The sequence below is a fragment of the Populus euphratica genome, unplaced genomic scaffold, assembly GCF_000495115.2.
Source record: "Populus euphratica unplaced genomic scaffold, PopEup_1.0 scaffold18.1, whole genome shotgun sequence".
Classification (NCBI taxonomy): domain Eukaryota; kingdom Viridiplantae; phylum Streptophyta; class Magnoliopsida; order Malpighiales; family Salicaceae; genus Populus; species Populus euphratica.
The window spans coordinates 979,073-1,116,650 of record NW_011499881.1 but is presented as its reverse complement, the minus strand read 5'-3'; the positions used below and the strand labels follow the sequence as shown (position 1 = coordinate 1,116,650).

The window sequence follows — 137,578 nt, the reverse complement described above, 5'->3', positions numbered from 1 at the left end:
GATATCAAACCTGACAACTTGCTACTTGATAGAAATGGTCACATGAAATTATCAGACTTTGGATTATGTAAACCGTTAGATTGCAGTACTCTCCAAGAAAAGGATTTTTCTGCGGCAAACAATCTTAGTGGAGCTCTTCAAAGTGATGGACGCCCTGCAGCGCCAAAACGTACACAACAGGAGCAATTACAACATTGGCAAAGGAACAGGAGGATGCTCGTAAGTTCCCTATATGTAGTGGAATGACCTTTCATTCAATAAGAGTAACATTGTCAATCAAGGCATTGTTGTTGATGCCACAGCTGCTGCTTTATAGCTGAATGCTTGTTTTCATTCTATTGCTTTTAACTTGCTGGCAATAAGTACTTATCTAGAGTGATTAAATACTCTTCCAAGCTTCTTTATGGTGCTGTTTTATGGATGTGTTTGGTGAACTTTTCTTAGTGGCTATGCAGAGAGACTGGAAAGCTCTATAATTCTAGCCTCTTTTTTTCTTGGTTTCTCTTGTTTCCTAGTAGGATGTCTTGATTTCCTTTACAATCATAGACCTTCCCTTTTCCTTTAGTAATTATTTTTCCTATAAAAAATCTTTAGACATGCTAGGACGACCTTGTGTTCATCTATCATTTCTGCTGTCATGGGTATGTGTAGTATCTGTGGGAATCCCTCTGGGATTTCTATTATTTAAACCTTCAATGTGGTAATTTTGCAGGCTTATTCTACTGTTGGAACTCCTGACTATATTGCCCCAGAGGTCTTGTTGAAGAAAGGATATGGAATGGAATGTGATTGGTTGGTACACTTTAAATGTTTCTTAGCTAGTAATTTTATTTTCTGAGACCATTCAGTTGTGACTTTGTTTTATACATCCAGGTGGTCCCTTGGTGCTATTATGTATGAAATGCTCGTGGGGTTCCCACCGTTTTACTCAGACGAGCCCATGTCAACTTGTAGGAAGGTAATCTTGCAACTGTTTACTTCTTATTTGTCAATAGAAAAGTTTGCTTTTCTTGATCGTGATTAATGCATGTTGAAATGAGCCTTGCAAACATGTTTACTTGTTATTTTTTCTAATCTCATTACCAACTCAAAACCATGCTTTGCAGTTCAATTGCTAACCTGTAGTTGGTAACTTCTCAAGCTGTTTGCCTAAATGCTAATAAACCTCTAATTGTCAGCACCGAGATCTAAGTTCTTTTCCTTTTTCAATGTTTACCTTTGGAGCAGTTCAGTCTACTCGCTGTCTTTAATATCAGCACTCCTACTCATTTCACAGTTTTTGTTTTGTGCAGATAGTTAATTGGAGAAATCATTTAAAATTTCCAGAAGAAGCAAAGTTATCTTCCGAAGCAAAAGACCTTATTAGCAAACTTCTATGTAATGTTGACCAGAGGCTTGGAACAAAAGGGGCAGATGAAATCAAGGTGTTGTGTAGTGTTTTCTAAATTCTTTAGTTACTCCAAGATAAATTTGAGATTGATAAAATTTACTTGCTGTGTTATTTTCAGGCTCACCCATGGTTTAAAGGTATTGAGTGGGACAAATTATATCAAATAAATGCTGCATTTATTCCTGAGGTCAATGATGAGTTGGATACTCCAAATTTTGAGAAGTTTGAAGAGGTAGATTGATTGGTCTAAAATTTAATCACCTTTTTAGATGCTTTATCTTGGTAACCTTTCTATCATTTATGTGATTGTTTGAGTAGGCTGAAGACCAAATTCAGACTTCAGCAAAATCTGGTCCGTGGAGAAAGGTTGGTACATACAAATTCTGTTATTCATGTTTTAAGCATATGTAGTTATTTTTAGGGTTTCTTTATTAGTATTCCTCCAGAGGATATGCGTTCTCTGTTCTATTTCATTTTTTTCAATGGACAAATCATTCATTTCCAAGACAAATTCAGTAGGAAGGCCAACACCAATCACCTCACCCTTCACTTTTACTGTACTACTATCAACCGATTTATATCAAAACAGAAAAAACATCAACTAATGATAAGATCTCATGAAACACCATTCAGGAAAGCTGGAATTTGGGAGCATGAGGAACTTTTCATTTTTCCAAACTCACATATTACAGCATTCCTTTCCCTGAGGGAGGTAGACATTCATGCATGAAAATGTTAGTTCCACCGCTTAAGATTTTTTGGTGGTAGATTGGCCTGTGAATTTAATTGGAGTATTGTAGCATCAAACACAAAAGCTATTTTGCTTTATATAGCCTGCAAGTTAAAGGTTTAATTAATTGGGAATAAATAATGTTTCTGGCATCTAGATGTTGATCAAATGATCGTTTGTCCTTTTTTTGCAGATGCTTTCATCTAAAGATATCAACTTTGTTGGTTATACATACAAGAACTTTGAAATCATAAATGATCATCAGTTGCCTGGAATTGGTATATTTTTCTTCGCTTCAATTATATTTATATAATGCATCCTCTCCATTCAAGTATCCTATTTAGTATTTTGTATCCACATTATCCAGAGTATCAAATCTTTTATTTTTTATTTTTTTCATAGTGATATTGTGGTCCTAAGGTAGGGAATGGGATTGCTAATAGTGGAAGTGTTTGGCCATGCATTGCACTGTAACTTAAGTGCTCTACAAGATTTATTTTACAGTGGCTATACCTTAACTTAATCTATTTTTGTTCATTTATGCACGGTTGGAAATGCTTGAACCTAAACTTTGTAGCGGAGGCAATATTGAGGTTTACTTATACTGGGGATATTTGTGTTTGTTTCTGGCCTGGAATATTTATTTATTCATATCTTGGCTATAAAATGTTACGCCTACTAGTTAGTAGGTGATGATTAATTTTAATTGCTAAAAGTGACAAATTATGTAGAATAACAAATGCGTGTCTTGTGCCTTGTAGATCAGGAACAAAGAGCGTTGAGATTTTTGGAGTGAACTTTAATGTTGTCATTACAGATTCATCAATTTTCCACTTGTTCTTAGTTTAAAATTTCCCAATGTTACCTCTATTTTTATTGGAAAGCTCCAATTTTGCCCTTTATTGTTAAATACTATCCGAAAATTCCCTTGTATTTTTGCTATTTTGTCTGTTTTACTCACTTTTTGGTATCTCACAAAGATTATTATAAACCTTAAAAAACTAAAGAACCAAATTCAGAAGTAGGCAATTTGATGGTTAATTGTGACATTGGAATTTTTGAGAACTAGAAGGGTAGCAATGGGAAAATTTAAGCTACAGGGGTAGAAGCAAAATATCAATCAAATCTGTAGGTGGAAGATCGAAGCTTGCACATTTTCTTATATGTATATTTGTGAAGAGCGCAATTTTTATCTTTGTCCAGTCATCCACTTTCACGTGATCCTTTATGTGACCTTTTCCTGCATCATTAATGTCACTTTTTTCTGCCTGCAATATGCAGCTGAATTAAAGAAGAAGAGCACAAAATCTAAGAGGCCTTCGATCAAGTCACTTTTTGGTAAGTTTTGTTATCAGTTTTAGTAAAATACTAGTTATTTGACTAGCACTTTGTTGTAGGCTAGATATTTTTATAAAAACAATATATATGCGATATATTTTTGTACATAAAAAAATGTAAGTGTAAATTGAAAAACTTATATACTTGTAATTAAATAAATTGAGAATCATGTGTGTTAATAATAATAAAAAAGTCATTAATGATAATTAAAAATAAATTAGATAAATCGATAGATAAATATAAATCAAGATATTTAATTTTGTAAGATAGGACATGTACTCGGTTGTGTTTACTAAATTTATTTTTTATTCAATTAAACAATAATAGAAACAGACGCATACATTAAATTGATTAAATAATATGAAAAGGAAAAAAGAAATATCATACAAGGCTGCATAAATCAAAATAAACATTTTTTATTTTCAAGAATAAATATATACAAAAGATGAAAAGAAAAATTATAGATAAATCATAATAATTTTTCAAAAATTAAATACAAAGTTAAAAAAATTCTATTTAAAAAGGATAAATAAGCAAAAAAAGAAAACAATTCCACAAAGGAGAGATATTAATTGAAACATAAATTTAAATATTATTTTAAAAAATATATTAAAAAAGATATCAATTAAAAAAATCAATATTAGATAAACAATAATAATACTGGTGTTCTGGCTTAACTCGTCAAACCTTTAATCTGAGTAATTGATTTAACAAGGTTTAATAATTTTTTCCCCTTAAATTTATGTTTAGCCTATATATATATATATATAAGGGTAAAAAAAGAGCCTAACATGCCTGGGCCACCGTAATGAAAAGCCTAGGCGTGTAGGTGGGCTTTCAAGCCTGTGGGCCTAGGCTTGGTAGGGGCGGAAGCCCTTATTTTTTTTTTTTGAAAAAAATAAGTTGGCAACATGTGGCCTGCTAAGATAGACAACGTGTAGTTTGCAAGTCTAAATTCTGGTTATCACTATGGTGGTTGAAAAATCAGGGGACTTTTCTTGTCTGGGCATCATGGAATTATGCATGCAGCTGGGCAGTGTTTCTTTTGCCCAAAAAACCTAATTTGCAAGTCATTTCAACCTAAAAGCATCTTACCAACACCTGTAAAACACCTCATCAACACCCTTAGAACACCTACAAACCAATATATCACCTCAAAATACCAAAAAAAAAGATCAAAAAACTCGAAATCAAATCGGATTAGTTTTGGCGTCCTTGGCTTTGATTTGTTTTTTCAAACAACATCGAGGCTCTAAACAACCACCATTAAGCCGTTCTTATCTCATGAAACTCATGAACACTAAGAAAAATCATTTGGTGGTCGAAAATGGCTTGAGCGGCAACTTTCTCTCCCATCTACGAAATCCAATGACCTCCTCTATTTAATCAGGAATTGAAAAATAAAACAAATAAATTTTTGTGCCAAAAATGAATATTTGAAATGTAAGGGGACCTAAATTGTATAAATTGTGTTATTTTTATATATTAAGGATCGAAGTGTATTTTTCATGAAATATCTGGCACACTATCCATGTTTGATGTCTTTTCATTTTAGTGCCTTTTCTTCCAGCTCCAACATTGCCTAAGAAATCAAAATCAATTGCCCTTCAATTAGGATCAAACCACCCGAAATATAACTTTGATGACCAAAATGAATTATTAAAAAATAAATAGAAAGTTCACTATGTTTTGTGAGTGTGAACAGTGTCCATAAAAAAACTCACATCTTTTATCGTTTTCTATAATATTTTTTACAATGGTTGGGATAAAATGATTAAAAGTAGCCAAAAACAAATTTTAAAATGTGCATTGAGATTACAAACTCGCAAAACAGTGATCTTACTCTTTTGAAACAATGTTTTTTGCACTCTTGCTACTTTGTAGTTTTTCTCAGTTTTCTAAGTTCCGATAAATCTAATTTTGAAGTTACCCTTTTTTATAATGAAAATTCTGTCTTTAACCGAGGGAAAGGGCTGAGAGGAGTGAGGAGCTACCACCTTGCTGGGCACACATTTTAAGAAAATGGGAAGTTATGGAGGGTAATATTTCATCCCCCTTTTGGGTTGAAGTACTGCCTTCCAAGCATGGAAATTAGTGTCCCTCCTCAATTGTGGTCTTGTTCCCTCTCATGTGTCGTTTCATCATTTTCTTAATCAAATCAGGTCTTATTAATATTATTTATAATCTATTAATAGTTATCAGACTTGGTCGGATTGGCTGGTTCAACTGGTGACCCAGATTTTAGACCTGTCCGGTTCGAGAGCTGGGACTGTTTGTGCAGTCAATGTGATAAGAACCACCTTGAATCGGGCTGAACTGACTAAGAACTGGCCTGAATCAGATTGAACCGGCCAAGGATTGGGTTGAACTGACTGAAGGTGTAAGTGTCTCTCGATAAAAAAATCTGAGAAAATGATCTTTCAAGGTATTAAACCAGTGAAATGCCAGTTGAATCAGTGAACCAATGAATCGGCACCTTTGTCAGTTCAAGCTCTAGTCTGATTTTGATAATAATGGGTCCCACTATTATGCTCTATTTACACCTTCAATGTATCATTCACTACCAAACACCGCAAACACTTTCATCATCAACACTTTTTATGCCCTTGGCAGTTGACTCTCAAAATCTAACCCCTTGCCATACCCATCTTCAAATTTATCATATCAGACAACGTTTTATGCTTATGGTGATATTTCTCTCTGGTTTATTAACGGACAGATCAAGCTATCATTTATTATGCAAGTGCTCAAATTTGGTTAGGGCCTAATGGCTGGTATTACTTGAAGTTATTGGCGATGTATTTAGCTTTCTTTGAAATAAGCAAGTGCAAAATCCTTGTTTGAGTTGTTTCAGAATTTCATTCACATCATCAACACATGTTTTTTTGTAGTTATTTCTTTCAAAACTGTGTGTAGTCTGTAGATGATGCAAGTTAAACACTATCATGCTCTTAGAATCATTATGTATATTTTCACTTCAAAATACAGCAAAAAAACATCATCGACACGCTTCCTTTTTTATTGTTATTTCTTTCAGAACTGTAAGTAGTCTGTAGATGAAGCGAGTTAAACGCTATCATGCTCTTAGAGCCATTATGTATATTTTCTCTTCAAAATACAGCAAAAAAAGGAGAGCCATTGTAATAGCTTGATATTGTATTGACCATCAATCAGGTTGCATTTCTTTTTTTCTTTCCTTGTTCTAATTGCGATGGTTCATTTTATTTCAGAAGATGAGTCTGCCGAGGCTCCTAATGAACCTGTTAAGGGGAGCTTCCTAAGCCTCCTGCCTCCTAAACTAGATTCTTCGGAGCAATCGGGAAATCCAAATAAGCTGTTCTAATCTCATCATCCCATCAGATGGTCACATAACATTCAATTAGAGATAAAATGAAGGATCATTTTCTTGATGGATGGCTCCTCATTTTATGTTGCCGAAATCAAAGCTTCAAGGGCGAAGGGCCCAACACATGAGTGGTTTGAGTTTACTAATTGGCTCCTCTTAGTTAGGTTGTTAATCCTTGTAAAATCGTCCCATAGTAAATATTCTTTTGAAATCGTTGTGTATTTATTTTACCCCTTTTGTCAGAAATCTGCTATACCAGATCACTATTGTGGGTTTTTCTCATTGCTGAGTTGATTAAGATGTATCATTTATTCCTGTGAAAAATGCAGAAACAAGAGATTTCCCCTCCCTCCCTCCCTCTTGGATGTAACTTCTAGGTTAGGGTTCTGAGCATTGCAATTTTGAAGCCTCTCAATCTTGTAATCCATGTGAGGATGCTATCTTCTGCCATAAACCAAATCACGAACTTTTAATTATAATTTAGTCCCTGTGGTTTCTCGAAACAAAATAATTAATTTTTATAATATCAATAATAATTTAACAGCTTTGATCAATGCAGGCCATGCTAATGTTATCTTCTAAAAATTGATATCTTTAACTCGTCAAACTTTCCAATTCATCAGCGTGCTTCTTTTACTCTTCTAGTTTTTTCTTTTTTTGGGTAATAAGCATGAACTGATGAAAAATATTAATCTATAAATGAAAGTAAAAACAGAGGGATTAAATAACACTTGTTGAAACCATGATGACTACTTAGTTATTTTTACTAAACTACAGGGACTGTTCTGATCAACTCGATACCTTTTCGTGAGCAGATTACTAGAAAAGAACTTACAGCAGCGTATGGTAAAACTGTAGGGAACGAGAGATAAAGCGGGGACATCTAGCCTACTACGCCCCCCTTTTCGTATGTGCCTGCAAAGAAAGACGAAGACAACGACTCAATCCTCCGTTGGTAGTGTGCTTTGTTAGCAATTATTAGACATCGTGGTTGCGTATCGTTGTAATCGAAGATGCAGGTAAGTCAATCATTTCTTCAATTCCCTCTCCTTGTTTTCTCAAAACCCTAATTTCTTCAATATTAACGATGATGATGATGCAGGCCAGTGATAGATTTAACATCAATTCACAGCTGGAGCATCTCCAGGCCAAATATGTTGGAACAGGCCACGCTGATTTAAACAGATTGTGAGGGTTTCCCCCCCCTTTATTAGCCCAGTTTAATATATATAATTTCTTTTTCAAAAAAAATTGATTGTGATTGGTAAATTAATTCAGCGAGTGGGCAGTGAATATTCAACGTGACAGCTATGCATCGTATATCGGTCACTACCCTATGCTTGCTTATTTTGCTTTAGCTGAAAATGAGTCTATTGGAAGGGAGCGTTATAATTTTATGCAGGTTCGTTCGTCTTTTAATCTCCTTCCTTTACTTTATATGTTTATTGCTCTTCTTTTTTTTTTTTTTTTGAGTTGCCATTTGGTTACATCACTGACTTAGTACTTAAATAATTGAGGATTGGTTAGAGTTTGATGGGTTTGTAATTTGGTGTTTGAGGATATTGGGGATGATGCTCATGTTCGTTCAAAGTTGCAGTTTCCATTTCTTGCTATCTTTTTTTGTGATAAAACCTGATCATTGCACCAGTAAGAGTGTTCCGTTTAATGGGTTTGTAAGAGGTAGTTAAGTATCATTTGTGGTTTTCATTTTCAAATTTTTGAAAACGGAAACTGGAACCTATTTTGTTTTGATTTTTTTTTTTTGAGAAAAAGCAAAATGAGCGATCCGTAACACAATTTTTGAAAACCGCTTTGTTTGATTTTGAAAAATTCTGACAATTGGTTGGTGGTTTTTTTATGTTTTTGAAAATTAAAAACAAAAACAAACAAGTTTTCTATTCATGTTTCCAAATTTGTTTTTTACAAACATGGAATGGAAATGACACCGAATGACCCCTAAGAAAAAAAGTTGTTTTTTTTTTGGTTGTCTTATGAAACCAAAGGGATGAAAAGTTTTATGAAGTAGGTGCTGTCATGTTGGTGCTATAATCACATCCCTGGCAATGCATGGGGACAATTATCCTGCAGTAGGGAAGCCATATGTTTTGTCAGAGTCAGGTGCTGTTATCAGGAATGCATACTTTATAGGTTTTACTGCTTCACCAAAGTCAACTTGTAAAGCCTTCTCCCATTTATTTGGTTAGCTGTATGAGTTTTACATGATAGCAACCATCCCTTTATGGAACACGTTTTTGGAAGATTAGTTTTTTATACACTATGACTTTACTTAAACTATGATGAGCTCAGGCTACCGTTTTAATAGTTGGACTTTACTTGGTCCAAATTACTTTTTTATATCCCAGTTATTTATGCATGATGATCTTAAGATCCACAGTCGAAAGTGTGCAACTAAAGTTGTGCAATTTGAATGAGCAATTTGAAAATGCAGGGGGTATGCTGGAAGATTGCATTACATATAAGCTATTCTAGAAGTTCTAGAAAGTATACGATGCAAGAGTTTATTGTTATTTCAATTGCTGATGGATAGGTGTCTGAACTCTGACTTGCTCCATGTGTTAAATCTTGACAATCACTGGAAAATGGCTTAATGACTGATAATGTATTTGTCCTGTACATTAAAATCTTGATTGTGTGAAGATATCTCAGAGAAGTTCTGATTTTCTCTTCCATACTTACTAAATGTCTTAAGTATGATTACCTAATGATTCTTTTTTAACTTGGTGCAGAAAATGCTTTTGCCTTGTGGTCTACCCCCGGAAAGAGAAGATGATTGAGACATGTTCTGCTTGATCCGAGTCAGCTGTGGCTAACTGATTGATATGCTTAAACTTGTGTATGGCTGAAGGAACATTGGCCTTTTGATGACAGTTATGAGTACTGAAGATATCATTTGTGATTGTAGACTTGTAAAAATCATGTTTTATGGTTTCAAGGATGGTTTAAGCTTGGAGCGTCTATGCTGCTGAATTTATAATTTCTTATAATATGATCAGCGTCCACTTTTCAATGTCTTTTTGGTTTTCATGTTTGTTGCTTATGCCAGTTTTCTTAGAAGACCCTCGTGATTGTTTTTTTTGGCAAGACCCCGATGATTGTCGGAACAAAAAATGATAAAAGTGATATTTGTTGCCATGTCCCCTCTGAAATGACCTAGGCTTTTTATAATGTGTAAATCCCATCTGACATTCCTTTGCAAGGCAGCTTTATACCAACTGCAAGATTTTGGTGCATCATGCATTTCCATTTGGGCGGTGAGGAACATCTGACGGAAATGAATTTATGTTTTCCTGTGTTTGCTGCCGAGCTTCTTGAAAGTATAACGCTATTCTTTATTAGGGGGGTTGTGCTGGCATTCTGAAGGGCCATCGTTAAGCATTCTGGTGGCTGCTGAGGATGATGCAAAACACCTGGCCATCCTTGCAAAAAAAATTGTGGAGGAGAGAAAAGGGTGCGAGGGAGCTGTGGCAGGATAAACCATCAGAGCTTTGGATGCCGTGAAAAGGAAGGTGGGAAAGCATCCTACATCATTACGTTATTTTATATTTACACATTGTCTCGAGGGGTATGAAAAGGGTCGAAGAAAACACTTGATTTTTTTCATAATTTTTTCTTATTCCTTTGCGCAATTAATAGTAACATACGGTAACGTGAAGCTAGCAACAGGTACCATCCGTTTAACTTATTTCCTTCTGTTTTGTATAACGACACTAACTACTTTGGAAATCGACACCAAGTAGTAAAATGATTTATGATATAGTTCAATTTGTTTTTTAAAATGCTTCTTGAAGTGATTTTTGTCTGGAAAAACATAGTATTTTTAAGATATTTTTCAATAATTTTAATGCATTAAAATAAAAAAATATAAAAAATATTATTTTATATTAAAATTTAAAAATCACTCTATAAAAAACATCCACACATTATAAATACACATGAAGTGTACAGAGGTGCCTTGTATGGGATGACTGGACGACTGAAATGGTGCGTGGAAAGAAGGCAAAATGGGTTCAAATCTGGACCACGTGTGTGCTCGGGTCTATTCACTTACCAGCAAGTGGTTTCTTGGTAAACCAATGAAAGCGTGCCTATCTTGACATGCATCCGTTAACATAGTTTTTTTTTTTTTTTAATTAATATTTTTTTTTAAATTATTTTGATATACTGATATTAAAAATAATTTTTTAAAATAAAAAATATTATTTTAATACATTTCTCAATAAAAATTATTTTCAAAAATAAACTCCAACCATATTTACAATTATTTTTTATACCTGCAGCAGCTAACATTTCACGAAATTTTAATTATTTTTTGTTTTAATTTTATTTTTATTTTTAAATTGGTTTAACACATTAACATAAAAAATAAAATCTTTTTTAAAAACTATTTTAATACATTAAAAATCAATTTTTATTACTATTTCAGTCTTTATTTACGAGTAGACGATATGGATATGGACAAGCTCATTATCGAAATCATTATTAATTTTATTTTATAGAGAAGAGTTTTGCATGCCTCCTGCGTATTGTTTACTTGAAAAAAATTTAGGAAGGCACCAGCATCCTGTTTTGATTTTAAAACAAAGCAATTTGCTTGCTTTTAAAGCAAATTAGAGCTAACAAAATACTTAAAAAAAGACCGGTAAAAATATATATGTTTTTAATAAAAAAAAAAAAATCGACAAGAGCACTATTTTTTCATAAGAAAAAATAATTTTTTTAAAAATAAAATAATTAGTTATTAAACACTCTTCTCACCTTATTCTTAAGATTTTACTTGGCATTTTAGTTCAGCCATAAAATTTATTTAAAATAAAATAATTAATTATTAAACAGTGTTTTCAACTTTTTTTTTTATATTTATTTTTTAATTTTAAATTAATATTTTTGAGATTAAATGAAGAAAGGGAGAAGAAAAATGGCAGAGAAAAACCTTCACTCAATTATTTTATTTTGCTGGTAAAGAAAGAAAGGAACCATTTTCTTTTCCCATGGTAGGCTTTGAACAAGAAGATGACCCTCCTTCAAAAATAATCCCATTATCCTTTTTACTACAAAACAAAATTAAAAAAAATAAATAAAGTAGGTAGAGATTGGTACTACCCCTTCTGCGAGGAAACAAGGACTATAAAAAGGGAAAAAAGCCAATAATCAAATACATGTATGCACGCACACAGAGCATCCACCTTTTCCCAGATCACTTTTTCGGTAAGTATTATTTTCTTCACAGAATCTCCAAATTTTCTCGAGAAAACACAATCCTTGTCTTGGCCAGATCTTTAAAATTCCCCAAATTCTTGCCGCACTTATCGTTGCCACCCCATACTCTTTCTCTCTCCCTCTCCCTCCTACTTTATTATTGTTGTTTTTGTTGTTGTTGTTATTCTTTCTCTCCAAAGTCTATTTTTTTTCCGGTTAATTATTTCAAAAACTTTACCTTCCTCTCTCTCTCCCTCTACTTCCTCTCTCTTCACTTTCCCAAGATAATGCAGTTTCTTGATTTGCGAATCCTAGTTTCCCTTCGCTGATTAATGGGGTTTTCTTGGATTTTTAAGTAACATCTTAGTTTGGTCGGTTGCTAAGTAGATTGGGTTACGAAAGATATCTTTTCTTTTATTTTGCTTTTCAATTTTGAGGCATTTACTGAATCATTTAGAGTGGTCTTTCAGTGATCTGGTTTTTTTTTTTTTTGACAAGGAAGAGTCTTAGGTCACTTTAGTTAGTGAATTTTGACTGCGAACTTGAAAGAAGAAAGGGGGGGCTCTTCTTTTTCTTTCCTTTATTTGTTTGGTGGATAATAATATTTGATTGAGATTGTTAGATCATGGATCATGTGATTGGTGGCAAGTTTAAGCTTGGGCGGAAGATCGGTAGTGGGTCCTTTGGTGAACTTTATTTAGGTATGCAATTTTTAGGGTTTATTTAGTGGCATTCAAAGTGTTTTGATCACTCTTTCCTTTTGTGTCTTTAGATGGGTTTTTGATTTTTTTTGTTGTTCTTTGTTTGTTTGCAGGTATTAATGTACAGAGTGGAGAGGAAGTGGCTGTTAAGTTGGTAGGTTTTACATCTTTAGCAATTATCTGCAATTCTTTCTTATAGATTGTTATTTCTTGATTCGTGCTTTCCTGGATAGTAGTTTACTGTCATGTTTTGATATACTAGATGGCTGATGATCGTGTTTGTTTCCATCTATTTGAAGTAGCAATTTATAGTTGATGATAGGGAATTTGCTTCTTCTTTTTCTTTTTTTTTCTCCAAATGCTTTTGGTTTTGAGAAATTTAGATAGTTAGTTACATAAGATGGATTGTGAATTTGGTTATCTAAGTGGAGGACTTCTTCTTGGTGTCCTAGTAGCTAGTTAATGTTTTCCTCAATCAATTCATTATATTTATGTTACCAAATGATCCTCTCAGTGGCAGTGCTAAATGCTCCCCTCTACTATGTTCTTAAAACAAAAGGATCCCTGAATAAAAAGTCGTTAAGTTTTCTGTTTTTGGCTGGTGATTCCTTGTACCCTGGTCCTACTAGCTTTTGACCGAGGTCTATTTGCATTGGTTGGAAACATCAAATATTGTACTTTAGATATTGGAAGCTTCTAACTAGCGACGCTTTTGGTCTTTTTGTGTGTATGTGGAAGAATAATTCTATTCATTTGATTATGTACTGTTACTGTGAGCAAATTGTAAAAAGTTTCCAGTTTGCAGTCGTTGTGTTCTTGAGTGTTGCACTTTCCATGTTGTACCATATTGAGGGAAAAAGCCTGCTGTTGAATTAAGCCTGCTTTAAGGTTATTTTGACTGGATGTTTTAATATGAAATTCTGACCTTTTCTGTTCATTTAAATCCGAGGATGTAATCAAGTAGATTCATGTATTATGTCCTTTTTTATATATATGTTATAATATAGTGCAATTTGCACTTTTGATTTTGTAGCTGATACATATTCTTATGATATTCCCAGGAATCTGTGAAAACCAAGCACCCCCAGCTTCATTATGAATCAAAACTATACATGCTACTTCAAGGAGGAAGTAAGTTTCTTTCTTTTTTCCTTTTTTTTTCCTTATTGTTAGCTGATATGTTTTTTTCTTCGCTTGAGTGAGAGTCAATTTATTTATTTATTTTTCCTCATCCTTGTGAAGCGGGTATTCCTCATCTCAAATGGTTTGGTGTTGAGGTTGATTACAATGTCATGGTTATTGACCTTCTTGGACCAAGTCTTGAAGACTTGTTTAATTATTGCAATCGGAAGTTATCTTTGAAAACGGTGTTGATGCTTGCAGATCAATTAGTAAGTATGCCCATTTTTAAGAAAGGCCTGCCATTTTTATTAGGATATCAATTGTTAAGAACACATGCTTTTTTAGTAGCTGCTGTACTCAGTGTTCTTTCGCATTCCTTAATGTAGATAAATAGAGTTGAGTATATGCACTCACGGGGTTTTCTTCACCGTGACATCAAGCCTGACAACTTTTTGATGGGTTTAGGGCGCAAAGCAAATCAGGTATGTTCCGTTTTCCTTTTTATGTTCAATTAAAATAGAATTGTTAGATATTGCGAAGGTTTGAGCTTACTAGTTCATAGTTGAGGGTACAATGTAAATATGTCAGTGGAAAAACTTTGCAATTTAGAGGTTTTAGATTTGAAGTTCGTTGGCAATAGGAAAAAAATGAGGCCTTTGCCATTTGAGCAGCACTTGTCAGTTTACAATCCTCAAATGGGGTTGACTTGCTAAGTCAGTATTCAATATTGCACTCTGTTACTGAATGTCTTAGTGGTGTCAAAATCTATCTTATATCTGATATGCATATGCAGTTTTGTTTTATTACTTAACATATATCTTAGGATGCCCTAATAGTTATCGCGGATTGTTTTCTTGCTACACCCTCTCTGAAACACAGGTCTACATTATTGACTATGGCCTTGCAAAAAAGTACAGAGATCTGCAAACACACAAGCATATACCATATAGGTAAAGTGTTGTTTTTCTTATGTTTCTGGATCCTGTATCAATACCATTTTTGAAACCCTGGTTTGATGATGAAATTTATTCCCCCTCCAAGCTCTTAGATCTTGCCCTTTGTTCATTGATAGCCAGTTGGAGCAAAAAATGAAGTATATTATGTTTTAATGTGCATGCTCATGGTTTTGTTATAATGCAGTACTCAGGAGTACCAAGGACATGCTTTCCTAGGATAGAGTACTAATAATTTGTGAGGATTCATTCTTTTTTGTCTGGGACCTGGCCATGTTAAAGTCTGTTTCGAAAAGTAAAAGGAAAGAAAATAGCCAGGAAAGAGTTGGCAATTTGTTGTTTTCTCCCCAGAAGAAAATGGTGGTCTTGGAACTGAGACTTTGAATTGAGAGCAGGATCAAATATGAATAGTTTACCGTGTTTCTTATCAGTTCAAGCATACTTTTGTATATCAGATGTTTTATTATATTTCAAATGAAAAAAAGGTCTGTTAGGAAGGAGCTTACAATTTATTGTTTTTCTCTGAGAAGAAAATGGAGATCTTGGAACAGAGAATCACACATGAATAGTTTACTGTGTTTCTCATGGAGTACATGTGAATCTAATCAGTTCATGTGTACTTTGTTTGATCAGTTGTTGTTGAGTTTGACAAGTACGATCATAAAATTCCAGCTACTTGTGAGTGGAAGCCTGACAAGTTTGGTAAATAAGCAATGCAATAAAAAAAAAAAACTGGTTTCGTGAGTTGAATCTAGGATTAATGTTGCTGGCAAGAGCCTAGTTGTCCATGCATATTCAGCTTGCTTCTATTATCTAGGTATAAAGCTGCAACTCAGGGAAATCTTCTGCATGGTATGTTTCCCTTCAAAAAAGGGCAGTGCTAAGAATGCTGCTGTTGGTAATGTTGCTTACTTTTGCAGAGTTGCTTGGGCAACTATCTCGTGCTATTGTTTTTATGTCTTTAAGCCTGTTTTCCTGGGAGCATTCAATGCCACCATGTATCATGTTTTTATCCGTACATGTTATTATGCATTTTTTTTGCACATCTTTCTCTGGTATACTGATGTAATTATGAATTCTCACCTCCTCCCCTTTTCAAGCCTCTTTCCATTGTCTATCATGATATATGTAATAAGTTTTTGTTACAGGGAAAACAAGAATCTCACAGGCACGGCTCGCTATGCTAGTGTTAATACTCATCTTGGAATTGGTGAGTGAACTGATTGTAACTGTAAGATGACTATTGGATGTTGCTACCACATTTTCAAATCTTTATATTTGATCTTATTATTATGCCATTCTTACTTGCAGAACAAAGCAGAAGAGATGATCTGGAATCCCTTGGTTATGTGCTTATGTATTTTTTGAGGGGAAGGTTAAGAACTTACTCGACTTGCCTTACCCTCCTATTTGTAAATCTTAATATGTGTTTGATCCTTTTTCTTTTGGTGATTTCTCTAGTTCAGCCTTCCATGGCAGGGCTTGAAAGCTGGTAATAAAAAGCAGAAATATGACAAGATCAGTGAAAAGAAGATGCTAGTTCCTATAGAGGTACAATCATTTGCTTTTGCAAGCTGCTTGCACCAAGCACATGTTTTTCATGTGTAGCATATGATGCACAACCACAATGGGGAGAATTACTGGTGTACAAGGATACCAGTTTAGTGTTTAAACAATTAGTTTGCCTTAATAAATGTTTTAAATGATTATCATGCTGGCGGAATATGAAGTATAATGGTTACTTTGCAGGTCCTTTGCAAGAATTATCCTTCAGAATTTACATCTTACTTTCATTATTGCCGTTCACTGCGGTTTGAAGACAAACCTGATTATTCATACCTGAAGAGACTTTTCCGCGACTTGTTTATTCGAGAAGGTTTGTTCATGCTCCAGAATATTTGATGCTTTTAATTACTATTCAATTGTTATTTTTATTTTAAATATGTTGCTGGGGTTCTAAATTCAATTGTTAGTTTAGGGTCCTGCCAAATTTTAGAACCTAATATAGGCTTCTAAATTGTTGCAGGGTATCAGTTTGATTATGTTTTTGACTGGACCATATTGAAGTACCCGCAGATTGGTTCAAGTTCTAGATCACGAGTTAGTATACCTTAATTTTTTTGTGACTGATTTCAGTAGGAAAAAATATTTTCAACGAGTCTCTCTCCGATTATTCTTGATTCCGTGTCTTCTTTTAACAGCCAAGTGGCAAACCAGCTGTATACCCAGGGCCATCTGCAGAAAGAGTGGGACGACCATCAGGTCTGTTCTGATTTTTAGTTAACAAACAATTTTTTTCTTTAATTTTTTGATCAAGTGAACTGCTGGTGAATGCCTGGACATGATATCTGAAGTGGTGGCGGGTAATTCATTTGTTGCTTGTTTTGCTATTCCCTAGTACATATTAATATTTAGCATGACATTCATGGTACTATTCTGTTGCCCCCTCACTTTTGACAAAAAGAGATTCCTGGGCTACTTTCTCGTGTTTGAGACAATTCTATTTTTATCCAGTAGGTCAGGAAGTCCGAGACAGATTCTCTGGTGGAGTTGAGGCATTTGCTCGAAGGAATAGCTCTGGACATGCTTTGCACAGCGACCAGTCCAGGCGCAGGTCCTCAGGTGATGCGCCATCATCCAAGGATGTGGTGAGTATTGCAAGAGAAATTATGTACCTTTTAATTTTGGTGGAGTTGGTGCCCTTTTGCCCTGGATTTTAGCTTCACTTCTCAACTGCCTGCTACTTTTTTTCTATCCCCGTTCTTTCTACAGCATCCCGATTCAGAAAGGCCCCGTTCATCATCTCGAAATGGAAGCACTTCAAAGAGGGCTGTTATGTCAAGCAGCCGGCCAAGCTCTTCTGGCGAGCCTAGTGAGAATCGGTCAAGCCGGCTGGTCTCAAGCAGTGGTCGCTTGTCAACAGCCCAAAGGGTTCAACCTGGGTTTGAGTCAAAATCATCTTCTTTTACTCGTGCTTCAGCCACAAGTGGTGGTCGTGGCAATGCACTTAGGAGCTTTGAACTCCTGTCTATTGGCACAGGAAAGAGGAAATAAGCACTGGATCTGTCTGGTACGAAGATTTACTTGTGCAAGGGGTCAAAATTCCCTTGTGTATTTCTGTCAGTGTTGGGACTCCAATGGTGTTGCCAGGTACTGTATATTCACACCCACCATTAGGTTTCCATCACAGCAAAAGATCAGGGAATCCTCTCCTTGGAAGACTGGGACTCGTCTTGTATCAATCTCTCTGGAGGATTGGCAATACAAGGGCAAGCGGGCTCAATTCTTAAAAGAGAAGAATCATTTCAGGGTAGGAATTGTTTATATATTTGAGATGCTTTTAGCTCTAATAAATACTTCAATTTTTCTCGAAAAAAAACTTACAACTTCCGCTAAGAGACTGGTATGAACTCCGGCCATCCTCTCAACTCTTGTCTACTACTATATACATAATCTTTAGCTGTGGTTCAGGCAGAGGTAGATTCAACAATGGAGCGAAAAATGCAATAAAATGGAAGTGAGTTCTTTTTAATTTTCTGATGCTGAACTCATTAAAACTTTCCAGTTCAAAATAAAGTAGCAATAATAAATACACAAAAATCGTAATTTTATAAATTAAAGAAGGTGGGCATTTAAACGAAGATTTAATATGATGTTTTTGAGTTTATGTCATGTTTGTTAGATTTCCCACTGGGGTTCAAAATGAAGGGATTTCATTCAAGTACATTCTGAAAAGGGCAAAAATATGATTTATTTAATATTAGTTTTTCTAACATGACGTCGTTAATCACCTAACATGAACCTCATCTTTTTCTTTTTTAAATTTCATGGTGTGGATCTGCTGCTTCCTTCTTCTGTCTTTCATCTTTGCTCGACCACCAGGGTTATATTCTTATATTTAATATTCTTGTCCAATTATTTTCATAAAAACTAAAAAAAATAAACGAAAATTATTTGCTCAAAAATAACTTTTGGGGGGATTTATTTAATGTTCTTATATTTTTTTAATTAAACAACTTTTTTCAATCATAAAAAATAAACGAACTGAAAGTAGCCTATAAAAATTGACTAAGAACTCAATTTGATGGATTTTGATGATATTGAATAGTTTCTGGATTTTAATATCTTATTTTTAAGTTTTTTTATAATTAATAAATAATAGTTGGTTTGTGTGTGTTATTATGAACCTTTTTTTATCATTTTAAATTGCTCTGTTTTTATCATTTTTTGTGACATAAATATAAATGAAAATTACATACATAAACGAAAATCTTCTTAGTTTTTCCCTGAAAGAGTAAGACAATATTTAAGACAATAACTCTATAAATATAACTAACTAAGGTTCACTTTATTAATTCGATGAGTTTCGGTATAATTTAATTATTTTTTTATTTCAATACTTTGTTTCTTATTGACTTATTTTTTAAGTTTTTCTTAGAGTTTTAATGGTCAAAATAAGTTACTATTATATAGTTTAAAAATAATTTCAACATATCATTCTATCTTATTTATAGTTTATGTCGTGCATAAATAAGAGAAAAAAAGGGTTAAAATATATTTTCGGATTCATTCTAAAAACTAGTCTATAGTTATGAATAATTTTCATTTCGATATTTGTAATTGTTTTTTTCTTAATTAGAGGTAGAATTAAATTTACTTATTAGTACTGACAGTAGGTATTGCCTTCAAGGTAAAATAGTTCATGAAAAGTTTTCAAGTTGTTCTGGATTAGTGTTTATCTAAAAGAGTAAAAAATAAAACAGTGTAAGCTAATAACAAAAAAAACAGCTTATAAAACTTAGGAATCAATTTATTTTATTTCAATGTAATTTAATTATTTTATTTCATTGTAATTTAATTATTTTAGGATTCGAACACTTCATGCCTCTTATTGGCTTGTTTTCAATCCTTTTTAGAGTTTTGATATTCAAAATAAAGTATCAATATAATACTATATTTATAAGTTATTTAAGTATTTTATTTTATTTTATTGTACTAATTAAGATAGGATTTTATGTGGTGTATAAATAATAAAATAATGTAAAGGGGATTGATTTATACTTCAGAATTCATCCTATAAAATATATTTTATAGCATATGTTTAGGAAATAATATTGTCCTTTCAACTGGTTGTTTGTGAGTGTAATTATGAATACTTTTCAAAGAACTTTCGTACTAAAATACATCAAAATAGTATTTTTTTATTTTTAAAAAATTACTTTCGTACTAAAATACATTAAAATAATATTTTTTTATTTTTAAAAAATTATTTTTAAAATCAACTCATCAAAAAAATCTAAAATATAAAAAAAATATGTTTTAAAAAAACATGGTTTGCACCATGTTCTCAAACATTTTTAATGTAGGGTTGAATTTTAATGTAGGGTTGAATTCACTCATTTGTATGATAGTGTATTACAACATAATATTGAATTAAGGGTATATAATGATTTTGTATGATAGTGTATTACAACATAGTTTCCTAAGAGAGTTCTCATATTTTCATACGTAGTTATGGATTCTCATATTTTCATATGTAGTTATGGATTTTTCTTTTTCTTTTTTTATTCTAGATCCTATTTTTATTTTCACATTTATTAAGTTTTGAAGCATGGATGCTCGGCACATGGGATATTTTAATCTAATGATTTTGGATGGAAAGACAAATACCTTACCATAGTATAACGATATAATATATAAAAAATCTTATATATATATATATATATGTATATATATGTATGTATGTATATGTATATATATGTATAAGAGCAAAAGGTGACCTTAATCCTCTGCGAAATAAGCTTTTCCAAACAACCGTATTTATTTTATATACTTAATTGAATTTATTTTAACCAAATAAATAAATTTAATCTAATTTGAAAATATTTTTTTATTGGACACATATTAATTACGAGGGGATCTGGATAGAAAATGAGAAAAAAAGGGGTGAAATCTGGATAGAAATATTGTATTGGCACTCGTGAAAAGGATGGTATTGAAATGTAAAAAATTAAATCAAAATCTATGATTTTGATTGATATACTAATTAAACAGAGCGGTTTTCCTGATTGAAATCTAATTTAATGGTAAGCCGTTCATTATCGCCTTACGCAGATTATAAAATTAAGATGATCTGCATGAAGTCCCTGCCAGAACTGGCATTGAATTAAGTTTACAAGATCTAATTAACTGTGCTTACTATATTAATTGCTCTTTGTGCTAATTAATGCAATCAATAATTGTAAGCATTATCTGGAGTGAATAAATGACCCAAATTGTGTATATATATATATATAATATACATACACACACACGTTCTTACAGAGCCAGCAATGCCTAAAATCACCCTTCTATTATAATTCTCATGCTAATTAATTATGAAATCAATGTTTCGATTTCATTCTTGAAAGGATATCTTATGAGTAGATTCTGGGCATTAGTTATTTTCAAAAAAAAGTAAAGATGACGACGACAATTAAAGAAAAAATGAAAACTTCATGAAATCTTGATAATCTTTTTTGTTTAAAATAATTAAAAGAAAAGAAATAATTTACCAAAAATAGAAAATAATAATAATTCCTCTGAAGACACAATAGTGAAAACAATGAACTCTAGTGCATTTTCATACTATGAACAGATAGAACGATATTCCCTTGTGTTATATATATAGAAGATCTTCAACAAAGGCAAATATAATATATATTCTGATTTATAAATTCTCTTTAATGCTCTGGATTGTACGTGATCCCTTTTTAGCTTATGCACATAGATTTCTTCAATAAAATCACAATCCTCCCTTCTAAGCGTTCCTACTTTCACTAATTCCCTTCCTTGATTAACCCCCTCCCTCCTCCCTTGTATTTTATGATGTCGAAAACGTTAATTAGCATCAATTTACTCAAAATCTATGCTACATAGCTTTTGCAGATACAAAACACATTAATGGCATGCCGGCTCATCGTATTACCATAAATGTACCGAAGCAAATTCCCTATAAATACATGCATTAATCCTAGGATCCAAGATATACTTGTGCTGAATTCTCTCTCTCCCCTTTGCAAAGTCTCTTCAAAGCATCAAGTCTTTTCACTGTCATAGTCGAGAATATGACTGGATTTGGTTGGAGCTTAAGGCATGGCAACACACTTGGTTCTAAAAGGCCGTTGCTTCCTTCACAAATCGCTTGTCGAATATGTGACCGTGTGTTTACGAGTGTACAAGCTCTCATAGACCATATTGAATCTCACATGGTGGAGGATGTCGAGACTGCGAGATGGAAAAATGGTCTAAGCTTTTCCTCATCCCGTGCAGATCCTCTTGTCAATACTTTCAGTTTTGGTCCTTCTACTACTCCTCGTTTGCCACAAACTGGGTTCCTTGGCCACAGTCGCTATAATTTTCTTTCTTCGACAGAGAGAAACCCTGCCTTCAGTCCCAGAACCCCACAAAATATTGCTTCGGCACAGCCAATTATTAGAACTCCACAGTCACAACGTTCATCGTTGGCTAGGAACAAGTACACAGTTGGGTCACAACATGTTCCCTTTGCCTTGCCAACACAGCCCAAGGTGACACGAGAGCCTCACAGTATTGATCGCACCAGGCCGTTTCTTCGACAATTGGAGAGACCGTTCTCCTCCGGAGGTAACCATGGGAAGAGATCATATGCGGAGACGCTGGATTTGACTTTGAAGCTGTAGAGCTTGAAGAGGGAGGATCGATACAAGGGTTTTATGCCAAAACCCTAATGATCAAGTTTGTAGGAACATGCATGTTATTTTATGTAATTTTATTTAAAATAAAAAATAAAACACTTAATCCTCCATGGGGTGATTAATTATACCATGTTTTGTTTTTTTATTTCGTTTTAATCAATTATATATTTTGTTAATTTCTTTCATTATGTAGAGTAGAAATTATTCCATCTCCTTGTTCTCCATGCGCTTATTGGTAATAGATGCGATGAAGTATACTCTACAATTAAATAATTTTATAAGCTCAATGTAACTTAATTATGGATAAAAAAATATTCTTAAACATGTCTGATTTTTTAAGAGAGAAGGTCAGGAAGGTAATTATCATTGTTCGGATTTTTGTAATATATATGAGGCCAGATATGCATTAGTTATTTGTAAATTAAAATCTTCCAAGGTTATTTACGTCTTTTTGGAAATCAGCAACATTTCATCTCAAGAAACATATCTTTCCCCGGTTTGTAAATGAAATCACTTAATGAATCATATTTTTTATGAAACACCTAATCTATATGCTTTCAATCGCTTTGTTTCACAGAAAAACACAACTATATACTCGAGATGTAATTGGTCAAAAATATAATATAAGTCAAGCATAGTACTCTTGAACAAACAAACAAACTCATAATTAAAACTTAATCTCTCCAATTAAATAAATAAATAAATCATATTTAATCCATCAATTGATAAATTAGCTGAGGATCCATTGATATAGATTATCTAGCAAACTTTGATTTAACCAAAGATCCATCAATTAAGAATGACTGGACTGGATTATCAACGACCGTCTATAAATTTATATTTAATTTTATATTACGATATCATTTCATCCATTTTATCTCATTTGATTTAGCGTAGAAAAAATAAAATATGGCCACCTAATGATGTTATGATTTTAAAATAAAAAAGAGTTGAATTATTAGTGATTGTTATTCCGTACAATCTTCGATTGAAGATTTTGAAGGCCATCCAATCAGAGCTTAATTTCTCTAAGCCATTACCGGACATGGGTTGGTGGCGTGACTAGACGATCTGTGTGGTCCAGTCCTAGATTTATTATTATTATTAACAACGATGGATTGTAAGGGATGAAATTCAAATCAAGATTTAACACTTTACTTGAGCCCCTACACTACAAGCCCATTAGTGACGTGGAGAATTATTAAAATTTAATTTCAAATCAAGATGAAATTCAGAATGGATACAGGACGTTAAAATTTAATTTGTGGCGGGGAGGCATGATTGTTTTTGTGTTGTAGAAGCAATTTAAAAAAAAAAAGAATTATTTTTTTAAATTAATATTTTCTAATATTTTTATATTATTTTGATAAGCTAATATCAAAAATAATTTTTAAAAAATAAAAAAATATTTCAATATATTTCTAAATAAAAAATACTTTAAAAAATAACAATAACTATATTTACAAATAAATTCAAATAATAATATATTTTTTTTCTAGCTCTAACCCCATGTTATGCATTAGCAAGCATGGTCCATGCCATCAAGAGTTTAAATTTTGTCAAATCAATATGAAAACCACTTAAAATATAAATATAACTATATTCTAAATCATGAATTTATCGGTCAAGAAGATAAATAAATAAAAGATTAAAAATGTAGGGTTGGGTTGGTGGGATAAGCTGATGGACCTTCTACATCAAGAGTTCTATATCCCAGGCTGTTATAATCAATGAGCGAGGAGAGAAATTGAAGAAGGTTAGAAAAGAGGAGAAACAAATCAGTGCAGGACAAATATACATGGTAAGATTGTCAGCTTTGTATTCCACTGTTGACTTAATTTATACTTGCCTTTGGTGTTTTTTTTTTAAAAGAAAAAATAATAAATTGTAAACATATTTAATTATAAAAATATCTTTTATTCATATTTTTTTCTGGTCTGAATTGGAAAATTAATAACACTCTAGTTTTTTTATTGTACCAACCAGATTGTCTTATTTCATTATTATTTTGGTAGCTCCAATTAACGAATAAGAAAACAAGATAGACAAAATAAAGCCTTTATTACATTATTAATTCTTACCTAACATATACACTTCCTACATTGAACATGTCCAGCCTAGTGCTAACAATTCAATTAAGTTGTCAGCTTGTAGATTTAATTTAATTTATTTATTTATTTATTTCCATTTGGAACGGATATGTGTCTTCAATCAACTAGATAGTTAAGCATGGGATGGAAGTATAGCAGTAATTGTTACATTATTAATTCTTACCTAGCATACGCACTTCCTACATTGAACATGTCCAGCCTAGTGCTAACAATTCAATTAAGTTGTCAGCTTGTAGATTTAATTTTATTTATTTATTTTCCATTTGGAACGGGTATGTGTCTTCAATCAACTAGGTAGCTAAGCATGGGATGGAAGTATAGCAGTAATAAAAGACTCCTCCACAGACCTCAGAAAGGTTAAGCCAAGTTCATCATCCTAATAAATGGGTTAAGCCTGGCTTCATGAAGTGCAATGTGAATGCAACTATGCAAGTGTTTTGGCTCAAGGAAGTGCGATGGATGTTGGCTCTGTCATGCGAAATAGCAAAATTACAATATTTATGTTGTAGATAATTAACAAAGAATTAAGAGATGATCGAAAAGCTAAGAAGTTAAGCTATATTGCGGGTTTAGGTAATTTTCTTTTCTAAAATTAACAAAGAATATTTATATCGTAGATAATTATTTGCTATTTTTATTAAAATTGACTTAATATGTTGAAGTTTAAAATCCTTTTATCTTATTTTTTCTGTCTAGTTTGAATTTAAAATTAAATTGTATAGGAATTTTAATAACTTAATTGACTTAGTTATTTTAAAGGCATCCTACCCAATTGTTAAAAAAAACTTGGCGATAAAATAAAAAAAAATAATGTAAAAATTTTTTTGCTTAACTTTTTATTTATTTTAAATTTTAAATTAAATTATATAAAAATTATTCTAACATAACATAACATAACTAGTCCAGGCTGATCAGCAAGAAAAAATTCTGAAGGAAAAAATTGAGAAAAATTGAGAAAAAAGGGGAGGAAATGGAAAAATATTCATTTTAAAAAAGAAAAGAATAGGAGGGGAGCTTAAATGCTAATATGAATTATGATGCTTCATAATGATTCCCAAGGCTTTTAATATATAAGAAATCTAACTGCCGTGGATGAAGGACACTGAAGAATTTTCAGGCTTGTGCTAAAAAATTGTGCAAAAGAAAATGCATTGAACATGTCCAATCTAGCGTTAACAATTCAATTAAATTGTCAGCTTGTAGATTTATTTATATCGTGGGTTTGGTTAATTTTTTTTATTTTGAAATTAACAAAGAATATTCATGTTGTTGTAGATAATTATTCACTATTTTTTTTATTAAAATTAGCTTAATATATTGAACTTTAAAATCCTTTTATTTTCTGATTGTTTGGATTTAAATTAAATTATATAAAAATTATCAAAACATAACTTAATTAACTTGATTATTTTTTATTATTTTAGAAGTATAATAGCTAACTGATTAAAAAAACTTAAGAATGAAATTAAAAAAATTGATATAAATTTTTTTTTTAAATTATTTTTTTATTTTAAATTTAAAATTAAATTATATGAAAGTTATTTTTTTAAAAAATATTGAATGAAAAAATTGAGAAAAAAAATGAAATGAAAAAAAAATTACATTGAAAAAAGGAAAAGAAAAGGAGAGGAGAGGAGAGGAGCTTAAATGCTATATGAATTATGATGCTCCATAACGATTCCCAAGGCTTTTAATATACAAGAAATCCAACTGCCATGAATGAAGGACACAAGGAAGAATTTTCAGGCTTGTTCTAAAAAAATGTGCAAAAGAAAATACAATAATTTACAGGAAAAATGTTTGTTCATACCGAAATTCCAAAAGTTTGAATTCAATTGATTGTGATAGATGAAGTTTCAATCCCAGCCACGATATATGAGATAGTAGAAGGAAAGAGACAACAGAAGGTGTTTTTTTTTAAAAAAAATAAAAAAAGAGTTTGTGTTATTGCTGGTATTTTTTTTAATATTGTTTTAATATCAATTCCAAGTAAAATTATTATAGTAAATTAGAGGGTTTCATTCCTAATTTGCTTTTATTTTTTTAGTGATTGAATTAAATTTGAAATTTAAATAAATACCTTTTAAAAAAATTCTAAATTAAAAAATTAATTTAAATCTTAGAATTAAATTTAATTTCAAGAATTTCAAACCGCTAATAAACAGTAAAATCTTTATTTTTCTCTCATTTCTATTTAAATCCCTTACTGCCTACATTTACTAACATTTATGATTTTTAAAGTAATTTTTTATAATTATCTCAGGATAAAAGATGAAAAAATAATAGGAATAAAAAAAACATATCTCTTCTAAAAATATATAAATTAACTTCAAAACCATCACATAGATAAATTTATTTCATATCTTTGTCTTTTCACTGACACATATTTACATTTATTTTGTATTGTTTTATAAGAAACATTAACCAAATATAACCTAAATAATAATTATGTACTGTTTTTTAAATTACATTTAATTTAATTTTTTTTATATATCATTCATATATAATTTCTACGCTTATCAAATATTTTATCATCCCATGTTTGAATCACTTTATTACACATTTAACACTCCACTGCAAACAACTTAAAATATTACAACTATCCAAAGTATTTTATGTTAATTAGTCAAACAAATACTTCCTAACCGAACGAGAAATCATTTAAAAAAAAAATAGGAATCATAAATAAGATTTATTTGATTAATCAACTGAATTTGTTTTCTAAAAAGAATTCCATACAACTGGCCGCATGGATACTCCTAGCTGAAGGGGAAGTTTTTTAGAAAAAAAAAAAAAAGAAAGAAAGAAAAACGTTTATAAATCAAAGTAGAAGCACGTGAGAGGATGTTGACTAACTCCAGCCAGTAACAATTCAGTGGAGGTAGCCATCCCATCCATCAAGCATCGACGGTAAACGTTGAAAAAAGAGAGGGCTACATTAGTAATTTCAAGTACACAAATCACGGAATCATTGTCTGAACTCCAATCCTGATAGACTCTTTGTCCTTATATGTCAGCATTAGCTTGGTTTCTCTAAACTAGCCTTGATCACTTCCTCTATTTACCTCTGCCACATTAACGTCATGCTTTTACCACTTGCAGACAAATTTCTTACTGCCCAGTTGGTATCCAAAGCAAAATCTCTCTTTTCCCCTTTCCTCTGGGCTCTAAGCTGCAACTTTTCTTCTTCTTTTACAGCTCTCTTCTTTTCACAGAGAGCGAAACCTTTATATATCAATGGCTCTTTTGGCAAATTGATCTTTCTTTCTTTTCTTCCCTCCCTCCCTCATTTGATCTCATTTTTTGGGCCTTTAAAGATTAGTTTTTTTGTTAAGAATGAAGTCTTCAACTCGGCTTGACTCGGCCGTTTTTCAACTCACTCCAACTCGAACCAGGTAATCTACTCTTTTCTTTTACTTTACTCTCTGTGCATGTGTAGCTTAACTTCTTCCAGTATTTGTAACATTTTTGTGTAAGCTTTCAGGATTCTGTTATTATATTAATTATCACCTTTTATTTCTTTTGAGCAAAAATACTACTCACTCAATGCTCGAGTACTCAATCATAAACCAGCTTTCTTTTCATTTTTTTTGGGTTTTATGAGTTGATTTCTGTATTCATTGGAAACCTTTTGCTTCTTGAAAAGATCTGGGTTCGTGAGTATAAAGCTAATGATGTATTTCATGTTAACATTTAGTTGTGAATTATTTTCAAGTTTTGAAGCTTTACTAGTCAACATTTCAGAGCTCAAGCCATTGACTAATGGGTTGTAAATTTTCCGGCGAAAATTAACTTGAATTTTCCTGTATTTTTTATCAGGTGTGATTTGATTATATGTGTAAATGGGAAGATAGAGAAAGTAGCTTCTGGGTTGGTACAGCCATTTCTTGACCACTTGAAAACTGCTCAAGATCAAGTGGCCAAGGGGGGCTACTCAATAATTCTTGAGCCTGGAAGTGATGCAACGTGGTTCACGAAAGGAACAGTTGAGAGGTTCACATTGTTTTCTAATACTTTTAAATATCACTTATTGTTGTTTTAGTGGTGGCAGTGAGTATTGATCTTTGATATATATAATTTCTTGGTTTTGATCGAGAAAATGCATGAATGTTTGTTCCAAACGAAGTTTAATTAAGAGTTTGGAAAGATAGAGAGAAAAGATAATACTTGAATGAGAAATGGTTGAGACAAAGATAAACTACAAATAACATGATATAGATGTTTCCTATATCTGCTATTGCCAAATGACTATCTCGTGAAAGAGGGTTTGAACTTTATGTGATTTGCCACTGTACATTTTATTTAATAATGAAATTGGTTTGATTTCTTGATCATAATTTGATTTGCAGTTTTATGTTGTCAGCTTTAAGTGAGTTTTGAGCTTCTCAAGCATAATTGATGCAAATCTTGGTTTTATTTTGCCTCCAAATCGATGTTGCGAACTAATTTGTTTTGTTCATATAGATTTGTTCGCTTCGTGAGTACACCAGAGGTGTTGGAACGGGTTTACTATTTAGAATCTGAGATCTTGCAGATTGAAAAGGGAATTGTGATTCAAAGCAACAATGATATGGGGTTGAGCTCAGTAAGTAAAATCATGAAGCACCTCATGATGCAAAGTCAGAGCCTAGAATTCAATTTTGGTTGTCCTTTTTTGTCCACAGGTAGAAGATCATCAAGCAAAACCTGTAGAGCGCGTTGAAGGTACTGTTGCAAAAGAATTTTGGCCTTGTGTTTTTCTTTGTATTAAAAACTCTTTTACGATCATGTCTTCTGCTTCTAGTGTTTTCATAATTTTCTTTCTAAACTGTGGTCAATAAAACTTTGTTCTTCTTCTTTGTTTTTATATCCTTTCTGGTGGGTGTAAGGAGGGGGGCATTTCTTTTTAAGTATATTTACCTAGTAGTCTTTCATTCTTTTCTTTTTTTTATTGTTTATTCTTGCTGTTATGTAGTTACGGTAATGATAATAACGTGTTTGATCACATTTTCTATCCTAAGAACTAAATGGTTAAGAATATAATTGTCTTGCTGCGGTGCTGTTTTTTGTTGGTTTTTGGATTATATTGGATGACTTCTGACAGGTAGCAAGCCTCTGACAGATTCTAGTGAGGAAAAAGCCATTGTCCTTTATAAGGTAATTGGTCACTAATAATCCTTATCACATAGTGAATTATTGGCATTTTCTTTCTTTAATTTCATCTCTTTGCGTTCTTGCAGCCTGGCTCACATCCACATGAAGCAGATGGGTCGACTGTGCAGGAAGGAAATTCCAAGTAAGTATCATAATTCCCATGAGTAACTCGATAGAGAAAAAGAAGTTAATTTATGAAAGGAAGTTGATTGCTTCAAAATTGACATACCTGATTGCTGTCATGAGTAACAAATAACAAGATTATGATGAAAAAAGAAGTTATGTATAATTGTTAAACTTTTACTTCAAAATCACAATCCTCAATGTGACTATTCATTTCAATTTCCTAAAGATCTATGGGCCAATTTGCAGTTATACATTACCAAATGCATTTCAGTTCCCTACTGCAAATTTCATTATCATTGCCTTCTTCTACCCAATTTAAAATCCTACATAAAGGGTATTAGAAGTTGTATCATGATTTCAAGACACATAACAAGAGTCATATAAGATTGCAGGGTAAAATTGCTTTCTTGTCCTGCAAAACCTCTATATTATCTTCATTTTCTGTAATTGTAATGCAGATTCACAGAATGCCAAAAAGTTTGTTGTTAAGGAGCATGTTGCTCTTATTCTTGAAATAATAATTGTAGTTGATGAAGAGTGACCAGACTAGTACCATATCAAAATGTGATAGTTTCATGACTGCTAGCATCTCTAAGTGTAATCCATTGTTTACGTAGATTCACAAGCAAAATCAAGAGTATTAATCAAATACTGCATTTGGTTTGTGTATGCTAGGGTTCAGCTTATGAAAGCTCTGGAGACACGAAAAACTTTGCTGCAGAAAGAGCAGGGCATGGCCTTTGCACGTGCTGTGGCTGCTGGTTTTGACGTTGATCACATGGCACATTTGATATCATTTGCTGAAAGTTTTGGAGCCTTACGCTTGATGTAAATAGCTTTTTTTATGCATTTTCTATATTTTGTTTTCACGTTGACCACAAATTGGTCTGTGGTATAGCTATATTTCCTAGAGGATAATCTCTAATGTGGTTTCATTCATCAATGTCAACAGGGATGCCTGTGTCAGATTCATGGAATTATGGAAAAGAAAGCATGAAACTGGCCAGTGGGTTGAGATTGAAGGAACTGAAGCAATGTCTAGCAGGTCTGACTTTTCTTCCATGAATGCGTCGGGCATTGTTCTTTCTAATACAATAAACAAGCAGTGGCCTGAAACTCCCGATAGTAAAAGGAAAGCTGGTGCTGACCCAAGTGCAGGTACGAACTCAAAATGTAAGTACCCTAAAAATGAAGAGTTACTCTATTGTCATTGCCACTCAATTACATGTCTCACTATCTGATGGAAATTAAATGTCATGGGAATCGGGAAGGAATACAACTGATACTGATTTAAGTAAACCTCTCAAGGAGTGGAAAAGCCCAAGACCTGACCTCAGCCCTACTTAAACAAACAACTGACTGTAATCTACTGGACTGGCTAACTTTAAGGGCTGATGGATTTGCGCACCCTTTTTTTTTTTAGAATAATGCTTTCTTTGTATCAAGAACAAAGGTGCAGCTATTGAGGTCAACATCACATAGGGTGTTCCAATAGCAGCTAAAAAAATTTGGACAAAAGAAGGTCCAGTAGTGCGAAAATTTTCTTATAAGCATGCATGTTTAAAAATGGTGAACAAGGAATGTCCTCGCCGTAATTATTTGAGGCGATGAATTTCATTTATTTTTTTGTTTTCCTTAAAAATTCAATTATTGAACAATTTTCAACTAATCTGCCAGATGAGCGGCCTCCAACAGATCAACAACAATCACCAGGCCAACAGGAGTGTTTTCAAGGCCAGTTTCCACATCCTATGTTTCCTCCTTGGCCCATTCATTCTCCCCCTGGAGCAGTGCCTGTCTTTCCAGGTTATCCCATGCAAGGCATTCCTTACTACCAGAATTATCCAGGAAATAGCCCGGTTTTTCAGCCACCATATTCATCAGGGGAGGATGCTAGAATCAATGCTGGTCAAAGAATGAGTCACAGAAGGCATTCGATGGATAGCAATACTGAACCTGAAGCTTGGGAAGTGGATGCTTTGAGAACAAGATCTCAGGATGAGACAGAAGAGAAGGAAACTTCAGGAGGTCGAGAACCTCGGAGGAGGAAGGGAAGTCGTTCAGGTAAAAGACAATCAGGTACAGTTGTTATTCGGAACATCAACTACATTACTTCAAAGAGACAGGAGGCATCTGGTAGTGAATCTCAATCAGCTTCTGGTTCTGAAAATGACGAGGAAGATGAAGTTTTATTGAACACCACTCCGAATGCCAAGCATAGGAACTCTCTGAGATCCTCAAAAAGGAAGGGAAGCCATAAAAAATCTGTGGATAAACTGAACTCATCAGATGTGGCTAGAACATCTTATGGGAAGGAGGATGATGGTGAACACTGGAAAGCATTTCAAAATTATTTGCTAAAAGATGCTGATGAAGCTGAACGTGCTGTTGATCAAGGCATGTTTGCAATGGAAAAGAATGTTTGAGCAAAAAGGCGACAAAATACAATGGGTGATGATCCTTTAGTTATTGATGGACGAGATCCAGGTGATATTCAAGAAGGGAATGTGACCGATATGCAGAAAATTAGTGGAAACTGGACCCGCATGACTAATGCATCAAAAGATGAATTGTTGATATCAAGAAGAATGGGCCAGCCTAATGATGGTACAGGGTTTGTAAATGGTCAAATGGATCTACAGTCTGTGGATATAGATGGCGGGAGAGGTCGGTATAGGATGAATGCAAATGATGATTTTGTAATTCATGGACGAGAAAACAAGTCAGGTTATAGAAGTTCATCATCAGATCCACTAGCTATTAATGATTTTGAGACTGCAAAAGGTGATCTGGACAGGAGATCATCCAACAATATGGATGACGATTCATATGTAGTTTCACTACGGTCAACATCACTAGATCAAGTTGTAACTGAGGGAAGAAACATTATTGATGTGGATTCTGAGTTCCCATCAACCGCTCAGAAGACAGAAAACTTATCTAACAGGGTTGGAAGCCAAGTCAAATATGAACCAGATGATTTAAGTTTGATGCCTGAACGTGGGACAGAAAACGGATCAATCGGTTATGATCCTGCTTTAGATTATGATATGCAGGCCTCACTACATAAGAAAAATAAGGTGGTAACTGGGCAAGGCTCTACTAAGTCAGACAAGTACCGGAAACCTAAACTCATTCCAGATACTTCAGATAGGAAGAAGACAGTAGGACCAATAAGGAAAGGAAAGCCTTCAAAGTTGAGTCCTTTGGATGAAGCAAGAGCCCGTGCTGAGAAGCTAAGAGCATTTAAAGCTGATCTCCAGAAAATGAAGAAAGAGAAGGTACTTTTCCTTGACCTTTTAGTGAGCACTCAACTCCACAATGAAAGTCTGAATACTTTCAGCAAAGTGGGGTGCTGATCTAGGCTCCAGCCAGTGCTACCATGGGTTAGTTCTATCTTCCCATGGGGGATGATTTATCTATTTTACTAGCTAGCTCATCAGGAGTTATCCTCAGATTTGGAATTTCTTTTCTTTTTCAGGAAGAAGAAGAGATTAAACGACTCGAAGCTTTGAAATTAGAGAGACAAAAGAGAATTGCTGCTAGAGGCAGTTCCACTACAGCTCTGCCAGCATTGCAGCAAACCAGAAAACAATTGCCAACAAAACTTTCCCCAAGCTCTCACAGAGGATCAAAATTCAGTGATTCAGAGCCTGGATCCTCATCACCTCTGCAAAGGTTCTCCATCAAAAGTGTTTCCGCAGGATTGGGTGATTCTCAGAAAGTCTCTAGGTCCAGCAAATTGAGCACTGGACCTAGCACAGCTGGAAATAGATTAACTCTGTCATTATCGTCATTGTCTGAATCAAAGAACAACAAAAGTGGTGTAACACCTGATTCAAAGGCATCGATGGCTAGGATTAGAAGATTATCAGAGCCAAAAGTAAGTAGCAGTAATCATGCTTCAATTAAACCACGAAAAACTGGACCAGTACTGAAACCAAAATTATCCAGTGGGACTGAGAGCAAGAAAATATCTGCCATCATGAACCATGATAAAAGCAAGGCAGCATCTCTTCCAGAACTGAAAACCAAAACCACTAAAGGGCATGATTTTGCCCCTGGCAATTCAGCAGCAAAAGAAATTCCACAGAAGATGCACGAAAGCAAGGCCATTGCAACTTCAGAGAGCACTGAACTGAAACAGAATGGAAACAAAATTTCACATCATAGTGATGAGGATGACAACCCAATAATTGAGAAGACTGTTGTTGTGCTCGAGTGTGAGAAGCCCTCCATTCCATATGTACAAACAACAGAGCACAAAATAGAAGTACAAGATGGATACTCTAATAACTATAAATTAGGGGAGAAAACAGAGACTGTGGTGGATTATGCTGCTATTCGAGCACCAGTTTCACCACTTACCATGGATGGGATTGGTAGAAAACACACTGAGCACCAGTTACCAAAGCACCCTGGGCTTCATGAGGTAAGTGACTAGAAATGGTTGACTGGTATATCAATGCGCGTTACATGTAAAATAATTGTCATGTAATTTCATCTTGGAGATTTAAGACTTGGACTAAGAACGCAGTGCATTTGAAATGAAGATAGTAGTATAAGATTGGAAGTGTTCTTATAGCAGATATGTAGTTTTGAAATCTATTATGTTATGTTTTATTACTGGATTATACAATACATCACAACCAGTTAATAGCTCCTTTCATGTCTCAATGGAAATCCTGTGAATTGTAATGAACCTCCTTTACTGATAAATGAAACTTATAGCAAAGGTTCATCTAAGTTTATCTCTTTTCTTAAAACCTCCTGGCTGCTGTAATTATTTCTACTAAGTCCCAGAATCAATGTGATAATCTGCTTCTGATAATCTTCTCATCAGGAACATAGACTAATATTTTGCCTCTGAATGGCAACGCAAACTTCTGTATTGTTGTAAATTCTGCACTCTTGGATATGAGTAAACCATTTTTTTTTTTGCCGCGTTGGAAATCTGTTTCATGATTTGATGTTTGTTATGTATCATCTTCTGTTCTCAGGCTGCATCTGTACATGCAAGTCATTCAGAGAAGGAATCACCAAAGCTTGCAAGCACCATTGTTGAGAAGCCCTACCATGCCCCTTATGCTCGGGTCTCATCTTTGGAAGATCCATGTACTGGAAATTCCGAATATGGCAAAGGACCTCCATCAAGCATAACAGATTCAGCAGGCGCAGAGACCATTAAAGCTCACGTGTCTGGTTTAAAAAGCTTGAAACTAGAAGAGATCCCTGAAGCATTGGAGAAGCCTCATACAAAGGAATCATCAAAAGGGTTTCGACGATTGCTGAAGTTTGGAAGAAAGAGTCATACTACAGGTGAACGTAGTGCAGAAATAAATCATGTCAGTTTGAATGGGTCCAAGACAGATGATAATGCTGCCTCTTCCAGTGAAGGTAAGAGCAACTATACTTTTGCCCCTGCTTTTAGTGAATAGTTGAACCCGAAGTTCCTTGGACTGCTTAGTGGTTCCACTGAATATGACTATCCATGAAACATTTAGTGAGCAAATGGTGTCATAAAATTCTTTCAGCTAAGTCTAGTTTGAAAGAATATTCCACATGATATTGGTAAAGTTTGAACCAAAACTAATTAGCTTTTTGCTGTTAATGCGTCCAACATAGTTCATTTCTTTTCTAGACAGAATAACATCGTCTCAACTTCAATTTTTGTTTTTTGATATCAGAAATCATTTTAAAAATTTATGCGTGAACAGGAACTGGTGCATTTTAAACATCTGTGCCTTATCAAGATTAATTTTTTGGTCGGCAAAGCATTTATCTTAAAGAAATACTTTGCAAACAGAGGTGACTGTAAATTTTGCGTGCCCTCTGTCTAATTTTACTATCTGAGGCTTGTCAGTAGAATTTATAAATCATTCAAATTGTGTCCACAGGCTGTGTTAACTGATTGACTGTACAATGATGATGGTTATAACTAAATACTCCAAGGATGAGTTTTATGCAGATAAATAAATTTAAGTGCAAGCCTTAATCATGATTAATCATATTTACTTTCCACAAGATCACTATCAATTTTTGGTTGTTGCACCAGTTCATACATTGAAGAATCTTATCTCTCAAGATGAAACCCTCACTGCTGGCTCCAATCAAAAGAGTAAGCTCTCTCCTATGCCCACATCAAACTCATCATATAGCTCTGTTGTTCATAGATTTAGGTGTCACTAAGATATAAAAAAACTTGGCTGCAGCTTCTCGTCACTTCTCATTGCTATCGCCCTTCCGAAGTAAGACAGGTGAAAAGAAGTTGACTACTTGATAGCTGATATGTGGATGTACCAAAGCAGAAAGCTGGTCTTGTTTTGCACCATTTTTTTGTGCTTTGTTGATTTCATGTCTTGTAATTGAAAGAAAGGTATGTTAGTTTTATTACGCATATCGGTCAATGTACATTCACATTCAATTTCTAAATTTCTTTTGATTCATTAGGTTGTTGACTTGTTTCTCCCACTCTTATTAAAGTACGACAGTGTTGATAGATTGTTAGAGGTCTTTGACATGGCTTACTTGGAATAAGATATCCTGGAATCTTCACAAATGTAAGGCAAAAGCCACAACAAAGAGCAAAACGAATCTCCCCAAAAGCTGAGGAGGTTTTGGGAGGAAATGGCTCCATCTAGGATTTTGTAGACTTCTTGTCCAAACTAAGGTACACCAAGAAGCAATGCGGGAATATGTATCCAATCACTTGTTGCTATAGGCACTAGCACCAAAACTTCTGTGGAATCTGCTTACTGTTGGCATCTGGCTACTTTTGTTAGTAAAGTTAAAATTTTCCTTAACTGAATCAAAGTGGAAATCTAATGTTGTCACATTTTAGCTGAAAAAAAAAAAAAACTTCGAAGTATAAATTCTTCGATAGTGAAATTATAAATTACAACTGTCAATCGCATGCTTCTGCCATGTCGAATGGAAAATGACAAGGAGCCTATTGTGTTATCATACAAAGCTGAAACGGTGATTTTCTATCATTGAAAATTTTTTATTTTCCTATTGCTTCCAAGAGTTCGCGCTGCATATGTGCCTGCCAGATCAAGATTCTGGAGAAAACACATGTTTTAATCAAAGCGAATAACAATGCATGAAATGTTGCTTTTGCTCATTCTAGTTAAAGCCTCCTTCGCCAAGCACTCGGCAGCCTCTTGGGGATCCTCCAAGTGCCCGATGAGATGCACTGCTTCTTGATTATTCATAGTCTGGATAAATATCAAAGTTAAGCGAATGTCTCTAATTGTACGATAATTATTAGGGCAGATGGAGTGTATGTGACGGTAATTAGATGTATCTAACCTCCCATATGCCTGTGCTTGCTATGATGACAAACTCAGTATCAGAGTCAATCCTTTCAGCGCTAACAGCAAGCTCGGAGCCTTTCGATTTCTTGGTGCTTGCTGCATCGCTGGATTTCCACGATAACATGCGTCCTGGATGAACAAAATAGCACCGGGTATCAGATCACGGAGGTATATATATAACTGTTAGATTGCTTTTCTATTGCATGTAGACGCCCATGTCATTAATTTTCCGTTTTTTTTTAATTTTTTTTCTGGATGACCAAAAACCCTTCTGTAACTTTCAGGTGAAACAATGTAGAGTGCGCAGCTTATTAAAGTTTTCCGCATCACTCCAGCAAATATCGTTGATCCTATCAGGCGTTGTACTTTTTTTTTAAAGAAATTCTTAAAAACGTTTGGGTTACGCTGTCTGATCAGAATTTAATAGCATATACATCCACTTTAGTTGGAAAAAGACTGGAGTAAGGAGTGCTCCGTACCGGAAAAGAGCCTGCGAGACCAATGCCTTCTGGCTGTTTGCTGGTGCTTGCTTTTCATCTGATGAGCCACGCCGTCTCTGCACACTACAACTCTGAAGTCACCCATGTTAGCTGTCACAAGCTTCTCTCTGTTGATCACCATAACAGATGCCGCGCCTGCTTTCAATGCCTCAACTGGCTTCTGTGTCTCCCTGATCTTTGCTCTTGCAGCAAGAAACGCTTTTCTCATCATCTCCTTGCTCTTTGTCGTTATCTGAGACTGCAAGCCATCTTGTAATGTCACATAGCTATAGACAAAGACTTGAAAGTGAAACAAGTACATCTTAAATGTTCTTTAATGATCACAGTTACATGCATAATGGTTCTGCTTGCAGGTTCATTAGTTGACTTTCTTCAGTAACAAAATTGTAAACGAGAAGTTTCCATGCTTTTTTGCCTTGTATGCTACTGCACAGCTAAATGACCTGCACCTTTTCATTTGGGCATGATTTCAGCTGTGAAGGTCAATGCATTAGCATAATTTCCAAGTCAGTGATCACAACTTTTTTTCAGTGTTACTCGTCATTTTGTCGTACTATGATATTTGTGCGCATGAAAGAAAGCATGAGAATGAGCAAGCATTGGATGTCATCTTGATTACCTCGCTGGGGTTCCTATAAAACAGGTGAGATTGCAGATAGTTGCTGACTCCATGTCCAATTTGTGCATCGGAAATTCCGAAATACCATAACTCCAGCTCCGCTATTTGCTCTCTTTGAACCACTACAGAGTCAGAGTCTGACTCAACTGCACCACCTTTAAACGACTGATCCTCCACGACATGATATCCATGCGTTATTGGCATCATCCATGAAGCCTTCTTTGCCATGCTAGCCGTTCTTTTCTTGCGCCAATTTCCAATAAGAGAGCGTTTTAGCCGAAATGCCTGAAATTTTAACAAGCGCGTTAATGAAACGACCATTCCACACAACTTGACTTTCAATGGCAAACTCCAAAATCTCAAGTCTCCCAGTACCAAAAAATTGCTTTTGAACTTCACAGGGCCTTTCCTTGACAGTTTCAAAATCGTAGAAATACATGAATCATTGTTATACAAGCAAATATTTAAGGATTATGATCATAGCAGTTCCTGAATCGTTTTTATTGTTTGATACTGATTTCTTGTAGAATTGTAGCCATAAACACAATAAAAATGATCAACTCGATCTTAATCTGATTGTTCAAGAACTCGAGATAAGAAGACTACCCTGCCCAGTTGAATATGATCCTCAGAAAGTGAAAAATGAATCAAGATGAGAACCATACACAGCATGTTGGACGTATAAAAACTTAAAAGCAATCAAGAATTCAATTCCGCTGTTCACTTCTCACTACCTTTTGAACGTCAAGAATTACGAATAGACCACCATGAAACCTGTAGGCATACCTTGAGCTTTCGATGAAGATCTTTGAGTCCCATGTTTCTCCCTGGAAAACTGATGATAGAGACTGCTTTATGCATACCCTTGAACACGTAGTATTTGAAGGCCAAGATATATACACGTATACTATAAGCAAATCAAAAGGGAATGGTTTTGGAAAATTACAAGAAAGAGGGAAGCGGGGTTGGGGAGAGGGGTAGAGGAAGGGAAGGAGCCAGTCGTGCTTGGCAGAAGAAAGCTTTGGTGTATGCTTTGAAAATGAATCAAAAGAGAAGTTTGAAGTCAATCTAAGGTCTCAAGGTTTAAAAGACTATTATCAAGAAGTGCTCTTTGTTGGTCACTGTATTAAATGGGAAATTTAAGGGTTTTTATTTTATCTGTTGAAGAAAATTAAGGCTTATTACAGTCGGTTTCTACTTTCTGCCATTTTCGTTAAATGCCTTGTTGAACACATAATAATAGTCACATGTGCGACTCTTGTTCAGTTTTATCATAAATGGTCATCAAATTCGTTTGGCACTCTCTGATTAAATACTTATTTCGAGTTATATTTATTTTCAAACTATTAACTATTTAAATTTCAATAATTTAGCTAGTATGATCAAAACCTCAGGGGATATACATAACTGAATTGGTTTCAAGTTTTTTTTTTTGAAAAAAAAAAGATTTAAAATAACATTATGTTAAATTTATAATTTATTTTGTTCAAATAGCCTTATTTATTTAAAAAAAAAGATAAAACAATTTCATTTTGAAATATTAAGCAAGTGATGAAGGAAATGGCAAAAAACAATCTTGTCTTGAGCGACCTAACCTATTGGTAAAATAAGGCAATTCGTGCCTCTGCTTGCCGGCAATCGTCTTCGACGGTCAGAACAATGGGTAAACCGCATAACTTCAGCTTATGTTTTTTTTAATATTTTTTAAAAAGTATTTTTTATTTAAAAATATTAATTTAATATTTTTTTTATAATTTTAATGTATTGATATTAAAAATTAAAAAAATTATTTTAATATATTTTAGAGCAAAAATTTATTTTAAAAACTACTCATACACCACAATTCCAAACAACTCCTAAATATTTTACCAATAATAATATTTTTTTCATGTCATATATATTTGGAAAAATCTTCATTCATCTTTATAAGGATTGATATTCATTATATTTTTATGAATTAGGGAAAATAAAAAGACTTTAAATTATAATTTATTGCTGAATGAATCTTCTTCTTGTCATAAATGACGTTGGCTTAAGAAAATAGAAGTGGTAACATACACATCAAAGCATCATTTGGCTTCAAGTTTGCGACCATTTTCTAGTATATGAAAATATTAAATTATGATATGATAACGCTTTTGAAAACATAAACGGGTAAGGATGACGATGAATTCAAAGATTTCTCCTTTTGATAATGCCTTCCTCTGTTTTTATTTTCTTTAATGTTATGGTAGAAATTATTTTTTAAATTAGTTTTTTTTCTGTAATATATTAAAATAATATTTTTTTATTTTTTAAAATTTATTAAAAATAACACTTTTAAAACAAAAAAAATAAAATTGTGGGTTTGAATGTGATTTTTGGGCTGAGCATTCTTATATTTCTGTATAAAAGCTATCCATGGACTGTGTAGGTTGATCCAGGCCTTATATGTTTTTGGGCTTGTTAATGAATATAATTACTTTGGTTTTAAAAGTAAAGGAAGAAAGATAACAGGGAATGGCAGGCAGGTCAACAGAACTAAACCTAGATGAACAGGATCCCATATTACTTCCTTGTGCAGGCTTATATTACACAATGTCGGCTTATATTACATTAATTTTCATCTGATGCTATTGTATTCAGTAAAAATGCATTTTTTTCCCAGCTAGTTCAAAGATCAATGATCTTCCGCCATGTAAATGCATCTGAAGGTCTCGCCAAAAGTGACAGAAAGTTTAGTTCAAGTGGAAGAGTTTTTTATTTAAAAATATATTAAGATAATTTTTATTTTATTTTTAAAAATTATTTTTGATATCAACATATTAAAATGATTTAAAAATACTAAAAACATATAAAATTTTTTAAAAAAATTAATTTTTTTAAAACCACGGATTCAAGGGTTTTCAAACGGGCTGAAGTTATGGATCATGGTGTTCTTTGAAAAGGATCCTAGCTAATCTTAAGGATCGAATGCTCGGAAATCCTCATGGTCACAAGAAAACTAGTCGGGAGACAACACATTCCATTGTTGATTCTGCTGCATCTGATTTTATTGCTGCACAAACTGGTGATGGCGAAAATATTGCTGAATCTGAGGGGTCTGATAATGTACTTAAGTAATCACCCAACGATACTGGAGATTATTTCAACATGTAAAATTAACACAACAGCCTTTGCTGTTATGAAGATGCGTCGATCTCCTGATAAAATTAAGCATAAAGAGTGAGATTGAAATGTTCAACTAGCAGGAGCCATAATTTCGAGGTGATAGTACTGTTCGAGTAGTAAGAGCCATAATTTCAGATAAACCAAACGCAGTCAAGCTTGAAAATGGGAAGAGGCTGATTGGGGAATCGACATTTGGAACATTTAGATGCTATTGATATTTTATGAGACCATCTGTTAGATGATCTTGATAAAACTCAGATAACACGCATCGAGATTAAACATAAAAACACAAGGGTGAAACTGAAATTTTTTTTACCAATGCATGGGTGATATAATGAACTAGTCCAATAGAAAATTGATAACAAAAATAACCAAAGGTTATAAAATTAACAGTGCACTTGATAGAAATCATATTTAATAACAAATAAATAGAGCGGGATGTTTTTGATCGATGAAGGGTACCGGCATAATGTGTTTTTTGATCCATTAAGTAGCAGCACAATGCAGAATGCAAGTAAATCGTGACAACTTAATGCTGGCCAAGTAATAGTGACTTGAGGAGAACCCACAATTTTCAAAGCAAAAAAAAAAATAGCAAGAAGATCACAAAATATAAATAAGGTAGCATGATAAAATTGACCACAAAATCTTAAATGTATAGAAACTGCTCTTAATCTGGGAGTCAACAGGAAACCAACTGAAAAACATCCCGGTAAAACTTGGTATCATATTGATAACAAAATTTGAAGTCTCTAAACAGGTAACTCTTAAGCAGCATTTTCTTTCTTCAACTTTGCAAGTTCTTGCCTGATCAATCCACCCCTCTGCAAGTGCATATAACAAGATTATATTTGATTCAGAAAGAAAGAAAGTATCGAAATTACAAAATCATGAAAAAGAACTTTGCTGAAAGCACAGAGCCAACGACAATAAACATTATTACAAAATCATGCAAAAGAAGCTGAAAGCACAGAGCCAACGACAATAAATTTATCCAAAGTGAACAAAGAACTTAATATCAAACAATAGAATCAGAAGTTCTTAATATAATTCAAACCTAGTAAAATTAAGCTAGGAGAATCGATTTGGAAAGTAAAGCATTGTGATATTTCAAGAAACAATCATTTAAAGCACCATCACCAACCTTGATCTTAGCCAACATCAACTTGAACCTATCAAAGTCATTGAGAGCTGCCCTTCTCTGCTGGACAATCAGCCTTCTGCCCCAGGAGCTTTTCTCCCACTTGTTCTTAACATCTATCATCACAGAAACAACACAATTCAATGAATAGTAGGTATTAAGAGCACACATGACCCTCAAATTTCAGCAAAATTATTGTCCATACCAGCCTTCTCCATAGCTTCAATCAAAGCCTTCTTCTTTGGAACCCGGTTGATCTCAATCTTAATATCGGTAAGTGAAAGCCTCTTGAAGTTCATTTGGCTCCTCACCATATCCGGGGCATCAACTAGAGCCTGTAAATAAAAGACATACAATTGCAATCAATGTTAGGTGACCAATCCGACGTCTGAACAAAAAATCACAGAACCAAAAGACATTTGTCAAAAACTAAACACACATCCTAAACAATTTCATGAATACTAAACACCGTCAAAGACGTAAACTTCTGAATAAAAATTACATACATAACACTGCTTTCCTTGGACCATCTACATTAATCTTAAACATCCTACGCTCCATAGAAATTCAAACTCTAACGCTTACAAGAAACAGAACAATCACGCACAGACGAAGTAACAGCATACATTAAAAAAATTATTACAATGCCGTTATGCATTTCAAACTCTAATTTTTAATGGGTATTCTTTAATGCCATGTTCGATTCCTTAGGCCTTAAAAAAATGCCTTTCGAATGAGTCTAGCAAAACGCTTCTCGATTTTCGATTTCTATATCGTTTCTTCATGACCAAAAAAAATAACAGGAAAAATAGAAGCAAAAGAAGCAGTAAGCATTAGTTAAGAAACATGAGAGAGAAAGAGAGAGACGTACGCGGTTCTGGTCGATGACATCGACGATGACAACGAGCCTGCCGTATTCTTTTCCATAGTTGACAAGAGCTACCCTCCCGATCTCCACGTATCTCTTGAAAGGCTACAGACCGAATCACAAACACGAAGTAATTGCCGTCAGATTAAGAGAGACATGAGAGAGTCGCAGAGTTGAAGAGAAAGAGAGAAGAAGCTCACCATGTTCGGTTCGTGCGGTGTGTGCGACCGTGAAAGCAAAGAGAGAGCTAAGGAAGATGCAGAAATGACAAGGGGTTAGGGTTTTTTTCCTTTTATATACTTAGTTTTGTAGAATATCTTGGGCCGTCCCATTTAGGGTTTGGATTTGGCTTTACGGATTGGTTCCGAGCTGGTAAAAGCTATTGGGTCTTATGAGGTTCTGCGGATTCGGACAGGACCTATTATTAGGCCATAGAATGCTAGTGACTTTGGGCTTCGTTACGAGTGTTTTCTGTTTTTCTCCTTTTTTTACGAGTTGTTTTGGTGGTACCCTTTTAAGTTTTTAATTATTTTTTTATCTTCTAAAAGAAACTTGTTTTTTTTAAAGAATTATAAGTAAAAATTATTGGATAAAAAATCAAAAACTAATACCGGTGGTATTTTCCGTAGTTTTAAAATTTTATGATTGATTTTTTTCAGGGTTTTTTTTTTTAATTTCCTGTTTTAGATAATTGATCCATATCTTGAAGATTTTATTTTATTTTTATTGAGTTTTTATGTTTTCTAAAACTGAATTTTAGGTTATAAGCTAAAATTATAAGCTAGCAATGTTAAATAAGTCCTCTTAGCACCGAGTGAAATCTTAGATCATCAGCCTAACATGAAACCATTAATTCCGAGTGTGTTTTACATGATTTATGCTTAACTTGGAGTCATAATTCAAAATTAATTTTTCATAATTAATTTAAAATAAAAACAAGTTTAGATGGAAGGGTGTCCTGTAAGAAAATAACTCAGAACAACTATTTAAAGAAGAACAAAAGCCATCTCCTTAAGCTGCTGTGACAAGAACAAACTTATAGCTGTAGCAAGATCTAAGAACCTAGAAGGATGGTAAAATGATGATGCTCTTATAACTTGCGCCTCTGACATTACAAATCTCTGTCTAATATAGCTAAATCCATACTAAAAGAAAAGCCAATGGTGAATCATCAACGATTCAACCTTACTAGTTTAGATCATTGACCATAGCATTGATGGCAACAGCGAGGAGAAGGCACCTTCGATCGCATCATTATATTCTAACACAGCAAGATTTCTTCAGACAGGCCAAACATGAGAAATATAAAACATTAAGACACTTCTTTCACAGGTTGTAATGAACGCATTTCCGTGGTATGAAGGCATGTTTTGGCATGAAATGTGTGCAGACTAGACAATGGATGCACATTCACAAGTCATTTTCTATCCCTGACCATACCCTGTCTTCTTAAGCTAGATAGGAACAGAACCCTAACCTGTCAGCAGCCTCCCCCACCCTATGTAAGTCTCTGCCAAATAGGCATGTTCAATTGAAATACTGAAGTAAGTTCTTTCATTATTCTAACACTGAGATAATCCACCACAACGTAACATATCAGAACCTTCTACATTCATCCCAAAAAAGAATCCCTAGCTTCTGTCTTATCTTCTTTATCTCAGGAGCATCTAAAATCTATATTCTACTTGAATTATGCCCTTCAGCGGTTGCGTTTTGCACTTTTTGAGGGCTGCTAAACTGCTGGTTTATATCAACTGTCAAAAGAATTGATTCCCCTTTTAGCTTGTAATTCTTCTATTCCTCGATGAGGCCAAATCGGATGGAATTTTTTCTTATCCTAATCTTTTTTTTTCTTATTTCTTTTAGATTTTTAATGTGCATTCCGTGTTGAAGTATCTCAAGGTCGTTTTGTAATTAATCATTTGTCGATGGCTTTTAGAGATTTGATTAGAATTATATGTGACAGTCTTGTTCTTTCTGTACAATGATCATAAGAATTTTGACGAACTGGATTCATTGAGCCAGATCATCAATGTCATAAATGCCTAATTCTACTACTTGTTGGAAAGGTAATTTTTTATTACTTCATTAAATAAGCACCCGTTCCTTGGAAAAAAAGAAGTTAGCAAAATCTTTTATCTTAAACTTGATTGTTTGTCGAAAAATAATTTTTTTTAAAAATAAATTTTTAAAAAGTAAAATTCAGGAAAGTAAATTATTTTATGATATTTAGTAAAATTTAGGAAAGTAAATTATTTTATGATATTTAGTAATATAATAAAAAAATAAGTTAAAAAACAGTTTCTAGTATTTGGTTATATCATAAAAAATAAGTTGGAAAATAACTTATTAATATTTTATTTTTTAAAAATTTATTAAAATAATAAAGAATAAATCTTACAAATTAATAATTAAATGAGAATGAAATTGAAAAAAATATAATTTCATAAATTATCTCAAATAAAATAAATACTAATCAAAATAATAGAGATCAAATCTAATTTTTTTTAAAAAAAAAATAAAAGATGAAGAAATTAAAATAATAAGAATCAATATTTTATAAATTATTTCAAATAAAATAAGTAATAATCAAAAGAATGAGGACCAAATTTAATAAATAAAAAATTTCAATAAAAAAATAAGGAAAAAACAAATAGTAATTATAAAAATAAGGACCAAGGTTAATATAAAAATTAAATTTTAAGAGATGAAATTGAAAAATAAATATTTAAAATAAAATATATATAGTAATAAAAAGTTTAAGGATCAAATCAACAAATAATGACATTTCTAAATTTTTCATAACTTCCAGAAAGTGTTTTTCGTTTAAATTTTTCAGGAAAATATTTTTCTAAAAACCAAGCCAAATTTTTTTTTGACTGAAAAGTATTTTTCGTTGACTAACTTTTTTAGCGGCAAATAAACACCAAAAAGTTTAGAAGATGACTTTCCGAAAATCACTTTTCAAAAAACAAATACAGTAAAAAAAATACTTTTTTGAAAATTAAGTTAAATTTTTTTTATTAAAAAAAATTTTTCGTTGACTAAAAAATATTTTTTATTAATTAATTTTTGTAATAACAAATAAATATAAATAAAATTTAAAAAATATTTTTTAAAAATAAATATGAACTAAAAGGTTTGCTTTTTTCGTTGCAATCCATGGAGGATGCATGATGGAAAGGTTACTTGGAGGATTCACAAGCAGAAAAAACATAACCAATGGCTCATGCAAAACATGTCTTCACCTTTTTATGGTTTTGTTTGATGCGGTGTACACTGTTAGTAGCGGAGGGCCTTGCTGCTTGTCCAAAGTGTTTCACAGATCAATGATCTGGACAAGTATTCACATGGTTTCTAGCTTCTTTTCAGTCTTGGTTTCCTTTCTAGATTTTTAACAGTAGGTTGCAAGTTGTTGGAAACTTTCAGCAACGCTGGACTCTTATCTTATGACTGGAAAGTTTATGGCCGTTCCGCTCTGTTCTTATTTGAGAGAATGAGAAAATAGAATTAACTCAGATTTCTAAGTCTTTACGCATAATCTTTTAGACTCCAAACTTCTACCAGCAAATGGCAAAAGGCCAGTGCCAAAAGGGAACGCGCCATGCCTCTGCAGATTGGTTTAAGAATATTCTCCTATGATAGCCATTCATTGGGCTACACATCTTCGTTATGGAAAGAACCTCTGGCTATTATATGGCTCTAGGCTATAGAAATAGTGGGGCAAGCACTTAGTAGTGGCAAATAAAGCATGATTACATATGTGGAATCCATTGTAAAGCATGCCTGTCTAAGAGTAGCAGGTTTTATAGGGCTTTTGTGTATCACACTAATTTAGCCACCTGAAACAAGAGTGTTGAATCACCCAAAATTCCTCTCATTTGATATAGATAGAAATCTCACCGAAAGCTATCTGACAACCGTGCTGATTAATTTAACCTTGCATCCGAGTATAGTTAGCTCAATTTTCCCTTTTGCTCAAAACATAGTAAGGCATGAGTTAGTCATAGTTTAATTGGAATATTCTGAAGTTGGTCATTTTGCTTGGTGGGGACTGCCAGGAATCTCATGTATAAACCATGAGGAAGGCATTTTTCCTACTTTCGGTCCTTTTCTTTTCGTTTTCACTTTCGCAGAGGATACACATATCTTGAGAAATGGTGTACTGCTAATATTTATTTTTTTATATCCTGTTCTTTTAGGGCTATAAGAACTCCTCTAACCTGCAGAGATACTCAGAAGGAGCTGAAACATGGAAGAAGGTGAAGAGGTCACTATTGCAGAAGATCAGAGGGTAGTGGACATTAGTCTTAAGGACCTTGCAAAGAAACTAGAGGAATTTGCCAAGGCCAGAGATTGGGAGAAGTACCATAGTCCAAGGAATCTTCTTCTTGCAATGGTAATGCCCTATCTTTCTTAAATTTGTTCAGAGTAATCATGTGGAGATCTTTTACGTATGTGCCATGCAATGTTTCTTCTTTGCTACATAGTTGAATGTCCCTGTGTATGGCAGTATGGCTCTCTCGATATGTTCGTTTGATCAATGTTTTCAATTTATTAAGATGATCAGTTGAATCTGGAGACAACTTTTCTTCTAGTTTAATCGTCTATGTCAAAGCCGAAACGTGACAAGTCACTGACGGGAAGGACATCATTAACCACGAAAAACTTTATTTTTTTGAGCAGGACGAAAGGATTCACAAATTGGTTGGGGATTTACTGTGTGAGATTTATTTTTTTTCCTGTCACAAACTGTGTTTTATTTCATAATTTCAGAAAGACGTTCCACAAAGACTGTTAACAGAACAAATATGAGGCTGAAGGAAGGAGGTTCCAATGGCTACTTGAGACGATTTCAGTCACCAATTTTATGGCAGAATAAGGTGTTGTGGGGGGGGTGGGGGGGTGGCGGTGGCGGGCAGAGGAATCCCTTCAGTCAAATTGCTCAAGTTTGGAATTGTACTTGAGGAATTTCTGAAGGTGCCCTTGTCTTTCCATCTGTGAAGCTTGAACCCCTGGCTAATAAAGGGTGTATAAATATGCTTCTTTATGTCTTGTAGCTGTGATGGTGACAATATACATGGGTTATTATTGGCTAAAATCTTCCCGATGATGGACTGAGTTTTTACACCATCTAATATTTGATTGATTCCCTTTTCCCCTCTGGTATTTGATGTGTAGGTTGGTGAGGTAGGAGAGCTATCGGAGATATTCCAGTGGAAAGGAGAGGTTGACAAGGGGTTGCCAAATTGGGAGGAATCCGACAAGGAGCATCTAGCAGAAGAGCTATCTGATGTCTTGCTCTACCTCATCAGGCTGGCTGATATTTGTGGGGTTGATCTTGGTGATGCTGCCACCAGAAAAATTGTAAAGAATGCTATCAAATACCCGCCCAAGGCCTGCTGAAATAGCAGTTTGATTTAACTCTGTAGTTTTGCTTTGTGAGCTTGAAACAAACATTTTGTTGGAATCCTTGTGGAGACTATGTTATAGACTTACCCTTTTTGTTTACTGTTTTGGGGATTGGATAGTTGATAGGCTGCAAAACACAATTGAGCTCCTGTGGCTTTGGGGGTCCGGTTTTGCTCCGTTTTTGGTGGCCTGGGTAATATCTGAAGTATTTATGCCTTTTGCTACAGCCACGCTTTTTTGCCAGGTTACCCGCCTGGTTTAATTGGAAGAATATCTTTGCTCTATCCAAAAATAAAATAAAATTATTTGTGTTTTATTTGGAGATAATTTATTCTTTTTCAGGCAAGGGTATAATTATGTTTTTAACCTTTTTAGTGCAGTAAAATAATTTAATTACTCTCCACATTAAAAATTTTAAAACCGGCTAAGAAGGTTGTTTTGGTCTTTTTCTTTTTTAAATACAATAAAATAGTAAATTAGCCCTTGGAATAAAAAAAATTAAGGCATGCATAAATGGTCATTTTGATCTTTTTAAATAAGTTTTTTTTTTTTGTGAAATCTAGGATCATCGAGAGCACTTTTATCTCTTAAGTTTACTAAATTAATTTTTGTTTTGTGAAATCTAGGATCATCGAGGACACTTTTATCTCTTAAGTTTACTAAATTAATTTTTTAATTTAAAAATATATTGATACGTGTGATGTATAATGTATTTCGAATGATACATATCATACCTCTCCATAACTAAAGTTGCCCTTCCACTTGTTATTAGATCCTTAGATCGACTATCGCATTCTATTCACATACCGATAGAAGTGGAGTAATTTGTTTTTTATTGGTATTTTTTTATTTTCTATTCTTTTCTCTCTTCTCCTAAAAAAAAGGTTTGTTCTTTTTTTATTATTTCCAATAAAATCCTTATTATTTGATTTCTATTTTTTTATAGGTTCTTTTATAAAATTTTATTTATTTTCAATTTTATTATTTAATCTCAAGTTATCATGTATTATTTCTTTCAATTTGATCCATATTTTTTTATTTTTAATTTTTTTACCTTTATTTTTTTTATAAAACTTTTATTGATTTTTAATTTTACTATGAAATCCAAATTAATGGTGTGTTATTTTTATATATATAATTTTATCATGATTCTTTTAATTTTTTTTATCCTTTTGTTAATGTTTTTTTTTTTCAATTTAACTTTCAATTTGAAAACTTATTGCTGCCTTTTAATTCATTTTTAATTTTTATTTTAACCCTTTTTTTATTTTGAATATTTTTGTATATTTTTTTAATGATTTCATTTTTCAAATTTTTATTTTTTTGGGATTGGATTTCTTGATTTTTTCAAATACAATATTTTTTATCTAATGACTCGAATCGCAAATTTAAAAAGTTAACAAGAGTTGATGTTCTTTTTTTATATATTGTTCTCTTTTTAAAAAAATCCTGAATAATGTGGTTTTGTGAGCTTTATTTTTTATTTGTTATCATATCATTAGATAAAAAATAACTTAAGAAAACAAAGATGTTAAATCTTGTGGAGACCATAATCTAGGTTACGAGTTTTGACCAACTAAATCTAGAAATCCAAATCAATTTAATATATTATTGTCTTAATATTAAAAAAAAAGTCATCTTAAAATGTTTTTTAGGGTCAAATTATATTCTTTATTGGTTATTCATATTGTTATTAAACTTATCAAATTAATTGAATAACATCTTACATGATTTTATTTGAAACACAAACAAGAAAAATAATTAAGTTGGGAGTTTTTAAAATTAACCTGCTATTTCAAATTTAATAATATTATAAAAAAAATCAAGGCTTGCATTTTGTTGAAAGTCTGACCTACTAAGCTTAGAAGTCCGAGTCAATTTAATATATCAATGTCTTGATATTAACAAGAAAAATATCATTTTAAAATATTTTTTAATATAAAACTATATTTTTTTATTGGTTATTCAGATTATTTTAAATTCATCAAGTTAACTAAATCATGTATAAATAATTTTTATATGATTTTATTCGAAATTCAAGTTAAATAAAAATTAAGTTAATTTTTTTAAAATTAACTTGTTATATTATATTAAGTTTGATAATAATATCATAAAAATCTTCTAAACTTAGATATTTATTTTAAAAAATTAATCTAATATCCAGTGTAGCCGGGCTAGGAAACCAGTCGAATACTTATGGCCAAAACTATTCAAGAACAATTTTTTGCAGTACAACCCAACCGGACCAAAATAATACAAATATTACAGGACCCTCTAAAGGGCTGGTTCAGCTACTGAGCTGATATTGCTCAAGCGGGTGTGGATAGCTTACTCCAAAGGTAACAGGCGAAAGACCTGGCTTCAGTTTTATATAATTTTTGTAAATTAATTTATTTTTTTTAATTTTTGACTCGCATAAAAGTTATATATATATATTTTTTGAAATTAATTTTCAAATTAAATTAAATATCTATTATAAAATCATGTTAAAATTTAGCTATGGATTCTAATTTATTTATTTCCCTTTTTCAAAAATATTTTCTTTTCTTAAAAGTCATTTCTTTTATTTTTCTTCATGTTGCTTTAAGTTTTTTTTTTTTTTTTTAAATACTCCTAGTAATAACACAAAATATCTAAATGATCAGATTGGAAGGTGTTCCCATGCCCGTGGATATCTCACAAGTCACAATGCAAGAACACTTGGCTAAGTTTGTATGATTATATCCTCTGACAAATAACAAAGAGCCAAGCAATCAGTATAGTTGCTAGGCTTTAATTCTATTAGGCCTGTCCTTGACGATGGTGAGTCATCTTCATCGGAGTTGATCAGCCGCTCCGAAGCCAGCAAACTTTTGAAAATAACACGCCTCGGTTTCGAAACGTGAAAGCGACCAACCGACTCCACCGAACTTTCTCCTCTTTTTTCCTTTATCTTCTAAAATATCAAAGGCGATCATCGCTTTATCAAATGATTCTACTATCAGATTCTGCGGCATCTCCTTTCCCTTAAAAATCAATTCCAACCCAATCCAGTCACACCTACATCTTTTCCCTTCCTGTTCTTGTACCGATACTGAAATTGCCGGTAGATCTGATTAAAATTCAAATCTTAGATTACTGCATATTTCTTCAATTTTTTATTCAGATTTCAAACTCTCTTTTCCTCTTCTTTTTTTGTACGAAAAGGTTGTTGCAGTGAAATAGACAATGGGGGCTGATGGTCTAGGAACTGTGTTTACACCATCATTGGAAGGAATGAAGCTCGTCAAATCTGATCACGGAGAAATGCTCACTAAACCTTTCTTGGATGTCTGCAAATTGATTTTGCCTGTTATCGGTCCGTTCTGCTTCTCTTCTCTTCAGTATGGTGGTTGCCCACCGCATTACCAAACTAAAAGCTTTAAGAGTCTGTTTGGCATTACTTTTTTTAAAAAAAAAATAACCCCTGACAAAAATAAGTTTAGATGGAAGTATATTATGCAAAAAAATGATTTACATCAACTCTTTTTACTCATAGAAAAATGATAAATATGTTTTTGTTAGAAATAATTTTTGACTTGTCATTTTGTAAGTTATGCCAAACGCCAAACAGGCACTTATATGAGATTCTTCACTGTAATGATTTTATTTTATTTTATTAGTCTTCTGGATTATCATATCTTCTTGCATTATTCAACTACTACTAGATGCTTGGTTGCAAATTGAACTCTTGTAGTACTTCTGATGACAGATAAGTTTGGAGCTGCCATGACCCTTCTAAAATCTGATATCGGTACGGTAAGGGATTATTTCTTCCTATCTGCTTACTTGCTTATATTACTTATGTTATCTGCACCTTTTTTTTATAACATTGCCCATGATGGGCATTTGAGTACTGTGCAGATGATACATTGTATTTTCTTTATCACGTTTGGAATGTGATTTGGCTTTTTTTCCTCGTCTAATATTGACTCTAGGTTTTTACTTGTAGAGATTGGAAAACAAGTATTTGTCTGATCCGTCTAAATACAACCACTTATACACTATGATTCAAGAGGAGGTTGATGCTAAAACAGCCAAAGGATCTTCCAGTTGTACCAATTGTCTTCTTTGGTTAACCAGGTACATGCTGCAGAACCTTGGAAACATATTTTGTTTTGTATCTTAGGTTGTGATTTGCATGCCATTTTGGTATGATGGAGAGATTGTTTTTCTTTAATTTTCCAGTGTGAGAAATTTTGGGCATGTTGATCATTGCAAAGTTTGGTGCAAGAGAGTTATTGAGGATAAAGATATTTTGAGGCTTTATTTATCTTATTTTATTCAAACCACGTCACATTAGATTTTTGAACATGTCCCAATGGAACAGCCTCAGTGCATAGTTTTCAAGTTATGAAAGGCATGCAAGATGAAACGCAGAACAAGTAATAGGATAAAAGCAGATAATTTTAGGCTTTGATTCTTCACTAGATAAGAATCTTGGCAAACTTGAAAAAAATCTTATTTACACTTTGTGACTGACAGTCATTGCCTATCCTCTTAAGATTAAGGAATTTACAATTTTATGCTCTAACGTGTTTTATCACTCTTGCATGTCCTTAGAGCAATGGATTTCCTTGTGCAACTGTTCCTGAATTTACTTGCACACCCAGATTGGACAATGTCACAAGCCTGTACAGATTCATATGGCAAGACACTGAAGAAATTTCATGGCTGGGTTGCTAGTTCATATTCTACTGTAATGTCTTTGATCTATTCAATTCAATCTAATATTTCGGTTATATTAGTGGAATTTGTATGCAATGTGTCTTGCTTCCCATTGAATCTCTGAATTAATTTGATGCTTTCAAATTGTGTTTTTGAAAATTATTCCATTCACGTCCCTGAGTTTTAGAAATTTTATGAATTCTTCCTGTAAATTTACTGTACTGCTTTCGTGTATTCTCTCATATCTTTAAACCTGGCTTCCTCCATTCTTCACTTTTCCCCCCTTCAGTTTATGTATTTAAGTGCAAACTCACATGAAGTCTGGTTGTATTGATGACAAGGATTTGATTAGAAAAAGGAATGGACTGCAGTAGCTATGCAAGGATACCGTAGTCCCCATACCGCAGAAGTTTAATCAATAAATGGGAATGCCATTTTACTCCCTCCAGCATTACTAGAATATTAACTATATGCTATGCATCATAGCTAAGACTAGTGCTGTGTTATCTGAATGACTTTTTGAGACTCCTTGGCGTATTTCATGCTGGATTACAGGTTGTCATAAAGCTTGTTCCAGACAGGAAGAAGTTCATGGAAGTAATTTCTGGCCCAGGCAATGTTGCTGCTGACATGGAGCAATTCTGTTCAACCTTTCCTCCATTTCTTGAAGAGAATCACAAGTTCCTGGTAAGGTGTTTCTGTAACTGAATTGCATGGTCAGTGATACCCAATATCTTTGTAACTGCTTAATCTAAGGATAGTATACTTCACATTTGACAATTTGGATCAAGGGGCCAAATTAAAATGCCAATAATGAAGTATGAAATGTCAACCAAATTTACTGTTTTTTTTTTCTTTGTGCGATATCCCAAATCTATGTCAGTGTCTGTTCCTTGCTTTCCTTTTCGTGCCTAAGTTGTAAGCTACAGCATTACCAGTATAATAAGAAAGGATGGCAAGTGGAATCAACTATGCTAGATTCCATATGTGGCATGTACTCAGCATAAAGGAACCTAATACACTCTGAAACTAGGGAATTTGGGAGGTTTGAAGGAAGGGCCAGAAAGTCTAGTGGGCTAGTGGAGATTTTTTTGTTGTAGGAGCAACATTGTTGTGTAATGTCACTTTATACTTGTTTTCTCACCAATTCTATTTTGTTGATGCAGGCTAGTGTTGGTCTGGATAATATGAAAGCTTTATAATTGAGGAGATCCTTCTGATGACTGGCAGTGGCTTTGGTTACCTTTTCTCCCGTTGATTTAGCTTCAAAAACTTTAGACGCTAGAGCTACTTCAAATTATACAGCTATTTACTCTTCCATTCAACTCTTCTGTTCAACATGTGTTATGATAACTTCAATTTTTTTATTTAGTCTTTGCTCTCTGGCGTTCTGTATGGTTGGGGAGCAGGTAGCGCGCACTGAGGAAGGCAGTGTTGCCCACCCTTGAGCATAGGTGAATTAAGTTGCCATTCTGCTCCATTCATTTAACGCTTGGAACCCCCAAGGTTGCGACAGCAATTCTGATAGCGGTTTCTTGTTTAGATACTAGAGCTGCATACAAGTGCACTTTCAAGAAATCATATTTTCTTGCAGCTTCTCCTAAGATTAGAAAAGTAGATGATAATGTTGTGAATAAACAGTATAATAACCTTTGAAGGGTATTTCTGCATGTAAATTAAAACATCCTAGGAGGCAGCAACTGAAGTTACAAATTTAGAGCAGGGTGCTCTAGAAGGAAGGCTACTCGTTGTCAAAATTGCAAGTGGGTTTGTAAAATCTTTTAATTTTTACAAGTTAACATGTATTTAATGTGTAAAATTGAACTAAAAACTTGGAAAACGGTAAAATTAGGTTTGATTCATTTAAAATTGGTAAAATCAAATCGAGTTTATGAGTTTATAAGATCTATTAAAATGCTATGTAAGATAAGTGCATTTAATGGTTTATGGTTTTATATGAATAATCAGTAGACTGGTAATGAGTTTCTTAGAAATCAGTTATCCTATTATTTTTAGCTTTCTATTTATTTTTTCTGATTTTTCCTTGTATTAAGAAGTTTTGTTTTTGTTTTGAGATATTTTATTTTTCCATGTCATTAACTTCTTCTTGATTCATATTATTTATTCCTTTTATTTTATTTAGTTCATTTATTTATTATAATATTATTTATTTTTTATCATATTTTAATGTAATTAAAGTTTTTCATCTAGGGTAGCATTACATTTTTAGAATTTGCTAGGGTACTATTACATTTACTATTTGTCTAAAATTATTAATATATAATTAGTTAAAGAAATTTGAATTTTATGATTTGATTTTACTTTTTTTATATTAAAAAGGTATTTTTAACAACATTTATGCTACTTGATAAAAACAAGGAAATAAACACTAGTTTTTTCAGGTATAATTACTACACAGGAGAGATATAGAAATGCAGGAGGAGAAAATAACATCTAGATTAATCAAAAATTGATAACAATTCTCTCATTTTTCAAAAAAAATTATTTCTTCAATTTCCATTTTTTTTATCTCTCGGTTTTATCTATATCTTATTATATTTTATTTATTTGGCAGTCACACTCTTGTCCTCCTATTTGAAAATGAAATTTGTCATTCATGAGCAGCAGGCCTCGTGTAATGATTTTTATATCCCATTAGTGGGACCTCCACTTCGAATGCCAACCCAGTCACCTGTTACCCGATAAGAAGATAAATAGCCGATGAGCCTCTGATGTGTCTGACCTGATTAGTTTGGTAAGTGTTCTAAAAGAGGTGTTCGTGATTTATATTTTCTTGGTTTATTTTGGATACTGCTAAATTTGCATGCTGATGTGTCATTAGAGAGGAGCAACAGAAGAAACCAGAAGTAAGAACCGTTTTTCCTAACCGTTTTTCCCGCGCTTTTATGAAAAGACAGGTAACGAAAAACACCCAAAGTTAGATGGCTCTGCCTTTCTGGATATTTGGCCTGGAAAATAGGCTATCTACTGGTTTTGATTGACAGAGGATGGGAAAGGAAAACGCGTCCTTGAAACGAAGATGATGTGTTAGACTACAAAATTTGGAGATTTTCCGGTTCATAGTATCCATCTTCTCTTCTTGATTGGAGACAAAGCCAGCAACCAAGAACTTACATCCATTAGGGTTGAGGGATGGCATCTTGTTCATGGAACCAAACTGTGTGTTCCTGGTCAGAGATTGTTTGATGTGCAATCACTGACATTGCAAGATCATGGCATTGTCTTGACTTCTTCGTTTTGTTTCTCCAAGGTGCGGTTTTCTCTATAGAATTTGCACATCCTTTGTTTCGATGGGAGTTTTCTTAATGTTTGTTCTTACTAAGTTGATTGCTCCAAGTTGTCGTGAGTTTGTTTTGTGATCCTTGGTGAGTTAATGGATTTGAATTTTCCATTGGTGATGATAATTGTTTTAGAATATATTAAATTATGGAAACAAATTTTACGGTGTTCAAAGAAAGATTTTTGAGATGTGCATAATTTATTTTCGATTAGCAAGGATATTTTTCTTAAATTTTGGTGCATTTTGATGGAATTTACTGGATATTGTGACAGGATAAGCGGAAAAATTTAAGAATTTTCTTCTGTCAGCTTTGCTGATACACACACACACTTGCTTTACTCCATTTTTCAAGTGCAGAAGCACCAATTCAACAAGCGCATCAACTTTGCAGGCGCGGCCAAATTAATTGCTTGGTTCGGCCAAAATGACAACCAAAGTGAAAGGTCTTTTGAGAGGTCTAAGATACATTTCACAAATATTTGGTACGTCTACTTTTTCACTCATAAAGAATATATTATTTCAGAACAAAAAATATTGAAGCTCAATGTTGCATTAATACTTATCAAGTATTCCAACAGTAGACTTGGCGGATATAAGCAGTAGTAGTATTGTACCATGTCTGTGGTCATCAATCTTTCTCCAATTTTGCAGATGAAAAGGAACAAGAAATGCAAATTGGATTTCCTACAGATGTAAAGCATGTTGCTCACATTGGATGCGATGGTCCATCTGAAATAAATGCACCTAGCTGGGTATGCCAAAAAGTTTCCTTTCCGTTGCCTCTGAAGATCGAAGTTATCCATGAAAACGATTTAGGTTGCTTAAGCTCCTATAGATAGGCACCCCCATTTCATGCTTCCTTTGGCTACACGCTGCCTAACATTATCAACTTATGTCCCTTTTCCTTCAGACATCAGTGAGCATGAGATCAAAATATGGGAAAGAAAAAGAAATGAAAACCTTAAATTTTACTTAGGTATTGCTTCTTGTCACTGCTCTAATAGGCTTTCTGATGAGAAATAATTCCTTGCGTGTGTAGATGAATGACTTTAACTCTCCTCCAGAACTTTTATGTATGACTTCAAATTCTAAAGAAGAAGTGAAGAGCCTTTCAACAGATCCACCCGCAGAAGGTTTGCCTTTTTCTAATGATCATGGATCAGTGTTTTTATGGATTAATATACGTGCAGGGTTTTACTGGATCATCTATTCAGCTGGGAAAAAATGTAGTTTGCTGATGTTGCTTTGCTTTAACAGACACAATTCAGACTGAAAAGCCGAGGCATAGGTCAAGGCGCTCATCAGGCAGTGCTAGCTCACTTCTAAATTCCCCAGACCGAAGGAGCACCGACTCATCAAGGAATTCCAGGCACCAAGCATCTAGCGGTGCGGGTTCACCTTTAAATTCCCCCCGCGGCACTGATGCGCCAAAGAGTTATAGGCGTCACCGCTCTTCTAACAAGTCAATGGACTCTCCAAAAGGAGAAACATCAGGGACCAACCGAATCTCAAGACGGCAAAAGAACTCAAGTCTTGGTGCTGAATCGCCTAATCATGACCAGCCCTCCATCCCAAAACATTCTCGTGCAAGAAAGTCCAAAGGATCGCCAGGCAGTGGGTCATCGAAATCAAAGGAAAAGAAGTCTTCAAAAGAAGCGGTTCCTTTCTCAGATCCTGGATCTGGGGGTTGTGAATCTATAAATGGAAGGAAGAACATTGCAAGCCAACTAAGCTCTGTTTTGGAAGCCTATGAAGAGGAGGGATGAAAGCAATGCAGTGATTTGTGTGTTAGAGATTTACTGTAATGTGTATTAAAGTGTTAACCATAATTCAATTTGTGTTTAATTTGCTTTTTAGTTCTCTTAATGTACGTACATGTTTATCTTGCATAGCCAAAAGTCAAAAGCTTGTGCTTCAGCTTTTCGGTAGCCTTTTTTACCCCATATTTTATTGACGACACGATGACCAGTCCAGAGCAGATTGACAACAGGAGTTTCTCCAGCATTGTTTTAAAATTCTCAAAACATATAAATGCTCCATCAATTTATCAAAAAAATAATTAAATAACATGACTCTTTCTTTTCTTTTTTCTTTCTTACAAAAGTGGAAGGGTTTTCCTTGCAGTATTAGACTCAGTGATTTATGGCATCATGTTACTACTGATACATACAAGACTCAGTGCCGTTCTTTTGCTTTGTTCTAGCTTACACCTCTATATAATGGCAATGTCAAAATTATGATTACTAAATAAGATTAGAAAGAAACTGATTTTTGTGAGAGAATTGCTTGCACTTCCAGTATAAGAAGCGCAAATATATTTAAGAAGTTGTTTAGAAGTACAATGGTGGTTGTTTTTTAAAAATGTTTTTTGATTAAAAATATATTAAAATAATTTTTTTAAAAATAAGTTATTTTTTATATTAATATACTAAAACGATCTAAAAACACAAAAAAAAAAAATTAAAGCAAATAAAAAAATAAAATAAAATTTTAATTTATTTTAAAATCATTTTGAAACATGAAAACAAAACTCGATTATGGACAAGGGTTCTAGCAATACAAGAAGGTGGTTGTTACTTCAGATTTCACTTTACAATAATTTTAATTTCGTTATCCACTTTAAAGAGTTGGATCCATTGTCAAATTTGCAGATTAAATGGAACTGGATAAGCAGAGGACCCTCTCTATGCAGAGATTATCAGCCGTGCGTGCCTTGACCGCGTTGGAACAATCAGATTTGAAGATGCAAATAATATGTAGAGACAAAATCTAACGCAGCATAAACAAAGAAGAGAAATGATTAGTCAAGCCATACCCAGACAGATAGCCAAATTCATTTATCGACAGTAAATTCACATTTAAAATCCAGAAAGAGTACATACGCATATATACTCAATGCATCAGATACACACCATGACAGCTAGCGCCTTCGAAGAGTGATGAAGGGAGTAGAGTTCAGGTGTGCAGCTAGTTTGGGAGATAAGTCAACAGCTTGATGTGACAAGCAAGGCATTGGGGTCTGTGGTAGTTTATTTTCCACCGGAGTCAATGGAAGAGGGGTTGCTGGGAGATGATTCGAACCTTGGGTTCCCTTGGCTGGTCGCAAGCAAGCCAAGTAGCCATAAGACTGGTCGTTGCAAATGGGGAGTTTGATGGCCTGTACCGTCGACTCTTTCTCTCTTGGAACTGGTGCTCCACTAGGATCCTGCACAAGTAAATTTATAGCGTTTCCATAAAAAAAAAAAAAAAAAACAGCAGCAAGCAAGCAAACTCAAAGAGGTTGGTTATCTATCTTGTTTTAAGGACTAGCTAAATGAAGATAACACCTTACCCCAAGCACAAGAAAAGTGAATGCTTGATTGTCTGCAGCAAGATAGATTTCAATCAGCTTTCGCAGGTCAGCAAGTGTCGCATCCTTCAAAACCTTAAGTGTAGTGATGAACTTCCCATTGTTTCCTTGAGAAGCTTCCCATTTCACATGCACTTCAATCTGTGTATCATTACTTCCTATTAAAGGGTTGTAATTCTCCTTTGAAGCTATCATATCAGACAGATTTTTCCCACACTCCATCACAGGCACATTTTTCTGTAGCGGTGGTGAGTTTTCCTTGTTTGAACTCGTGAGAGCAAAATCCTCGCCAACAGTCAAAATTGGAGGTGTTTGGGAATCAGTATCTGCAACCCTCTTTTTTGCAGATGTAGGAGTTCTGAATTGTTGACAAAGCTCTCTGTTGTTCCCACAAAGTGTAAATATGTTCTGGATTCTTAATAGTCTCGAAGAGGCTGGATCTTTCGAATTCTCATGCTCATTTACTGGCCCTGAAACTGAGTGCCTATCCTCTGACCCATCTTTGAGTGCCTCAAACATCAGAGGAGAAGACATCAAGGAGTCAGCACAGAAATTGATCGCCGGACTGGACACATCAACAATCCTCTTCACTTCTATTACTTCTTTCTCCACTTCTTCATCTTCCACTTTGTTTTCCTCCTCTTCTATCTCTTCTTCCTCAAACACAGTGCTAAGACACACTTTATCACCATATATTGGTGCAAATACTCCATGATCAACCACCTGATTCAAAGTACTTAAATGAGGATAACCAGACAAGCTTTGGATTCCAATGTTGCTAGATTGGTGAGCAGATGTGCCAGCCAATTTCACATCATGAACAAACGCTTCTTGATCACCCATGTCTAAATCCATCGATTTCACCATCCCAGGGTCCTCATCAGCATAAACCCCCATCAATCTTCTGGCAAAGCCACTGCCATCAATGTCCCTAGGACCATTCACAGCACTGTTTTCACCCTTTGAATGACATAGCTCAAACTCAATTTCTTCCAAGCGCCTTCTGAGCATCTCAAGTTCCTGCTGCTGTTGAAGTATCTTTTCTTCCATCCTCCTCCTCTCCAACTCAACAAACTCTTCAGCCATTCTTTGACACTCATCCAGCTTCTTTTCCAACTGAAGTTTCAGTTCTTCTGTACGCTCACTCACTTTTATGTTTATCTCCTCCTCACTTGCTGAAGACCCCTTCTCTTCAATAAGTGCTCTCAGTGCAGCAACTTCTTCTTCTTTCTTCATTAGCTGTTTGTGAGCTTCATTTCTCTCCTTTTCTCTAAGCTTGCTCTCCATTTGTAGTTTATAGATAAACTGGTCCATGGCTGCTATCCTTGATCCTAAGATGACAGCAGAAGAATCTCCAGCACCAACTTTATCCTTTATCGGCGTATGAGGGCCACGGACAATACATTTTGCTTTTGCTCCATATTCAAGCGTGCAGATTGTCTTGTGTATTTCTTTTGGGTCTGGGCTTGCACACAGAATCATCAAAATTTTTGACTTGTCATCTTCAAAAGAATCCTGAAAAACATGGAACCGGAAAACCTGATAAAGCAGAGTTCAAACAAGCTACACAAACTAACCTAGTTGTAATCAACATGAGTAGGGAGATTACTTGGAGCAGCATAGTCAACTTGCTATCTCTGAAAGGTACGTGAGAATCTCCATTAGCAATAGATTCAACCACTCTCTTCAATGCTATATTCCCTTGGTTGATCTTTGCTGTCTGTCATTTCACCAGAAGCACAAAATCAGTTTTCCTTTTCAATGCCAGCACGCAGAAAAGGGGGGCAAAATGGATCCCAAAATTTTACCTGCATTTTAGCTTCAAAACCACTTTGGCCTGCTTGGTCAATATTTTCTGACCCTGCCATATCCACAAGCATAAGCCGGCCACCTACGGTGGGAACATCAAGGATTATCTGTGCAAACAAGCCATTGAAAAGGCAGATCAATCTCAGTCAACAACAATAATTGCAGTAGTTTCACTTTTTGATCCAAGTCTGTTCTAAATGAGTCATACCATGCAATGACTCCTTGAACTTCGCTCATTGCAAAGCGTGCTCTTAATTATCCTTCGCTTCTCAACTTTCTGGATCTCTTTTGAAATCTTCCCAGCTTCATTTCCAGAAATAAAAGTTGCGTTTTTTGCCTTCTTTCCCATTACTTCAAGTCTTACCTGCAAATTATGATGACAACCTCATAATCCACTATAACATCTTGTCCACCGAGAACTGACATGGCATGGCGAACCCATAAAATGTCCTCATGGGAAATAAAAAAAAATGCATCCAGGTAATCATCAACGGAGAGATAAGCTAAGAAAATTGTTCAAATTAAAATTTCATAAACAACAAAAAATACAAGCACAAGAGAAGACTACATAACAGTTTAGCTGTCACAGGTACATATGCATTCTCTAGAACTAACTCCCGACTTATTCTGGTACCATAACAGAAAGAACAATTTCAAATATCTAGTTCTAGCACTCCCAACCCCACTTCTTCAGATTAAAGAAAGTTGCTTGAGTTTCACTTTGTTCACACACCAATTTCAGGAAAGGCACAAACAGAGAGGTGGTATGGGTACAGCAACAGAAAGAAGAAATTTAGTTATTCTTAATTTCTTATTATAAACTAAAAAATGAATCATAAAATTGAACAAAATTTTCATAAAAAAACAAAGAGCAATACTTAACAACGAACAAATTCTAAAAAAAGAGCAGTAGTGATATCAGAATGCCCTAATCATAACATAAACAGCAATATCTACTAAAAATAAGCAAATCAAAATCGAATTTTAATCAAACTTTTCGAATTTTAAACTTGTCGAAAAGTTTACCTTGGATCCACTGCCGCCCTTAGGCCACCCGATTCCAAGTCCACCCCCGCTATTAGTTGACAAAAGATCATAAATTTCTTCATTATAAATCTCTAGAACTGTAACTTGCACAAAAGTGCCAATTCGTATCTTCTCCCCATCACCCCCTTCACTTCTCTCTTCTCCTCCCCCTAAAATATCTTTCAGAGATCGATAAACAATGCCTGGTTGCTTCGAGCAGCCAAACATTGTATGACTTTTCCCAGAACCAGTTGGACCATACATCATTATCGTGCATTTTGCACCCAATTTAACCCCAGTAATCCTCGACTCCACGAACTTCTTGTAAAAGGAATCGAGGTCTTCTTCTTCAGAAAAAGAGACCCCATCAAGGCTAAAGTCTCGGTACCCAATGTCTGCACGGAGACGAAGAGTTTGATTGTCGGGGTTTACTTGCAAGATGGAATTGGGTTTCTCTTTTTTGTCAGGATAATCTCGTATTCTGCTAATTACTTCGATCGGGTGGTCTTGAGGGGTTTCTTTAACGGTGGAGTTAGGGTTTGGAGATGGATTAAGACTTGGGGTTCTTGTGGAAGAGAAATTTAACCTATGTTTTGATTGCAGTGTCTTTAAGAGGTGTGGATGATTCGCTTTAGAAGAAGAAGAAGAGGGTGTAGGGGCCATTGTGTTTGCTTTCAGAATTTTCAAGACTCTGTTTTTGAAGAATATGGATTTTTGAGTTGTTTTTTGTAGGGTTAGTGAAAGAATTCAAGAACGACTGAATTATTGCGAGATTTAAGGGACTTTCTCAAGGGAAAGACAAGAAATTTAAGGTCTGTTGATGGTTTTTCCTGGGTCTTTCTTTCTTTCCTTGTAGAGTTCAAGACTGCAACTGTGAAAAAAAAACTCAGTTTTCAGAGAGATAAAAGATTGATTTTTGATCTGGAAGATAGAGAGATGGGAGAGAAAGGGAGCTAAAGAAGAGTTGGAAAGAGAGAAAATAGCAGTAGAAATTGGAAATTGAAATTAGGGTTTCTCAAGTTTGAAATTGAATATAGCCGTTATGGTTTCTAACGTCTATTTCTGCGAGGGAGGGACGCTTCCCTTCTCTTCTCTGTGATGATTTGATGGTGGTCCTGGTGGTATTATTTATTTATTTATTTATAGTAAGGACTTTAAAATAAAAAAATAAAAAAATAAAAGCCAATTGAGAGGCATGATGAGCCCGTGCCAAAAAACAAATAGGCAATCACATTTTTATTCCCGTGTTTGTTTTGGTTATTGGTCCCTATATCTTAAACTTGATCAATTTGCACCAGCACAAACTAAATGTTTGTCAATCGACACCCCAATCAATAGCTGATTTGCATTTCTTTTTTCTAGTAGGGATCGAATTAAATTTTTTTATAAAAATTCCCTCCTTTTTGCATTGATATTGCTCACCATCGGCTCACCATCAATCCATCCACCAGATTATCCCCAGTAACCACACAAATCCTTCAAAAAACGTGAATTAGATTGGGGCTAATTGATCATGTTGTTGCTTTTTGGGAAAATAAATAAATATTTTTCAGTTTAGGATTTTTATTTTTCTATTCAATATTATTAAGATTTTCCATTTTTCATATTTGAAGGGAATAGTATTTTTATTTTTATTTTTTATTTAGTATTAATATGATTTTCTAATTTTCTTCTATATAAATAGTTTTACAGGTAAAATTTTAATAAATACAAAATAAATATTTATAATATCTCATCGTAATTGTGTTATTAGTTTGAAGATTTTAACTTGCAACAATCTCGAACGAGCGAGAAAGAATTCACGAGAGTACAAAAACTCGAAGCTCGCTTCGATCTCCTCTTGTGACACGAGTGTCAGCATCAAGGTAGGTAACCTCAAATTCGCCACTTCCAGTGTTAGATGGGGGCCTTAATGCATCTGGAATTCGAGGTACTTCTAAGGGTGGAAGTTGTGACAAATTCCCGGTTGTCTTAACAGTTGTTTTCTCGAATGTTATTTTAATCTTTGCCGATCCTGTTCTCCACACAAGCAGAGGCATCCATCTTATGTCACGAAATAATAGCAGTAAAGAGAGTAACAACCAAATAGAGAAGGGAGAAGAGAGCGAGAGGCCAACCTATGAGTTCGAATTTGTGGGCCAATGTGGCAGTCACTTCAACAGGTTGTAGGGGCCATGGAGCTCCTAGTTCAAGTTCTACGATGTTGTCAAAATCTTTGCTTAGGACATCGATTCTTTGGAAGACCTAATTAAGAAGCCAAAATAAATTTAGGGCAGATTATATCTTGTAAGCGTAGCTTGCACATCCAAGAAAGCACGAGTCCAAATGATTTTGACACGTCTACTTGCCGCCCATGACACGCGGTATCACAATATTGTTACTTTAGACCAAACAATTGTAGACGAGGCCTTCACACACAAAAAAATATCATTTTGATGGGCGTTCACAACATGCAAGAACGCCTGTCATGTGGCAGGAGATCTACAAACTACTCCAGTTAAGGTGCTTGAAGGACTGCACCTTGATCTAGCTTTCACAGAATGGTAACATCAAACATTGACCAGCAAACCGAGGTGAAAAGCAGATCAATAGGTAGTGTTCAAAATACACACCTGACCTAGAGTTATGGGGAGCAGCCTTCCAGTGGGAGGTCCAGGACGACTTCCACCTAGGGTGCGAGATGAGAATGCACTGCTATAAATAAGCTTCCATCTCCCTTGCAGCTTATCGATATCCTTTGAGAGATCGACTAGTCCTCCTGCAGCTTCAAGATCCTTGGCAGCTGCATCTGCCTTCTGTTGATCATCTTCGCCTGCAGCAAGACCTCTGTTCAGGCCAGAAACAACACTCTGCATTCAATCAAACATAAGTGCCAAGGTTAGAATATTCATGAAAAATTGAATATGCACCCTAGAAGGAAGAAAATAAGCTTGGTGTGTCAGTATTGGCATTCGTGTACCAAAAGAAAGGGATCCAAGATTTTGCCTATGTTTCTGGTGTTTTGAAATGAGTCCATAAATTAAAATAAATGTCACGTGAACTTATTCAAAAAAATGCATTCAAATCATAAAGAGTGTGAAAACTAATGTACGAGATTCTAGGAATTAAACATCACATCAATTATTCCTCCACGTGACCATAAGAAAAATATTATGGAAATCATCCAATATTATAACAGACTCTCTTAGAAGCTCCTAACAGAACACAAGGAGGCCTCGTTTCCCTGTCAAGTGTCTCTAACTGCACTCATCTAAGTCAAAAGCACCATCATTCTTCCCCTAAAACCGTCCAATTGCAAGAGAAACATGCTGATGCACATGCTTTGTGGAAGACCTCCTGCTAAAACTTCCATTCTATAGCCTTCGCGTCACAAATGACAAAAGCGTAGATACTTTACATTTCAATCTAGAGAGAACCGAGGTAAGCTCTATTATATTATATAGAAAAATGAACATTGCATGTTTTCCTCGTGGTTTCTCTATCATATAACAAAGCATGTCATTGATGGTTAATCATTCTATTATGATTTACTGATACTGTTACTATCATAAAAATTACATCATTTTTTACCTCCCAAAAACAATATTTAATGAAATTTTTATGCCAAGAATACACAGATTAAGTACCCAACAGATGAAGAAAGGAATGATAACCATATTTGCATCCGCTTTTCCAAGCACAGCCACCCCGTAGTTGAACAAAAGATCAGCATTTATTAATTGCCTAACACGGTTAATAACCAAGTTTTGCTTTAACCACGTCTCAATTAACCATTATGAGAGTTATGCACTAATGTTTTTCGATCAAAACCTAAACAACATACATTTTACTACAAGAACAATACATTCATAGGGAATGCACCATGCATCTAAAATTGAAATTAGTGAACCTAATTAAGTGGAACAATACAAAAGAAAGGTGGTGAAAAAAATTACAACTGAACAAACATATGCATCTAAATTTACAGCTGTGAGAATTAAGTGGAAGTTTTAAAATTAATCATGTTTTCCCTTGACTCCACCTCCTAGGAAAATATTTTTGACATCATTTTATACTAGAAATATTACTTCAGATTTAAAAAAAAAAAAACAGGCATTCCTCATAATATGTTTCCTTAGCATTTCAAACCCACTCTTCCATGAAAGCACTGTCATCGTTCTCTAAGAATCAAGTCTGCACATGTGAAAGTTCCAGTTTTTGTGATTCTTTTAACTTCAGAAGAGACTTGTTTAAGAACTTTTCTTTTTCTAACTCATTTTTGCAGAGTAGGCCACTCATTTGTGTACTTGTATTCTTAATTTATAGAGAACAGCGATAGCAATTTCCATTCAGAAAGGAAGCGAGCATTAACAGTTCTCCTGGAGGTAGAAAGTTTGATTATATCATATGCTATTGATTGTGAGGTGTGACTAGCTACTAAATACAACACAATAATATGACTTTCCACTACCAGAAACAAAAGGATTGATAGATGCCAAGAATATTTTATATTATCCAATATACAGAAGAAGCAGGCATGAGTCCACATATTTGTTGCCACTTCCCTCGACACGACCACCATCTATACAACTAAAACCCATACTAAGCGTTCACATACATTTCAGTCAGAAAAAAATTACAATTCCTGTTCTATCTCATTTACACCATGAAAGTACAAGTGAGGTTATGCTTGTATGTTCTAGATTCCTGAGAGAACAAAGGTAGCAAAATACATACATGGTGGATGTAATTGTTACTGGTTCTTGTGGTAGGAAGTCAATTTAATCAAACACCACTGACTGTGATGTGGTCCTAATTACAGAAATGTACACAATCCTATCAATTTAAACCACCAAGAACGCATTAAACACCGATCAATAAGCATCGCCCCCACTTCCCTCGTCACAGTTACTTGTACAGCTAAACACAAAACTAACCATATTAAGCACGCATCCATGATTTGATTGTGACTGAAGAATTGGCCTTGCTGTTAACGAGGTTTGTTCCTTTCATTGACTTTCTGGTTTCAAGTCTAAGGGCAGCACATAGACCAATATGAAGGGTGCATTTTTAAAATGTCCTTGAAGGGTGACTTAGTCTCGGTCAAAGCGTAAGATGCTAAAAAGATAGCCATTATCTATCGAACAAAAAAAGCGAGAGAATTTAACCTATGTTCCCCAAGAAAAAAAAAATCAACAGCAAGCTTTCACTCACCCCAGGACCAGTACAGAGCATCTGAATCTAAAAATTAAAGAACCCAATTAAGTATAAAGCCATAGATACCGAAGAGCAAGTAATTGAACCATAATCAAGATCACTAACATCGACGTTGGCCATTAACTATTAGTCACATAAGATTGAAACCACGAAAACAAGAAGCACCCAGTTGGCAGAATCGAGTAGGTAACTAGATAAAAAAAAAAAAAAGTAAATTACAATTACCAGCAATTTGAGTTTCAGTGAAGCAATGGGTTCAGATTTTCCCTCTTCATATGACGAAGACGGAGGTGGGTCCAGAACATTAATTTCATCAAGAGCTGACCTCAACACAACATTTCTCTGTCGATGGCGTGTATAAGAACTGTCACGTCCAGTTCGAGTTTCATGGGGACTTGGTGAAGTTCTTTGTACAGTGCGAACTTTGCTGGGAAGTTTACATCTTGCAGCAGGAGGAGAAGGAGAGAGAGAAAATACTGGAGGGTGAAGTGGAGAGCTTACAGATGCCATGGGTTTTTTCTCTATTGGATGCTATAAGGCTTTCTTCTTATATAGCTCTAAATAAATAAGTGGGAATTTTTGTGGCCAGGGGAAGGAGATTTTGTTTTTCTTTTTTCTTTTTTTCCTTGTGCTTTTTCATACTTTGTAGAAGTAAATTTGGTGCTTTTATATGCACCATTTTTCTAACCTAGTGTCTATATTTTTATGTTTTCTATTTTAGTGCCTACACTCTATTTTTTAATTAGATGTCTCTGTATTTATCTTTCTGTTTAAGAATCTATTATATTATATTGCTATTAATGTGGTTATTGGGAAGATATGTGTAATCTTTATTATGGAATTAAAAAATTAAAATTAAATTTTGAAAATAAAACAAAATGAGAAGGAATAAAGATGTAAACTTGTATTGGGAGGAAAATTTCTCACCCAGCTTCTCCTCCTAAAACATGACATCAATTTATTTCATCTTTTTATTTTTTTATTGTGTTTTATGATTATGTGATAACCCATGAAAAGAAGAAAGGTGTGGAATTTTCCTACTATGGGAGGATTTACTTCTTTATTGCTAGATATTTCTTTTCTTTTCTTTTCGAATCTTAATTGCCGTTTTTTCCTCTTTGTTTTTCTTGTTTATGAATAATGAATTCCATACAAGGATAATTTGTTTATTTAATGGACACGTCATCAACAGTTTAACGAGCTCTAGAAAAGACAATTGAAAAAAATAGAGAGGTAATTGCTTGAAGAGAAAAATAAAAATTAAGACATTTAATGAAAAAAAGATAATTACAAAATCCCTCGTATCGGTTTGGTCTGAATTTCAGTTTTCCTTTGTATTTTTATAAAATGCATTTCTCACCGTGTAGTTTACATGTTTAATAATAGATTATATCATCAATATTGTATTTTATTTAAATCTTTTGTTTGGCCCGTGATGTAATGCTTAATTTATGAAAGTATAAGGAGAAAATAAAATTCAAATTAAATTATAAAAGAGTTTTGTAATTATTTCTAAAAAATAAACATGCAAGTAAAAAAAAATAGAGATATGGAATCCTTTTGATGTAATTTTATTTTAAGAAAACATCGAGTTTTTTTTTTAATGCATTATAGTTACAAGATTCAACTTGAAAGTCCACCTAGTTTAGGACCCGAGCTGTTAGAGCTCTATACATGGGGACATGCTAATAAAAACACATTGTGTAGAATTTGACAGCAATAAACAACAACACCTTTGCATAGGTAAAGACGAATTCAGCAAGCAACGTGTGATAGTCTATGTGAGTTTTTGAACTTGCGACTTGGCATAAACATGAGGGCTTAGATAATGGACCTTCTAAGTCTGCAGCTGACGCAATAAAAACTAGCAGCTTGGACTGCCATGTAAATAGCCAAAACGTGAGTGAAGTGACAACATTATGGGAACAAAACATGGGTGAAGTGATAGCATAATGGGGGTAGAACGTGGGAATATAACTAGGATGCTCTCCAAGCTCCTGAGATCATGGGATTATGAAAGGTAACTGCCTCATCAATTGCTAGAAAAATAGGCCACTAAGATCATAAAGATCATGGGAAGAAAATGCCTTACTATATACTAAAAAATAGGGGATCATGGGTGAGTTTTGCAGTTCACATATTTGTCTATAAATAGGTTGCAAAGCCTTTATTGTGGAGCATGTGTTTTATGTGCATAGCACACATACTTTTATTATGTAATCCTTTGTTGATAAGATAAATAAAGGTTGAGAAGTATTCTTGTAAAATTCAGTGTATTTGCTTGTGTTTGATGTTTATTTACGACGAGGCAATTGTGAGAATCTCTTTAAATGAACGAAACATGTAATTGTAGAAAAACACGAGTGAAAAAATGAGGCAAGACTTAGCCTAGTTGGGATTAAATTGCTGTATTGAGTTGAATTTTTCAATATGAAAAATTTAATCATGTGACACTAGCCATAGTTCAACCAAATTGATCAAGGTCAATGAAATTGACTAGGATCAACTTGATATTTAAAAAAACTTGTAAAATGATATTATTTAAAAAAATTAAGATTTTGCAATAATCCATTTCATATTGAATTTTGAGTTGACAAATAAGTAAATTAACTCTCTTTTTGAAAAAATAACATAATTTGATAAAAAAAATTAGAGGATGGCATGTTGGAAAAGATATTTGGGAAATAACATAATTTAAACACAATGAAGTTTATGAATATTAATTTTATTTAAATCACTATTCACAATAACAACTATTTAATCAACACCTAAATATATGTTTTGTGCAAATTAATTACTATAAATAGAAATCAGCTCAAAATTTTATAAAGATTCCATAGCTAAAATATAATATTTAATATCCAATGGCTAAAAAAGATAGAAAAGATAAGTTGATATGGCAAGAGAGAGAAATAAATAAAGAAAAAAAAGGAAAAAATAATGGATTGCTCGGAACACATCAAAACTCTAGTTTTTACATATTTGATATCGTTATAAAAATCTTGATTAGAAAATTCTAACTACAACTTGGAAAATAACCAAACAAGGTTATAAGTAATTCGAACAAAACACCTAACCAATTATAATTTTATTTGGTAATATTTCAATGTTTGGCTAAAATATTTTCATCAAAATATTTTTAACGATATAAAGTATGTTGAAAACAAAACCTTAATAACCCATTATTTCTTCTTTTTTTTTTCTTATTCTCTCTCTAGTGATGTTAATTTTTTTAATTTGATTATTAAGTTTTTATAAAATTTCAATTTGATTTTTATACATATTAATTAATTTGAATAAGATATAAAGTTTATAACAACCACAATTATGTATAAAACTGTACTATTCTTGTAGTGTTTTTTTAACCAATAGTTATTGTTTTTTTAGAAACAAATTCAAATCTAGTTATAATGGTAAAAGATTTTGATTTCACCTAGAAAAACGTTTAAAAACATGATTAGCCGCGTGTTTTTAAAAGTTTTGAATTTTTTTATTTCATGTTTTGAATTTTTTTTATTTATTGATACAAAAAATATTTTTTAAAAATAAAAAATATTACTGTAAAAATATTTATAAAAAAAACAACTAGTACATGATGAAATCCACATAATAGATAGCAGTGACTTTTTGCTTAACAGGGACACCTGGGATCCTGAGCGGCAAGGGATAGATTGCGTTGGACCCACCAACGAAGACTTCTGCCAGTTCTCTGATCTATGCCATTAATTTACCTTTGGCATAACTACAAATTAATCCCTAAAACTTATATATTTACTAATAGATCAATTCCAAACTTAGCTTTACTTGTTTTCTCCCCAGCTTTCCCTGGTCTAAGGTCATCCTATCAGGAAATTGTTAAATGAACTTGGTTTCCCGCATCATGTATTCCCTGTAACTTTACAGTCAGTAAATACACGATATATAAACAAAAATCATCTACAATTTATATATTATCGAATATATATCACTATATTTTTTTCCCGTTTCTTGTGTTTTAACTATTTATTTATGCATTTTAAAAGTATTTTTATTTTTTTTATTATAAATTAATATATTTTTAGTTTTTTAAAATCATTTTAATGTATTAATATCAAAAATAATTTTTAAAAAATAAAAAAAATATTAACATATATTTTCATATGAAAAATTATTTTAAAAATAATCAAAATTACATTTTTAAATAAATTTTAACTTAATTGATAGATGACATGGTTAATTCCTGGATTTGTAGCTTGCAACATATTTTAAATTGAATTACTTTTTTCTAACTGCCACAAAAATATAAAGATAATATTAAGAATGTTGGAAAAATAATTAGTTATGAATCTAAAATTTGATACGAACTCGTTGATGTTTTTTTTTTAAATATTAAGATATATTTTTTAAAAAATATTAAATTAATAATATATTAAATTAATTTTAATCAATTTTAATTTTAATTAGTCTATAAAACTTGTGTCTTGAATTAAAAATGATGATAATTATATAAATAAAAAGCCCAATTCCAACTAAACATTTTATCAATAAAATTTTATCTTATTTCCTTTTCAATCAAATGAATTGGAAGAAAGTATAAACTAAACATTTCATTTTGTTCGTCGATGAAGGCAAAATTTTACAAGTTTTCTTTCCTAACTATATAAAAAGCAGAAATATACGAATTTTTTTTATCATTGGTAAAAATATCATTAGTATTTGGGCTACAAACTTCGCACCAATGATCTTTGGGAAATTGTTTGATGTATTTTATTTTTTTATATTTGTTTGACTTTGTAATAAAAATTTAAAAAAATTATTTCAAATATATAAAAAATTCAAAATTCTATAAAAACAATTTTTAACAGCAAAACTCCACTCTTTTTCTTTCATTGTCTCCATGTTCAGTCATGAGTCGGCCGCCAACAAACCACTAGCAACTTCTTTTACGCCGTCAGCCATAGGCAACACCTCCAACAACCTCCACTGGATCATGAAACATGAGTAGTGACTTCCAACGTTTCATCATCAACCATCATGCCATGATAATCACGTTGCAACCTACACGTACCATTATCACCACCATCAAAAGCTTTATTATTATTGGAGTTCCTTGTTATTTTTATTATGATAATCATTATAAATTTATATAATTATTAATTTTAAACTTCATGAGATTAATTAAAGTATAAATAAGTTAGTCCGAATATTTATATTAATCCAAAAACAAATAGCTTTGTTTAGTAATAATCAATAATTTTATGATTTTATTAGGTTTGATTAAAATTTTGAAACCAGAAGAGAACTTGGACTGAAGTGGGTTTAACTATTATGTAATTAGGAATCCTGTGTTCTTTCTCGGTCCCTCATCATCCTCTGCATCATGGGAGGGTTTGGATCAAAGTGGTCTAATATTGATATAATTACGGCTCGTGTTCCTCTACAAAATCTCCGAATGAACTTTGATTAATGTAGTATAATTTTGAGTGAATTTGTTAAATAAATATCTTGTAAGGCTTGAACAAACATAGCCACGCAAACCCTCACAAAAACTTGCCTTTACACATAGACATAATAATTATATCCGCAAATTACATTATTATTTCATCTTAATCGACTTTGATAAATTAAAATATCTTATGTATTTTTTTTTAATTCCTGGTATTTAAAAATTTAATAGACCTAAACTAATTTTATTAGGATTGGATAACCCACTAAAAAGCAAAACTCTTCCAAATATACTTCACTCATAATATTCAAACTCAACATCTTATTCAAGGGGAATAAGCACCGAACAATCTGAACTAATCACTATTAATGAAATATTTCATGTATGTTTAATTGACATGTGATTGATAGATAAAGGATAACAGTGTTTAATCACATGTTAAGTAATTTGTAATTGCTTTTTATAATATTTTTTATTTGAAAATATATTGAGATAATAATTTATTTATTTTTTAAAAAATTATTTTTAATAATAATATATCAACATGATTGGAAAACACAACAAAAATAAAATTAAAGCACATAAAATTTTTTCAAGTTTTTTCAAATTTTTTTTTAAAATCCAAAAATAAACATGCTTTATTACCTCATTTGGAAGAGCAGCCCAAACGAAGGCTTGTGAAAACTTTTTTTTGTTTTTTTATTTTAATTTTTGATCGTTTTTATATGTTGATATCAAAAATAAATTTTTAAAAATAAAAATATTATTTTAGTGTATTTCCAAGTGAAAAAACACTTTACAATCACAAATCACAACCATATTAAATATTGTATAAATATATTTATTAGACTATGTTTGTTGTTAAGATTGAGTTGAAAAAAAGAAACAAAGATTAATGATGTTATGTTTCAAAACTCTGTTGTTAATAATCAAAACTCTGTTTGTTTTTATGTTTCAAAAATATTTTTAAAAATATTAAATTTTTATTTTATTTTTTAATTTAAATTAATTTTTTTCAGAGTTTTTAGATTGTTTTGATGTGACGATGTAAAAAATAATATTTAAAAAATAAAAAAATAATATTTTGATGCATTTTCAAGTTAAAAAATACTTTAAAAAATAATCATTATCACACTCTAAATATTTTTAAATACATTAAATACATGCTATTTTATAATGGGAAAGTTTTTATGGCGCTAAAACAAAATTTTCATTAGTTATTCCTTGAGGTTCACACAAAAAAGAAGAGAAAATACTTAGAATTTATTTTCTATAGTTGCATTTTTCATGAAGAAACTAACATGACAACATTAATTATTCTCTGATCATTATAAATTTATTTTTTAAAATATTTATCATGTAATTATGTTTTTTTTAAATCAAATTGAGTCTTAATTTAATTATTAATGGGCCTATCTGTCAACTAAGTTAATTTTTAATTAATTTTTTTAATTTCCAACCCAAAATAACCCAGAATAGAAAGAGAAACAAGTTAACCGGATCGTAAATTGGTCTGCGGCTTTAACAACAACAAAGAAAAAAAAAAAAAAACCCTAATATCAAATAAAATAAAAGGCATAATCCTCCGAAAAAATTTGAAAACTGAAAATGGGATACATTTCCCGCTCAAAATAACCTTTCCCTTTCAAAAGAAGTAATAGTGATGATAGCGTCCTAGTATTACAGATCTATACTACTACTAGATCCGTTTATTCTCTAGTACACAAATCAATTGAACAACCTTAAATATCCATAATTTATTGATTTATCAAATCTCTTTAATCCATGTCAACCTCCTCAGCTCGTCGGCTAAGAGATCGAAATGGCGTCGCCGCCGCCACAGCTGCCCAAAAACCCACCAAAACCGTAACCCTCAACTCAACCTCCTACAATAACCGCAATTCAGCCATAAAAGGGTGGCTCCCCGGCAAAGAGAACCCCACCAGGCTCAACTCTCGGGCCCAGAAACCCTCAGTATTGCCGGTGCCCCGTGTTGACAAGGCCGCTGTAGGAGATTGTAGCGAAGGGCGTATGCGGTGGTCGACGTCATCGGAGCCAAGAGGTAGGAGTCCAAGCCCATCTGGATTTATTAGGGTTTTTAGGGATTCTAGGGTTTCTAAAGGGGAGAGTGGTCAACGAGTGGTGTCGAGTGCAGGGAAGAAGAATGGGAGTAGGAGTTTGAAAGAGAATGGTGGATTTAGTGTGGAATTGAAGAAAAGGAATGGACTTTGTGAAGGAAATGATTTGAAAATATTAGAAAGTAAAAAGCAACTTTGCGGGCTTAAATTGTTGAATGATAACTGTAATAAACAAGTTAATTTACGAAAATCAAGTGAGCTTGATTCAAATTTAGATTCAAAAGCTGCAAATGTTTGTAAATTCGATAAGTTACATGCAGAGAAATCTGAGCCTGAGTTTAAATTTGATAGCTTTAGAGAGTATAGTGAGAAATCCTCTGCGAAATGTAAGGTTTTGGAGAACCTGAAAGATAAGGGGTTGAGTGATGAAGGAAGTGGAAGCAAGATTGGTGTCAAATATCCAAGCAAGCTTCATGATAAGCTGGCTTTTTTAGAAGGAAAAGTGAAGAGGATTGCGTCGGACATTAAGAAGACAAAGGAAATGTTGGATATGAATAACCCTGATGCGTCCAAGGTGATACTATCAGACATTCAAGATAAAATTTCGGGGATTGAGAAGGCAATGGGAAATGTTGCGGGTACTGGTACATCAAGAAGTGGCGGGAATGATACTGGAACAGCTGTGGTCGTGGAGAAGAATGAAAGTGAGAAGGTAAAGGATGTGAAGAGTTCGGTTAAAGGGTTGAATACTGAGGAACTTGAAGAAAGGCTCTTTCCTCATCATAAGTTGCTTAGAAACCGAACATCACTTAAGGCACCTATAGCAAGTTGTCAAAGTCACGAGTCTGGATGCGAGTTAAAGGCGGGGGAGAAGTTTTCTGGTCCTATTGAAGAGAATCCAAAAGTATTCGAGTTTTTGTATTCCCTTGGTAAAGAGGATAAAAAAGTAACCATGAGAGATGCAAAGGTGTGTCTTGAGTCTTTTGAGGTCCAAGAAATGGGTGATGGTTCAGTTTCAGGCAAGCAAGACTCTTCAAACATGTTCAATCTCAAGTGCGAGGACCTTGTTCTTACAACTGACGAAACACTCGATGAGTTCGATGACCAGGAAAATGGAAATACAATCATGATTGGCGAGGAAACTGAAGATAATATTCTCTACGAGGTGAATGAAATAGGCACGAAAAATTCTACAGGAGGATGGTTTGTGTCAGAGGGAGAGTCAATTCTTCTTACTCATGATGATGGGTCCTGCTCTTTTTATGATATTGCAAATTGTGAGGTATGTACTAGAACTATAATTTTCTGCTTGGCATTGAACTTCCGTTTTGCTTGGAGCTTTTACTGATCAGCATCCCAGGTCTTCTCTGACATGCTTCTTGTTTATTTCCTGATTTTTCAACGAGAGACTTCTAAAGAATGTAAAGACAACATTTTTAACTATCCCGAATATCTCATGCATGTTTCCTTCCCTTTCCCTAAAGAATTGAATCCATTTGTTTCTGATTTTCTTTTCGGATAAAAGATAGATGCACTTCTGACAATTCATTGAGCTTTCTGATTTTACTGATTGCTGCATATTTCATTTAATCTCTCTCTGCTGCTCTTTTCATTCAAACATGTTTGTGTGAACAAAGTAACATGCAGATAATGTGTATTATCATAAACTTCATGAGCAGATTGATGCATACAATGACATAATCAAACCAGCAGCATTTTCTTCAAGACTTAATTGTACACTGATGATTAATAATTGCTTCAGGAGAAGGCTGTATACAAACCCCCAGGAGTAGTCTCACCTAATATATGGAGGGATTGCTGGATGATTCGTGCAGGAGTAGTCTCACCTAATTTATGGAGGGATTGCTGGATGATTCGTGCACCTGGTGCTGATGGCTGCTCGGGGAGATATGTCGTGGCCGCATCTGCTGGGAATACTCTTGATTCAGGCTTTTGTTCATGGGATTTCTATGCCAAAGATGTGCGAGCTTTTCACATTGAGGATGGAGGAACCACTGCCTCAAGAACAGTACTTGGTCCCTTACCCAACAATACTGCATCTCGGAGAAATGCTTTGTCTAGCATATTGTCACCTGAAACTCGACAATGGTGGTATAAACCTTGTGGACCTCTTATAATCTCTGCTGCCAGCTCTCAAAAAGTAGTCAAAGTACATGATATTCGAGATGGAGAACAAATAATGAAATGGGAGGTGCAGAAACCTGTGCTAGCAATGGATTATTCAAGCCCTTTGCAGTGGAGAAACAGAGGAAAAGTGGTTGTGGCTGAGGCAGAAACAATTTCTGTGTGGGATGTGAACTCTGTTAATCCTCAATCCTTGTTGTCTATTTCTTCGTCTGGTCGGAAAATCTCAGCTCTTCATGTGATCAACACTGATGCTGAACTGGGTGGTGGGGTTAGGCAAAGGTAAAACCTCTGATAACTTCAAAATCATTTCTATTTGCTGGTCTTTGTCATTATACTCTCTTTCTCTTTCTCTCTCTGTGTAACTACACATCACAAATCTCTCTCTCTCTCTCTGTGTAACTACACATCACAAATGCAAAAACATCTAAAACGAAGCCACATCAGGGTTTCATCAACATCTTAAGACATGATTTATAAATTGGTAAGTTCGTTCCTAAAGCTGAAGAAAGTGATGACATTATCTGCAACATTGATTCTCAAATCAAATTGGTGCTTAATTTTGTAATGTTTAGACAGACTATTTTTATGCTTTTCTTCACTGAAATGTTTAGAGCCATATTGCTTCTGAGATGACGAAGATATATTTTTTATTATCAGCGTAATCCTTTCTTTACAATTCACCTCATGTTATCTGCGGTTTATCTTTTTCCCTTTTCATTATTTGTACTTGAAAGGAGTAGCTCTTTGTAGCCGTGACACGTTTGAAGAGCTATCTTGCTTATGTCCAAATTAACAATTTGACAAACATCATCATGGTTTCATTGTTTATGGCATATCCTAAATGTATTTTAACCCCTGATTCTGAAATTTAACATTGCTTGTCTTCTGATCATTCTCTGCTCTTTCGCTCACATGGAATCACTAGCAGCAATGGGTTGTTTGAATAGGTCAATAACTGTTGAGTTTAATTAACAAATGCGTGAAGATGCTCTAGAAAACTTCTCTACCATTTTGAAAGTATGTGATAACGTATGAAATGGTCACCTTTCTAGGAGCTGAAGGAAATAATGCCATGTGATGCTCTCTGATTATATGATTTGTCTACCGCTGTTCATTTTTCTCCTTTAATGATTCCATATATCTCTTATTGAACTGTTTTATTTACTACTCATCAATTGTATCATGTATAAAGATAGTTGCACTACCATTATGCTCTGCTTTTTTTTTTTTTTGACTTGCCGATATACTTTAGGGGTTAGTGTTAGAAGGGGGAAACCACGCTTAATACCATATATGCAATAATTTACTTATTCTGATTATTAACTCCCTATAAAGAAGCTATGGAACATTTCTCTTACCAGTCCTCATGTTGGCTTTTGAACGCAGAGCAACTTCTGCAGAAGCTGAAGGAAATGATGGTGTGTTTTGCACCCATGATTCTATAAATGTCTTAGACTTTCGCAATCCATCTGGCATAGGCCTTAAGATACCGAAAATAGGTGCCAATGTGCCATCGGTTTTCAGTCGTGGAGATTCGATTTACATTGGCTGTGCCAATACGAGGTTTGCAGGGAAGAAACATCCTTGTTCCCAGGTGCAACATTTCTCAATGCGCAAGCAAAGGCTAGTCAACACTTACTCTCTGCCAGAATCTAATGCTCACCCACATTACTCAGCTATAACACAGGTTTGGGGGAACTCAAACCTTGTAATGGGAGTTTGTGGATCGGGGCTATTTGCATTTGATGCCTTAAAAGATGACGCACCACAGTCTCTCACTGGTGATACTGGCAGTACTCAAAAGGTCAAGGATGTTATTGGGCCAGATGATTTATATTCCCCTTCTTTTGATTACTTGGCATCCCGTGCTCTCCTTGTATCAAGAGATCGTCCAGCACTGTGGAAGCGGTTATTGTAGATGCTGTCCCTGCCTTCCGCTGATGTAATTTGTCGAGAAAAGATGACCGTGAATGTGACAACGCCCTGTTGTTTATGTTTTGTTGTCTATTACATGACATGCTTGATGTTTATTTGGAATTCTATTCTATAAATACCGTGGGGACATATCTCATTCATATATCTTTGTTCAAGCATATTGGAAAAGGGAGCATTATCACCCCAGCCTGAGAGAGAGTAAACAAGGAGTGGGTTGATGCAACTGGATAAGCTTAGTGATTGTTATTGGTGTAGTTTGTAAATGAATAAAAAAAAAATATTTATTTTATATTGAAAAGAAATATTTCTTTTAAGTGTGAGTTTTTATTATGTTAAAAATTAAGTTACAGTGAATAAATTTTTCTATTTAGCTTTTTAATATTATTATAAAAATATTTATAATATCAAAAGATAATATTTGGAATTAAAAATTTAAAACTTAATATGTATAATTATAATGTTTTATAAATAGTTATAATATTTGATGAATAACCATAGTATTTTAGTAATAATCATATTGTTTGATGAATAATTATATTGCTTCATTAACAATTATTTATCTATGTTTCAAGTCTATAAAAATATATTATTATACAGAAAAAATATATAATAAAATATTTTTTTCTTGATCTTATCTTTTTATTTTTTTAGAAGTTTAGAGAATTTAGTTGTATTTTAAAGATATTTTTACATAAAACAAATAAAAATTTTAAAAATAATATTTTTACACTTTTAAACCAACACCATATTTATTTTCATCCTAAATATTCCTAACAATTGTTGGAGTACATTTTATGGTTTTTTTTTTTTTTTAGATTAACGTGGGTGTCCGGACCAGTTTACGCGCACCACGACTAATCCCACGGGCCCTAAAATTAATGATCATGTAAATCTCCGGTGGCCATCATATGAGCAACCAAGAACTCGAACCTGAGACCACAGAAACCCTTTAATCTCATTTTTGCTGTGCTTGCAGATGCTGATCCTAGTTTTAATAATCAAATTATACCCTCGTAGCTCGCGAACAATGCCCAAGTTGCAGATGTCAAAAGATCCCATACGTCAATTTGTGGTTAATGTGTAGTGGTTATGAAAATCGAAATACAGTTGTGGTTCCTTTGATCTACTGGTAATCAGGTTCCACCCTATAATCTGAGTTGATAAGTTAGAGATTTGAGAGTTCTCTTCAGAAACACATGGAGATTGCTCTTGTAGTTTGTTTCTTGGCAAAAATTTCAAACTCTTCAATGCAATTGCAGACTGTTAACAACTTTCACGTTTTGAGATCATATCGCTGTGCAGTCAGATAATAAAGAAAAAGAAAGAAGCCATGCTTGAAGCGCTCAATTGCCATGTTTTTTTATATTTTTCACAATTAATCGAAAACGTTCAAAAACCCAGAAACTCAGGGAAAATGTTATATAAATATAAATATAAATATTTGGACCACATAAGCAACTTTCCGTTGTAGTCTAGTTGGTCAGGATACTCGGCTCTCACCCGAGAGACCCGGGTTCAAGTCCCGGCAACGGAATATATCCATTTTATTATCCAAATGTAATTCACATGATTATTCTTCTAGTTCTGGGTGGCCCAAGCTGCGGTTTTTAAGGCGGCCAGAGGGGCTGTTGGTTCCCAGGTAGCAACACTTGTCTTTTTTGTCGTCTCTACTTCCCTGTCTACTTTCTGCTGTGTTTGTTTTTTATTTTGTTTTTACGGTTGAGATTTGTGCATGAAATTTATAAATTAAAAAAATTAGAAAAAAAAAACTAGTTTTTATAATTAGGTTTTATACATAATTAAATTTTACCTATCCTCAATTTTAACTTGAACCATAAAAACAAACGCATTTAATAATTTCCGGATGAACTGTACAGGAACTTGAGATTCTTTTTTCTGTGTGTCCGGAAAGGTAAATTAAAGGCATCATGTTTTTATTCTAAATAAAGTTACGATGGTTTGGTGAAAAACACTGTTTCTTTAGTCATACTGTGGACCAGTAATCTATAGTGTGTTTTCTTTTTATTTTTGATTATTAATTTTTTAATTTAGTCAATGTGTTAATGGTGGTTATGGGGATTTAAAATAAATAATTTATTTTAATATAGTTATTGTAGTATAAAATAAAATATCAGTGTTGGATTAGTATCTAAAAAATATCTTAACTTCATGGTATAGTCTATTTTTTTTAAGAATTAGTTAAATAAAAAATATATTTAAAAAAAAATTAAGTTATTAAAATTTTATAGAGTTAATAATTCAATTTATGAGTTTAACGAGATAATTCTAGTTATTCTTATTTACAAGTTTAGAAAAGTATTCTTTTTTTAACTGATTATATAATTGTTTATTTTTTATTATATAATTTAAAAAATAATTAGAAAAACATCTTATTAAATTTTAGAAAATCTATAGACTTTTGACATATATGATGAGTTTAAATTTTTTTTATAATTTGATTATTTAATATTATATTTTTTTTATAAATTATCGTGATTTCAAATAATGTTTTTTCAAACCTTATGTCATGTTTTTTTTTATTATCATTTAAGTTGTCTTTAAATTTATTAAATTAAATAATTTATTGTAAATCATTTTTTATATTATTTAATTTCAAACTTGAGCTAAGTAAAAATTAAGTTATAAATTTTAAGATCGAACTGCTTGATTGAATTTAATAATATTATCCAAAAAATCTTCATACTCAATCATTTTTAAAAAAGTTAAAAGAAGCACCGAAAAATATACTAGTATTATATTATATTATGTGTATTTTGCAAGCAGTAAATGTTTACCTGAAAGAGAGTATTGTGAATAAAAAACTAATGAAAAATATTAAATGGAATAGAAAGTGATGATTAAATTACAAATCACACCAACTTAAATTCTTTACTTGATTGCAAAACCGTTAGCACCTTATATATATTACAACATTAAATAAATAACCACTACAGAAATAATTATTTTTTTAGATGATTGGCTAATTAATCTTATCTTATTATCTAAGTATCGACGTCATTTTCACTTGTCAAAACAATTCTCGAAAAACAATTGGAGAACCTATAACATACGAAAAATAATACATGGTCGCGTCCACAGTGGATCGTGCTGACCACTCTATAGAAAAAAGAATTGCGTGCTTAAGACTTTCTCAAATACAAGCGCGTGGGCTTAGTATTTTTCGGTTTTTGTTTTTTTTAAACCCACAGCATAAAGAAGAAATAAGACTATAAAAGTCTTCCTAGTCTCCTTTACTTAATTCTTCAATAATGTGTTTGAAAGAATAATTCATTTGAAAAAATATATAGTCGTGGTTATTTTTTAAAAATTATTTTTGATATTAATATTAAAATAATTTAAAAATATTAAAAAAATATTAATTTCAAAAAATTTCAAAAAATTATTTTTAAATATAAAAATAAAATTGACATGAAAGAACACAATTATTAACTGTTATTAATGACCAGGCTAGTCATCGGTTGAGAAGACATAATGCGTTTCCTTACACTTTTCAAATGGAGTTCCCACCTCAATTTCACAAGGGTGATCTCTAGTCTTTACCACTATTTTTAATATTTTGTTAATGACTAGCTTTGTCTTGAAAATAAATTTTATAGAAAACGAAAAATGACCTTTGGAATTTGCTAGAAATTAAATTCTATAAAAATCTTTTGGTAAGATTTAGCATTATCCATTGAGACATGATTGGTTAGAGAATAATTTGTATATGTCCATAATTATAAAATTTAATGGGAAGATTAATTTAAAGTAAAAATCAACCTGAATCAACTCTAATTAATTTTTTTAAATAATTTTAATTGAATTTGATTTTAGATTAACAAGATTATAGTGCAAAGCTCTAGAAGAATCCAGGTTTTATAATTAGGTAAATTACAAGCCGGGATTAATGGTCAGTTCATGGTTGCCCATGGAATAAGCAAAGACATTAACACCATTCATTGCCAACTAAACCCATCAAAATCAGTTTCAATAAAACATAACAAACCACGAAAATATGCAGCTAGAAAATAACCACATGCATCAATTATGCCACTAAATAATATCGAATTCCTTAAAATGGCATTTCATTAATTATATATTCAAATTGATACAATTGTCTCTTTCGTTATAAAAAAATATAATATTTGAGCTATACGCAAGAATATAATATAATTCTTTTTCTTAAATTTTAATGGTTGACTAATTCCAAACCTAAATGTTTTTCAAAGCATTCTAAGCATTCTAAGCAATCTCGAGAATCTATCTATCCATATATATATATATATATTAAATAATTTTAATTGAATTTGATTTTAGATTAACAAGATTATAGTGCAAAGCTCTAGAAGAATCCAGGTTTTATAATTAGGTAAATTACAAGCCGGGATTAATGGTCAGTTCATGGTTGCCCAGGGAATAAGCAAAGACATTAACACCATTCATTGCCAACTAAACCCATCAAAATCAGTTTCAATAAAACATAACAAACCACGAAAATATGCAGCTAGAAAATAACCACATGCATCAATTATGCCACTAAATAATATCGAATTCCTTAAAATGGCATTTCATTAATTATATATTCAAATTGATACAATTGTCTCTTTCGTTATAAAAAAATATAATATTTGAGCTATACGCAAGAATATAATATAATTCTTTTTCTTAAATTTTAATGGTTGACTAATTCCAAACCTAAATGTTTTTCAAAGCATTCTAAGCATTCTAAGCAATCTCGAGAATCTATCTATCCATATATATATATATATATCAAGGGTGATTATCATACTGAAAACTTGCCTAATAGCCCAATTACATGAAAAGATAGATTAAGTTATTTAACCTAATTCCTATATTGTGTACGCGGAAGAGTCTTCAGTTTGCACGCTGCATTCAAAGGTACATGTGCGTTCCTACACAGCCACTCGAGGGGTTTTTTCTTCTTCTTCCAGTTTCCCATAGAAAAAGACCTTGGGTGAAAGCTAATCCTATTAATTACTTTTGTGTACAAAGACAAATTTTATTATAATATGCTGTCTTTCAACTTCAACATCATAGAAAAAGGGAAGGCGCACCATCGCTTACTGTTTGTTTGAAGGAGAAGCTCTATAGGGGACGGAGAGATGAGATGTTATTATAATATGCTGCCTTTCAACTTCAACATCATAGAAAAAGTGAAAGCGCACCATCGCTTACTGTTTGCGTGAAGGGGAAGCTCTATAGGGGACGGAGAGATGAGAAGAGAGTGCCATCCTTTGTTGAGTGGAGGGAGAACTAGAGAGAGCAAGCACAATCATGGGCTCTCTTCTGCTGAGATGGATTCGCTTGCTAGTCTATGCGAAACCATATTGCCTTCTCTGCCACCACCTGTTACTACTTTCGACGGAAAACAACACCTACCTACCAAGGCCGTGCAGGCCCTATACAGAGCTTCTGCCTCTCAAACGCCAGTGCCTGATGAGGTTTAGAATCGATATATTCTCCCCTTCTTAACTTCTCTTGTCTCACACAATTATAGGTGAACACAAACAAATTAAGGAAACAAACTTGAATCGGTTGTAGTTTCATGAATTTAATAGTTTCTGATCCAGAAAAAGAAATTGTTTGAACTATTCAATTGGCTACAGGAATTTATTGAAATTGGCAGCCTTTTTTCTTGTTTTTTCTTGCCTTGCACAGATTGCAGAGCTTTTAAGGAAGAGGGGTTTGCCAGAAGCCGTGTTCCTGGTGAGATTGGTTCTATGGCTTCTATCTACCAGGCTGGGTACATTTTTGCTTTGCGGGTCTCTTTGTTTTGGGGAGAAATGGCTCTGCATTCAGAATTTTTCAAGCATCTCTTTGGATAAGAGGGAGAAGGTTCTGCAGAAATGGTTCAAACGCAGGTTTTTTACACCTATCAGAATTGCCTTCATTTATGTCAAGGTCTTGTGCGTCTTCGTTTTCTTCTCTCGGGTAATGTTCCCATCACTTTGCAAGATCCTATGCTCCTTGTTCTTTGGTATTTAGTGAAAAATAATTTATCAGGAATATATCTAATAATTTATCCCAGGCATAAAACATAGACGCCCAAGATAATTTCTTAGTTAATAGTAATTAATAATTACCCATTTATACTATTTTGGGAATCACCACAAGCATTGGTCTTCGGTCTCTTATCATTTAGCTATTTTACGTATACATGTACTGGTATAAATGACCAGTTCAAGATCTAATCAAGACTCAAGAGGAGCTAAATCTAGTTGATATACGAAAAATTAACCAGAAAATATATTTAAATTTAAAGTTGAAAAAACAAATCTAAACCGGAATGAGTCTAACGGCAAATTTGGAGAAGATTTATTAATAAAATTTAAATATTTAGAAACAAACACCTTAAAAAATAACTTTTTAGCTTGCGTTATTTGGGTGCTGCTATTTGGATGGTATTAAAAATAACTTTTTAGCTTGCGTTAATTTGAAAAACAAATTTATGTTTTTAAATTGTATTAAAAATAATACAAATATTCTTTTTATTTATTGTTAAATAAATAATATTTTAAAAAAGAACTGATAATATACTGCCAAACACCTCATGAAAAGTGAGCGGTTGGAGTTGCGTATGGCCAAAAGAAATGCCAGCCATTCCACTTGTTTTACAACAACGACAGGCATAAAATGAAAGAGAAACTAATCGTAGGTTGACACATCGGTAACACATCTCTATCCAGGATCGATTCTGTGTGGGATATTCTATTATTAGCAGAGAGAAACAAGTGACTTCTCCTTCTCCTTTTACCTCCACCGACAAAGCATCTTGCTAAATGGAGTTGTTGCCTTCAGTGTAAGGAAAAGGCTTTTGGACTGCACATTGCCATTTTTCTCTCGTTCTTTCAATTCTATGCAATCTTGGATATGATTAAAGGATGTAATGAAGATTTTCTGCTGTGATTTTGTGTAGGCAGTCCTGATAGCAAGAGTCCATTTCTTCACCCTGCTAATTTATGCAGAAATGTATCACGGCTCCGATCCGTTAATTCATCAGTAATAGTCATACTTTGGTTTTTGATCACTCCCTTTCGTATAACAGCTTGAATTGGAACATATATGTCATCCTTAATTCGACCGAGAAACATAACATTGACGTCTTAGCTGCCCCATTTAATTATAGCTTTTATGATTGCTATACAGTACCAACAACAACCCTAACAATATATTCCATAAAAATAAAAACCGACTCATCCAACCAACTCCATCCAAACAATTAATCATGCACTACACTCGTTTCTCACTTGGGTAAATCACAGATGTAAAGGTTACAATGACCCCCTTCTACAGTAGCAGTTATTTCAAGTCTTGAAGATCTCCAACTTCATCTGCTTCTACAGGTTGGTCAAAATGGTGACAACCCAGCATGGGAAGCCATTGAATATTGTGCAGGCACTGATGAAAATCCAAACCAGGTTTCGAAGGAGAGGCCCCTTCAAAAGGGATTGATAGATACGAATCAAGAAACTGACTCCACCCTTCTCCGCTCTCTTACTGAAAAAGGCCTAGAAGTTACGCGAGATCCTCGAAGGAACCTTTGTAAAATCAAATGTGATGTTGTTATTGTTGGCTCCGGTTGTGGTGGAGGAGTTGCCGCGGCTGTTCTTGCAGCTTCTGGGCAAAAGGTCTTTGTTCTCGAGAAAGGGAACTACTTTACTGCTGCGGATTATTCTGGCTTGGAAGGCCCTTCCATAGCTCAACTATACGAATCAGGTGGATTGCTTGCAAGTGCTGATGCAGGGATGATAATTATGGCAGGATCAGCAGTTGGAGGAGGTTCTGTTGTTAATTGGTCAGCATCCATCAAAACACCAAACTCTGTGCTTCAGGAATGGACCAAGAACCAGAAAATTCCACTTTTTGGAAGCCCTGAATATTTTTCTGCCATGGATACTGTTTGTGCGAGAATAGGAGTTACAGAGAATTGTAAAGTGGAAGGATTTCAGAATCAAGTACTTCGAAAAGGGTGTGAGCGCCTTGGTGTTCCCGTCAAAACCGTCCCACGAAATACCTCAGAGAGACATTATTGTGGCTCTTGTGGTTATGGTTGTCGAAAAGGAGAGAAGAAAGGGACTGATCGTACATGGCTGGTCGATGCCGTTGATCACGGGGCAGTGATCTTAACAGGATGCAAAGCAGAGAGATTTCTATTGGAAAAGAACAAGGGCTTAGGTAAACGAAAAAAGAAGTGCTTGGGAGTGATCGCAAAAATTATAAACAGTAACATCATAACAAGATTGCAAATTGAGGCCAAGGTAACAATCTCAGCATGTGGAGCTCTCTTGACACCGCCTTTAATGATCTCTAGTGGGTTGAAGAATCAGAATATAGGTAGGAACCTTCATCTACACCCTGTCCTAATGGCCTGGGGATACTTTCCCGAGTCAAATTCAGAGTTCAAGGGTAAAGTATACGATGGTGGAATAATCACAGCAGTTCATGAAGTGGTAGCAGGAGACTCCAATGTAAGGGCAATTGTAGAAACCCCTGGATTAGGGCCTTCTTCATTTTCTGTATTATGCCCCTGGGTGTCAGGGCATGACATGAAGAACAGAATGATGAAGTATGCAAGAACTGCTCACCTCATAACAATAATAAGAGACAGCGGGTCTGGAAAGGTTACGACGGAGGGAAGGATATCCTATAAATTAGATGCATCGGACAGAGACAATCTCAAGGTAGGGCTGCGGCAGGCATTGAGAATTTTAGTAGCAGCGGGAGCTGTCGAAGTGGGTACACATAGAAGCGATGGGCAGAGGATCAAATGTAGAGGGATCAAAAAAGAGGATCTGGAGGAATTTTTGGACACAGTTTATGCTACCGGGGGGGCACTGTCAATGGAAGAGGACTGGATGTTTTACTCCTCAGCCCATCAAATGGGGAGCTGCAGGATGGGGATTAAAGAAAAAGAAGGTGCTGTTGATGAGAATGGAGAAAGTTGGGAAGCAGAAGGCCTGTTCGTTTGTGACGCTAGTGTTTTGCCAAGTGCTGTGGGTGTTAATCCAATGATCACAATCCAGTCCACTGCTTACTGTCTCTCAAAGAAAATAGCAGAGTCCTTACGCGAAGACTAAAGACCAATCCTCTAGAGCTTACAGAATCCTGTTAATCCTAAACTTGTCCAAGAAAATAATTTGTTTCAGCAGGAATCAAATTATAAGACTTGATTAGTAATGGTCTCAATTGCCAAAAATTTGCAATAACATCGCATTATTAATAATAAAAACACTTTTTCTCTAACCCAAGGCTTTTCTTTTAATATTTTTAATTTTATCAAAAAATCATCTCAATTTAATAGTGTAAACTTAAATTGTTAGGTGAAATTTCAAAATATAATTTATATTATTCTATAACATATTTCTTGAAGTGATAGGCTAGGTTCTAAAATATAATTTATATTATTTTTGACCCAAGGATTTTCTTTTAATGTTTTTAATTTTATAAAATAATCATCTCAATTTAATAGTGTGAACTTAAATTTTTAGATGAAATTTCAAAATATAATTCATATTATTCTATAACATATTTTCTAAAGTGATAGGCTAGGTTTTAAAATATAATTTATATTATTTTCTAATATATTTTTTTAAATGAGTCTTTTAAACTCGAAACTTGTACAGGTTTACATTACTTTGTGTTAAATTTTTATTAAATAAATAGAAATGATGAGATTCAAACTTGTGACCACTTAGTTATTTAGACTTTGATATCATATTTACAAACTATTTCAACTCAATAATTTAAATTATTAAATAAAATTTTAAGATATAATTTATATTATATTTTTTTTTATAAATTTTAACTTTAAAAAATGCCTTTAATTTTTCTGTTTTATAAATTTTGACTTTAAAAAATGCCTTTAATTTTTCTGTCCTCTTGATCTTCAATGTGCTTCAAATTCATTGGGGCTGTCTATCCATTTCATCCAACTCAATGCAACCATTTTATTGAAAGGGCTGTGGGCTGCCTCAAGTTTTTCAAAATTTATACTTCTCAACATATAAGACGAGTCATGGGGATATTTTAGCTGCCAATGGATGTTCTTCAAGTCATCACTACAGGAAATGAAAATTTGTCGAAGACATCCGTTTCGTTCATATCATCAAATCGAAGTCAGAATTCCCGATATTGTACAAGATAATAATTCCAAGTAAACTTGATGCTCGCTTTCTTCATTACACTCAAAGCTTTACAATCACTGAATCAGTTGGATCTGTGAAGAATGACAAGGAGACTCACACATTTTTTATAACATGTGGATCCCATATGGCCCATTTATGTCAGCCTTCTTGGAACTGTACCTGGAATGAACTTGTAAGGAAATTCTATACATTTTGATGGTTGGACATCTCAGCCATCAGAATCACTCTCGCGGAATGGCAAGGGAACTGCTTTCACCGCCCTGAACTTGCCAACATTATTCAGATGCTCATTCTCCAACCTGTTTCAACACATTCTGACGAATGTTAGAAGATAGATATTTTGCCTCTAGAGACCACAAAGCTCTTCGCATAAACTTTTCTAAGTAAAGATTGAAATAAAATGTACCTGTAAAAATTCCAGTGGCCACGTCGAATTACCTCCAAAGAAGCCAATAAAAAATCCAACATACGTGACTCAACCATGTTGAAGCGGAACCCCATGACAGTCTCCACCCAAGCAACTCTAAGAACTATGTTCAAGACCTGCAATTCAATTTCTCAATCTGTTAAGAGCTTCCACATTTAACGCTTGAATGAAATAGGATTTAAATGGAGGGAGAACTCACGATGGACATGTAGTAGACGTTTTTGTTCTTTAGTATCAAATTATCTCTTAGCCATAGATTCTTGGATTTAGAGTTGAGAAGGCCCCAGTCCTTAACAAAATCCCAGTACAATTGATAGACTGTGGCAAACACAGAAGTAACCAGGACTATACCAAACCATAGGTGGTTCTCCTGCCTACCGTAAGTTATCCTCGCACCAGCTGCCACCATGGCAGAAACATACTTCCCCATGTTAGCCAAATGGTTAAGGTCACTTTCATCAAACCATCTTCTTGCACACTTTCGTTGACAAGAAAATGTATTAGTTGGAGATAAAGAATTTGGCTTTGAGTGACTAAAAAATAAATGATCATACATTTTTGAAAGAAAAATGTGTAGTTGTTAAGGGGAATTATACCTGCATAGCACGCCAATAGTAGGGCAAAAATGAGATGACATAAGCAAGCTCCCTATATAGCCTTCCGGATTTGCAGGTTTCATATCTATGTGTCTTGATACTTCCAGCTAGAAAGTAGCAAGTTGTGGATTCCATGTGCCTCAGCAATGGAATCTGTATTAAAATCGAGAGGAAGATTAGGCAAGACACAAGCTAATTGAAATCAAGAGAAAGAATATACAGACGTTCAATGCTTTAAGCAGTAAATTATATGCTAAGAGAAATCACCTGGCTAGTAAGTTGGTCTGCCATGAAAAAGTCGACCATCAAAACCTGCAAATATGTTGTAATCAAGAAAACCAAAAAACAGAATTTTGGGTCATTACACTGAAAAATTCTTATAATGCTCGACAAAATAAACAAGTGTGATATATACCTTGTAAAATGGAGAGCAGAATATGTTTCGTATAATCGAGATGAAGCAATAACGAGTTGGACGATAGAAGATGTCAAAAGGGCAAATGATCACGAAAATAAAAATCTGAAAAATATATGTGAATATCAGCACCAATCTCTAGTTTAATATGAGGTTCAATTGAAGTTCTGATGAGCTTCCAAGGAAAACGACTTCTGCTTGAGCAAATATTCAATGCTGGTTCAGAATAGGAAAACTTGTAACAGCTTGCTACTAACAGGAACCATTAACACTTACTAGGAGGAGAATCCCAGGAATGGCATCGACATGGTTTGGTGAAAAACCGCTAGCCCTTAAGAGAAGATGGATTACCATTGCTGCTACCACGGAGGTCATGAAAGTGGTGCAAATGAGGAAGGCATCTCTGTACTTGAGGGCTGTGCTGGGTTGGAATTGAAAAATAAAATTGTAGTTGATCCTTGTACCCTTCCACATGAAGAGATTGCAGCCGTACATAAACAAGTGTAAACTTAACAAGGCGAAGACACTGCATAACATCACAGTTAGTCCATCAACTGCAGATTCAGATCATATCTTATCCTATCTTGGATAGTATAAACATAAAAACAAGGATATGCTTCGTTGCTTACAATTTGCACTATCCTACTTCTCAAATAAATCCTTCATTTATTGTCAATCCAGTTACAAGGAATTCCATATTAGTCATCTAGTACATTAAGGCATGTATATTAAGTTCTTCCAAACTTTCTTTTTTTTGGTTAAAAAGATTCTTCAAATCACTAGTTAAAAACCATGTAGAATTTATGTGAAGAATTACTAAGTGGATTAAAGATTTGTTCATAATAAGCACCTGAAAACAGGGTAGACAGTTTCCACGTATGATCTTTCAGAATTTGGTTTAAAAATACCAGCCAAGTGTGCCAAGATTGCGTATAAACTGAACAGTGATACAAAACAACCAGTAAGCAATCCTGCAATAAGCAACAACAAAAGAAAAAAACATCAATAAATAATAAAAAAAACATGAATCTTCGTGAAACAGTACTGGCAGCACATGGTTGGTGGGTCCTATTCTAACTACACTAATAAACCTTGAACTAATAGGATTAGCGGCCACTGCCAGGACTATTTCTTCACCATGGGATTTTTGTGAGCGACATATTTTGACCGAAAGGCTGATCTTTATTTGATGAAAAATCATATAAAAAACATTAATTGAATTTTTTTAAAATAAAAAAAATACTTTCTAAAATCCGAGGTTAAGTCTCACCACTCATACTAACCCTTGTGAGCTTTTTTTCCTCTAGTATGTCTACCCTACCAATAAATAAAAATGGATTTGCCTTGTCAATGAACTTAATTAAACGAAGTGATGAGAGTTGGTAAAGATTATTGTCGGTGTGTGTCAGAGAAAGAGAAATTACCAACAAAAAAGGTAACCATGTGAGACTCTTTTTGTTGCTGGGGTCTCAGGAACTTCATCGCCTTTTTCCTGTCATTGTTGGCGAAGTGCTTTGTGAAGATGAACTCCACATCATCCATTAGTCTCACAACCTTATCAGTCAAGTAGTATAACATTGCACATTAATACTTATCAGAAAACCATTAATCCCATTCTACAAATGTGCTTGAGTAAACAAAATGCAAAATACATATTTGTGGAGGGCTAACCAGAAGTCATCATGCATACAAAAAGAACATGGCTGGACCATATCCTTGCCACGTGCATTTTGGTATAGACATTAGGTAGTCGGTGAAGAATAACCGAAGTATGATCATGTGCAGGCGAAGGATGCAATTCTGAGTGCCATATGCACAACAGCAAGGCATCTTTCTACATGAAAAAACTAATGATAATGTCTTGTTACCTTATCAGAGCTAATGAAGTGGGATCTCTTCACTACTTTTAAATAGCTTGCTGATGCTTGTTGATTAGATACCTGTTGATGTGTGAAAAATCCCAGTTTCAGTTGTTTTATGAACAGTACTAACTCATGAAGTTTATGCAGATGACATAGTGAGATAATATGAAATTGCATTCATCACTATTATATGGTTAAGATTATCAGAAGAATGACTTGATATATGATAAATTATATATATTGTTCTTTTTTTCACTACTAGTGATGATGAGTCCAATTATAAAGTATTTATGTAGAAGGAGATATAAGATTCGATCGGGATAGGTAAAAGATGGAGAGCGATTGATGATATTTAGAAGTGAAAAAATAAAAATATATGCTCCAATCCCTTAATTTTATTACATCATCATTAATTAGGTAAGGATATTTGGTGGTCTCACATTCTTCATGTGAGGAACATATATATATATATAAAATCGCTAAAGTCCTCAGTGAATAGCATTAAATTCAAAATGATGTTATTTTAGCTAAATATAAACTTAAAATCTTTAATTAAGCCTATTTCTTTCAAAATATAATGTTTTTGAGAAACTGTTTTATACCCAGTTTTTAGAATATCAACATAATTAATTATCATTTTTTTTTTAATTTTAGTTCATAAAAATTATTTTACGTACTTTAATATCTCATTTCTGTATTTCTTTTCGGTTGCTTTTGATTAATGGAATCTCTCAATCATAAAAAAAGGAAAAATATTGGTTTAACAGAATTTTGAGGTATTAGAGGGCTGGGTTGAAGAAGGCGTGAGCGAAGATAAATTATTTGTAAGCCAACACAGGAAGAGCTGTATCATCTCAATAGGGATTTAATTTGATTGAGATATGGTTTACAAGTGGGGGGCTAACACAATTTGTTGTTTTCCTAAAAAGAAGTTAATTTCTTCTTCTTGTCTCTTTTCGTTTTTAGAATATAGAATGCTCGTCTTTCTTCCACGCATACATGAACATACATACTGAAAAGCTGAGGTAAGACCACCTTACCTTGTCGAATTTCTTCAATATTTTCGTGAAGGCCGCCATATTCAATGAGCTGCCAAGAATAGGTAAGCTTATATATCAAGATATGCAAGGTCATAAAAATATTTATCTTCGTAGCAGTATCTAGCTAAACCCCAACATTTTCCATCCAAAATCAATCCTTACTGTGACGACGTTGAGGTGGCTGTTCAAATGAATGAAGTGGAATGGCAGATCTGTCCGTCGATTTTAGGAATTGGGACTTTGTATAATCAATAGAAAATATTTTATATCCAAATGTCGATGCACGAAGAATATTTTTAGGTGGTGGAAGACATGCAGTCCTCTCTTAAAAGACTGGATATTATGAGACAAAATAATACGATGACGAGGAATTATATTGGAGTGAAAATGAACCTGTAAGTTTCAAGGAGACCAAGGCCTCTATAGAGCTCCACAAATGCAGCTCTAATCATCTTCTCAGCACACTGGATTTTCTTTCTATTAATGAAATCTCCATCACCTAATTCATTTTTAGGGTTATTAACCAAATCTTCCCACAGCATTGATGTTACAGCCGTGATCGTTCTTGTTGGTGCAGCAGCAGGAATGCCAATCCTCAATGCCATCTTAGGTTTCCCTTTCTTTGTTTTTTTTCTTGTGGCCGAATTGATGCCCTCTTTCTCCAGTACTGCTGCGATGATTTCATCAATCTGTGAATCTCCAGAGGTCTCATTTGATCTACTCGCGCTTTCTGCGTAATAACATTAGGGAAACGTTATGTATACAAATTAAAATCATATTAAATCCTTGTTTTATATATGATTGTTCGTGTTGGTGTAGTGATCAACCGTTGCCATGCTTGCATGTAAAACAATATTGGTAATAAAAGTAAATTCATAATTTGCAATTAAGAAACTACAGACGTGCATGCAGAACTAATTCTAGGCCTAATTGCATTTAAATTTTCATCTCTCTCTCTCTCTCTCTCTCTCTCTCTCTCTCTCTCTCTCTCTCTCTCTCTCTCTCTCTCTCTCTCTCTCTCGTATGCCAAAGGCCTACAAGTTAGAGATCCGATTTCACATGTAAATTAAATTAAATGATTGGAGTCAATTTTTAGTTCTTGGTTTAATGGATTACTGGTATCCGTCTCGCTTCTTTCCATTTCTGGAAAGTATCCTGTTGGCCATATAGTTTGTCATCATCATAAATAAACAAGAGAGAGCATTAATTGATTCAACTGTTCACAATCTCCCTTTTAGCCACGTCTATGTATTGCCCACCTACTTGGCTAGCTAACGCACCCAAGTTCCTTGAGTCTCCACGTACTTTCCAACGGTGTGGTCTCAATCTCATTGTATCTACTCCAATCTATTAGTTTTATGTCAAAGAAAAATGACCGTTACCAGAACAAAAGGAGTTCCGAGGTGGTGAGGATGAGCAAGAAAGAGGAAGGACTCCGGCATTCGGCTTACGACGGTGCTCGTTGAGAACCCGTTTGAGGTCCAGCAAAGTCTCTAGCTGCTTGTTAAGTATCTCTCCTCTTTCAAGAAATTCGCTCTCTTTATTCTTGTAAAACTGGTTCACTTTATTTAACTCTCCATCCAGACTCTCAAAAAACACCGCCACCTAAAATATGAAGTGCAGAGATACAAAAACAAAGAAATCATAACCTGTAAAAATGCCTCCTCCCCTCCTAATTTGTATAATTAATCATTCATAATTAATTCTCAAAGATACTAATTTGATTAAAGATTGGCAAACTACATGAGAAAATCCGTGCCAAAAAAGCAAATGACAGAAAATAAACTAAATTAAAGAATATAATGAATTAAAATATATGTACAAACTTAGGAAGCTATATAAAACCTAGTGAGTCAAGTCTGATACAACCTTTTGGGGCCATGCGACCACTTAATATATACCTCATCTTCTTCGGAGAATAATTGAACAAGCTCGGTTTGGTACAGTACTTCTTCATCACCATCCTCCATGCTCTTTCTCCTCGCCTGTAATCAACCACCGAAAAACTGATGCCTTTTCATTTATTATTTTCTTTTGTTTTTAAACTTTCGTTGAGTCCTTGTTCTTCTCTATGTTATTCACAATAAAATCGTGACTACAAGAACCCTACATAACCGTTTCCTTGATTTCGTGAGAGAATTGGAAAAATAACAAAACTGGGTGGTAAAAAAAAAACCCAAAAAGGAACCGCACTTGCTGGATTAATTATGACTCGCTCGAGTGCCATATCCAACAACAGTAAAACCATTACCAATCTTTAGTGGGGGTTTGAGGAAAAGAAGAGCTGCCACTTACGTACGCAGTAGTAAAACCATTACCAATCTTTTGTTGAATAATTTGATGCCACTTTGCTTTGTTAATATTGGTCCAAAAAAGAGAAGAAGAAGAAGAAATAAAAAAACTATTCAGAACACTCCGATCTCTCGGTTTGTGAACTGGAAAAAACCATTAATGGCCGAAACCCCCGCTTCTTATACATTAATGAGCTTACTTCGAAAGACCAATGTAACTACTTAATGAGGTTGAAGATACAAGATTTCACATTAACACGTATAATACACACACCAATATACACGTGATATAAGCGTGTATGTGTGTCTTCTTAAGTTGTCAAATACCTGAATGATTTCGGTTTCGGTATCGGAGTGGAAGAGCTTGCTGCATATTTTTTTGGCGAGGGAGCGAATGGGATCAAAAATGGAAAGACCAAATTCAAGAACTTGTTCGGGTTGTTTGGATTTACGGAAAGACCAAATTCATGGTCAAGAACTTGTTCGGGTTGTTTGGATTTTTGTGATAGTTTGATCTTCTTTATCTGCTTCTTGAGTTGCCAGTAGTTTACAAAGGCTTCCTTCCATTCTGGGATTAGTTGAGCTTCAAGCTCTTTCGAGAACTTCACCATTTTCTTCTCTTTGAATGGAAAGGAAGTCGAGAGAGAGAGAGAGATAGGGAGAAGGAAGACGGAGGGAGGAGAAGAGAACCTTTGAGGGTGCTGGAGGGATTAGGGAGATTTGTGTGTGCGTGTGCATATATATACATATAGTAAGAGGAAATTACAGAAACGTCGGGGGAGATGAAGTGAGATTGTTTTTTTTAGTTAGAGGTGAAACTTGAAAAATAAAAAAGGTAAAATATGTTTTCGGTGTATGTAAGGGTAAAGATCCTCTTCCATTGGGTGTCGACACGTTGAGAACTCATATTAGGTTAATCAATATGACTACCATGATATTAATTTTCCTGGACATATCAACGAAGGAATTGAACCCTAATCTTGCGTCCTCCTTATAAAAAAAGACATTTATTATACTTTTGTTCTGTTTACTAACGAGTTCAAACTCTTTATGTTATTGTTTTAGTTACGTAAAGAACCAGTCTAATTATCTGTTTGGTATAGCGTTTTAATAGAAATTTTTAAAATTATTGTTTTAATATTTTTAAATCATTTTAATACGTTAATATTAAAAATAAAATTTCAAAAATCAAAAATAATATTTTAATATATTTTTAAATTAAAAAATAATTATCATCACAGTAAAAAAAACCCCTTTAAATCTTGAATTATATATATATATGTCTGACTCAAATGCCCATTAATGGCCCTGCGAAGTGGAATCATTGTGCTCTTCCTTTCATTTGCATAAATCAATTTTGGCCTTTCGTTTTAAAAATTAATTTCCTTCATTTTCCACTGTCGCTTTTCTATCGTCATTCCTGTGATCTCTTTTGAGCTCTTTTTCATAAGGCTCTTTCTTTTCTGGCCCTCGTCGTTAATCTCTATATAATTACCAGGTATATGCTTCCTAATTTTTATTTTGATCTTCACTTCTAATTAAGTGATCGAAAGACTAGATCAGCTGACCCTATACTCTTCCGTCTTGAATCTTCTGCACTATCTGGTCTGTAGGAGGATAGTTCAGATCTTTCGTTCGTCTAACAATGGAAATCGACTCGGTTAGATTGATTAAGTTTCAAACTCCTAATAGAACACTCAGTTTCGAACATTAAGTTTCAACCAGTGGCTCTTCGGCGCGTTTAAAACACGCGGATTGATTCTCTGCCAGAATATACTCTCAGTTTGCCAACTAAGAATTGAGGGGCTCCATGAGATCCGATGAGCACTGTTGAGAAGTTGTTCTATACAGTACAAGGGACAAATACACTGGTTCTAGTGGATTTGCTGAGTAAAAAAAGTAAACTGCGGTGCCATATTTGCCGGTAGTTTCTCCCTTTGAGTGTTCATGACGGTGGAACATTGTCCCTTTTGCGTTCCCCCACCGAAACAAGTCCCCACATTTTATTAGATCAGTGGACTGCATATGGGAGGCCCTTTTCGGTGAAGAAAACATATTCAAGGGTCTTTAGCCTTAAAAGATTGCCCATAATTCGGGGCATGCAGCCCAAAAATAAAATTCCTGGGATACTACTGTTACATAACCTTTTAAGGGCTGTATGTGACGGTTGGCTCAGAAATTGGACGGCACGTTAGGTCAAACCTGAGAGGATGTCCTAGAATCTATGAGACATTTTGGTTAACCGTCTCTTAGTACAATGTCTATTTGACTCTTGGGGTCCTGAGAAATTTAGCATGGAATGACGGTTAGGGTAACATATATCCATCTCGTAATAGTTACGAGGCGTATGTCTGAAATAACAGCTTTATAAATAGTTATTGCAATGACACTCACCTTTCAAGAGACTCATAAATATCATTATTTCTCGTCTTCTCTAAGGAATTTAATTGTCTATGAGAGCTTGGTTTTACTGATGGTCGTGGCAATAAGAAATTGTTTGTTGCTGAGGGTTTTAAGATTTGTTAGAGCAACAAGATCTGATTTTAATTTTGAATTGCCAACAGAGCCTGGGTAAGAAGGTACTATGATTAACTGGTTAGGTAGAAGTGTCTATGATAATGGATAAATTTTTCATGTATTATAGCCCATATATGCCATGGTTATATGTCATGGAATAACTTGGAAATATCAACAAGAAGTTTTAGAATCTAATAGCTTATTGATCGGTGTAGTTTTACTTTTTTGCAACAAAAAGAAAAAATAATTCATATCCAACAAATGCCAAATGTTTTTTTTCTTTAATTTCATATCTCGTATTGTGTTAATAGTGGCTTGTTCTCTTCTAATACTTCTCCGTCGTTTAATTATATTTTTCTAGTTTAGTTTAGTGCTTAAATAGGTATTGTTTTGGAGAAACAAGGTCACTTTTCGAGTCCATATATATATAATCCAGTAATTGTTGTCTTCACGAAGGGCGGGATGCATGCATATGGTAAGTTCTGGTCAAATGGATTCTGATCTGGCTCCCAGGCAAATCCCACAAGCCAGCGTGCTTAAATTGAAAGGGGAGGTGGGTTAGATGCAAATTTGAGTACAAATTGTGTTCGTAGTTTAGCATGTTCATGTTCACTAAAAATATATTAAAATAATATTTGTTTTTAATTTATTTTTAATTTTAACACATCAAAACTATCTAAAAACAAAAATAATAACTTTTAACCAAAAAATAAATTCAAAATACGAGGAAGAGGCCAAAGAGCAGCAATCTTCTCTTAATTACAGTTGTTTAAACGTGGGTTGCTATTTGGTCCGCGCCTTTCAACCATCTCCTTCGTGTTTATCTGTTTTTTCTATAGAAGAGTAATATAAGTTATCTAAAATCCTTGTCCATCTGCAAGCAAGGCTAATTAATCTCGTTTCTCACATGCTAATTAGGTAAATTTCCATTGGTAACACCATTAATTCTTTGTTTAATTAGGTTGCTCGGACAACATAGGCGGCGGCGCTACTCTTGTTTAATGGAGGATGCGTGCGCACTTGCTTCGCCCCAAAGTATATTAATATGATTTTTTGGAACTTTATTTAATGAATTTAATTAGTTCTAGGATTTAGTGGGATTTTAACATTTGTAAGGTTCATAAAATGAATGATTAGGAGTCCTTTGATTCAATTTAAAATCTTAGTGCATGAAATAACTTTATATATAGCTTGCATACCAAAGAAGTCGATTTAATTCTTAGGAGACGGGTCTCTTTAATTCAATTGGGTTAAGCACACATGCATCAAAACTGAAATAAATATTTCATTTTTGTAAATAAAATTCAAATCCATATCCTTTATTATAATAAAGAATGAGAGAAAATCCAAATAAATAAATAAGAAGCTGATCATGATAATTAATTAAAACGAATCCATTGAACCTAGTTTATAACCCAGGATGAAAGAAGAATAAATATATAGCTAGGATTGAAATTTGATTGGTGATATCACAATATAAATTTGTAAAGCGTATGCACACATAACTAATAAAAATAATTAAGAGAGAAATGATTAATTTAAATTTTATAAATTTTAAAGTAATTAAAAATATATAGTTATTAATTTTAGAGTCTAAAAAATTAGTTAAAATACACATAAGCTAATCCGAATACTCATATTAATAAAAAAAATTAAATAAATAAATAAACATCATTAAAATCATCAAATCTTTTAGAATAAGCTAGTGACAAAAATCAAAGAAAAGCCTCAAAGACAAAGAGTAGTGTTAAAAAAGAAATGAATGCCTGTAGATTTCCTCCTCCTTTTTATCTTTTGTTTTCATTATATATAATTGCAACAGATATAGAAGATGGTGAATGGTGTCATATATATATATATATATATATCCTCATCCAGCGCCAAATTAATGAAATCAAAGCAAAGGATTTACATCAATCTCTTTTACAATGACTATAAAAATATTATTTTAATATATTTTTAAATAAAAAATACTTTTTAAAATCATCATAAACTAACAATTTCGAGCATAAACGAAGGGAAAGACAAGGACTAAGGAGCAAACGTACCGACTCCCAGCAATCAGCCGTGAAAAGGCTAATTATTTGGCCCGCCACCTAGATTCCTCAACCGGCCCATCGAGCCATCAAGGGAAAGCATGTTAATCGGAGTGTCTTACTGGAATTAATCGAGCGAAGTTCTAGTTGGGCTTCGTTTGTAGGGTTAAGATACTAGGAAGAGGCGAGACTAACATGTTTGGTTGTTTGATTATGTCTAGTTGTGGAATATTTTCTATTTTTTAAGATTATTTTTAAGAAATATAAAAAAATGTTTTACTAATTGAAAAGGAAAGTTGTTTACTTGAAAACTCATTTTTTTTTTCTAATTCTCTAATTCTTTGAAAGAATGATAAATATCAAAATAATTGTTTTTCCAATTTTTCATTATACATTATATCACACTACAGTTTTGATTATAAGGGATCATTATATTATATATAGTATATATATGTAATTTATACTTAAAACCTTAAATGTGATGTGGTTTTTGTAGTTTTTTAAAACAACATTCTATATTTTTTTCATTTATAATTATAAAAAAATAATAGTAATGTTTTCATTTATACCTTTATGAATTAATAAGTTATGGAGTCTTTTTTCCGTGCAGTGAGTTGATATTAATAAAATAATATGAATTTATTTAGAAGAAAAACTTAAAGCTAAATTCATTATCATGGCTTTGTAGAAATAGTAGGATGATACAGTACATTTATGTCTTGAGAGAGATTTCATTTATATCTCTTCCTTGAGAGTTTCTTCTATAAACAATAAAACCTTCGATTTTAATTGGAAAGAGTTTTTACTGACATTCTTATCCTTCTTCTTCTTCTATTTCTTTTTTTTTCTTTGAATTTAAACATATTTAAAGAATAAATGATGTGGTGTAACTTTTTTTTTCACGAAACAATGATCATAGCATATGGTGTAAAGGTTATTTTACATTGCGTTTATACTTGTGTTTGGTAAGGTGTGTTTGATATAAAATATATCAGATTAATATTTTTTTAGAGTTTTTTAATAATTTTAATATATTAATATAAAAATAAAAAATATCTTGATATATTTTTAAATAAAAAATATTTTTTGAAAATACTATATATCTAAGTAGTTTAGGAGATATTGACCTTCATGTCTGTACTTTATCATAAGATTAGATTATTTTTTAAACAAAAAATAACATTTAAATATTAAAAATAAATAAAAAATATAAAAAAACCGAGTGAGGCATACTTGCCTTCAAAATCAAGTGAGTCATTCATCAATTTTAAGGTGCAAACATTACGTGAACATTGATGATTTTTTTATATTACTAGATTTTTATTATCAAAATATTTTTTATTGTATTGTTATTAAAGTTTTAATGTGTATTTAACATTTTTATCTAACATTTTTTTTCTTTTCTCTCTTTTTATATCTAGCTATTTCATAATTTTTTTAAAACATATCATGATTTTAAATAGTAATAAATTATTAATATTGTATTTTTAAATTGTGACATATATAATTTTTTTATTTGATCTATATTTTTTAAAAAGAAATACTCTTTCACCTATATTTAAAAAACTAATATTGCAAAGAAGCCAGAGTAGCCGCAAATTCTGGCTGGTTTTCTCTTGGAAAAGGCACCGCCTGCATGGTATTCTTTGAAATTTTTTTGTTGGTTGAACCAAAACCCTTCCTTGTCGTTATTTTACAGAGAAAATGTTTAAAAATATTATGAACGATAGTTTTTAAACCCGTCCCGGTGGCTGGCCCGGTCCAAAGCCCGGGTTCCAGGTTTTAACCGGGTTGCCGGGTTTTGACCGGGTCGAATGCGTCGGCCGGGTCAATTTTTATTTAAAAAAAAATTCAAAACGATGTCGTTTTAATAAAAAATAAATAAAAGTCAACGGGTTATCACCGGGTTTTTGACCGGGTTGTCCGGGTTTTCGGGTCAACCCGCCAAGTCGTCCGGGTCACGCCGGGTCATGGCTTACTTAATTTTTTATCAACCCGGCCCGGTTCCAGCCCCGGGTCACCCGAGTCCCGGGTCAACCCGCCGGGCCAGGCCGGGTTTTAAAACTATGTTATGAACGGATAGTCCACGTTCCCCTCTGACTCCATTTACGTTCCGATTGCCTGTAAAGATCACTAGCCAACCTGTCGGCAATATCCAAGAGAGACTTGACAAACATCATGCCTGACGTCGCCAGAGAAGCATGCAGAAAATATTTAATTCAACTCCAAGTTAACCCTCATCGGACAGAGGTTCTTGACTTCCATTAACGCTTCCTTAATTTTTAAACCCTGTGTGTGTGTGTGTGATACGTGCAGGCCATTAAGGGACCCCAGGGATTCCCGGGAGCTAGCTCTGTTTGCGTATGGGTGGCATTGGAGGCGAACCTCTAACCTCAAGTTCTTTAAAAGAGGTCAGCTCCGAAGTATTTTTTAATGCTCGTATTTTATGTCACGAGTGTGATATTTCTCATAAAGAAAAGGGAACATTTATTACTTGTTTGGTGCCTTGAAAAAAACTCAGTAAAAAAATCAATTTAAGGGACTCCGTTAACATTTTCTAGGCAAAGCATAAAGCCATAGATCAAGAGGAAAAATAAAATTTTACCCAGCGTTAAAATTTGGGTTGGGTTTTGTTAATTCTGAACGAGAGCTGCCCTCTGGAATCTTCATTGAGGTGGCAGGGGATCCAAGCTCAAACAATCCACCATTAACCCATAATTTGATTTTGAGTTTGAATTGAAAAAAATAATTTTTTAATAAATAAAATATTTTTTATATTTGATGCTATCATCAAAATTAAGTTAAAAAATAATTTTTAGTATTTGATTATGAACAAAAAAATAATCTTAAAAATAACTTGTTATTTTTTTCCAAGTTTGTTAAAGAAGTTGTGATTAAATATGAAAAATAAAAAAATTGAACGAAGATAAAATTAAAAAAATTAAATTTTATAAATTATTTTAAATAAAAATAAAAAAATAAATCAAAAATAACAAAGAAAAAGATCAAAGAAAAATAAAATAAAAAAAAAATCTAATTTATAGATTATTTCATAAAAAAATAAGAAAATATTTAGCCATTTCACCTTTTTTTCCCCTTAAAAAAAGGTTTTGAGAAATTTTTTTCAAAGAAAATAAAAGGAAACATTTTTTTATTTAATACCATTTTTTTCTTTAACTTACCAAACATTGAAAAAAAAAAGTATTTTCACGTAAAAAAAGGTGGCGTAAAAGTGGTAGATGCAGGTGATCATTTTAAAATTCTTTGGAAAAATCCATCCGTCACGAGTCTTACGTGCCTGAAACCTAATTAAAAGGCGCACATTTAACAACACCTGGATTGGATCCTCTTTCGTGGATAAGAATCCGACGACTAGGAGTAGGTTACACGTGTCACACTGTCACGTTATTTAAAGAGATTGTGTTATATCCTAAACTTTAAAATATAATTAATCAAGCGCATTTAGGAAATAATAAAGTATAGAAACTAGAATGAGATCTTAATATTTATACAGAGTAGGAAATATATAATCGGCATGCACATGAATGTAGGGACATTTGCACGTAGCTAGCTGGCTTATAATAGGAAAAATTGGATAATTTCGTTGGCTGTATTTATTAATTGTTTGTTTGATTGGAGTTGAATGTGATTGAAAATTAAAGCTTTTTAAAGCAAGCAATAAATATTTCATCTACCAAGCACATATAGATTCTATCTTTCATTTTTTTGCCTTTTTTTTTTGGACAGATTGACTAAATATTGTAAGCAATTACATGAGAATTATGCACACCGGTTCCAAATCATTTCTTTACAAAATTATGCAGGAGTATAATTTTTGTTTGTGTGTGTATATATATATATATATATTTGTATTAGTTTTTCAATCTGATAATAGAAGAGATTATGATAACTTTTATTTTTTAAAATATTTAACAAATGCATTTCATTTAAAAAATTATTAAATATTTTTTTAGTATTTTAATAATTCTGATGCGATAATATAACAAATAAGAAAACTTTGGTACTAGGAAGGCATGCAAATAATTTCATGGTGTTTGGCAAAGGAAACTTATTATCTTGCATGAAATGATTCAAAGACTAATAATTAATTATCAATCTAGCTTGACTTGTTTTTACTAAGATTTTTTTTAGCATAAAAAGCTTTACAAGATCATTGTGGGTCTGTAGGTTCAATGAGACCTTGAGCTTGTAACTGGGCACATTCATCTTGAGCTGACATCTTCTACTCATGATTCATTCCTAAATTACTAGCGTTCGTGGGATTGATATCCTCATTAAGTTTGAAAGGAAGCTTAATAAAAAATCATAGATTTTTCCATAACGAATGAGAGCATTTAGTAAGAAATTCTTGATGAGAATTTGAACATGAGTATTGGATAATTTAAGCTTTGATGAAGGTAATGGTTTATACGAGAGAGGGTTGGATTTCATAGCTTGAAGGGATAATTGTATATGGAAGAAAATGGCCTTCATATTGAATACTACGAGGAAGTATTCTGAACTTGGATTTGAAATAAACATCAAACCCGATAGGCTTAACATATTTAGAGGTAAGAATGATAACAGGGGCTAAAGGTATTGGATGTGAAGGGGTAATGGTAGGTTAGACTTGGTAAAGTTCATAGATCTCATTACAAGAACTTTCATCTATAACAACAACTATTGTATCAGGAGTGATCTCATCCGTGAGTGAGAATAAGGATTCAACTTCATCATCATTAGGATTGAACTTTATATTTAGGTCATAAAATTAATTAACTTTAATGACTGGGCTTTTTTTTATGGACAAGTCTTTGTAAATTGACCTTTGTGCTTATAGATGAAACATTTATTGGAGCTGAGAGTGAAATGCTTGGGTTGTCTAGTGTGATAGTGTCTTAAGAACTTCAATTTCTTCTTACGACCATTAAAAGAAGATCTGTGAATTTTCTTAAAATGCCTTTTTTTCATGAAACAATTGCAATCAACATTGCCTGAAAATTTAATTAGAAAATATGGTCGTTTGCAAGCACAAAGCATAGTTTTATCATGTTATGATACCTTGATGAAATATTTGTATTGATCACGTATTTTGTTAAGTGCTTCCAACACCTAATGAAATATGATGCCAAGAGATTGATTGTCCTCTTTTCTAGTTTTGAATAATCTAAAAGTTTCATAAGTCAAATCTCTAGGTATGAATGCTAAAAAGGCATGCTTGAAGCTTAGATCATCGGGATTGGATAAAATATGGTATCATCAACATATTTTTTTAAAATGTCTTTCAAGATCAGATTTCAAATAAAAACAACACTTTATTTTGAAGTACTCGTATCGTGCTATTTCTTTGTCATTTAAAGCTTCTCCAAGAAATTCATAATGGAGCCAGTCTAAAGCTTTAGAAAGAGACGCACTGTTTATAAATTGTATTTGTGTGTAATCACCTAAGCTATGGAACCAATCTCATAAAGTGCCAGAGAATTTTGCTTCAATACATTCTTAAGGGTTGCACATTTAGCCATAAATGAAATTCAAGGATTTTGTGTCACCACTTTACTCGTGGGATATCTTCAAGAGTAAAATAACCATGTATCAACTCTTGTTGAGTCAATCTACATGTATTATTTTTTCAAATCTAAGGTGTTACTTTCAACAACACCTTGTCACCTACATCAAACTTCAGGGGCTTTCTTTTCAAATCAGCATACTTCTTTATTCATTTGCTGGCCTCCCGCAAATTATTCTTAGCTTGTTCTAATAACTCCTTCCTTTTCATCGTAAACTAGTAAGTTGTTGGACTTTTCCCCTTGATTTCTACACTAAAATCTCCATAGGAGTTTGGGGTTGTACCCCAAGCACCAGCTCTCCATGATGATTGGGGATCTAATGTTTGCGCTGAAGGAGGATTAATCATCAATAGTGGTGGCATACAACAAGTGTCAGAAGAATCATTTTCAGTGAAAGATTCTTTAGAAGTTACAAAAGTTTCGGCATCAAGAATCTTTTTTTTTTCAGATGTATTGTCAAAAGGTTCATGGATAAAGATTTTAGAAATATTCTAGTAGGAATATGTAGTAAAAAAAGACTGGATAGGGTTAAAAGGTTGATTTGACTAGATTATAAATTGATAAGGGTTTTAGGAGTCTTGGAAGGGATCATCAGGTTTGTTCTTTTTAGATTCAAAAGAATCAGAGGATGAAGAGATGATAAATATTGGTGATCTAGGTTTTTCAGAAGTGGTTGATACTAGAGTTTTCCTTTTATCTCTTTTAAAGAGAGGTTTAAAAAGACTTTCAATGTCTAGTTTCCAAATAGCTGAGGTATGGTAGGTGAAGGTTGTGATTTGTAGGAAAGAGAATGTTTAGCCCAATAAGGTTCTGGATAATAGGAGGTCATTATAGTCTGTGAAGGTTTAGAAAATGATAAAAGCTTAGATTTAAATTTGGATAATAGGAGGATTTTTTTCCTCCTCCATCTCGATGATACAACCAGCTCAAGATCTTCTCTCAGTACCTGTCAAATCTTTCTCTAAGGACAGTCTCCCTGTCTATTCTTGCCATAACCTATATTTAGGTTATTCCCCAACTTATATTTTTTCTCTTAAAAAAAATAAGAAAATAAAAAAAAATAAAAAAAATATTATAAAAAAATATAAACACTAAAAAAAAGATCCAAAGCACCCTAAAAATGGTTAAAAATTGGTTAAGAAGGTTTAAAATTACAAATATTAAAATTTGACAATATTTTATTGACTGATGAAAGCCCTGTTAACAAAGAAAATTTAATTTAAGGAAGAAAAGTCCAAAATCAGATGTTTATGGACTCAATTAAATGTTATTAAAGGTTTAATTGAATTTATAGAGAGTTTAATTGCAAGAAAAATTGATTTTAAAATTAATTTAAGTTTTAATTATAAGAAATTAAAGTTTTGGGGTCAAATTATAATTTTTGAAAGTTAATTTAGTCAAATTAGAGGCTTAATTGCATAAATATTGAAGTTTGATGGTCAATTAAGGACGTAATTGAAGAAATCTAAAATAAAAAAGGTGCATAAATAGAAGGGCTAAAATTAAAACCAGATTAAGGGCCCAATTAAAGAAATTAGAAGTTTATTACTCAATTGAGAGTCAAAGTGTATAATTTCAAGACTAAGGACTAAAGTGAAAAAGACAGGTAATTATTTAATTCTTGGTAGGGATGCAATTGCATTGATTGTTAAACTAAAATTTTCATTCAGGACTTGATTGAACAAATTACCAATTGAGGATCAATGTGAAATTTAACACATTTTGCTGTAATTTGTTTTAAATAAAAGGGTGTATTTTGTTTAAAAAACGCCATTTCATGTACTGTTTTTTTTAAAGGCCCGAAATAGTGCCTTTTTAAAGGCACTATATGTCTTCTTCTTCCCTGGACGCTTAAAGTAGGGGAGGAAGAAGATTTTTCTTCCTTCCTTTATCATAGCCATCAACGTCAAAAAGACATTGACTCCTTCTAAAAAGATGCCAACCACTTTCCAGGTGTTGAATGGACGGTGGAGGGGCGACTGCATGATGGTCCTCCCTGCCTCTCCCCCCCTGTTTTCTTATAAATACAGGGGAGAGACCAAGCGAAAAAGAGGAGGGGACTAAGATAACAAAAAGGAACAGACTAAGAGAGACATAGTAGAGGAGATGAGAAAAAAAAAGAAAAGAGAGAGAGAAAGCAAAAAAAATGAGAAAAGTAGAAAAAAAAAGAAAACCAACACTGTCGCCCATCATCACCACCGTTTATCGCTTCCAAGAGCATAGCCAATGGTTATAACCATCACAGGTCAGCCCTTCTCCCTTTCTTCTTTCTCCCGCTTCGTTTTTACTATGCCTCCACTGTTCAAATAAGCTGGGTCGATCCTAGCCCATGTAGTTGAGCCAAGTTCAGCCCAACCCATATATTTAGGCCTGTTCGACCTATTAAATTTTTTTTCAAAATTCCTTATTTCAAAATTTTTCAATTTTTCTACATAATTTTTTCATGTAATTTTGATTAATGTCGGACACTTTTTTATGTCATAAAATACAAATTCAGTATTAAAATACTCTGTTTTTGTCAAAACTTCCAAAAATATAAAAAAATTGAAAAAAAAATTTTTTGTGCATATGGCCAACTATCACATAACTAAAAAATCATATTGTGTATTTTTTTTTTTTGTGCATATGGCCAAGTATCACATAACTAAAAAATCATATTGTGTTTTTTCATATTTCAAGAAATAATGTTTTAGTATGCATTTTGGTTTTAATAACTAGTTTATTAAAGTTAAGAGAACATTGATTAAAATTTCAAAAGTAACAAAAAATTTATTTCGTTTGACTCTTAGCATCCGGGGTATAACATTATATATAATACGTATTTCAAATATTTAATTCTTTTTTTGGGATAATAGAACAGTTAGGTTTTACCATTTTAAGATAAGAATCTCTTTATTTTTGTCTTGAACCTTAGACAGACTAACAATTAGAAACCATAACACAACTTTAGATTTTATTAGACAAAACAATTTCTTTAATCTTAGGTATGGCATATTTAAGGTGCCAATACATTTTCTTTATGCAACTAGTATCCGTACTCAATCTCTAAAACCATTTTGGGTTCCTAGTAATCAGAATATTAGGTGGCGACTCCCATTTTATTTTTTCACTGATAAGAGAAAAGAATTCCTTATCTCTTCATATTTTGCTAGAAATACACTACTCTATTTTTTTCTTGGAGGATGGACGATCGTCGTGACATCGTATGTGTGCGACAATTCTTTTGCTCAAGACAACCATATTTTTAAGGATACTTGTAATTGTGATAGTTGTCATAATCCAGACATGGAAGATCAACCTTTAGACAATTTGACTATTCTGTTAAATATACTCCTCCCTCTTGGGCAAATCCAGAACAAGTCTACACGGTCTCCATGTATCAACCTACAAGACCTTATGATGATAATTTTCCTGATTTATAAGAACAAGTCAAAGATAAGGTTCACACTCTTCCATAAGTTCACAACCCTCAAAACGTAGATGCTGATGATTACACTAAACACAATCACCCAAACCGAAGCAGTTCTCAATTGGCAAAGTCAAAATACCATTGTTCAAAATTCTGTTCTTTATAGAATTGAATTTAAGGTTAACTTGATTTAGATTAATTTGAGAAAAATGATAGTCTTAGTTGATTCTTGAATTCTTTATCTCAAATAATTGTGTGCTGAGATTTAATAAAGGATTTCTGTCATCCATGAGTATTTACTCATTCAATTTTTTAATGGTAGGTATGCAATCCCTCAGAAAAAAATTATTTAAATAAAATTATTTTTTAAAAAAACCTTACATCATAATATTAAATGCATAATATATAATATACATACACCGAGGTAGGCAATGAAATGAAAAAAGAAGGGGAAGCTGAAAGGCTTTTTTATTTAACAAGTTTTTCTACTTTCATTTAAGATTTTTATGTAATTGAAAGTTTTCTCGAAATCATGAAAAAAATGCAAGATAAGGTGCATTTTTTTCATAATTGTCTAAAAGTCTTACGAATGATCATTACTATGATTACTTAATCATTGGATACAAAGATATCCAAAAGTTTGTTCGGAGAGTGTTGTTTTTTAAAATTTTATAGGAAATTCATAAAGAATAGTATATATATTTTTTAAAAATATATTTTTAATATTAACACATAAAAAATATATAAAAAATAATTTTAAATATATTTTTTTTACATGAAACACTACTTGTAATACAACTTCAAACCGCTATGTCAAAATCTATTCATCAAGAAAAAAAAGATAACTAATCAATTTAAGTGCATTATGATAGAGTCACATTTACTTTAAAAAATAATATGCTAAGTACTAAACTAATTAAATCTACCCAATGATTTATCAAAAAATATTCAAGATTAATTTTAAGGGGGTATAGTTAAGTGCAGAGCTAGAAATTTTTTCGATCTTGGACTATTAAATAAATATATAAATTTTTTAAAATCAATTTTTAACTTATATACATGAATTTTTAAAGTTAACAGTAAAGTTTTAATTCAAATACAATGCCTAAAATATTAAAAAATAAATTTAAAAGTATATAAAATAGAAGTGAAAGTAAAAAATAAACTCATTATTGAAGTTTTTATCCTTTGATATTTTGTGGAATGTAATTCATCTATAATTGAATCTGAAATGATATTGTAACAACCTTTCAATTGAGATAAAATAACAATCTCATATGAACTGGAAAACAAAGTAATTAAATTTTTTTTCTCTCTCAATTCCTCCTTCCTTCACTTGATTCTTTCTTAGATTAATGTTTTATAAGCTATATTTTGTAAGTTTAAAATGTCATTCTTTTTTTTATGTTTTTTCCTTACTTTTATCTCTCTCTCTCACCTTTTCTTTTCTTTCTTTTCCTATTATGATTCTGCACAGTCATCAATATATAAAAGGAAGGAAGAATTGATTTGTTTTATTTTTTAATGACAAATAATCATTTTACTCTTAATGAGTCATTTTGTTTTTATTTAACAGTTTCTTTTTGTTAACACCACCAAACTCCATTCATTCTAAAATTTTAATCAAATTTATTCAATATATTTTAAGATTCCTTATAAAAGTTTAACTTAATATGATGGTCAAATTGAAAATTATACACAATAACATAAAACTGGTCAAATTATATTTTTTTAATCAAATTTTTAAATTTTTCAAAAAATTATGAAATTTTAACTCAAGATAAAACATCATATTAGAAAGTTTCATGTAAATTTTTAAAATTATAAGTTTTTTACATAAAATTATTAATAAAATATTAATAAAATCTTGGTTTAGGCTGTAATCCACTCAAGTTTTTATCATATCTTTTCTTTTGGTTATAGTCTAACTGATTTTGTTTGAATTTTTTTTAATAATTATTAATTTAAATATTATAAATTTAAAGATTACTAAAAATTCATGCTATTGTTAGTTTTAAAATTCATAAAATTAATTAAGTTGTAAACAAGTTTTCCAAACATATATATATATATATATATATATATGTGTGTGTGTATATATATATATATAGATTCAAGGGTAAGAACAATATGGATGAAATATTATGATATAATATGGTGCTAATCCATGGTTAGATATATCTTGTTGATGAGACGCAACAAGTACAAAGCAGAAAAAGGAGCACGATAATGCATGCTAATATTGTTTGACGGCATACTTTCGAAAACGAGAGTCTTGTCATCTTACAGCTGCACCAAACGCGTGGTTATAATTAAGGGAGTATTTATGAGTTAATGTGGCGAACAGTTAGTGGTTGAAACAATTTAATGCAGAATCAAATTGTTAAGGGCTATAAGGCCCTCGCTCACATCCGTCAATTTCTCATTAACGATCGACCTCGCCCTCCTAAAATCACAGACAAAATGGTACGTTTTACAAGGGAAGGTGCTTTGCTATCCTTGCTCTGTCTTAATGTGCTAGTAGTGAGCGTGCTTGCTAGACATGTAGTGGCTGTTAAAAATGAGGACGAGAAGTTCCTAGGTATTGAAAAGGGCGGAGGATTTGGTGGTGGATTTGGCGGAGGAGGTGGTGCAGGTGGTGGGTTTGGAGGAGGAGCCGGTGCAGCAAGGTGGAGGGATTGGAAAGGGTGGTGGGATTGGCAAGGGAGGCGGCATCGGGAAAGGTGGTGGACTTGGAGGCGGCATTGGGAAAGGAGGGGGAGTTGGCGGTGGGATTGGGAAAGGAGGAGGTCTAGGTGGAGGGATTGGCAAGGGTGGCGGCCTTGGTGGTGGGAGTGGCAAGGGAGGCGGCATTGGGAAAGGGGGGGGATTAGGAGGTGGGATTGGGAAAGGAGGGGGATTTGGCGGTGGGATTGGGAAAGGAGGAGGTCTAGGTGGAGGGATTGGAAAGGGCGGTGGCATTGGTGGTGGGATTGGAAAAGGAGGTGGGATTGGTGGAGGGATTGGGAAAGGTGGTGGACATGGAGGCGGCATTGGGAAAGGTGGTGGAATTGGTGAGGGAGGGGGAGTTGGCGGTGGGATTGGGAAAGGAGGAGGTCTAGGTGGAGGAATTGGAAAGGGCGGTGGCATTGGTGGTGGTATTGGAAAAGGGGGTGGGATTGGTGGAGGTATTGGGAAAGGTGGAGGAGTAGGTGGTGGTGGTGGTTTTGGAGGTGGATCTGGTGGTGGCCTTGGTGGTGGGTTTGGAAAAGGTGGAGGTGCTGGAGGAGGAATAGGAGGTGGTTCTGGCGGTGGCTTTGGTGGAGGAGGTGGCAGCGGAGGTGGGTTTGGTGGCGGGGGTGGGTTTGGAGGCGGTCGAGGAGGTGGAATCGGACACCACTAAACTGTTTGCGTTGCATGCATGCATGCATGCAATCTCATATAAAGAAAAAAAAGAGAGACCTCTCTAAAAATATATCAACTATGCAATTTATCTAGTATTTCTGTTGTATTGTCATCATAATAATTGATTTCTTGATTCCTAATTGTTGTCACTCCGTTCATGTGTTTTATTTATTATACTTAATTTCTACCAAGAATTTTGCACGCCTACATGCCCATGCTTTCTCGTTAACTCAAATGTGAACCTATATAATTCTGAGCTACGGCTAAGCTACACATGAGATGAAGGAGAGTCATCATCAAAATGGGTCCTCTTTTTATTTAATAATAATAGCAATTCCATCAAAGAGAGGGCATCAACCATTTTAGAAGCCTCCCATAATAGTATTGGTGCAATTCTGATGTCTACTTCATCACTAATAACTTATTTATTATTTTTTAAAATAGTTTTTGTTTAGAAATATTTTGAATTTTTAACTATATGAAAATATAAATAAAAGTAATTTAAAATAAAAATAATAATTTTTTTTATAAAAACAGGTACTTTTAAAAATACAAAAACAAGCTAGTATTAAACTTGAATAAGTAAAAAATATCACTTATAATAAACATTGATATACATGCTTATGTTACAACAAGTTATTTTTTTAAAAAAAAAAATATGTTTATTCTACTTTTATTTAGTTTTTTTTTTCTTTTTTAGGGGACTTTTTTCTTGGTATTTATGTTTATTGACAATTTTGGCAGCATAGATTGGGCCTCCAGCCATTCTAATGGACCAAAACATTCGTTGTCGCCTGGATAGACAACCTTAACAAGTTTCAACCACGCGAAAACAAGGCTGACTTTGCTTTTAGAGCTAAGAATGAATTGTGCAGCGGATAGACAACCAAATAGTTGTCGCATTGAGAGGAAGACCATACGTCAAGGGTTATGGGTGCTCTTTAATATCATGTTCGACGCATGAAAGAAGGAAAGATATGACAAATTTTGTCTAGGATTTTTTATTTTATTTATTTATTTCAAGAATCAAGTTATATATCAACAGAAGAACATGAGTTTGTTTGTTAGAACAAAAGGAGAAAAAAAAAGACATTTCAATTATTATTTCCTTGAAAAACATTTTGCTTATGTAGTTGTTTTTATTTTATGTTTAATAGTTTAATTGTCGAGTTGTAAATGCAAGGTTAGTGTATAACTGGCTTGTATGTTCTAGCTATGTTACTGGAGACCTGTTTTTTATTTTTTTCTAATTAAAAAATATATAATTTTTGAAAAACTTTTTGTTATTATTATTAAACCCAAAAAATATATTTATTTTAAATTTTTTTCTTTGTCAATATATTTTTTTTATTAATGTATCTCTTGCTTATCTGGTCAAGATAATATTTTTAAATAGAATCAATATTTTTATTTTATTTAAAAATATTTTATAATTATTAAGACAAGTTAACAAGTAATTTTAAAATAATATGTTTATATTATGTGTGATGAAAAGCTAAAGAAAATTATAAATATGATAAAATTATGTTCAAAATCAATTCAAAAGTTTTAATGATAAAAAACCGAATTTAATCAAACTTTCATTAATAATTTACTTTTAGTGTAATCATTTTCATTTCAAGTATATAATAATTAAATAAAATTATTAAAATTCAAATAAAAATTTATAATAATATTTAAAAATCATGTTAAAATTTAAAAAAAACAAATGAATTTTGTAAATTTTTCCTGGACGGTAAAAAAACAAAGAAAACAAAAAGGAAAACAGAAAAAAGACAGTAAAGAAGCATGCGTCTGGCCTGCATGCTTCAATAAAATGATTATAAAAAAATAAAGTGCTTTACATGAACCATAAAAACCCTAATTATTTTTAGTGTCGTGGGTTAATCTTTTCTCTTTGCTTTTTAATCCTTGAATCTCAAGAGGATCGCATTCATGAGACAGCTAGCACTAGAAGATAGTAATAAAAACATACCCACTCACCAGAGCACAGCCGCTTGGGTTAGCCTTAATTCAGAAAAAAAGCTTACTTGGCTCTGTCTATGTTCCTAAGAGGCTTGTTGGCCTTGCCAGTTGCCTGAAGTATCTGCTACTGCAGGAAAAATACAGCAAAGCAAAGTTGCGAGGAATTATTGTGGGGGGCAGCACTGCAGTTGACCGGAGTGTGAAGGGTAGATTTCAAACTGGGTCCCATGTCCGTTTCTTTCACCAATAGCATGAGCTGCGCAATAAAGTATATTTCTTGATAACATTAAAGCATACTTTAATTAATTAATAAATGTGTAATTATGAACCATAAACTTCCCTCTGTTCACACCTTTGAAATAAACTCTGATTCCGTGATGTAATGCTCATACATGCTTCCTTGTACTGTTTGAAACTTCAACAACTACACTGGAAATAGTTCTCAAGATAAATGAACTTCAAAGAAATTTGAAGTCCACACTTGAGAGGGAAGGAAAAGGACGGTTAATAAAATAGAATAGGGGAAAGAAAGAAGCTTGGGATTCTTGGTTGAATTGTGGAGATGTACCGTGAAAGTCTTGATGTGTTGTGGGCTCAGTCAATACTTTTTTGCCATGAAAGGTACTTTCTTTTGGATGGTTATTTTGATCCCAGCTGTTTTCTTTGCCTATATGGTAAAGGGTTTATTTTACTTCCCCTACTTTACCTTCCATTGCAGTCATGTTCTGTGGTTGATTTTCTGTTGCAAACAAGTCATCTGGGTGGTTTAGCTGGACTTTTCTTGTTTTTGAGCTTTCTACTCCCCTTTTACTTTTCTTTAGCCTGTGGGGTGCTGAGGTCTGGGTGGTTTATTTGTGTGGTGGGCTTTGGTGAAGAAGAATTCAAATTTAGTGGCTAGTTTTGCATTTCAAGTGATAATTTGGATGCTCGAATTCTCAATTTTGTGGTTTCAAGGGCTTGAAATGTGTTAAGCGAAAATAAGACTTTTAAGTCATGGTTGATTAGGATGGCAATGTAGCTTTCATATGTTTGTTAAGAAAAACTCATTGGTTCGATATATTTGAGAGCTCACAGGTTCAGGTTCTTCCATGTTGTTCATGATCATAGAATACATGGCAGGCAATTAGAGCATAGTTATTTTTTTGTTGTTTAAGTTACTCAAGGAGTTCTGATTTTGTGTGTTTTGCTTTTGATTCTGTTTTGGAACAATATCAAGGGTAATGAAACGTTATGAGACTTAAGAATTGGATAAAAAGGCGGGGACTTGGCATCAGAGGGAGATTGTGGAAGATGATGAAGTGTATACGTTCCGGGGAGCAGCTAAGATTAGATGACATGGCTTCTTCTTCAGAGTCCTTGGCAACTCGGGACTATTCGGCCAGTTATTCATCACGAGCTGCTGAGGCAGATATAAAGATCGAGAATAGCAACATTGAAGAAGCAGAGTCATCCCTTCGTGAGAGTGGTTATCTCAACTATGAGGTAAAGAAATAAGGCTTTGTTATCATTTTTTTTTTTGCTCTGCAAGAATTGAATGTCAATGGACTTGATAAACTGTTTAAATTTTCATATTAAATCTGTGAAGAAGACACTGAAAAAAGCTATGCAATGAACTGTATCTATATACAGGATTTAACTGTTATGCATCTTTTAGGTGTGGATAATGGGGATGCCTTGATATGTTAGGGTGACCATAAAAACTTCCGTTTTGCAGTGAATGAAACCACAGCATAACCATTTGGGGGCAGTATTGTGTAGTGTGCGCGTGCGTGTGTAATTTGAGATGAAGCATATAATGTTAAACTCGTGATGTTATTTGAGATGGTCCGATCCCATTCAAGGTCAAACTATTGGATCCATCAATAAGAAAAAAATATCGAATCAAAGTATTAGAAGAGAAGAAAGGGAAAGTGTATTTGAAGCACTCAACTGCGGCTTGCATTTTTCTTTGGGCTCATTTATAAGATTTGATGCTTTGTTTCTGTTTTATTTGACGCACCTTACTGCAATTCCTCATCATTGAAATTGTTATTTTTGTTGAATTTTATAATGTAACTTCACAATACTTCATGAGGCTAAGAGGCCATCTAATTTTATAGGAAGCGAGAGCATTATTGGGAAGGCTCGAGTATCAAAAAGGAAATATAGAAGGAGCACTTCATGTGTTTGAAGGAATCGACATTGCTTCTGTGACTTCTAAGATTAAAGTCTCCCTTTCTAGAAGATGTGAACAAAACCGACGCCGTTCTCAAAGTGATGCTGCGCCACCCATGTCGATGCATGCTATTAGTTTACTTCTTGAAGCTATTTATCTCAAAGTAAAATCATTGCAGGGTCTGGGACGGTTTGAAGGTATATTCTGACCTTATTTTCGTTTTCCATGTTATATTTTCTAGTTTAGTGCAAAGAAACTTTGGGATCCAGATGCTGTGGTTTGACTTTGGAGAGCCACTGATTTGTAAGACCCTGCAGTAGCAGGACTGTCAGTGGGCAGCAAGCTTCTCTTAATGTAGTTTGCTTGGAAATCTCAAGTCTCGAATGGGTCCAAATAAATAATTATAGAGGCACTTTTGCTTGTTTTAAGAAAAAAAATTAAATATATCAAGGAGTCATGTTGCATGGTTCTTACAACTATTGTACCTAAGTTTTCTCCATGGGTTATTTTGTATGCAGCAAGCTATTTCATGTATGTATGTTTAGATGTTCTTATATCATGAACACATGCATGCACAGATGCAAATGATGAAATATGAGATGAAAGGATTCTAAATGGCTGTATGTGATGTATATATTATTTTTTCTTTATGGCTAACTTTCCTTCCTGCCTATGTTTGCAGAAGCAGCTCAGTCATGCAAAGTGATTTTGGACACTCTTGAGTCTGCATTACCAGAAGGCATACCAGAAAGTGTTTCTGCAGATCGGAAGCTACAGGATATTCTAAACAAAGCTGTTGAATTGCTTCCTGAGTTATGGAAACTTGCTGGGTCTCTCCAAGAAGCTATCTTGTCATACCGGAGGGCTCTCCTATATAATTGGAATCTGAATATGGAGACCATAGCTAAGTTACAAAAGGAATTTGCTGTTTTTCTGTTGTATAGCGGTTGTGATGCAAGCCCTCCTAATCTCCGTTCACAGGTGGACGTATCTTTTGTACCAAGAAACAATATAGAAGAGGCTATTCTTCTGTTATTAATTCTATTAAGAAAATTTGCTGTCAAAAAGATTGAGTGGGACCCGACAATCATGTATCACCTTTCTTTTGCACTATCTGTTTCAGGGGAACAGAGAGCACTGGCCCATCAGGTGGAAGAGTTGCTTCCAGGGATCATGGAAAGGAGAGAAAGATATAGCATTCTTGCTCTCTGTTACCATGGAGAGGGCGAGCAAATGATTGCTTTGAATCTTTTGAGGAATTTGCTGAACAACAGAGAGAACCCAGACTGTGTTTTGGAATTATTATTAGCTTCAAAAATTTGCGCAACAAATATGATTTGTGTGGACGAAGGGATAACTTATGCTTGCAAAGCACTCTCTAAATTGCGTGGAAGATGCGACCAGATGGCAAGTGTTGCCAACTGCTTACAGGGTATTTTACTGTCAACTCAATCCAGATCAGTTGCTTCTGATACAGAGAGAATTTCTAAACAAACTGAAGCGCTTGAGTTGCTGGAAAGTGCTGAAACAATGATGAGAGAAAGAGACCCGTCTATCATATTCCATCTCAGTCTAGAAAATGCTGAGCAGAGAAAGTTGGATACTGCCCTTTACCATGCAAAGCAGCTTTTAAAACTTGAGGCTGGGTCTAATGTTAGAAGTTATATCCTTATGGCGCGAATATTGTCAGCTCAAAAACAGTTTGTTGATGCAGAGAATGTAATTAACGCTGGTCTGGATCAAACTGGGAAGTGGGATCAAGGAGAGCTGTTGCGGACAAAAGCTAAACTCCAAATTGCACAGGGGAAATTACAGAATGCAATAGATACCTACATTTATCTGCTTGCTATTGTCCAAGTTCGAACTAAAAGCTCAGGTTCTGGCAAGAAGCTGCCAAAGGTAGGATTGATTTACATACCCATCATGCCTATTATGGTGACACTGAAAAAACATATGTTAGGACTTTTAAATTGTAAATTTCTCACTAAGCAGAAAAGTCAGCAGCATTAAAGAAATGGGAGCATGTCTTAATCTTTGAGCATAATGTTTCGAAAGAATATACAATTTATTGTCTTCTCAATTGGATATGCATCAGGAAATTATTTTAATGAAGACAAGGGTTCGCTCATTTGCTGACATGATTTTAATTTCTTAACTGTCATGAAGTGCTTTCTTGAAATTTGCATTTCCTATGTGTTAATTCACTGGAATCCATCATATAGTTGTTTGAATGTAATATCACCAGGAACATAGTTGTTTGATCTTTTCCAATGAAGAAAATAAATTTAAATTGGAGAATAAGAACTTTTTACTTCATATTTTTTGTAATTATTTGTAATGCGCAAAAATATAATATTTACAGCCTTTGAAATACAAGAGTGTCTTTGAATGTCAATGAAAATGTTTCTTTTTTCTATATTAAAATTTGTAAAATTTCCCAAAAGTAATCTATGATTATTTAGATTGTGAAACTAGAAATAGATTGTGGTATCGTGGGCAGTGCTTGCAACTACATTTATGTTTTTCAACTTTGAGGTGAGAGTTAAGACTTCTCACGTTTTAGAAAGTGTTCATGGGAAATATTTCTTGAAATTTTTGTCTAGTAAATAACGAAATCCTCATCAACTCTACGGAGAGCTATTCTCTTCCCAGAGAATTTGAAAAGCTTTTGGGTTCTGTCATTGCCTTGAGAGGTGAAAACAACTGGAGTTTGGGTTTGAACCCAATGAAGTCTGTGCTGAGGCAAAAATAGTAGTATTGAATAGCACGAATATGCTTCTCAATTTTTATTTTTTTTAAATGTTTTTTCCATATATATAATTTTGCAGAATTGGAGAAACAGTGATCGGAGTTTGGAAATGGAAACATGGCATGATCTGGCTAATTTGTACACAAGTTTGTCAAAGTGGCGGGATGCTGAGGCCTGTCTTTCAAAATCCAAGATTATCAGTCCATATTCTGCTTCAAGATGGCACTCAACAGGTGATTAGATGTTCATAAATGATGCACTCCCACCGTCATCATGTCTTCGATATACAGGCTGCAGCTACATATAATATATAGGCTGTCTAGTTTATGTGCAAGATTTGATTCCTTTTCTGCTTATTAGCTCCTCTCAACCCGAAGTCTTATGTTAAAAGCTAATAAGCACACGTTAATAGCTGCGTCTCTTAACTGCAACTTAAACACTTCAACTGCGACCAGAATAGTTCCTAGAACCTTAGAAGTCCATTTCTTATTTGGTAGTATATAAAGTTACCGACATACCACTTTCATCCTCATGCACCAAAACAATTGAAGCTAGGCTTATCAATGTCTGGTAAGCCTGTGGAATGAATAATGTTAGGAAATGGCTCCAAAATATAAGATTACTTAAAAATATGGAATTGTTCTGTAATGTGGAAAAATCATATTGAAAGTTCAATTTTAGTCGTCTATGTTGCTTCCTGGCATATTATGTCATTTTTAATGTATAGATTTTTTAGGTTTAGGGTACCAAATTAAAACAAGTTGCTTATAGACAAGTCAGTTCTGCAGCAAAATGTAATTTAATGTTCTGCAAGATCTTTCTTTTACATTAAAATATTAACAAAAGAACTGGTGATTATGTTAGGTTTACTCTACGAAGCAAAGGGCTTGCATCAAGAAGCTCTGAAAGCATTCAGGGCAGCATTAGATGTGGAACCCAACCATGTCCCAAGCTTGGTATCCACTGCCTGTATCCTCAGACGACTAGGCAGTCAGTCAATACCAATTATCAGAAGCTTTCTCACTGATGCTATTCGACTTGACAAAACAAACCATTCTGCATGGTACAACCTTGGACTACTCTACAAGGCTGATGTCAGTGCATCAGCACTTGAGGCTGTCGAATGCTTTGAGGCTGCAGCGTTTCTGGAAGATTCTGCGCCAGTTGAGTCCTTCAGATAACGACCTGATCTTGAAGCACATTTTGCTCCGTCAGCCCGTAAGCCCATATGTATGTGTATTATTACTCAAAAATACTTGTTCGACTTTCTCTAGTTGAATGATGTAATGTAAAAGTTAATTTTATTTGTTTTTCTAGCAAGTTTTAATCCCCATTCTTTCTTTTAATATTTCACTTCAAATTAATCCAGCTTATAGTAATGGAAGGGAGTAATTATATTTATCAGACATGTTTCTAGACTCGAGGGATTCAATTCAAGAGAAAACATATTGAGTTTGAACTCGGGGGATCATGAAATTGGTGAGCAGAAAAAATTCAGGTAGAAATTCTTTTCTCCAAGCAAATTCTTTTTAGTTATTATGCCGACGTACTTCTCTGGTCACTAGGAATGGAAGAATCCAATCTAACTGGATCGAATTACATCAGATACCTGACGATTCAGGTGAGATTATACTAGCAGTTGTTGATCTAATAGATTCTTTTGAGAAAGCAAGTTTTGCGCCTATCATGTGATTCAAGGTCTTTCAGACTTCCCCTCGTGAACAAAAAGGAATTCACATCTATGAACTCCTAATTTTTATTTTTATTTAGATTTCAATGAACATTTTTCTTTTCTAAACACAGGAAGTGGACATTTTCTTTGCGTACAGAAAATAAGGGCGTGCCATAGATAATTATATTGTAAATTGTGCTCACAAATTAAGTTTTTCCTTGAAAAAGAGAGGAAAGACACCAAATTGAAACATCTAGTTCTTAAGGAAAGAAAGAAATCAAAAGACTGCAAGAATAAGAATACTAATGAGTTGCAGGGCGAGGGTAATTGATTGCTTATCTTATTTGATAGACATCCTTACAGATATATAGTCAAAGAAAACACTGAAATGCTAACTAATAGCAATAAATCATAAAAAACTGAAACTAATATAACAGGAAGGTGACGTGGACTTATGGCATTCCTGAAGCAATCTTTAACAGAAACGATTAAGGAAACATGGGAAAAAGAATATTTTTAAAATTCTTTAGGTTTCCTAAACTTGGGAATTATGATAAAGGTTGTAGTTGGAGTTCATGCCGTGGTGGCCAGTGGTGGTGTCACAGGTCCTGTTTGGTTGAACACGGTTGCTCTTGCTGCCAGGAAGCATGCTGTTCCATTTGTCGTGGTTGCTGGTATTCACAAGGCATGCTGACATCTGAATCCTATTGGATAGAATATCCGATATTCTTTGGATATTTTCCACTAGTATTCCTTGATTTAGAAGAGAAGCCTGCAGTCTTTACATGGAACAGTTTAAAAGATAACAATCAATACAAAATCACACATGATGAATTCTGCAAAACCAAGTAGTTTAGACAATCGATCCAATGCGTATATGCACGATCAGGCTCAAAACTGTCCTGTAAATTCTTGGTTCTTATGAATGTTTTGGTTGATTACCCTCTCTTCTTTGTATGACAATTGTGTCCATTCTATCGGCAAAATCCAGCAGCCTTGCTAAATGAAATGAAACAGAAAAGAAGTACACGAGTGGATTTGGTCATCTGATCGTGACATTCAGTCATGACCGGAAAAGACATCCAACCATGGCTCGGTGATTCCAGATCACGTTGATTGGATATTGATATCCAGTTCAAAATGTTGCAAGAAATCTGTGCACTCACACCAATGTTCCATTGTTTTTAAAACCTAGTGCAGTCATTGATCCATCAACTCCAAATGTGGCAGAACGCTTCAGCTCAGGAAATGAAGAAGAAGGAGAATCTAGCCTGAAATTTGAAAACCTTATCCGAAAATTTGAAACACTACACTTTGCAGTGCCATTATAATCTACAACTAGGATAATGCGTAATCAGCAAACAAAATACAAGGGCATGCGAGGATCCAACATCATGGCATCAAACCTACTACCAACATACAGAAGCTACCTTCCGAAGTTACTTGCGCCATAGCATATGGTATAATGCAACTGGTTACAGATTGGCAGCACAACAATACATCACACCCTAAATGAAACTATTCCGCAATTTCCTGATTGTGGAATCAATATAGGTTTGGATAAAAAGCCATGAACTTACAAGAGCACATGAACAAAGAGTAATTACAAGCTTTTGAGATGTAAAGATGAAGATACCATTGATTTGAGGGAAGAACTTCATCAGAACAGGGAATGAATATAAGAAGTAACAGAAAACCAAATACGCTAACAATCAGAAACAAAAACATAAGACCAATTTATCACTCTTTGCGAAGATCTATGCCGGCCTTCTTGGCAACAGCATCCAGTCCGTTCTTCTCTATAGTCTTTAACGCTTTGGTTGGCAATCTCTGCTTGACATAGCGCTTGCCAGCTTCCCACCACACCCTCTTGTACTGCAAGTTGACAACTGCAACTTCTTGGTCTTGTGGTTTGAAAAGGAAACCTTGTTGGCCCTGTTGGCCTTCTTCCCAGTAAAGGGGCAAATTCTACCTGCAAAAAGATGATTCAAATTACACAATGAATCAAATTCTAAACAACTCTAAAGACGCCAACGAAATTTGTTAAGGATCATGGTAAGCACCAACTCACTCCCATGTACATTATGAACAAAAATCAAATAAGCAAGGATTATCTCTGCGTCGTATCAAACAGACACTAGCATGTCAAGACAAGACAGATGCAACACCTAGATCCGCAAAACAAGATGTTACTAAGAAACCGAGGCAAGTAAATCCTATAATTAGCAATGCCGGGCTTTTCTACCAAACGTTGTGCGGCAATTTTACTTGATCCCAAAAATAAAAAATTTCACAGTCCAAAACTTTGATTAATCCAAACCGAAGGAAAAGAAGAGAAAGGGAGAAGATTTTACGTGCGACGAGAGGTTGGATAGCGGGAGTGAAAGGAGCAGTGAGTGGTTTTGGTGGGTTGTAGGAAATCCTGATGCCACCCAATTGGGAAGTAAGAAATCCTACCGAAACCGGACTAGGCTTCGAAATGGAGAACTGCTGTGTCTTAAGGAAGCGTGTATTGTTTCCAAGCAACACTCCTTCCCCTACAGCTGCTGTAGCTATCGTATTCTTCTTCTTCTTCTGTATTTTTTATTAAAACGGTGTCTGGATATCAATGAATTTTATAAATTTTAAAATTAATAATTATATAAATTTTTAGTTACTCTGAAAAACTTAAATTTATAATTATTAAAAAACAAATCTAAACCATTAATTTTTTTAAAAAAAATTAATATAAATATTCAAACCAATTTATATATACCACAATTAATTTCACAAATAAATTAATAATTATATAAATCTCCCGCAATCTACTTTTGCCTCTCGGACCGGCAGGGGGGGATAACATGTGCAGCAGCAGCCGTATTTACTCAACCTCCAAACTTTATAAAATGAATGATTTAAAACAAATAATTTGTGTTTTGAAGGGTTGTTTTGTAGTTGGGCTGGGGATCATATAGCCTGCTCCATTGGGCTGGTTTTCCCAAGGCCTGTGGCCCAACAGTGCACCTTGTATTAAAATATATTCATAAGTATTATTATTATCATTATCTTTTACTCAACCTCTAAAATTTATAAAATGAATTATTTAAAATAAATAATTTTTATTTTAAAGGGATGTTTTGTAAAAAATGGTTGGAAATGTTTTATAAATATAATGTTCGTATGTAAATAATTTTCATAAGAAGATATGTATTGCATGGAAAAAATGACCGAGTGAATTCGAAGCCTTTCTCTTATCAGAGCCAGGTTTCGATCCTGGGACCTGTGGGTTATGGGCCCACCACGCTTCCGCTGCGCCACTCTGATTTTGTGTATCTGGATTCGTATTGTATTATATATCGATATATATAAATCAGGATTCGTATTGTATTATATATCGATATACTTTGTAGCATGGCTTCAGCGTTTGCCCCAGCTCCAGACCTCCCTCCAGTGCAAAACAGAGCGGTAGCGGTGGGTTTATTTACTTAGACGATGTTTGTTTACGCGGCTGTAGTTGTATTTTAATTAAAATATAATTTATAATTATTTGATAAAAAAAAAAAATTATTATATATGAATTCCTTATAATTTTTACGATTGAAAAAATATTTTATATAAAGTATTATTTATTTCATGATATAATAGGAGTAATTAATTCTATAATAATTAAATTTAAAATCATCAATATTAATATATATTTTTAAAAATTATTTTGTAACTTTAATTTCAAAAACTTTTTTAACCAAACATATTAAATTTTTTTTTTTTCAACTTTAATTTCAATCAAATATCTATTTTTTCAAATCAACCTTAATTTCAACCAAACATCTATTTTTTCAAATCAACCAAAACATCTACCATAACACCAAACACATTCTTGTAGATCTAACCTTCATTATACAGACACCGTAGTCTAAAAGATTTACCTTTACACCAAAGACATTCTTACAGGTGTAACCTTCATTATACAGACACCGTAGTCTTCCACCACAAATTTTTGAAGGACAAGCTCGTGATCGGAAATCATGTCTTCATGTTGCTCAACACTTCAAGTACACTTCTCTTTCTTCTTCGCATTTAGTCCTCTCGTTGAAGCCAGCACGAACCGTTTAGTTACGGTCCCTCTCGCTCTATCTGCTTAAACAACTTTGTTGAGCAAAATAAAGTCTGAACTTTGAGATCGATCAAGGTAAGTTTTTGGTTCAAAATATAAGCAGCAACGTGCATATATATATAAAAAAACCTTGTTTGTTTTATTTTTTGCTTTTAAAGAAATAAGAACCTGTAACCAACTGCCATGAATCGTGTCGGGTTTTTCTGCTAATTTGGGCTGTTGTTCCTCTACTAAAGCTAAAATGTGGGCAGCCTATACTGAATTTGTGTTTGTGACGGTGATAAAGTTGTTTGTGAACGGAATTTTAGCTTTTCTTCTTCAAAGAAACTGGGTTAGTGCACAGATAATTCAAGACTTTTGCTTTATCAAGATGCGATGGAAGTGGATGTTGATTTGCCCCGCCCTTTTCCATTGTAATCTTAATTCATATTTTCACCCCAAAAATTTACCAAATTGTTCAAAGCTAACGAAAGTGTCTCCCAAAAAAAGTCTCGGAAACGAGTTCAGACCAACCCGATCCCTGAAAATCCAAGCTTCAACCAGTTAATATGATTTCGGCATTTGCAAGCTCCCATTACATTCCAAAAAAAAGGTTCTCCTACATGTCATATAGGCAAAACAGAGGATTATTTCACAATTTCAATGCTGCTCTGACATGTTAAACGGTAGGGTTATTTTATCGGGCATGAACAGAGGATTCGGTAATCCAGATCTGCATGCAGGTGGTTTTCCCAATTAGTTCATGGAAATTACTGAAACAAGCAATCATTTTCGGAATCTGGCCAAGTAAATATCAAGAGGAACATATTCCACCACTACAACACCGTCATCAAATAACCTTCCCTTGTAAACAATGTCCTGCCATGCATGAGGCTTCTGTTGTTCTGAACTCAACAAAAATACAGCCTGGCTCCAAAATGCGTCCAAGATTACAATCCTGTTCCTTACCATCACCCTTCTCAATAGAATTCGGTCCTGTTCTCATACTATCTATCATTCAGATAAGTTTTTTCAACATCTCGACTGACTTCCTCCAGATTTAGCTTTTCTTCGGCCATCACTTTGTTTTCTCCGACCTCCTCCAAATTGAAATCTTCTCCAGCAATCGATTTGTTTCCACGCAGACTTCCTCTATTTGAATGCCATCATCAGCGACCTTGTTGATATATTGCTATCCAATTCATCATGGGCTGGTTCTTGAGAGTCAGATAAACTCTTGCATACTAAGTCTTGAACAACCACACCACCGCCAACCTGACCTGGCTGGCATGGCTCCTCTTCCGTGGCATCACCCGCTGGTTTATTTTCACCATTGCTGTTGCCTTCCATAACTTTTTGGTAAATAAATTCTTTGATGTTCCTTCTTTTAGAATTTGTTTCATCACACACTACATGTTGTTATTTACTTTTGATCCCATAAAAAAAAAAAGGATATACATGAAGAAAATCTTAAAAATTGCTTAAGTTAGTCATATATTACCAAAATAAAAAAGAAAAAAAGTTGGAAGACCAAAATTTATAAGACTTGGAAAAATTAGCAATCCAATTATGATTGACAAAGGGCTTATTTGGTGAAAATATTTTTATTTGAGGTAAAACAATACAAATTTGGATAGGTAAGGACTCAAAAAGAATTTTGGAAGGCTTAATTAATTTGACTAAGGACTTAATTGCGTGAAAAAATTATTTTTAAAGTCAATTTAGTTTTTAATTGCAAGAAATTGAAGTTCGGGGATCAAATTCTAATTTAAAAAAAGTTAATTTGATCAAATCAGGGGTTTAATTGCAAAAATATTAAAGTTTGATGAACAATTGAAACTTAATTAAAAAAATTTGAAACCAGTGACCAAATTAAAAAAACAATTATGATTGTAACAATTGAAATTTACCCAATTTAGAGCCAAATTAAATAAAAATTGAACATTTGACGGTGAATTAAAAATTAAAGTAAACAAATCAGAAACCAAGGATCAAGATGAAAATAGTGCTAAATTTCAAGGCTAATGATTGAGTTCGATAGGATGAAATTACAGAAAATTAAGAGGTTGAAGGTATTTACAGGTGCAATTAAAAATAATTAGAATGAAATTTGTTAGATTCTTAATTAAAAACCCTAATTTATAGGGTTTAACTTAAACATTATGTCATTTTGCCACTTTAGCTTCTTTTTTTGACAATTTTGATTGATCGAGTAAGCTCTTTTAGGAGGATAAAAATGATATTTCAAACCATCTTTGGAACTGTAACAACCAATATTCAATTAAAAAACATCTTGTCTATGAATATTAGTTACTCCTATTAAATATTTACATCTCATTTTTTTTAACAAACTTAACAATATCTTATTCTTGCAACAACCAATATTCAACTAAAAAACATCTTGTCTATCAATATTAGCTACTCTTATTAAATATTTACATCTCATTTTCTTTAACAAACTTAACAATATCTTATTCTTGATTGGTCATCATTGCATTTTTAGATTTTAGCTTGATTGGGTTATAGATCTTTAAATTGAGTAAGGTTAAATGTAAATGAAAGTTATATATTCCCTCTACCAAGATCAGGCTAGATTATTGATTATTGTATAATTTATAATATGTATATGTTCTTAATTTGATTATATCTTATTTGATTTGAAATCTATATTGCTACATTCAGGTTATTGATTATTGTATAATTTTTAATATATATGTCTTTGATTTGATTATATCTTATTTGATTTAAAATTTACATTGCTAGATTCAAGTTAAATGTTTTTCGATGTCTTCATGTTCTTTGTTTATATGGATTTGATTTATTTTGGTTAAAAAATGGAATTTTTATGTTTTTTTTTAAAGGTTGATTTTGATTTGAATTCTAGTTTAGGTTTGTTTTTTATGTCAAACTAGTAAATTTTTATGTGGTTTATAATTAAATAAAAAATTTAGAGTCAACTTTGTCAAATCAAAATAAGATTAGAAGTTAAAATCTTATTTAACTAAGGTTTTTTTAGGTTAAAAATAATAAGTTTGTGCTGAAAAAACATGGTTTAAAAACAAATTTTACTTGTAGCATATAGTCCAATGCTTAAAAAAATAATGCATTTTATTCATACAACAAAAATAGCATTGTTTCAGGAAAATAATATGTATTTTTTTTCAAAATTTACAATTAAGTTTATAAATTTCAACAACCCTGAAGATTTTTTTCTCTGTAAATTAATAATAAATATTAATAGACTGATATTTAAATATTATAAATTGACTAAAAAATTCTTATAATTTATTTGATAATTCATCAATTTTAATTAAAAACTTTTTTTACCAAAATATTAAGTTTGAACTTTCCTGCCCTCGTCCCGAATTGCTTATCAAGGAAAAGTACCCCTTTTTACCTGGGAAAATATCCACACCCTCGCCGTATCGTGTTTTTGTAGACACCGACTGGCACAGGTAGTTTTGTCATCACAGTTCACCGAATCAACCATTATACATGTGCACGCAAAATTATAACGGTAACCACCTCACCATGGGAATGACCAACAAACATTATTCCAAAAATTTCCACCACGGGGTTCGGCGCAAGTAAAACATAACAAGCAGATGAGCAACCAGATCTAGGAGCAGACGAGGAAATTACGAGAATAGCAGATTTTACATTCATCAAACACCACAAGAAGGGTACAAATTATAACAAAGAATATCCATAGTTCAACTGTAAAGCAGAAACACGAGTAAACATGCAGGACAAGCTCCCAATTGCAGAAACTATACAGTAAGCTCCCCCCCCATGCAGTGGTTCACCGCATATTTTCTCTGCGTCGCACATATCGAGTTCTGTCATTATATCTTGGTCTGTCATTAGCTCTCTGTGGCTGAGGTTCCACCCTTCTCTGTCTTTCAGGTGGCCTCTGAACTATCTCACCATTCACGAACAACTCAGCTGCCATAAAAGAAAGCCATGAAACAGTAACATGATAAGCACCTCCAAACTTCAGTGGTGGCATGAGAACTGCTCTTCACCATCAAGGTGAAGAAGCAACTGAGCCAGTGATTACAATTCAAGGCATTTGTTAATTGAAAACAAAGCGTGTTAATGGAAAGGAAATTGAGACTCTACAACTCTGAATAAAATCTGGAATCTTGATCCAGGCCATGTCTAGTTTCTAGAGCCATATTGAAACAGATTGAATGCAGGCTCAACCAGCTAATTTAAACAAAAGATATCCTTTTGCTAAAGACAGAGAAGAGTCTAACCTGACCTTACAATCAGAAACTAGCATTTCAATTTTCCAATATTACAAACTAACTCGTGTCCTAAATTATGTCAAAACTCCAAGAAAATTTTTATAAAAGCAATACAATTATGTATCATCTCCAATGATTCTGCGCCTCCAATTAGTACAAGAAGAACAGAACAGGTAATGAGTGTAGATTGATGTCAGTCCATTAGCATTCAAAGCTAGACACTGCCCATTTGAGGCTTTTAACTTTGCCAAGATGAACTGAGATAGAGCAAGCAGATAACTATTAAAAAAAGATAACCTGAACAAAGATTAAGGTGCTTATAACATGTAAAATGAATAATGTCAAGACACCAAAAGGAGTTTTTGAAAGCAGTAGATTTTATGTATCATCTCCAATGATTCTGAACCAACATTGAGTATAAGGTGGACAAAACAGGTAATGAGAGTAGATTGATGTGAGTCCATTAGCATTCAAAACTAGACATTGCCCATCTGAGGCTTTTAGCTTTGCCAAGATGGACTAAGATAGAAATAACAGGAAGCCATAAACGAAAAGTTAAAATCAACCCTATAAATACATTCACCAAGGAAATAACTACACAGTTCATCTTTAAACACTTAGCAATGCTGCAGCAATCATGTTTCATCTCCACTGATCTGCATCTCCATTGAATATAAAGCACGGAACAGTCTAGAGAGAACAAATTGATTTTAGTCCATTAGCATTCAAAGCTAAACATTGCCCATCTGAGGCTTTTAGCTTTGCCAAGATGGACTAATATAGAAATAACAGCAAGACATCAACGAAAAGTTACAATCAACCCTATAAATACATTCACCAAGGAAATAACTACACAGTTCATCTTTAAACACTTAGCAATGCTGTAGCAATCATGTTTCGTCTCCACTGATCCGCATCTCCATTGAATATAAAGCACAGAACAGTCTAGAGAGAACAAATTGATTTTAGTCCATTAGCATTCAAAGCTAAACATAGCCCATAAGGCTCTTTAGCTTTGCCAAGATGGACTGTGCATTGAAGTAAATCAAATCATACCATCACCATTGTTTCTTCCTATAAAAAACTTCAAGCAGAACACCTTTGTCAAAATCACGCACACCCACACATGGATAGCTATCTCAACCAACTCCGAAACAAAAGAACATTAGTTACGCTCTTATAAGGAAGTGCAAAGTCTTACCACCATAGTCCTTGTATTCGGGGTCAACATACGAATCCGGGAGGACAAAGAGAACACCAGGCAAACCTGGTAACAAAGAAATAAAAATCAATAATCACTAGGAAAGACATTGTAAATCCATTTCTTGATTTGCAATGAGTTAACATCCGAACAGACCTTCAAGCTTGTTAGAGGTTTCCTCATCAATCTCGCATCCAAATCCAAAATACCTCTCACAGGAAACATTATAAATCTTCTTCTTTGCTTCCTCCTCACTAAAAACGAAAGAAACAACACAAAAAACATTTAGCGGTCAAGAAACCGACAAATATCGAAACTTTCAATTAAAAGAACGAGACCCGTAAACCCATTTTACCTGCCAACAACTTTGGATAAAGTTTCAATATAACAATCAATCATTTGCTGCTTAGTGGCACCCTCACCACCGGGCTTATCCATAACAATAAGCCAGTGCTCATAATCACAACCAGGGAAAAGTGGGGCCATCTCATTGGGTGGCCGGTCACTGAAGTTTGACCCCGAGTTCAAGGGCGAGTAGCCCGAGTTGCCCGCTCGGTTAACCCGGCATCGAATGGAAGAGAAACGGGCGGCGGGGTTAGTGGTTTTGTTGATAGATTGGAGATCGTGAGAGAGTGAGGGTAAAGATTGGCGGCAGAGAAGAGAGGGAGGTGAGGGAAGATGGGTTATTGAGATGGTGGAGAGGAGGCGTTTGGGGAGGAGGACGCAGAGATTGAGGTGGCGGGTGGTGAGGGAGCGAGCTAGGGTTGGGGTCATTTTGATGAAATTAGGGTTTTGGAGATTACCATTGTAGCTGAGGGGTTTTGGGGGGCTATTTATTAAGATGGATGGGATATTTTAGATTTGGGCCTGGAGGACTTTGAGTTAGAGAATCGTGGGCTAGGTTTGTGTCCGGAGGACTTTGAGTTAGGGATATTTTAGATTTGGGCCTGGAGGACTTTGAGTTAGAGAATCGTGGGCTAGGTTTGTGTCCGGAGGACTTTGAGTTCGGGAATCTTGGGCTAGGCTTTGTGTCCGGAGGATTTGGGTTGGTGTCTATTAAAATTCTTTTGGATACTTTATTTATGATAATGTTGATTCTTCTTCTCTTTCATTTTTTATTTTTTATTTTAGAATAATGTCGATTTCTCTTTAAATGAAAAGTTTATTTTTTTCAATATTTGTATGATAATAATAATAATACTAAATTGTTTGATTTAATAAGGTATAATTTCATGTGTTATAGTTGTCTCTAATTGATTTTGGTAAAAAAATAATCAAATTGAATAAATCTAGTTAAATTAATGTAATTAAACTCATGGTTAAGTTAGCATTGAAATAAAATAAACATTTAATAAAAGTAGCTAAAAGATAAGGTTTCAAATAAGCTTTAAGTCTATAATTTTATTTAAAATTTTGTGGATATTGACATTGGGTTCTCAAGTAAGAATTTGGTTCTTTACTCTATAAATTCAATTATACTTGACTCAAAGTATTTAAAGGTATAAAGCTGATTCTGTAAATTTAATTCACAACGACAGCCAAAAGAAAAAGAAGGTGAAGCTTCGCCACATACACGTTTGTATGCCCAGCTCCCTCTGAGATCTGACTGCAGCTCTTGCCGGATTTGTGCTTCACGGCCACCAGGCGGTTGGTTATTGTCGTTTTGTTCTCTTCCATTTCAAGTAGAAGCAATTAAGTTCCTTATTTGCCTCTCTTGCTGGTGTTGGGTGTAGTGGCGGGAAGGATTTGTCTTTTTGTAAGGACAGCTCAGCTTGTGTCCTGTTTGGACCAAAGTTATCAAACCAGCCCAGCTCATGACCTGGCCCGAAGCTGAGGGGTGTGTGGGTTCATCTATGCTAAAAAAATGATTTAATTATAGTATTTTTTAAAAAATTAAATTACGTCATTCTAAAAAGAATTAAAAGAACATGTTAAATTTGATGCAGTTATAAATTGATTTATTTGATTAATCAAATCATGTTAAATTAATTTTTATATGGTTTAATTTAAGATTTAATCTAAGTTAAAACCGGATTAATAAATTATAAATTGAAAAGTTTAATAACACTGAATTAAATTAAATAGTACCAGCCTTTGACATGCACACATGATGCCTAACCATGAGAGCTTGGTTCAATGATTATGTGTCGATTTTATGACAATTGGAACTTTCAAAAATAGTATTTATTCATTGTTTTTCCATTGTAAAAATATCATTTCCATTCAAATTGGATGTAGTTTTTCTACTTTTTTTTATAGGTTGAGATGAATGTTTATTTTTACTTATTTATTAATGACTATTCTTTATAGGAAATTATTTAATATGTATACATTATTTAATATCTATAAGTTATTTCCTTTTTTCTTTTTTCTTTTTTTTTCTTTTTTGTTTTGACGATAGGTTCATAGCTGTCAATGAAATAAATAAATCCAACATGCATGGCATCAAACTGGTTGATGATGTGGTGTGGACGAGCTGTGTCACGCATATTTAAATTTGTTTACGAGAATGAGATCAAAAGCATTGTATTTGTTTTATTAAATAATAAAGGGTATTGAGATAATTTATTTTTTTCAGTAATTTTAAAAATATATTTCTTACACTTGCATTTAAAAATTAATAAATTTTAAAAAAATTAATTTCAAAATAAAAAACAATCACATCGATTTGCTAGATTCCAATAGTATTTCTTATCCTAAGCTAATGATGCACCATGTATTTATACACAACTTGTTAGTTTAGAAAGATCAATGAAATAGAAAGGTCAAAGATAGTGATTATCTAACAAGCAGATGTTTAATATAGAATAATAAGAACAGGTTACGTGAGTCTAGTTTCATTTCTAGACCTAACATTTTTTATTTTAGTTATATGTCAAGTTGATATGCTTACATGTTTGATAAAATATTAGACTTAACATCTTTTAATTTAATCAAATAATAAGTTTAAATACTTGTCAAACTCAATCTTTTAAATTTGGTTTTATATTGAGCCCAAACATTTTATGAATTTGATAAAATATACTAAACACAATTTTTTTAGACTAAACTACCAATGAAACTCAAGCATATATGAATTTAGTAAGATATGAAACCCAAATTTATCAAATTCACACTAGATTCAAATATACATGAGTCCAATAAAATACAAGATCTTATATAATTATTCTCCTATACCCTTTAAATGTATAAAATTATTTTAAGAATTGGTTATATTTTAATCAATACTAATGTTATGATAGGATTATTCCTATTAATATTAAATGTTGTGTATGAATACTATATAAAAGTTTTTCATAAATTTACTATTGTTCATCAACACTAATAATATATAAGGGTAATTTTCATCAATATTAATATTAAAATAAAAAAATTTTAAGTTTCTTGTTAAAATATTTAAAAGGAAAAAACTTGCAGAACAACAAGGTTTAATATACAAAAGCAATAAATATATATTGTACCATCAAGGTAAAAAGATTTACGGTTTTTATTTTGTTATTATATAATTTTTAAAGCATTTATTATACAAAAATTAAAATGATGTGTTTTTGTTCTTAGAATTTAATAATTTTCTTTTTATTTATTATAATTTTTTATTATAAAATTACTCACTTAATTATTGGAGATTACCTAAACCCTACAAAAAGGTATTGCTTCGTGGGTACCGACACATATACCACTAATTCTTTCCTCTTCTTGTCCCATTGAATGAAATATTAACGAAAATATGTGATTATCTAATTTTTAAATACTCAAAACACTATTTTTGAATTTTGAGAGGTCGCTATAAAACACACATGGATAAGAACCATAAGAACTCAATTTGTGTTACGTAGAGGGTAACCGTCTATATGGTTGCTGTGTGTTTATATGATTTTTAACTAAATTTAGCAATTATTTTTATGGTATATGACTAATATCTCAAACACAGTGAATTTAGTTCTTTAAACATATATAAATGTCATCATTTATATGTTTTAGCATTTTTTGCACAACTCCAATACTGTTTAGAAGTGCGATTGAGCGGAATATTTTAAAATTTTGGAATTTAAATAAAAAATTTAAATTAATATTTAGTTTTTTATTATATTAATGTACTAATATCATAAATTAAAAAATATATTATTTTAGTATGTTTTTAATTTAAAAATAACTTCCAGCACGCTAAAATTTTTCTGATCACCATCCATTTGAGTGGAAAAGATGAATTGATTGTTGATGTCATACGTGTGAACCTTTGTCATATTTTCAAAGTTGAGAGTGTGAACATTATCCCGAGACTATCATACAAATAAAATAATTATTTTATTGTATTCAAACCTTTTCTTTTAATTAGCTTTTTTTATTCTGTCTCGATCTAACTTTCCCTCTATCAGATGATAGAATGAATTATTACACTTGAATAATGAATGAAATATTAAAAAAATTTTATTAAAAAATATACCAAAATAATAATTTTTTATATTTTAAAATTATTTTTAACATCAGTAAATCAAATTATTTTTTTAAAATATTTTAAAATATAAACAGATTATTTTTTTAAAATATTTTAAAATATTTTAAAATATAAAAACAAATATCCGAGGGCTGGAAATTGAGAACCATTGAGTTTACATTAAACAATCATTTTCGCAAACACCATTCAAATTAGCAATTTTGTTTGGTCCCCATTTTCTTCATCATCTCTTCTTCTTCACTGCACGTTCTTGTCAAGAGAGGCTTACGTGTGTGTAAGTATCTTAGACATGAATGGGCAATGCTTATCTCTTACACTAGCAAGCTAGTTGGTGGAAGCTTCTGAAACGAGGTAGATTCTACGTTGTCTGTAACGGAGCATGACAGGAAATGCGGTCACCTCTGAAACCTGCATCAGCATGGTTTAATTTCCTCGTCAAGTTAACTTTTTTTATTCTAAGTAATTTTCTATAAATTTCAATTTTTGTTGTTTTCTCTAAACAAGGCAAGAGGGCAATGCGTTTCCCTATATCATCGTCAAAGAGTAGTTGGATTGGTTGAAGCTTCAAAATTAATTTTATATCACTCTAATTATTTAATGGTAATAAATTAACTTCGATGGAATTCCAAGTGCTAAATCAGTGCCTTTAAAATCTTTAATTTGTAACTGTATATATGCGTATTATGCTAGCTAAGCACCTTTTATTATAGCAGGGTATATGCGGTGCCTGTAGGAAGGATGGTAGACTAACATAACACTTTTATTCAATAATTACGTTGATAAAAAATAATTTTATAATCTTAAGATTATTTTATATATATATATATATATTAATGCAGTCAATTGAAATTTTTTTTAATAATGATCAGAAAATAATTAATAATATCTTATTAATTACTTATTATGTTTACGCTGAAAAGAAAAACAACCACAAAGAAAAAAAGAAGATGAAACTCATAACGCATATAAAATAATAAGAATATTTTTATTTAATTTTTTTAATTGTATTTTTTTAAATAAGCTTAATAAATAATTAATAAGATGTTATTAGTTAGATTTTTGGTATCATAAAATTTCATGTACATTTAGAGAAATGGAAAAAAAAAAACTAGAAAATATTTTAAAGTGTGAATGTTAGAAATACTCTAATGGACAAACTAACGAAATAATGTTTTCCTTCTCTCATCAATTAATTTATTTGTTTGTGTTCGAAAGTCCCTTTTTTTTTCCCTCTGTTTGATTATTGCTGTCTATGACATTGACGAGGATTTTATATTATGCTGCGCTGTTCCTCCCTTTTTATCCCACCGACCAAAAACTAGGTTCCAGATCGAGTCCTTCTAACGTTGTCTTTGGACACAAAACGAAGGTATCACAGTTTTACATGGATTTCATGTCCCCCTGGGCCATCTATCAAATCAAATTATCATGACTTAGGTGTTGAGGAACTTCAGAGAAGCCATGCACAACACTGTATAATATGAAATATTCTGTAAGAAAAAGAAAA

General features: G+C 33.3%; 17 protein-coding genes, 2 non-coding genes and 1 pseudogene across 40 annotated transcripts in view; 12 read left to right on the top strand and 8 right to left on the bottom strand.

The window, feature by feature from the left end:
• Window positions 1-7,154, top strand: part of LOC105129439 (serine/threonine-protein kinase tricorner) — an 11,017-nt gene extending 3,863 nt beyond the window's left edge. For 2 of the 5 annotated variants that reach the window (XM_011031513.1, XM_011031512.1), the window contains exons 6-14: window positions 1-219; window positions 713-792; window positions 874-958; window positions 1,293-1,424; window positions 1,509-1,622; window positions 1,709-1,756; window positions 2,314-2,398; window positions 3,393-3,458; window positions 6,689-7,154. The exon at window positions 1-219 is cut by the window's left edge and continues 1 nt beyond it. In XM_011031513.1, the coding sequence (XP_011029815.1) occupies window positions 1-219; window positions 713-792; window positions 874-958; window positions 1,293-1,424; window positions 1,509-1,622; window positions 1,709-1,756; window positions 2,314-2,398; window positions 3,393-3,458; window positions 6,689-6,801 (942 nt within the window). In that variant the 3' untranslated portion in view covers window positions 6,802-7,154. The remainder of the gene's footprint in view (window positions 220-712; window positions 793-873; window positions 959-1,292; window positions 1,425-1,508; window positions 1,623-1,708; window positions 1,757-2,313; window positions 2,399-3,392; window positions 3,459-6,688) is intronic. The other 3 variants (XM_011031514.1, XM_011031516.1, XM_011031515.1) reach the window with 3 other exon arrangements.
• A 488-nt stretch (window positions 7,155-7,642) lies between these two features.
• On the top strand, window positions 7,643-9,836 carry LOC105129438 (Splicing factor 3B subunit 5/RDS3 complex subunit 10). 2 transcript variants are annotated; one of them, XM_011031509.1, is made up of 4 exons: window positions 7,643-7,823; window positions 7,907-7,992; window positions 8,083-8,206; window positions 9,552-9,836. In XM_011031509.1, exons 1-4 carry the CDS (start codon window positions 7,818-7,820, stop codon window positions 9,597-9,599), a joined length of 264 nt encoding a protein of 87 aa, XP_011029811.1. In that variant the 5' UTR covers window positions 7,643-7,817; the 3' UTR covers window positions 9,600-9,836. The 2 variants fall into 2 exon arrangements, with proteins under 2 accessions (XP_011029811.1, XP_011029812.1); XM_011031510.1 differs by lacking the exon at window positions 7,643-7,823 and having other exon boundaries at window positions 7,901-7,992.
• Window positions 9,837-11,937: 2,101 nt separating this feature from the next.
• Window positions 11,938-18,271, top strand: LOC105129437 (casein kinase I). 2 transcript variants are annotated; one of them, XM_011031508.1, is made up of 15 exons: window positions 11,938-12,030; window positions 12,644-12,722; window positions 12,836-12,876; window positions 13,784-13,853; window positions 13,965-14,113; window positions 14,231-14,326; window positions 14,724-14,794; window positions 15,946-16,007; window positions 16,109-16,172; window positions 16,264-16,348; window positions 16,547-16,673; window positions 16,824-16,897; window positions 16,999-17,059; window positions 17,315-17,445; window positions 17,570-18,271. In XM_011031508.1, exons 1-15 carry the CDS (start codon window positions 11,986-11,988, stop codon window positions 17,849-17,851), a joined length of 1,437 nt encoding a protein of 478 aa, XP_011029810.1. In that variant the 5' UTR covers window positions 11,938-11,985; the 3' UTR covers window positions 17,852-18,271. The 2 variants fall into 2 exon arrangements, with proteins under 2 accessions (XP_011029810.1, XP_011029809.1); XM_011031507.1 differs by having other exon boundaries at window positions 11,939-12,030; window positions 17,312-17,445.
• Window positions 18,272-27,727: 9,456 nt separating this feature from the next.
• LOC105129435 (uncharacterized) lies at window positions 27,728-36,398 on the top strand. The gene is given in 13 exon segments (XM_011031505.1): window positions 27,728-28,018; window positions 28,443-28,616; window positions 29,088-29,208; window positions 29,288-29,327; window positions 29,707-29,759; window positions 29,843-29,898; window positions 30,558-30,710; window positions 30,835-31,040; window positions 31,560-33,163; window positions 33,364-34,314; window positions 34,883-35,279; window positions 35,938-36,000; window positions 36,095-36,398. Coding segments are annotated over 13 exon segments (3,945 nt in total). The 5' UTR covers window positions 27,728-27,959; the 3' UTR covers window positions 36,163-36,398.
• A 329-nt stretch (window positions 36,399-36,727) lies between these two features.
• LOC105129436 (putative protein phosphatase 2C-like protein 44) lies at window positions 36,728-39,387 on the bottom strand. The gene is made up of 5 exons (XM_011031506.1): window positions 39,104-39,387; window positions 38,318-38,602; window positions 37,678-37,936; window positions 37,194-37,327; window positions 36,728-37,099 (listed from the first exon to the last, which is right to left on the bottom strand). The coding sequence occupies exons 1-5, from the start codon at window positions 39,176-39,178 to the stop codon at window positions 36,962-36,964; spliced, it is 891 nt and encodes a 296-aa protein (XP_011029808.1). The 5' UTR covers window positions 39,179-39,387; the 3' UTR covers window positions 36,728-36,961.
• A 2,589-nt stretch (window positions 39,388-41,976) lies between these two features.
• Window positions 41,977-43,790, bottom strand: LOC105129434 (60S ribosomal protein L14-1). The gene is made up of 5 exons (XM_011031504.1): window positions 43,677-43,790; window positions 43,480-43,581; window positions 42,814-42,943; window positions 42,612-42,724; window positions 41,977-42,291 (listed from the first exon to the last, which is right to left on the bottom strand). The coding sequence occupies exons 1-5, from the start codon at window positions 43,677-43,679 to the stop codon at window positions 42,235-42,237; spliced, it is 405 nt and encodes a 134-aa protein (XP_011029806.1). The 5' UTR covers window positions 43,680-43,790; the 3' UTR covers window positions 41,977-42,234.
• Window positions 43,791-47,315: 3,525 nt separating this feature from the next.
• On the top strand, window positions 47,316-48,987 carry LOC105129433 (dCTP pyrophosphatase 1-like). Of its 2 annotated transcripts, XM_011031503.1 has the most exons (3): window positions 47,316-47,506; window positions 47,669-47,875; window positions 48,658-48,987. In XM_011031503.1, the coding sequence occupies exons 2-3, from the start codon at window positions 47,729-47,731 to the stop codon at window positions 48,880-48,882; spliced, it is 372 nt and encodes a 123-aa protein (XP_011029805.1). In that variant the 5' UTR covers window positions 47,316-47,506; window positions 47,669-47,728; the 3' UTR covers window positions 48,883-48,987. The 2 variants fall into 2 exon arrangements, with proteins under 2 accessions (XP_011029805.1, XP_011029804.1); XM_011031502.1 differs by lacking the exon at window positions 47,316-47,506 and having other exon boundaries at window positions 47,562-47,875.
• Window positions 48,988-51,684: 2,697 nt separating this feature from the next.
• LOC105129431 (pleckstrin homology domain-containing family A member 8-like) lies at window positions 51,685-54,950 on the top strand. Its single transcript, XM_011031492.1, has 7 exons — window positions 51,685-51,973; window positions 52,075-52,225; window positions 52,619-52,665; window positions 52,859-52,989; window positions 53,470-53,605; window positions 54,130-54,261; window positions 54,741-54,950. The coding sequence occupies exons 2-7, from the start codon at window positions 52,096-52,098 to the stop codon at window positions 54,774-54,776; spliced, it is 612 nt and encodes a 203-aa protein (XP_011029794.1). The 5' UTR covers window positions 51,685-51,973; window positions 52,075-52,095; the 3' UTR covers window positions 54,777-54,950.
• Window positions 54,951-54,976: 26 nt separating this feature from the next.
• On the top strand, window positions 54,977-58,651 carry LOC105129432 (CRIB domain-containing protein RIC7-like). 9 transcript variants are annotated; one of them, XM_011031500.1, is made up of 7 exons: window positions 56,240-56,329; window positions 56,417-56,492; window positions 56,580-56,845; window positions 57,148-57,357; window positions 57,527-57,627; window positions 57,915-58,008; window positions 58,133-58,651. In XM_011031500.1, exons 4-7 carry the CDS (start codon window positions 57,300-57,302, stop codon window positions 58,639-58,641), a joined length of 762 nt encoding a protein of 253 aa, XP_011029802.1. In that variant the 5' UTR covers window positions 56,240-56,329; window positions 56,417-56,492; window positions 56,580-56,845; window positions 57,148-57,299; the 3' UTR covers window positions 58,642-58,651. The 9 variants fall into 9 exon arrangements, with proteins under 9 accessions (XP_011029796.1, XP_011029802.1, XP_011029798.1 ...); XM_011031494.1 differs by lacking the exon at window positions 56,240-56,329 and adding an exon at window positions 54,977-55,028 and having other exon boundaries at window positions 56,417-56,845; XM_011031496.1 differs by lacking the exon at window positions 56,417-56,492 and having other exon boundaries at window positions 56,493-56,845.
• Window positions 58,652-59,655: 1,004 nt separating this feature from the next.
• Window positions 59,656-63,929, bottom strand: LOC105129429 (kinesin-II 95 kDa subunit-like). The gene is made up of 6 exons (XM_011031489.1): window positions 63,060-63,929; window positions 62,242-62,397; window positions 62,033-62,140; window positions 61,834-61,944; window positions 60,207-61,739; window positions 59,656-60,080 (listed from the first exon to the last, which is right to left on the bottom strand). The coding sequence occupies exons 1-6, from the start codon at window positions 63,720-63,722 to the stop codon at window positions 59,796-59,798; spliced, it is 2,856 nt and encodes a 951-aa protein (XP_011029791.1). The 5' UTR covers window positions 63,723-63,929; the 3' UTR covers window positions 59,656-59,795.
• On the bottom strand, window positions 60,292-68,817 carry LOC105129430 (probable plastid-lipid-associated protein 6, chloroplastic). Of its 2 annotated transcripts, XM_011031491.1 has the most exons (6): window positions 68,481-68,817; window positions 65,672-65,908; window positions 65,177-65,303; window positions 64,848-65,073; window positions 63,924-63,929; window positions 60,292-60,306 (listed from the first exon to the last, which is right to left on the bottom strand). In XM_011031491.1, the coding sequence occupies exons 1-4, from the start codon at window positions 68,763-68,765 to the stop codon at window positions 64,859-64,861; spliced, it is 864 nt and encodes a 287-aa protein (XP_011029793.1). In that variant the 5' UTR covers window positions 68,766-68,817; the 3' UTR covers window positions 60,292-60,306; window positions 63,924-63,929; window positions 64,848-64,858. The 2 variants fall into 2 exon arrangements, with proteins under 2 accessions (XP_011029793.1, XP_011029792.1); XM_011031490.1 differs by lacking the exons at window positions 60,292-60,306; window positions 63,924-63,929 and having other exon boundaries at window positions 64,682-65,073; window positions 68,481-68,813.
• Window positions 68,818-75,275: 6,458 nt separating this feature from the next.
• LOC105129428 (uncharacterized) lies at window positions 75,276-80,022 on the top strand. The gene is made up of 4 exons (XM_011031488.1): window positions 75,276-77,040; window positions 77,521-77,570; window positions 77,619-78,185; window positions 79,293-80,022. Exons 1-4 carry the CDS (start codon window positions 75,466-75,468, stop codon window positions 79,822-79,824), a joined length of 2,724 nt encoding a protein of 907 aa, XP_011029790.1. The 5' UTR covers window positions 75,276-75,465; the 3' UTR covers window positions 79,825-80,022.
• A 1,280-nt stretch (window positions 80,023-81,302) lies between these two features.
• TRNAE-CUC (transfer RNA glutamic acid (anticodon CUC)) lies at window positions 81,303-81,375 on the top strand. Its single transcript has one exon. It is a non-coding gene; the product is annotated as a tRNA-Glu (tRNA).
• Window positions 81,376-84,856: 3,481 nt separating this feature from the next.
• On the top strand, window positions 84,857-89,105 carry LOC105129427 (long-chain-alcohol oxidase FAO1-like). Its single transcript, XM_011031487.1, has 4 exons — window positions 84,857-84,964; window positions 85,076-85,303; window positions 85,521-85,793; window positions 87,206-89,105. Exons 2-4 carry the CDS (start codon window positions 85,076-85,078, stop codon window positions 88,937-88,939), a joined length of 2,235 nt encoding a protein of 744 aa, XP_011029789.1. The 5' UTR covers window positions 84,857-84,964; the 3' UTR covers window positions 88,940-89,105.
• A 640-nt stretch (window positions 89,106-89,745) lies between these two features.
• On the bottom strand, window positions 89,746-97,261 carry LOC105129426 (phosphate transporter PHO1-like). 3 transcript variants are annotated; one of them, XM_011031484.1, is made up of 16 exons: window positions 97,099-97,261; window positions 96,966-97,066; window positions 96,249-96,332; window positions 95,730-95,952; window positions 94,741-95,077; window positions 94,348-94,396; window positions 93,314-93,385; window positions 92,870-92,999; window positions 92,296-92,416; window positions 91,722-91,971; window positions 91,446-91,550; window positions 91,298-91,342; window positions 91,031-91,183; window positions 90,634-90,912; window positions 90,414-90,550; window positions 89,746-90,306 (listed from the first exon to the last, which is right to left on the bottom strand). In XM_011031484.1, the coding sequence occupies exons 1-16, from the start codon at window positions 97,247-97,249 to the stop codon at window positions 90,216-90,218; spliced, it is 2,328 nt and encodes a 775-aa protein (XP_011029786.1). In that variant the 5' UTR covers window positions 97,250-97,261; the 3' UTR covers window positions 89,746-90,215. The 3 variants fall into 3 exon arrangements, with proteins under 3 accessions (XP_011029786.1, XP_011029784.1, XP_011029785.1); XM_011031482.1 differs by lacking the exon at window positions 97,099-97,261 and having other exon boundaries at window positions 96,249-96,329; window positions 96,963-96,993; XM_011031483.1 differs by lacking the exon at window positions 97,099-97,261 and having other exon boundaries at window positions 90,267-90,321; window positions 96,249-96,329; window positions 96,963-96,993.
• Window positions 97,262-112,534: 15,273 nt separating this feature from the next.
• LOC105129506 (glycine-rich cell wall structural protein-like) lies at window positions 112,535-113,742 on the top strand. The gene is made up of 3 exons (XM_011031602.1): window positions 112,535-112,633; window positions 112,749-112,935; window positions 113,014-113,742. The coding sequence occupies exons 1-3, from the start codon at window positions 112,535-112,537 to the stop codon at window positions 113,547-113,549; spliced, it is 822 nt and encodes a 273-aa protein (XP_011029904.1). The 3' UTR covers window positions 113,550-113,742.
• A 2,139-nt stretch (window positions 113,743-115,881) lies between these two features.
• LOC105129424 (tetratricopeptide repeat protein 7B-like) lies at window positions 115,882-121,753 on the top strand. 4 transcript variants are annotated; one of them, XM_011031478.1, is made up of 6 exons: window positions 115,882-116,137; window positions 116,733-116,998; window positions 117,616-117,868; window positions 118,354-119,570; window positions 120,500-120,653; window positions 121,285-121,753. In XM_011031478.1, the coding sequence occupies exons 2-6, from the start codon at window positions 116,747-116,749 to the stop codon at window positions 121,599-121,601; spliced, it is 2,193 nt and encodes a 730-aa protein (XP_011029780.1). In that variant the 5' UTR covers window positions 115,882-116,137; window positions 116,733-116,746; the 3' UTR covers window positions 121,602-121,753. The 4 variants fall into 4 exon arrangements, with proteins under 4 accessions (XP_011029780.1, XP_011029783.1, XP_011029782.1 ...); XM_011031481.1 differs by lacking the exon at window positions 115,882-116,137 and adding an exon at window positions 116,172-116,190; XM_011031480.1 differs by lacking the exon at window positions 115,882-116,137 and adding an exon at window positions 116,213-116,530.
• A 1,704-nt stretch (window positions 121,754-123,457) lies between these two features.
• Window positions 123,458-127,514, bottom strand: LOC105129505 (50S ribosomal protein L28, chloroplastic-like; annotated as a pseudogene).
• Window positions 125,324-125,395, bottom strand: TRNAM-CAU (transfer RNA methionine (anticodon CAU)). The gene has a single exon. It is a non-coding gene; the product is annotated as a tRNA-Met (tRNA).
• Window positions 127,515-129,802: 2,288 nt separating the features above from the next.
• On the bottom strand, window positions 129,803-132,439 carry LOC105129423 (DAG protein, chloroplastic-like). Its single transcript, XM_011031477.1, has 4 exons — window positions 131,971-132,439; window positions 131,772-131,869; window positions 131,616-131,681; window positions 129,803-130,109 (listed from the first exon to the last, which is right to left on the bottom strand). Exons 1-4 carry the CDS (start codon window positions 132,387-132,389, stop codon window positions 129,967-129,969), a joined length of 726 nt encoding a protein of 241 aa, XP_011029779.1. The 5' UTR covers window positions 132,390-132,439; the 3' UTR covers window positions 129,803-129,966.
• Between the last annotated feature and the right edge of the window lie 5,139 nt (window positions 132,440-137,578).

What these genes read in the sequence shown, in the direction of transcription:
- LOC105129432 (XM_011031494.1), top strand. Translation starts at nt 57,300, where the DNA reads ATGACAACCAAAGTGAAAGGTCTTTTGAGAGGTCTAAGATACATTTCA. An exon ending in ATACATTTCACAAATATTTG is followed by an intron (nt 57,358 to 57,526) that starts GTACGTCTACTT and finishes CCAATTTTGCAG; the next exon opens with ATGAAAAGGAACAAGAAATG. An exon ending in AAATAAATGCACCTAGCTGG is followed by an intron (nt 57,628 to 57,914) that starts GTATGCCAAAAA and finishes TTGCGTGTGTAG; the next exon opens with ATGAATGACTTTAACTCTCC.
- LOC105129434 (XM_011031504.1), bottom strand. An exon ending in ATGTCATCGACCAGAACCGC is followed by an intron (nt 42,944 to 43,479) that starts GTACGTCTCTCT and finishes TTTTATTTACAG; the next exon opens with GCTCTAGTTGATGCCCCGGA. An exon ending in TGATGTTGGCTAAGATCAAG is followed by an intron (nt 42,292 to 42,611) that starts GTTGGTGATGGT and finishes ATGCACTTGCAG; the next exon opens with AGGGGTGGATTGATCAGGCA.
- LOC105129424 (XM_011031478.1), top strand. Translation starts at nt 116,747, where the DNA reads ATGAGACTTAAGAATTGGATAAAAAGGCGGGGACTTGGCATCAGAGGG. An exon ending in GTGGTTATCTCAACTATGAG is followed by an intron (nt 116,999 to 117,615) that starts GTAAAGAAATAA and finishes CTAATTTTATAG; the next exon opens with GAAGCGAGAGCATTATTGGG. An exon ending in GGGTCTGGGACGGTTTGAAG is followed by an intron (nt 117,869 to 118,353) that starts GTATATTCTGAC and finishes CTATGTTTGCAG; the next exon opens with AAGCAGCTCAGTCATGCAAA.
- LOC105129438 (XM_011031509.1), top strand. An exon ending in CACGCTGATTTAAACAGATT is followed by an intron (nt 7,993 to 8,082) that starts GTGAGGGTTTCC and finishes AAATTAATTCAG; the next exon opens with CGAGTGGGCAGTGAATATTC. An exon ending in AGCGTTATAATTTTATGCAG is followed by an intron (nt 8,207 to 9,551) that starts GTTCGTTCGTCT and finishes AACTTGGTGCAG; the next exon opens with AAAATGCTTTTGCCTTGTGG.
- LOC105129433 (XM_011031503.1), top strand. Translation starts at nt 47,729, where the DNA reads ATGGAAGAAGGTGAAGAGGTCACTATTGCAGAAGATCAGAGGGTAGTG. An exon ending in GGAATCTTCTTCTTGCAATG is followed by an intron (nt 47,876 to 48,657) that starts GTAATGCCCTAT and finishes TTTGATGTGTAG; the next exon opens with GTTGGTGAGGTAGGAGAGCT.
- LOC105129429 (XM_011031489.1), bottom strand. Translation starts at nt 63,722, where the DNA reads ATGGCCCCTACACCCTCTTCTTCTTCTTCTAAAGCGAATCATCCACAC. An exon ending in GTTTTGAAGCTAAAATGCAG is followed by an intron (nt 61,945 to 62,032) that starts GTAAAATTTTGG and finishes GTGAAATGACAG; the next exon opens with ACAGCAAAGATCAACCAAGG. An exon ending in AGTTGACTATGCTGCTCCAA is followed by an intron (nt 61,740 to 61,833) that starts GTAATCTCCCTA and finishes CATGTTTTTCAG; the next exon opens with GATTCTTTTGAAGATGACAA.
- LOC105129427 (XM_011031487.1), top strand. Translation starts at nt 85,076, where the DNA reads ATGAGAAGAGAGTGCCATCCTTTGTTGAGTGGAGGGAGAACTAGAGAG. An exon ending in AAACGCCAGTGCCTGATGAG is followed by an intron (nt 85,304 to 85,520) that starts GTTTAGAATCGA and finishes TGCCTTGCACAG; the next exon opens with ATTGCAGAGCTTTTAAGGAA. An exon ending in TCTTCGTTTTCTTCTCTCGG is followed by an intron (nt 85,794 to 87,205) that starts GTAATGTTCCCA and finishes CTGCTTCTACAG; the next exon opens with GTTGGTCAAAATGGTGACAA.
- LOC105129430 (XM_011031491.1), bottom strand. Translation starts at nt 68,765, where the DNA reads ATGGCATCTGTAAGCTCTCCACTTCACCCTCCAGTATTTTCTCTCTCT. An exon ending in CACTGAAACTCAAATTGCTG is followed by an intron (nt 65,909 to 68,480) that starts GTAATTGTAATT and finishes GATTGAATGCAG; the next exon opens with AGTGTTGTTTCTGGCCTGAA. An exon ending in CCACAAATTCGAACTCATAG is followed by an intron (nt 65,074 to 65,176) that starts GTTGGCCTCTCG and finishes TGTGGAGAACAG; the next exon opens with GATCGGCAAAGATTAAAATA.
- LOC105129436 (XM_011031506.1), bottom strand. Translation starts at nt 39,178, where the DNA reads ATGCATAAAGCAGTCTCTATCATCAGTTTTCCAGGGAGAAACATGGGA. An exon ending in TTTATAGGAACCCCAGCGAG is followed by an intron (nt 37,937 to 38,317) that starts GTAATCAAGATG and finishes GATGGCTTGCAG; the next exon opens with TCTCAGATAACGACAAAGAG. An exon ending in CAAGCACAGGCATATGGGAG is followed by an intron (nt 37,100 to 37,193) that starts GTTAGATACATC and finishes ATATTTATCCAG; the next exon opens with ACTATGAATAATCAAGAAGC.
- LOC105129426 (XM_011031484.1), bottom strand. Translation starts at nt 97,249, where the DNA reads ATGGTGAAGTTCTCGAAAGAGCTTGAAGCTCAACTAATCCCAGAATGG. An exon ending in TATTGAAGAAATTCGACAAG is followed by an intron (nt 93,386 to 94,347) that starts GTAAGGTGGTCT and finishes ACACATCAACAG; the next exon opens with GTATCTAATCAACAAGCATC. An exon ending in CATGGTTACCTTTTTTGTTG is followed by an intron (nt 92,417 to 92,869) that starts GTAATTTCTCTT and finishes TGCTTATTGCAG; the next exon opens with GATTGCTTACTGGTTGTTTT.
- LOC105129423 (XM_011031477.1), bottom strand. Translation starts at nt 132,389, where the DNA reads ATGACCCCAACCCTAGCTCGCTCCCTCACCACCCGCCACCTCAATCTC. An exon ending in AACCTCTAACAAGCTTGAAG is followed by an intron (nt 131,682 to 131,771) that starts GTCTGTTCGGAT and finishes CTTTGTTACCAG; the next exon opens with GTTTGCCTGGTGTTCTCTTT. An exon ending in CGAATACAAGGACTATGGTG is followed by an intron (nt 130,110 to 131,615) that starts GTAAGACTTTGC and finishes CTTTTATGGCAG; the next exon opens with CTGAGTTGTTCGTGAATGGT.
- LOC105129437 (XM_011031507.1), top strand. Translation starts at nt 11,986, where the DNA reads ATGCACGCACACAGAGCATCCACCTTTTCCCAGATCACTTTTTCG. An exon ending in CATGCTACTTCAAGGAGGAA is followed by an intron (nt 13,854 to 13,964) that starts GTAAGTTTCTTT and finishes ATCCTTGTGAAG; the next exon opens with CGGGTATTCCTCATCTCAAA. An exon ending in AGATGCTAGTTCCTATAGAG is followed by an intron (nt 16,349 to 16,546) that starts GTACAATCATTT and finishes GTTACTTTGCAG; the next exon opens with GTCCTTTGCAAGAATTATCC.
- LOC105129506 (XM_011031602.1), top strand. Translation starts at nt 112,535, where the DNA reads ATGCAGAATCAAATTGTTAAGGGCTATAAGGCCCTCGCTCACATCCGT. An exon ending in CTAAAATCACAGACAAAATG is followed by an intron (nt 112,634 to 112,748) that starts GTACGTTTTACA and finishes AGAAGTTCCTAG; the next exon opens with GTATTGAAAAGGGCGGAGGA. An exon ending in GAAAGGAGGGGGAGTTGGCG is followed by an intron (nt 112,936 to 113,013) that starts GTGGGATTGGGA and finishes GTGGCAAGGGAG; the next exon opens with GCGGCATTGGGAAAGGGGGG.
- LOC105129428 (XM_011031488.1), top strand. Translation starts at nt 75,466, where the DNA reads ATGTCAACCTCCTCAGCTCGTCGGCTAAGAGATCGAAATGGCGTCGCC. An exon ending in GTCTCACCTAATATATGGAG is followed by an intron (nt 77,571 to 77,618) that starts GGATTGCTGGAT and finishes TAATTTATGGAG; the next exon opens with GGATTGCTGGATGATTCGTG. An exon ending in GGTGGTGGGGTTAGGCAAAG is followed by an intron (nt 78,186 to 79,292) that starts GTAAAACCTCTG and finishes TTTTGAACGCAG; the next exon opens with AGCAACTTCTGCAGAAGCTG.
- LOC105129431 (XM_011031492.1), top strand. Translation starts at nt 52,096, where the DNA reads ATGGGGGCTGATGGTCTAGGAACTGTGTTTACACCATCATTGGAAGGA. An exon ending in TGTCTTCTTTGGTTAACCAG is followed by an intron (nt 52,990 to 53,469) that starts GTACATGCTGCA and finishes GCATGTCCTTAG; the next exon opens with AGCAATGGATTTCCTTGTGC. An exon ending in AAGAGAATCACAAGTTCCTG is followed by an intron (nt 54,262 to 54,740) that starts GTAAGGTGTTTC and finishes TTGTTGATGCAG; the next exon opens with GCTAGTGTTGGTCTGGATAA.